This window comes from Leuresthes tenuis, unplaced genomic scaffold, assembly GCF_036924035.1.
Source record: "Leuresthes tenuis unplaced genomic scaffold, fLeuTen1.0.hap1 SCAF_3, whole genome shotgun sequence".
Taxonomy (NCBI): Eukaryota; Metazoa; Chordata; class Actinopteri; order Atheriniformes; family Atherinopsidae; genus Leuresthes; species Leuresthes tenuis.
Window position 1 is genome coordinate 23,761,284 of NW_027325357.1, and position 115,523 is coordinate 23,876,806.

At 43.6% G+C, this 115,523-nt stretch overlaps 1 protein-coding gene across 8 annotated transcripts; it reads right to left on the reverse strand.

Moving 5' to 3' along the window:
- Positions 1 to 313: 313 nt before the first annotated feature.
- magi1b (membrane associated guanylate kinase, WW and PDZ domain containing 1b) lies at positions 314 to 109,257 on the reverse strand. Of its 8 annotated transcripts, XM_072382673.1 has the most exons (25): positions 108,431 to 109,257; positions 64,107 to 64,223; positions 42,090 to 42,209; positions 40,552 to 40,794; positions 38,627 to 38,852; positions 37,804 to 37,886; positions 36,985 to 37,020; positions 33,920 to 33,977; positions 32,844 to 32,977; positions 31,812 to 31,928; positions 29,832 to 30,017; positions 29,004 to 29,663; positions 20,421 to 20,452; positions 19,955 to 19,999; positions 18,045 to 18,291; positions 14,732 to 14,823; positions 14,032 to 14,224; positions 12,679 to 13,056; positions 10,897 to 11,100; positions 8,200 to 8,293; positions 7,984 to 8,074; positions 7,047 to 7,190; positions 4,904 to 5,042; positions 3,153 to 3,232; positions 2,059 to 2,244 (listed from the first exon to the last, which is right to left on the reverse strand). In XM_072382673.1, exons 1-25 carry the CDS (start codon positions 108,726 to 108,728, stop codon positions 2,179 to 2,181), a joined length of 4,083 nt encoding a protein of 1,360 aa, XP_072238774.1. In that variant the 5' UTR covers positions 108,729 to 109,257; the 3' UTR covers positions 2,059 to 2,178. The 8 variants fall into 8 exon arrangements, with proteins under 8 accessions (XP_072238770.1, XP_072238768.1, XP_072238769.1 ...); XM_072382669.1 differs by lacking the exon at positions 3,153 to 3,232 and having other exon boundaries at positions 314 to 2,244; positions 32,862 to 32,977; positions 108,431 to 109,256; XM_072382667.1 differs by lacking the exon at positions 3,153 to 3,232 and having other exon boundaries at positions 314 to 2,244; positions 18,045 to 18,288; positions 108,431 to 109,256.
- Positions 109,258 to 115,523: the final 6,266 nt, after the last annotated feature.

Sequence of the window (115,523 nt, forward strand, 5' to 3'; positions counted from 1 at the left end):
GGCGATGGGTGAAAGACAGCACAGAAAAAGCAGAGATCAAAGTAAGCAGTGAGGAGGAGTGAATCAAATTTTTATGGCTGTCCTATCCAGGCTTTGATTCCGTGAAAGGATGAAAGTTTTTAAGCTTTGCATCTCTACAAAGGCTTTATTTTTCGTGCACTTTTGGGAGGACTTCAATAACGACGCTACCCGGTCTTGTGTTTACACAAATGATGAGAGCTCTGCACGGAGTGAGGGGGTCCGTGTTTTATCCAGCCACCCCACAGGAACTGCCTTGTCATGGCGCAGCCACAGAACAACAAGCTCACACGACTTCGTTTGTCGAATATATTATTTTATTTTAACATCATCGTCATAGTTCAACTTAATTTCCCCCTTCATTCATTTAAAATGATCACCTCTGAATGTACACATACTGCAAACTGTCAAAAATATACAAACAAATGCAGGTTTGTGCTATAGTCTGGTCAAATGTCTAAAAAACAGTGGCACTGGGAGGAGAGAGATAGAGAGAGTGAGAACAAAAGTGGAAGAGAGAGAGAGAGAAAGAACACTGAATCCGTTTAAGACATGCACAGCATCGTTGGGAGCACCGGCAGCGGTGGTCCAGGCGCGCAGTACTTCCACGGTATCCTCGTGGATAATCCATACATTTCATCGTCTGACTGTGGGGGCACAAAATGCCGGCCACATGTAGAAAAAAAGAAAAAAAGAAACAAAAACAAACCAAAAAAACGCTGCTTTTTAATGGAACTGTTAGGCACATCATTGTTTTTTCTGGTTTTATGTTTTCTGGAAAAGTCTGTAAATGCAGAATGCTTAAAGAAAAACAAAGACAAAAAAAAATACAGTTAAAAAAAAGGAATTTTTTTTTTCATTTTAGAGTCATTTTGGAATCACTGTCTTGTTAGTAATTCAACATTGTTACATATTCTGTGTGAGTGTGTTTCCGTGTTAAATGTGTGAGTACATGTACACAAGTTGGTGCATTCCTGTAGAACCGAGTGGTGATGGGAGTGAGGACTTGAGGTGCTGTGTGGATGTTTCTGATGATTGGCAGACAGCTGACCAATCAGATGCTCAGGTCTTTGGGATTGTCCTTGTAGGTCTTCTTAGGCTCGGGGAGCACGGGCTTGGATGACTGAATGGTGTTGGTCTTGAGCGTGCTGTAGTATTCTCTCACTTTAGACGCTACGAACATGTCATCATCTTCTTCATCCTCCGAGTCGTCCCTCCTGAAGCTTCTAATCGGGGAGATGTCTCGGCCCAGGCTACGGGCGCGATACTGAGGTTCAGGGGTGCTACCGCGGCTGGCATAACGCCCCTCCCTCTCCATCATCTCGGGTGAACGCCCCCTCAGCAGCGAGCTGTACCTCTGGTAGGCTGAATCAGAGTCTGGAGTGCGGACTCTGGGCAGGTTGGCATCTCTCCGGCCCCGGGTTGCCATGTCCCTCAGTAGGCTGTCCCCCTTATAAGCCCTCTCCATGGAGGAGGCCCTCATCAGCAGGCTATCCTCCCCATACAGGCGATCCTTACTTCGCAGTAGTGGAAGTGTGGCTTCCCTGTTCAGGCGGTCCAGGGCTGGCGACTCTCGCAGGATGCTGTCCTCAAAAGGGAGGCTGGGTTCAGGAGACTTCAATACGGCCTCATTTCCATTGGGCTTCTCATTGCTGCGGATCGGTCTCTCAGGAGAGGCATACCGGTAGGGGTCTGAGGAGTGGGGACGGCGTCTTGTGGGAGAGTGATGCCGAGAGCGGTAGGGGGACCTCTGACGGTGAGGAGAGCGGCGAGGAGAGCGATGAGGAGAGCGGTGACGGCGGTACCTTTCAGGAGAGCGCTCACGGTTGCGCCCCCTGTTGCGGCTATCCAAGGTGTTTTCTGCACTGCGCGACCGGCTGTTTCCCTTATTAGGCGAACGGTGGCGGCTGTGGTGGCGATGGCCATCACTTTTCTTGTCATCCTTCTTCTTTACTTGCTTGGGCGCACTCTTCCCCTTGGACTTCTTCCCCTTGTGTCTTCCTGTGCTGGTTTTGTTGGGGGAGTTGTGGCGGTGGTTGGAACGGTGGTGCTTGCCAGTGCCATGGGTGCGACGGCTTGGCTCCGTCTTGCTCCGGGATGATTGTTTGGGTTCTGGTGGGTAGCTGGACTCGGATGGCGCACTGGTTGGGGGCAGGGTGCTCACTTCCGCAGAGTTTTGTACCCCTGCGGCTGAGTCGACAGCGCTGCTGTTGTTGGGGCTGCCGTCTGCAACATAGAGGGACATACAGACGAGGGTAGAGGGATCAAACATGCATCTAGACTCTAAAAGCTTCAGTCGGCTTTTACATTAATCATGCTGACTCACTCAGACATGAAGCTGAGAACGTTTCCAATGGAAGCCAGTCTGATGTTAATCAAATGTTAGATGGCACAGCAGCATCCAATGGCAACATTGTAGCTCACAGAGTAAAAGGCAGTGACAAAGTTGTGAAGCAGCCATTGCATTGAGACTTGTTACCCAAAACAAACCTGTTCCCTGGTGAACCTGGAGTCATCTCTCTGAAGCAGAATGGGACTTGGCTCTTCAGGTGGTTGGACTGGAGGCTGGTTACAGTCAGTACTAATGTGCTGCATAATAATGACGCTGCTTCATTGAATTGATTAGCCATGCTTTTTCATGCTGACGCGATGCCTCAGATACTTGTAAATCTTTAAAGCTAATCAAATGCTTAAGATGATGCTGTTAATGCGCTGCAGTGACAACTTGTGAAAAATAAACATTCTTAAGTCGTGCATCTGCTCAAATTCACAACTTAATGATTTTTTTCTTTCTAGAAGCCATCACGATGCTTTATGACACGATTAAGACCTGTACGCCTTAAGGCCACAAACTAAAGACTAGCAGTAACAATTCTATTCTATTCTAGTGAGCATTTCTAAACTGAGCAACAAACCGACTCTGCTTTTCATCTTGGGACTTTTAACCAACCCAGTATCCAGGAGAAGAGCTACGGCAGCGGTGACACCGGCAAAGCATTTGGGTGAATGGATTTGTATGCATGGAGTAGAGCACAGGCATGAGTGAGGTGAGGCCACACCGCACACACCAGGATGAAGAAAGACTGAGAGACAGAGAAGGACAGGCAGCCAGACGACAGAAGACAGTTACAAACCGTGGTCTGATTTTGGAGGACAGAGACCTCCCCCATCTTGTCATTTCTCATACATGTAGTGAGATGGGGAGCGGCCATCCCTGAAGGAAGACAAGTGCCCAGCGCAATACAGAGAGAAGGGAGCATACACACAAACAGAAAAAAAGAGAAGAGCACAGTAGTTTAGATTGCTTGGAACCAGCTTGAAGGAATAGAAAAAGGGCGAATTATTGTCTGCGTTGATTCTTAAATGAAAAAAAGTGTTTATTTGATCATTGAGTCATTCAGAGTGAACAGACAGTCCAGGAAGTCACCCAAACCCTTCAGTGGAAACCATCAGTTACAGAGAAAAGTCCTGGAAACAAGCGTGCGCACACACACACACACACACACACACGCACACACAGACACACACCTGGACAAGTGAACACAGAAGCAGCAGAAAACAAAAAACCCAAAGACAGTGAGGCTGGTACGCTCACAACAGCAAAACGGAGCAGTTTTACATTGCTGACAGAAATCAAAAGAAAACACCGGCATGACTGTAAAAAAAAAAGGCTGCGCCAACTAAAACGTACAAACAATGATTCCAAAATATACAAGTTCACATGATGTCATATTGGTGCAGGTTCAGACAGACTTAGTGGAAATAAAAAGTTACACCGATTCTCAATACAGGCAAATATATCTCCACTCGGGGGGGAAAAAAAGCAACAATAAGAAAAAGAAACATTTGTGGCTCATGACTATCAATCAATACTCGTTAATACAATGATAAAAAAAAAATGTTCCATAAATATTATGGAAGATAGACAACAGAAGGGGCGAAAACTTCAAATGAACATTTTTGACAAGTTCATGCAGCAATAGACTTTTTATCCATTAATATGTGGCTTTGATTCATGGCTCTGTACACTGAAAAAAAATACTTGTAAAAATGCCTCTATTCATTTCATCACTGTACAAAATGTTTATATAAGTAGCACGACTCACTTTCTTTTTGAATGGGGGAAGTGTGGAGTTCCTATCTTCACAGCTTTTCAATGACATTAACAGTGGGTAAAAAAAAAAAAAAAAAAAAAAAAACCCTCAATCCATGGATTAATGAATAATGTCTAACAAAGCATAGTGAGACCTTTCTCTTGATAATCGCTTTCCTTCCCAATACAGTTCTCACTTAAAACCTTTAAGAGTTCAGTAGCTTACATTCACCTTCAATAAATATTATAAATATGTTTGTGTCACATCATAGCAAAAGCTGTGAGAGGCCCCATCTTTAATCACAGGGATGCAATGGATCAAGTTTTCACTTTGTCTTAATGCTGAGTTGGTGTTAAATGAGGAAGTGGAGTCATCAGTTACACTTCTTACTGCTCTGGTCATTTTAATCCTGTAAACAGTTTCTTCTTTAATGTTGCACTGAAATTAGACCCACCACCATTCTGTTAAGTCCCAGCGCAGTGCTTCTGCTCAGTGGTCAGAAGGTGAAAAGTGACAGTGGGATGACAAGGAAACAGCGCGGGTAACAGCAGAGGGGGCGACAGCACCCACAGGAGCCACCAAAGCCCAGGAGTGACCACCACCATAAAGAGACCTCAAAGCCAAGCAACGCCCCCTTTTCCCCTTCCTGGTCCATTTATGCCAGGAATAGATCAGGGGTCCTGGGAGTGAGATTTAGTTCTTTCCCCTTCAACCCACCACCGTCCACTGGGCGCCCCTGGCTCAGGGTGTGAAGATGGGTGAGAAGGGAATGTTTTCGTAGATTGACCCACCATATTCAGGCACAGAGCCGTCACCCCTCTTGAGCACCAGATGGACACGTCTGCCTCCATTCTTGATGAGCTCGATGGCTCGTGCATGCTTCATGCCCTTGGTGCTCTCGCCGTTGATCTCCAAGATTTCATCTCCGACCTGGGGTAAGGAGGAGGATCAGGATGGGAAGGAAGAGAGAAAGGAAGCACAAGGTGGGAGGCAGAAAGTTACAAGTTAGACAGGTGTGACAGGTGAAGATAGAAGGGAGAAGATGGAAATCAGAGGGGAAAAGGAGAGGAGACAGCAGAGCAAAACAAACGACAGTGGGTGAAAAAAAAAACACACCAGAGGAAAGACAAGAGGCACGGAAGTTCAAAGGGACACAATGACAGAAGAGGAGAAGGGAAGGGTGGACAGGTAGACGAAAAGTTACATATCAGATCTACTGAGTGATAAACTGCACTGAAGTAGATTGTTTTCTATATCAACAGTTTACAGAGAGAACAAATCACAAAGCGGTAACTGGGATGCTGGGAGAGAAAGATGAGAGGGAGAAAGATGTGGGGGGGGAAACAGGAACCAGAAGAAACACTTTTGGATTCTTTGAAACCACTCCTCAGGTTATCCGTCAGTGCTGTCTGCACCAAGGGAATACTTCTCTGGCAGAATGTGAATCTCCCTGACACTTCTTTATGCCTCGCAGAGCAGCTGCTATTAATAACTCTGCTAACAAGGTGCACAGACACAAACTGCTGCATTCGTATATGCATGTACAAAAGTGGTAATGAATGCTCACCCACGTCCATGAACTCCTTAACTAAAGCACAGAAAAATAAGCAGGAATCCAACATTCACACTGTATCTACCAACGGGTTCCCTGCAAGTCTCCCAATAATCCCCGTAAATTGTATATTTAATCACAGAACTCTGGGGGAAGGCCTACCGACTTTGTGCGACTAATCATATTAAAAGGTTAAATATTTCAGTTTAATAACAGCTTCTGTTGCATGTATGAATTCCAGCTTACAAGCTCTTATTGAAATGTGCATTAATTAGAGAGTGTCAACTCTTTCAGGGGCTTTGCTCCATGACTCTACAGTGTTTGCATGGTTTGACATCGCACTCATGCAGTGAATCATGATGCGACTGAGCCAGTAGGTGACTGTGTCAATGCTCATGGAAGCAGAACTCATAATAATTGGGACTAGATTATGCATGGGCACTTTTAATGATAGATAATATTATTCTGATGACGTTGGTCGGTGAGGCAGTAATGAGCTTGTCAGAGCAGTTTAAGACGGTACTTGAAAGTGAGGAAATAGGTTGTTTTCAGTGTCTAACTAACATAAGTTGTCTTATGCTCCTAAAGAGTGCAATATCATAAAAAAACAACCCAAAAACATGTCATCTCTAACAAGAATGATTTTCTTCTTTACCCAAGGTTTCTTTAGAACTCTTTAGAAGCTATGGGAGCAAAAGCTGAGAGGATGAACACAGAGGGATCTGCCCATCGTGGCCTCCTGCTGTGTTTCCAATAACTACAGGCTGACATGTTATTTTGTTATTTTATGGTGTGTTATTCATTTAGGAGACATTCCGATGAAAATAGAATAGGATTCATCACTGATGCATATCTGAAAACAAACTTTTTTGAACAATTGAAGTCTCTTTGAGACTGAGATCTGATTTTCAGGATACACAAGACGACATGAATGTCAATTACTCATATTTTGGTACAACACTAAAGAGACACCCCCATGATCGGTTATCGCCCTTTTATATAGCTGTGAGACATGCGAGAGGCTCAGTACAGCTGAAGCTGGGTTATCCTCATTTTCTGTCTTTAACTGTGTGGCTCACACCCTAAAAAGGCCGTGTCCTACGTGTTCCACACCACAACTCAACATTACATTTGCAAATCCGGCTTCCTCTCATAAATTCATAGGGGTTTCTATGTATGGGCGCCAACACGAGGCATTACTCAAAAAAGGACTTGTAGAGGACGATTGTATTTACAGGCCGAGTAAAAGAGGCCCCTCTTAGGTCTTATCAGCGGAATAAATCTAGTCCCAGAGACAACAAATTCCATGCCAGCTTCCGTGCCTTTAAATGTTCGATGATATGCGATAATGAAATGGTGCTTTTGCCATTTTGTGTCCATACCCTCATCTTTCCATTGCGCACAGCTGCTCCGTCCTCAGCCAGCCTCAGCACGTACAGGTCCATGTTGTACTCTCTGCCTCCTCGCAGGCTGAAGCCAAAGCCTTTGTTATCTCGCTCCAAGTCCACTGAATAGAACTCAGCATCCTGATAGAGGCAGACACACACGGGCATGAGGAGGGTAAGGGACAGACAAATGCCTGTTAGCATCAAGGTCATTTTTGTAATTCAGTTTTCATATGCGTGCGTGTGTGTGTGTGTGTGTGTGTGTGTGTGTGTGTGTGTGTGTGTGTGTGTGTGTGCGCACTCTCTGAAGTGGTATCCTGTTTCAGGGGTATAGGACAAATGCCACCTCAAGGAAAGTCACACCCATTTACTACTTGTGCCAGACTCTCTCCTCGTGTGTGTATGTGTGTGTGCATATGCTCAGGTGTAAGGATGCTGAATTATTGATGCCTTGGTCTCCAGATGATAGAAAGAGACGGACTAGGCTCCACAAGGACACACACACATTCTCTGCAGCTCCTGTCTTCACGCTCTCCTAATCTCCTCTGCTGAGGAATCAATGCTATCTGGCAGAGCCATCTCCACAACAACAGATTAATTCAGTGGTGAGCACTATGGACTGAGGGGCTACTGTGAAAGCAAACAGGCTTTCCTTAGTGCACTGCCTCAGATAACACCAGCAGGTGGTTGTAAAGAGATAAATAAATAAATAAAAATACACATTGTGTGTCCTTGGAAGGCTGGGTAGGTGGATTGGTAGATGCATGGAGGGACAGGGAAGGAACGGGTGTTTGGACCATCAAACAGCTGAGAGGGAGGTTTAAAAAGACAATGGGATATGTGTAGAAACAGTACTGAGTGCTGGAGTGTTGGATGGCGACATGAAAGGAAATGGATGGATGGATGGACAGGTGGACGGAGTGCCCTTCATTACCTGAGGTGAAGCTTGCTGAGTTGGTGGCTGGGGAGGCGGAGCTTGTGGGGCTTTAAAATCAAAAGATTCTTGTTTTGGTTTGGTGTTGGTTCTGAAACAAAAGACAAAAACATGAGCCTGACATTGAACGTATTCAATAACCAACACAAACCCCTCTACATTCTAAAGACTTTTCACTATAGTCCGTATGATCTGTGCATTCAGTTTCCCGCTCACCTGGCCTCAGGTGCAGCCTGTTGCTGAGGCGTGTGAGTGGTGGTTATAGTGGCAATCTTCTCTGCATTTGTCAACAAAGATGCATTTGATGACTCTGAGGAGGGTGGGACAAAAGAAAAAAACAAATTCAGCAAAAAACACTTGAATGTAAAAAAAAAAGAAATAATAAAAAAAAGAAAAAAAAGGTGTTCGATCAAACTGGCTGAAAAAGAACGACATAAAAACTTCTTTTAAAGACATATTCTATCTTTCAGACTGTTCGTGAGCCTATTTCTGCGTTCTGCATACAGGAATACAACTGAATTAATTCTAATTTGCATGATAGAGGTCTCTCAGGTGTTCGGCTGTGTGATGGAATTAAATCTATTTTTCACACAGGAAACATTTTCTCCTTCCACACTTTGTACTCTGGTAATGATTGAGCAGATGCAGCTGCAAAGATTCGCTGACCCCCAGGGACCCATTCTGGCCCTTCCACCAGCCTCTGGACATCCTCAAACAGTCAGTCATTAAGAAACCTTTCTTCACCTTAACAACATGATTGTTCTTGGCTGCCGTGCACCCAGTAATTAAATAACAGCTCGTCTATCCACAAGTCAGATACTTGCCATGTCTCTCCCGGTCAGGTCCCCTCTTACCTATTCATATCCTTCACCTCCATTGCTCCCAATGGAACCTTTAGGCTTAATCCTTCAGTTATCCGTTAAGGTATAAGGACCACAAATCAAGTTGGAGTGTGGGCGAAATAACCTTCCATTTATGCCTGAATGTCTCAGCTTTGTCTTCAGCACACACAGTTATCCCATAAAGACTCGTAGCACCCCTCCACATGCTCATCTGCATAACCAGCTTCCTCAGTTCTGCTGCCTCTCTTCATTTATCCCTCCTCTGTCAATCAGTCACTTTTTCCATTCAGCCTTCACCCCACTCTCTCTTTTATCTCCCCTTGCTTATAAACGCGCACAGAGAAAGCCCCGAGTTACATCTATAATTTGTCTCTGACCCTGGCAATATGCCCTCCAGACCCGAGAGGACAGGCTAAGGGAGGAGAAGAGGAACAATCAAAATGACAATCTCAAAAGGAGAAAAAAAGAAAAAAGAAGATGGAACCAGGTTGAATGAAAACAAGAAAGATGAGGTCTGCGCCGAGCAATATCTAATATACAATCTGTGATAAAAAATAAATAGAAAAAGACGGGATTTCACCTCATGTCTGTCTCCTTTCTTACACCATGGGAGATAATGAGGCGTGGATAGCCTGCGCCTCGGCTACACGCTGTAGAGACTGCAGCTTTGATGAAGGCATTAGCCACTTTACATGCTTTAGAGTGCAAGAGCAGGAAGACTCTCATGCCAATTTCCATTGTCACCGCAGAAGTTTGAAGCACCACTCACTGCAAAACTCCATCTGTGCGCCCACACAGAGGAAAGGTGAGCGGGCGTGACTTCAGCTTGAAGAAGCTTGTGCTGCGGTATTTATTCACATCAAACACTTTAGACACGTCTGATTCACAACCACTTGTGAATAGAAGCCGAGAGAACAGTCGCATAGAAACATACTTGGAGAAAGATGAGGTAGAATCTTTCAGTATCACTCTCTGTCTTTGTGTCAGACGGTTTGACCCCTGAACACAACCCCGGACGTTCCTATAAAGCACATCCATCCGCCTCGCTCTGTGCGTCTTGTTGCAAGAGCGATTAGGCTCACTCACGCTCTGGATGAACAGAAAAACAACAACAACAAAAAAACTCATCCAGGAGAAACAAGCTGGAGAGCAAAGAGTGGTGGAACTTCTGCCCGTTACGCAGGTTGACAGGGAGCATCGCCTTCCTCACACAAAAACACTCAATTAAAATCCGCATTTGTGAAGCACGCCGGAGTGATCTGTCAGCACAAAAACACGAGCGCTCTCAGCAGCACAGTTCCACATGTGATGCGTACAAAGCTTCCTTAAAACCACTGACAGATAAGACAAGCCCGCATACACAGAGAAGTTCTGCACTCCGCGTCTCTCCCTTTCACACACACACACACACGCACACTGACGGCGTGTTCTTCAGCGCAGGCGTGCTGAAGGCAGAAATGGAACGACTGGGAAAGTTCCCAAATATTCCCATAGAAGCAGTTCTTTCAACACTGCGGGGGTGTTCCACTCACTTTGAAAACAAGGGAAGGAAAGTTTTTAATACAACTCTAGAGCCATACATTTGAACTACGCAGATTAGGAAGTATAACTCAGGCAGCTCACCGTGCTGCTGTTTGACCTCCATCAATGTGCCAGAAAGCAAAGCCAATTCTGCACGGTTATTTGGTTCGTCTTAATGGGTCTTTGCATGAATTCTTTGCAAGGACCTTAAAGGAGTAATGCCCTGTTGGTCAGGGCTATTTGGCATCTGCTGTGAAATACATCCCACACTAAAAGTCATACAGACCCTGTTCACACCATGACTTTGGCTTTCAGGGTGGTATAACTGCCTGCTTTTCCAGACTAACTAAGTGCTGACAACCATCTACTATTCACTATGTGCAAGTAATACACAAACAGGTTAAGTACCTTACGCAACCCAACAACTCACAAACTAAACTATACCTTCAAAAGCAGTTTAATACAAGAAAGGGGAGTTTTATACAAATAAAACCACTGATAATGAAGACAATTAAGTTGGAAAGTGTTTCAGCTGCCATTCTCTACTCACCATCTCCAGGAATGATGCGTAGAGTGACGGTGTTCCCGGCCTCCTTGATGAGGTTGACGATGTCAGAGTGGGACTTATTGGTGATGGAGCATCCATTAACAGCCAGGATGCGGTCGCCGACCTTCAACTTCCCACAGCGGTCCGCTGGGCTCCCCTCAATAATGCGCCCTATTTTGTGAGGCATGGCCACACATGCATTTCCAGCTTTGGTCACCAATGACATGTTGGGATGCACGATTCAGTGTGTGCGAGTGCGTGTTTTGGGTTGTGAGGGATTGTGGTTGGAAAGACAGAGGAAAGATGGGAAAAGGAGCAGAAAAGAGGATCAACAGGGTTAATTCACCAGCAGCCAACAGCCAGCCAAGCCAAAGTCACTGAGAGAAGAAGAGTGGATCAAGATATGGCAGGATATATGCAAGCGTCAGCAAAGAGAGGCAGAATTCAAATGTTCTCTGCAAAGAAATCAGAGTCCACCATACTGCAGTTATCAGTATTTTTCCTGTGAATCCCTTTTTCCTCCATATTCAAGTGTATTCCTGCATCCCCTCCATTTGCTTAAAGCTGCTCCAGCACCACCATAATATCAAGGTATCAAATCTTGGCTCAAAAAGTGAGCGGAGTAACAACTTTGCATCGCTACATCTCAGATACCTTCACTGTCATCAGAGCTGACCTCTGACCTTCTAACCCTCTGTACCTCTGTCTGCAGATGTGCACAGTCAATCTCTCCATCCTCTACTTTTCATTATCATTCATTCAACTTGTGCGCCGTCTGCTAACCCCAAATCCCCCTGTTTAACTGATTTTAGCCACTTTAGGCTGTGAAGTGCAGAGTGAAAGAGAAATAAATATTTAAAGTGGATTTCACACTGCCAGCTTGTGCTTTCCTCTGTTTGTGGCCCATGAAAAGGAGCCACCCTGTGACTCTGAGCGATTTCAGACCTTTTTAGTCAATCCAACCTAACTGAGCCAAGAGCACAGAGAACAGTGCAATGTCATAGTAGGACAGACAGAAGCAGTGGGGCAAAGACTGCATAGAAAACACACTGCTGATCTGTGGAAAATTCATTCTGAAAATTTACAGAGACAATTTGACTTCTAAAACAGTTCCAACTGTATGGTGGGAACGTCCAATATCATAATGTGTAATAACAGCTAAGTAATGCAAAATGAACTGAAAACAGACAAAGTGATTTTGTGTGAATCTCTGTGATGCTGTGTGTTTAAAAAAATATCATTCACACTGATTATTTCTGTCATTTATCCAGCACCGCAGCACTGCATTCTCATTAAGTTGTCATTAGGCTTTTAGTGCCAACTGACTCGACTGAAGCCATTTAAGTTGAGCTGAATAAAACAAACGCCTTACGTAAGGCCCACTTCGCTTGTGATCAATTATGAAAGCCTTGTGGAAGCGTAGCAGCAGCTGCAGGGGAAGAAAGGGTTTCACTTTCTTGGTTTGACAAGCTAGAGTGAATATGAGAAAGAAGAAGTACTTCTTTGAAGGCTGTTGATATTGAACAGGCAGGACTGTAAATAGCCAAAATCTGTGCTAGATGTCAGGCTATTTAGTGCTCAGTGGTTTTTTATATATGACACAAAGAAATCCCACAAAGAAGAAAAAAGATTAAAGAACCCAGAAATGAGGAAAAAGTCGGTGTGTGTGTTTCAGGTTTTGCTGAGTAGAACTGATAATAATTACATGTGCCATCAAGAGCAATGTACCTGAAGATATTTTAGAACTTAAAAGCACTCCATCAAAAAGACTGAAGCTTCTCTTACCGAAAGTGGTGCCCGCTTCAGGCCGTGACACTGACGAGACAATGACAAAACCGAATCCTTCGTTCTCGCCACGGCGAATCTCTACGTCATACGGCTGCAAAGTAGAGGAGGTGGCGATTGAGGTGGAGTTGGGGGGCTGAGAGGACGTGGTGGGAGCTGCAGCGGTGACCACAGCATTCCCACTAACCCCCATCCCGGGCCCTCCTCCGCCGCCGCTGCCAATGCCGGAGGTGGAGCCACTACCGGAGCTGACGGTGTTGAGGGAATTCTGGCTGCCCTGCAGGGTGCGTTTCCCGATGTCCTCGGTCAGGCTGGGCGCCTGCGTGCTGCTGTGGTGTGAGGAGGCTGGTGATGGAGGCACATCTCCCTCTGCTTTAACTAGAAATGGCAAAATAGGATAAACTGAGAAAGTAGCCGATATAAATTGGAGGGTTAAAAAGGAAATGGAAGCAACAAATGAGCAAGATTTACAGAAGAAATACAGAGTGCAAATCTGCTAACGGAGAGAACGAATGAATAAGGGAACACCAAAATATCAAAGGGGAAATTAAGACGAGCGGATAAAAATTAGGCCAGTCGCTGGTGTATAAGAGACAATGATGTTGAAATGATGACTCATAAAAAAAAATCAAACAAAAAGACGACCAAATGTTGTATCATCTGTACAATCTGAGAATAAAAAAAACTAACATTTTACCTCCTTTTACACCTAGTTTATTTTGTGCCTGTTACACAGCTTAGGAAGACAGGCCTCTACAACAATCTCCTCTGTGATCTATTATGAACAAAAGATGAACTGAAGACACGGCCTGTCTGCTCTATCTGGACATTTCATTCCCCAATTCATTTCCTGTACAGCTGTGCAACAAGGGCGCCTCACACTCTACGCTCTGAGGCACATGGGGAACAGCAATGCATTAACGTCAGGCTGCCATCACTGGGCAGAAGGTTGACCACCCTCTCCATCATGTTTATGGGCCTTTCTTTATCGCCTGCTGAGGAGCAGAGCAGAGCGGAGCTGAGATGAGATGAGCGGTGGGAAGGCAGTGAGGGGGCGTAGGTGTTTGCTTAAGGTAGCGGCTGACCGCTTCCACAGCCAGACTGATAAAGAGGAAGGAGCGGGCAATGCTTGCCTGTAGCCCCTGGACTCCTTTTGGAACTGTGGCTAATATAAACATGGCTATAAATGGATGTCTTGGTGATCTACAATGTATTTCAGCAGTTGAAGACTGCTGTACTGTAGCATCTGAGGCTGTACAGACATCATACAATCACAGACAACTGAAGAAATGAGTTAAAGGGAAGTACATCTGACAGAACACCCAGCAAAGTCTTTACCAGCTTGCTTCTTACCTGCGTAGTTGGTTTTGCGTCGCACAGTGAGGTTCACGTGACCTTGTTTAGCAGCCTGCTGCATCAGTTGCACCACCAGTTGGTGAGACTTGCCCACCACAGCTGTGCCATCCACACATATCAGCTCATCGCCGGATCGCAGGCGTCCATCCTCATCTGCAGCGCCGTACTTCACTATGTGGCCGATGTAGATCTGAAACGCATGCAAAGCAGCGGGCTGAAACTTCCGCAAGTAGACATCACAGCAAGCTTCACGGCAACATCTTTAAACATCTCTCTGCTGTGCAGCTTGGATAGCAGTTAGCAACCACGATCTGAAGCAAATCATCCTTTTCTTCAAGTGAGGGGGGGGGGGCAGTGCAGACCAGCGAGCACCAACACACAGTAACTCTGTCTCTTTAACGAAGACAAAAAGAAAAAGATGGTGTGTTTGTATGACATGCTCTTAGTTAGATCAAAGAGAAACTATGAAACTGTCCAAAACACAAAGTCAGAACTACACAAAGGGGGAAAGATGAGCACAAAAACTGTATAAAGGCTCTCACAAGTGCTGCAAATATAGCCCCCCTGTCATCACTCAAGTTACTGGATCTTGTCAATTCTAGTTGACAGATTTCAGCCAAATATATTGTGAAAAATCTGGTAAACTGAAAAACAAACTGGAGAAGTTTCAGCTGTGAAGAAAGTTTGAGAGACTCACAGGTTCTCCAGGCTCGTTTCCTCCAAGGATCCTGAAGCCAAACCCCGTGTCCTTCCTCCACAGGAAAATGTCTTGCTCCTGGAAGTCTGGAACTGCGTAATCAACAAACCACCATCAACAATTCTGCATAACAACAGCCATCCTGGGGGAAATTCCCTGTGCCTGCACCAGTGCAGGAACAACCCCAGCTGGTAGGTATTTTGCTATATTCTTTAAGTCAAGTTTCCTGCAGACAACACAGTGAGAATAACAGATCCATCTACCGTTCTCAGGGAGTAAAACAATCAGCTTTCTCATGTCAAAATCTAAATAAACATACTCTTAAACTGTTCTGAGCTTCGTCATCAAAGTACAGTATTAAGCAGCACAGAGAAAGAACAAACGAGCGATCAATCAGCAACATAACAATGGCTCTATTTTTGGGTTTGGAGTCAAAGCACAAAGTGTAAAAAGGTCAAACAGGCTTCAACATAATTAGAAACAATCTGGCTAAAAGCTCTTCTCTGATGCCTGAAATAGTAAGCCTTTTGTTGTAGTTTTCATTTATTTTTTTCAATATTTACTGTGACATTCGCACTTGGTGGACAAGTTAAAATGGACCGTATGATTTCTTTAAATACGACGTGCAGTTCATTCATTTCCACTCCCGCCTATGCTGTGGCGCTTTTCTCAGCTGACAGAGGCCCTAATGCATGGTCCCATGGCTGCTACACTCTGACCCCCAACAGACAGAACCCAGTTTGTGTGTCAGCTAGTTACTAGAAATGTGCGAAGCATTGCATTAAAGAGGCATTGCACTGCGGCAGCTGACAGCTCGTAGGTTGGTAGTTCAAAGATGGGACATCCAAGTATTGCTGTGTACATGAGCTTCTTTGCTATTGAAACTGCATCCATTAGGATTTACCCTTTTTTGTTTAAATCTTCAGTGCTAAAAAAAAAGGATAAAATAAAGTTTTGAATACATTTCTAACAGTTCTCCCTTCTGAGGAAAAGCTCCGGTATTGTGATGGAATCTGAATGCATGATTTCAAATGCATTTTTCTGATTTTGCACAGAGCTGGTTTGACTTAAAGAAACAGGAACCACAGCGGCTCGTTTTAGAAACTGAATTGAGGCCAGGATAAGACAAATAGGAACGGTGTCTGGAACTGGGCGTCACTTCAGTTATTCTAGTACTTCCCACAACACGGACAAAAAGTTGATGCGTGCACATGGATTCGTACGGTCACAGCTGTGCTGTACTCGCTGACATACATGCACCTCTGAGCAAACTCTCAGGCAGATTTCCTCTCTCTTCGGCCCAGGCGGAAGTGCCAAGACTGCTGAAGCCACAAAGAGGCTGCAGTGTGGCAGACGGCAGAAGAAGCCTGTTTCCAATCTGCTCCTTCAGTCAACAGTTAAAGTCCCTGCAGAGCACAGCCATCTCTTCCAATCTATCACAATGTTCCTATGGAGGAACGGAACGAGGAAGAGTCACTCACAGGAGTCACCTGCACACCCTGCCCGATACATAGATCCATAAATGATCATACAGGGTGATGAGTGGATCAATATTTTTTAAAAAACACACGCAGAGCTACAAGTGACTACTGAAAGTGAAGAATGTGGATGGTTCAAACAGAGAGGAAATTAGTCTGGGAACAGGTTCAATTCCAGCAATAACTCAGAATATTTCTGTCCTCAGTATTATTTCTGCAAATGGAAATCATTCACCCCATGGTGTGCTGAAAGACCTTGATCTTAGCACAGCTCGTCATTACAGTGAGGGTTGGACAGAGAATGTGCTCTGCCGACTCCTTTGGGGAGCCGAGTGAAGGATTTTTGGACGAGAGCTCAGTGCGGTGCATGCATGTTTTTTATTTCCCTTTTAGAACAAACACTGCTCTCTTCTTCATGGGCCTCTAAATAATAATTAAAAAAAGGTCCTAGACAATGTTGCAAGGGAAACTGATTACAATATTTGGAATTTATGAATACTTGCAGAATACTGTTTGAGTCCAACTCTCTTTTTCTCTCATTTTAAACTTGACAGAGGATGCGACAGTTATTCTCATTAATTGGAGCTATCCACTCGCAGGGAGAAGGGGAGGAAGGGGGTGGGCAATTCACTGACATCCACTCCACTATTGCTGCTAATTATACCCCACGTGTCTCTTCAGGGAAGTCTAAACTAGTGTGTTGCTGGTGTCTGTTTGGAGAAGTGGACAGAAGTGGCATCATTAGCTTTTAAAGCATGGGACCAAAAACATGTGGGAGACTTCTGCTTCGCACAGATCCTTTCAGGCACGACCTGCACTCTGAAAACTATTATTTTCAATGTCCCTGCAATGCACACCCAGGGTTTGTCACTCTGTTGAGCAGCCATCCATCAGTCGTTGTTTGAATTAGGTGAACGTTGGGTTGTGCCAAGTACCTATGAAGTCAATAAAACCTAGTCACCTAGACATAATACTCATTTACTTTTGTGGATCTTGCTGTTGGCAGCAATATTAAGAGAAATATGTTATTTATCACAAGTAAATAGTCTGACTAGAAGCTTTTCAAATTCGGCATCTTTTACACCATCTTAATAATTCATTAAGCTGGTCAGACATGAAATCTACGACATAAAATCTAAGATAACTGTGTAGCTTCGAGAAATGTTTAATAGCAGCTTTTAAGGGTTAGTAGAGTTAGATGAGAAGATTAATCTCACGTCTGTATTCTACATGTGATGCTAAAGCTAACATACAATACTGAGCTTAGCACACAGACTGAAGCCAAACTGCGTGTTAAGCCAGGTTACTTGTGCTGGCTCTAGTTTAATATTAGACTGTTGTTTCCACCTCTACATGAGTATTTTCATAATTAGCTCTACAATGCTTGTTAGTAGAACAGTTGCCAAGTTTGCATTTTATCTTCATGGTACATTACAACATCCAGTGTCTGATTAACCTGTTAAAGAGAGGTGATTCAACAGTATAAAAATAGACCAGATCTGAAAAAGACCAATTGTGCAGCCTTGAAAATGTGTTAGCATTATATTGACAGAGGTTTCCACTTGGTTGGTGTTCCTGGCAAGTGCCAGTCCACTTTTATCACCTGAGCCCCAAACAGAGACCATATCTTCTAACAGAAACCTAACATGAGATTAAAATGGCTCAGAACATTGTTACTTTAGTTTGAAGACATAAACAAGTTACTTACAGGCAGGGTCACTTTCCCAAAAGTGCCTCCATGTACAGCCCCCACTGAAACTACACCATAGGGTCTCCACTAAGCCAACACCCCATGCAGCCTTCATCCAACCGCCACCAAAAATTCATATACTTACGCCTACTTTCATACATGCTCCTGGACTGGGCCCAGATCTTAAAGGGGTCTGGTTTTCTCTGGATGGTTCCCTCTGCTTGGGAGTCCTGGGATGGAAGGCCCGGCAATGGCTGCGAGGGGGGCGGGGGAGCGGTGCTCTCACTGAGAGGGGGTGCCAGGGACGGATGCACGGGCGAGTCTGTGTGGACGCTCCGATGGCTGGAAACGCTATGCTGGGAGCTGTTCTGACTGTCCTTCCTTGACAACTGCTGTTGAAGAAGTAGATCAATACCATTTGACTTTTTAAGATGAGGTTGGAAAGAGTATCAGAGTTTAATTGTCAGATGATGGACAGAGAGACAAAAACATTACAAAGGTTACTGCATCCTCAGCAGCGGAGAGGACAGGAGAAAACACTAAGTCATGAATACAAAGGGAAAAAAACTAATGATTGCTTTTCCTCTAGGTAAAAGAAAGTAGATCTTAAGAGAATGCTTATCACGGCAATGTTGCCACCTTCATCAACACAAAGAATAATCAAGCCCTTATTTTATTTTAGCTTACAAAGAAAGAGCGGAAGAAAGACCTCAATGGTTTCCAATGATTAAGTCATTCGGCTTTAGGAGAAAACACTATGGAGTTCAATTTACAAGGGTACATTGCCTATTCCTTTTATTTAATAGAGTGGAATGTATTAACAAAGAACTGCATTCCCTGCTGCATATGAAAAGACATTCACAGTGAATAAAGAACTTGTGAGGTTTGAAAAGGAGGGGGGAGACTTTAGTAGTGCTGGCAAAAATGTGAAAGCCCTCATAAATTGCCATGAGCCCCGCAATAACATGGGCACTTAAGCACCTGCTCAGGGATTTCAGGTGTTTGAGCAGAGTAAAGCACATACAGTCCTTGTCACGGTGTTTTTCGTTACAGTCGCATCCTCAAAAAGAAAGCACGAGATAGTGGAAGATATTTTAAGACAGTGAGAGAAAATGACAGCAGTTAAGACTCTTCACATCACATGATCACATATTACTTTGGATGTGGTGGACCAAAATACACCGGGAAGGGGTGGAGGCGAGTGGCTCGTCTGTTCTGAAATATCAAAGTGTTTGGCCTTCAAAGTGCAGCTATGTCTTCAATAAATTCAGACTCATTACTCACGGAATCAGCCTCCAACACCTCTGCAATTCATGTTTATATTCATCATGCTTGTTAGATATAAAAGAAGCTTGATGCTGTTGGAAATATTAAGTGTGAGCCGCCTGTGGTGGAACCTCAACGGCTTCTAGAATGGACTAAAAATTGAGTCATAATAAACAGAAATGCAGCTCTTGTTCTGTGCCACAGTCAGACCTCAGGGCCGATGCTTCTCACTGACTAAGAAATGATTTATTTTTGTTTACTTTTCTTCAGTCAACTAAAATGGCGCCGCCATTAGCTGGTAGGGCAGCATTTTTTCTTCTCAGACAAATGCATGCAGTCCCAATCGGACTTCCCTTCCAAATGAAAACAAATCTCAGTGTCTTGATAGATCCATTAGATTTGACCTTCCACATTGAGGGTGTTCTCCATCTGTGCTCCAGGACTGGTCTAATACTTTGGCTTCTCCTGCCTCAATAACTTATTAAGTAGACAGAAGATGGGGAGGAGAGAGGAGGTGAGGAAATGAAAACAAATCCGTGTTGCTTTCTCAGACTCAGCTTGGTCCGGCTTTTCCACCAACAAGTCAAACTCGCTGCTTTGATGCATCACAGCTTTATTTTTAAGTCAGTTAGCAATAACAGATCATACAACTGAACTGTAATAAAACATCATGCACATGAGTTTATCCTTCACCTTCTATAAGAGTACCACCACCATCAAATACCCAGCACCAAAAGCACAGCAGCTCATTCCCAAAAACTTTCATCCCATCTAAATAACATCACATACCCTCCTAGTGTAATCTCTGTATGGTGGAGCCATCTCAAAATCATCCTGCAAAACAAGTATGACAAATATACGTTCAGTCAAACACAGTGGACAGGGTCCCTCAGTACAGGCGCTGCAGGACGAAACAGTCTCTGCTGTGATCACACATTCAGCTCTCATACTGCAAACTTAGCATCAGCGTGATGCGATCATCAGCGTGTTAGAAACCCAGCTCACGCCGAGCATCAAAGCCTCTCGTCCCATCCCCCGCCAGAGGGGGAGGCGGACGGGGCTCATGTAAAACTACAGGGATCCACCCCCGCACAGCACAGCATCCCATGTCTACAAACAGACCATCAACATCAGCACAAGTTACACCACAATGGGGGGGGGGGAGATGCGAGACGGCTAAAGTGAGCAGAATAATCTTCCAGAAAGATGAGGAGTGGAGTAGAAAGGAGAAAATTACATGAAAACATCCACTTACCAGTTTTGGGCTCTTCTTTGTAGGTGCCACTCCTGTAAAGCCAGAGAGAGAAGAAAAAAAGACATAAAAGGAGGGTTACCAGTGGAGTTTGTAGTCCATTTTCAGATAAATGGGTGAAGAAAAGAAAAAGGCAAATGAAAAAAAAAAAAAAAGAAAAGAACGCAGACTCTCAAAAAATAGTTCTCATCTCGCCCTCAACTCCCGCCTCTCTATCTCTTTCCCTGCTCTCCCCCTGCTTGCCCTGTCGCGGCTGGCGTGTGAGGAGGAGAATGGGGGCAGGCAGCGCGATCTATCTGCATCACTGCCGCGGCCAGCGTTCGGCTTGACTGGTGCGGCAAAAGAACGGGGCCAGCCCCAAGGGCTAACCCAGCGCTCACTAGACCTTGGCCGTGCACGCATGAAAGTGAGTGTGTGTTTGCAGGAGGAAAGTGTGAGTTAGGAGGGAAGGACAGAGTCCTGGAAAGCCATTAAGCCAGAGAATAAAGAGAGCGGAGTAAAGAGGGAAAAGCAAGCTTTGCTTTGGAGTTCCTGGCCGTAGCATTACCCATGGAGAAGGAGTCCAAGATACTGAACATTAAATTATAGGCAACCGTCAGTTCCCCCCTTACTGAGACCATCTTCCTGTGTCCGCTGAGCCCCACGCTCCGCTGTCGAAGGCTCCAGCATCTATAGGCAGTTGGCGCGTCCTCCAGGTCTCTCCCTTTCCTGCTGCCTTTTCTTTTTTTTCTCTCCACCGTTCTCCCTCTCTCTCACCTCACTGCACACTGTCCTCGCTCCCGTTTCTTCCCTCGGCATCATCACCCTCCCTCCCTCCTCCCTCCCTCCCCATCTCTCTCCCACCCTCACATGCTGGTAAACATCTATTCAGCTGCACGCACACACACACACACAGAGGAAAATGTCAGATGGCTTTATGCTGTAGTCCTGACACAAATCAATGTGTGCTTGAGGTATGACAGACTGCATGAGTGAGCAGTGAACAGAAAAAACAAAGAAGGAAGAATCACCGTAGAAATATCATCATCATAGAAAAGCACACTCGCATTCATTTGGAGAGGGGGGGGGCTGACAGAATGATAAAATAAAAAAACTGACACCTGTCTGACCTCTCCCTCTCCCTTGAACTGCCCATCCTCCGCTTGCATGAAGTAATGGAAATGAGAATGGAAAAAGAAATGCTTGAGAGTAAGAGGAAATTCAAGACTTTTGGTTCTATTTTAATACCCATTAAAAAACAACATGAAGTGGAGCATGAATCACACAAACATACAATAGATGACATGTGTAACAGATGTAAAAGTGAGCAGGAGGCGGGGCCGTTTCTTCCAAGAAAATGGGACACTGTTGTATGTCAATCCTTTAGGGAAGCTGAGAGGATAAGATCTCTTACACACACACAAGCTCTTGTCTTCTTTATCTCAGACATCTGGGTTCGATCGCAACTGACGGCTTCAAGTGCGTTTCATCTGCAGAACACCCCCCCCCCCAAACGATTGATAGAAATCCTTCATTTGGAAATGGCAGCAATCGCTTAAATAAGACGCATAATCACACTGTCAGTCCTAAGATATTCTCTCTCTGGGCTGAGGATGCTGTCAGTCAAGATGTCAGGATAGCGTTTAATTATCCTTCATCCATCAGCTGCAGCTGACCTGCTGCCGCTGCCTCTCAGCACACTCACTTCTGGCTTCGCAATCAGACGTAGTGATACAGACAATGGACACACCACAGCAAAAACAAGAGAAATTATTCAGAGATGGGCCAATGCAGGATTTCTTTTTATGTGATATAGAAGCTCAAGTCACCATAAAATAAATGTGTTTATCTGTAAAAGTCAACAATTAAGCTATCTAATAAAAAAAAAATTAAAAAAACAGACGCAGAAATTGTTCGAGGCAGTCGGTTTGCAAATGGACTGAGGCAGGCGCTCTCTACAAAGCCGTAAACAGAAGCAGCTCTCCTGGGTTTTGTGTGTAGGTGTAGCCCCAGCATGTGTTTGAAGCTCTCAGATCAAAAGGCATTGTGGATGTTCGGGTCAACTTCCATTCCTAATTACATTCAAGAGGAGTGGCTTTCCATAGGTGGTCGATCTGGCCTGCACCCTGACAGCCTGATTTAGAAAGCTCAACTAAATCCTCAGCGCCTCAAGCTGGCAAGCAATGGACCAGGACCGCTACGGGGCTTCCGCTCATTTTCCTTCACTTTTGACATCTTAAAGGGCTGCAGAAAACAATTTAACTGGGAATAATTGACCAAAAGGGAAGTACATTTTTATGTTATCCTTAAGATTTAAGATACATCAACAGAATATCATGCATTTCTTAAAACACAGAATGTGCAATAAGACAGTTATATCAGAGGTAGAACCCAAATGATTGCATTGACACCAGAGTGTCGGATTAAAAAGTCATTAATTGCTCTGCTGAACGAGGTACTGTTTGAAGAGAGATAATGCACCTTCTGCTGGACAAACTGCATGGTCTCAACAGACAGGAAGTGTTGCACCGTCCTGGCAGCACAGCAGTCACTAAACGGAAGACATTACTAAGCAGATTATGCTGTCTATTCACAGTGAGCGTGTGATTTCGCGCTAGTAGATTTTGCCTTAGAGTGATGGCCTCCAACAGGCAGGTCCATCTGTCACCGTGGTGACGGTGCCTGGAGACCATGGGGACTGACAGACGGTTTCCAAGCAACAGTTGTTGTGGTGAGCTGCTCTCTGCTGTACAGTGAATAAGTAAAAGCTTATATCAAGCGTGATTATCAGCAGCCTGTATGTGGCAGCCTTTTGAAGTACAGCTTCATTTGCTTTTCTCCATGTGTGTAAACACTGAAATTCTATGTACAGAGGAACATAATAATGCCACTAAATAAGAGAGCTTGAATTTTAACAAATATAGTTAAACATAACATTTTCTGCAAAGAAGGCCAAAGTGAGTTTTTATCTGAAAGAATCTCAGACAGGGAGTGTTTGCCTTCCATAGGTTTAAAAAGAAGCAGGGGTGAACCCCCCCCCCCCCCCTCAAACACACACTTCCACCAAGAGGAGACCCATGTGCAGACTGCCTGCAGAACATTGTCATGGAAACAAAAGATGGTGCAGTGGTGGAGATTTACGAGTCACCCAATGGCTACGGAGGCCTGATGACATGGGAGATTGGTAGGTGATGAGGGAGAGTACTGCTCACCTTACCTCCGTGCAACAAGCAGTGATTCACAGGTTCAAGCCTCCAGCAAGTCAAAAATGAGCAGTGGTGAATCGTGGGCACCCCCCTCCCCGACACCATTACTTTTCCAGACTGCAATGCTGTTCGTTATGGTGCCACTGGAACGTTCAGTCAGCAGGATTTTTAATGCGAAGTGGACAAAAAAAAACCCAACGCTTCCTGCCCATACAGTGAATTGATTTCCTGCTTTGGTCTGTGCAGGGACCCATCATCAGCGTTTATCGCCTTCTAATGGGTGTGTACCAGACAGTCCACATTTAACGGGTTTTATGAGGTTGCATGCCGGTAACTGCAAATTTGTAGACGGTTATGCAACTTCACGTAAATGTCTTTGTGCCTATCAGTGTGTCCTCAAAGTACCCTGATCTATGGAGTGCTTTTTGACAGGAGGCACTTTAATCAACCAGCATTAGGCCAATAAGAGCTATATAATGTGGCAACGATCCACTTGTTGTGTCCTCCCTCGTTAAACTGCAAGTTTCTGACTGAAAAAGAAAAAGGAAAACACATCTTCAACCCCTATCTATCCACAAGTGTCCTATAAATCTACTTAAAAAAAAAAACGGGAGAAAACTTTCCACGAAACACGCTTTAGTAAATTAACGCTAATCGTTTCCGAGGAAGCCGTGCAGTAATCGAAAGTCTTGACGATAGCTTCGTTTTCACATTTATTGTGACAGAAAAAACTAAATGTTGAAGTCTGTGACATGCTGCAGGGTCTCTCGTCCGTTTTAGCCCTGTGACCTGTCATTTGTATGTCAACTGGCTGTGTGGGAGGAGAGAAGAAGGTCCATCTCTTACTGTGAGAGAAAAGGAGTGTGAGGCCAGATCGCCCAACGGGGACTAATGTGTCACTGTTGATTGATGAGTCATGAAGTGTGGGGGGGGTTCTGTGCTGCTCTTTCATCATCTCTGTTATCCTCTGACATCTCTCCATCCACCCTTTTCCCTCATCTACTGCTGCTATGCAGCCTTCCATTTTCTGCACACTACTTCAAGCATTCACTGCCACCAAGAACAAATTACACTGCATTCATTGTAACACCTGCCTGGCCTTACAAAAAAAAAAAAAAAGGATAATGAAAAAAAGGAAACATCCACGCTGGGACAAATAGACAATTTTTCTATCGCTGACTAATGGCTTGAGCTGCTGGGCTATTGAATGGCTGTGTTTTAGAAATTCTACACCCAAACAAGTGTTCACAGAGAGCGGTTTATCCAGCAGGTGTGTCCCGATGGACCCTGTCACATTTACACCTATTCAAAAGGAACAAATGAAAAGAAATATGCATCTCTGCAACAGCAAGACATCAAGGGCCAAAGCGAATTAGGTGAATGTGCAGTGCACCCATGGGTGCATGAGAAGACGGACAGGGGAAAATTAAGCCATTAGAGCAGTGTAATTAGACAAATGAAAGAATGATGTATCATGGAGCCCAGAACCCACTGAGGTAATGAATCATTTTAGCATAGTTAGGGAAAGTCCATATTAGATTAGGAGGTGTTTTCCTGTGCCTTTAACCTATGAAACACCCCTAAAAAGTCTCATAACCCAACACATTGTTAGATGTATAACTGGGCCAAAATGGGACATAATACATCGAAAAACAGATGAATGAGGGGCTGAATCCAAAGTCGGCACACTGTTGCCAGTGTAGGGTTTAAAACGCACGTTCACATTTTCACACAAGTTCATTTGTGCGTATGCTCACAGACTGTGAGAAAAACAGCAGGACACAGATGAGCGGGCACATTGAAGCCTTCCTTAACGAATGCGTTTCTTCACACGCTGATCCTCGTGGGATTGGCTCCCGTCTTCGTGTGGGTGAGCAGGTGTGAGTACATACTGGCACTTAGGGAATAGAAACAGAAAAGGGGGGTGGATTGGGGGTGTTGAATATTTACCAATTAAGTATGAACTGAGGTTATTCGGTCTCTAATCTATAATTGGATGCACAACTGTTTCTGACTGTGTGTGTGTGTACGTGTGTGTGTGTGTGTGTGTATTAGAGTGTATACATCCACAAGCAGCGTTGCCTAAGGAAGGAAAATCTTCTTGATGGACGGATGAAGAGTGAAAGTGCCAGAGAGAGAAAGATGTGTGGGCATTTTTAAGTAAAGCTGACATCAAGACCCCAATTAGAGGCTAGTGTGCTTTGCTGATGCTGGTGGAGTGATGTGGAGTGAAACAGCAGCTAAGAGAGTGTGAGCAGGAGAGTAATTAAAGCACAGAGACGAGAACCTCAGTTGGTGTTCTCGTGAGTATGATGGCTGCGTATCTGCTTGTTCTAACAAACCTGACATTATGTGAAGGATGACGTGTAAGTGTGTCATATGAAATGTGTCAATTACAAAAATGTGCTAAGCAACATGAGGACTCTGGATTGTTGGGAAATGTGTGTAAATCCAACGGGAGGAGGAAATAGACATCGACACACTCTGTATGTCAATACTGGGGTAAATATAACTGTGCTACTGCTCCGTTTCCTGCCTTTAATGTACTTACATAAAAGAAATACGTAAAACTAGCAAAATGTATATCTAATAGCACATATCAGCTACCTAATCATCAGAAAATGAATAACAATGCTTATAAGGGACAGCGTGTTTAGATTCTTTTTTAACATACACCCTTTTCCATTAGTCTACGGCATGTCTAACAAATCCAAAGGGCAGCGGTGCATCACTTACGGATCTCTGTCCACATGTCTGAACTGCATGCAGTCACACTGCAGCCCCGCTCTGGCCTTAATATAATGTGTGGACTGCAAATAAGGGGGATCTGACAAAATATATACCAGCACTGTCCAACCTTTCCTGTACAATGTTTCACGAGTTAGCACTGCTGGAGCAAATAAAAAAAGAGCAGGACAAAGAGACAGCTGGGAAGACAGCAAACCCAGGTGAGGAGAAATGATAACGGTGGACAGCGGTGCTTGTTATCGCTGATGCTTTAGTTTGGGGAAAGAAAAAAAGAGAATGTTCTACACAACCATAACCCTCAAGGCTGATATCGGTTGTTATGTCAGACTGACGTTTGCTGCAATAAACTTTTAGAGTTTGTCGTCCTGTACAGCGCCATTAAGCAACATCACATCACATCTCTCAGCCTCTGTCCAGGGTACGTCTGAGAGAAAGTGGGAGGAAACCACTCTCTGTTAGAAGGACAGGATGCTTAACGGATTAAAGAAACCATTAATGTTATGTGTCCCATGTCTGAAAAGGGTTTAACTGACCAGAAATACAAGTCTGATATGACACAACACTCACTTTTCTGCAGCTTTCTCAGTGATGAGGATTTTCTGCTTGTTGGGTCTAAATAAAAACTACACACATATACACGGGCAGGTGACCTGAAAATGATACCGAAAACATTTCTACAAATCTATAACCAGGCGACATTGCTGTCGTTTTTATCCAAAAGAAGTAAACACAATGTTTCTGGTTTTTAAACCGTCTGACATTTCACTGTTTCTCCAGTCACTGCCTGCCAGTGTGAAATATCTTATCTAAAGCAATTACTGATAATGATAAACATTATACTGTTGCAGTTGCTGCTCACAAATGGTGCAGAGTGTTGATAAAGAACACCATTCCTTAATGATGCCCTCACAGGTCCATGTAGAAAAAAAATCTCTTTAAGAAAATAGAACAATGGGAAACAAATAAAATGGGCAAGATTACTTACTCTTAATGAAAACCCCAACATAAATACTGTTAAGGAGGCAAATCAGTAAACAAATGCACACAGTGCACTATTCCAGTCTGTTTTTGGGCTCACTAATTGCTGACATCGAGCTCCGCATCACCAGGAGCTGGTACTCACCAGATGAGCGAACATCTTTCATATTTACTTCTGTCTAAGTAAAGGTAAAGAATAATGTCAAATTACCTCTCATAATGTTAGTCCAATTAAAATGTGCCGTACGCATGATCATCGTTCACAGCATAACGTCTCAAACCTCAGCACTCTGTCACTCCCAGTCACATCTGTCAGCCTGTGGCCATCAAAGCCGGTCACAGCATTTGCAGAAGCCCGACTAAACTGCCTTCTGTTTCATAGACAGCCCATTAAGCCCCGAACTGAGATGAGTTTGCATCACTTTATGGGCTTATGTGCATTATTGAGATGCAGGAAAATTACTGACAAATTCAAGCAGAAGGCAGTACATAGTCTTTTTCTCTCGTTCTCTCTCTCTTTTTTTCTTTCTTTTTTTTGAGACCGAACGCAAGAAGTTGTGGAGGTAAAAGGTGAGATGGAGCAGCACATGATGTGAGAAAGAGAGAAAGATGGACCGGCTCGATGCCAGACTGCATTGTGACTGGACTGGTCATTTATCAAACCAATTTCCCCTGACAGTTGTAAGCACTTAAACCTGCAGAGGTGATTATCTACCCGTGTAAAAACACACGGGAAAACAAAGATTTTTGTTCTTACTTGAATTAATAAAGCCCCAAAGCAAGTTGGGGACAGACTGACAGGGAAAATGTCCAAATTACTTGTATCGCTAAAGCCAGAGCGCTCTGGAGGTTTGTGAGTCTGAGGGAGATTGCAGGGAAAATACAGAAATTCAGTCATTTCACTTTTATCCTCCATTCGGTTGCTTTGTTCAAATTTAGTGCTTTTACACAACAGTGACTGTCAATCAGGGGACATGAAAAAAGCTGAGCGGTGCTCCTTGAACAGAATCTTTCACCTGCTGCTGCACTATTTCAAAAGAACGGACATTGACCGACCGACAGAGGAAATGTGGGCTTGAGACAAACTGACAAAGGGGGACATATTCATATTCATAGCGTTTATCTTTCTTTTCATTTTTTCACTTCTGCGTTTAGCCTTTTACCATTCCCTCTCCGGCCTCCTGTCCATTTCAGGATAGATATGTTTTACCTGTCAAAGCCACTCTGTGTAAAACATCTCATCACCTCTTCCCAGTGTCAGCCATGTCCTCAAATGTTATTTCAGCTTCCTCTGAGGCTCCTTTCCTTCTTGCTAATCGTAATTATCCTTCTATTGTACCTCTTTTGCAACCCAATCTCTCTTTTTTTTGCCTCTGCACTCCATTTGCATGAATAAATAACTATGCATGCCAATAAAAGAGCTCTGTGAGCGGAAACATCCTGTAAGGCAGAGGGCTATTATTTTTTTGTCAATAGCATCATGCAGATTCATGGCAAAGGTTTGTTTTGTTTTGCAGTGCTTCAACATATGGGCACATAAATCAGGGAGTGTCACAGAACGTGACACCTGCTCCCCCAACCATCCTGATCTCCATCTGTGGTCATGACTTACAATACAAAGGACAAATTTACTGCCACAACAAGCGTATATAAGAGGAGATCAGCCTTCACTCACCTCGCTGCACCAGCATCGTGACCTCGCTGCCTTTTGGACACTTGCTGAGGAGGTCCACCACCTGGTTGTGAGACATGCTCTGCACATTTCTCTTGTTCACCTCCACGATGATGTCACCCTCCCTAAGGCCGCGGCAGCGTGGGTAGTCCACGATCTGCTTCACTCTCTGCCCTCCACCACCGGGACTGTCCGCAATGGTGAAGCCGAAGCCCTTGTCTCCTTTCTCCATGTGTACAGTGATGAGTTCTGGTTGTGTTGCAATGGCTGAGGCTAGGGTTACCACATCGCTAGAGTAGCCATGCTGGGAAGAGGTATCAGAGGCCATCTCTGTCGAGGGGCTCTGAGGTCGGGGGAGGCCGTTGAGGGGTGCCCCGCCATTGGTTGGCCCGTTGTTGGTTCTTTGACTGCCGTGGCTGGACGGTGAATCATAGCTGTTAGAGACTTCCTGGCCATTCACAATGATGGGCTCTTTGTTGTCGAGAATAGCCACTGAGGTAACCAAGCTGGTGTTTGGGTCGTCCGGATCAAAAGGCAGTGGGTAGCCACGGCAGAGCTCCAAGTTGACCATGGAACCAATTGGGATAGACTGAAAGATCTTTACAACCTGGGCGTGTGTATAGCCGAGCACGCAGGTGTCGTTGACACTCACGATCACATCGCCTTCGAGGTGGAGAAAAAGCAGAAATGAGTTAACTTTGTCAAGTAAAACCTTTCCTTTACAAAAAAGCGCTTCTTCTAAGAGTTATTATTGAGCAGACACACTTTGTACGAGCATTGTTCAAACTGAATGAGTCTTCCATGTTTGGAAACTAAATTCATGAGACCCACCCGTCTCCATTTTGCCATCAAGGGCAGCGGGTCCATCTAGAACCAAACTCTTTATCTGCAGGAACTCATCTGGCTCGTCCCCTCCAACCACAGTAAAACCAAACCCCCGACGACTCTTCTTCAGTTTGGTGTTAATGAAGGTCCCCTTTAGCTCGGATCGGTTCCTTGTAAAGAAAGGCTTTCCGCCTGAAAACACAGACACAGATAATTCAGCTTGGATTACACAGATACAAAAGCACCACCCCAATTAAGTAGCACCGGACACCTTCTGGAGCTTCAAGAGCTGTTCTGACTTCTTGAAAGATACAGAACAGCAGTTGGGCCTCAGTGAAATACTTTGAAATACTAATGTCAAACTAGAAATATAATGACACTTAAGACGAATGTATCAAACACACAGATAATCTTTACTTTGTGTGATGATCTGATTGATGTAACCGAGTGAACTATGGATAGAGGCTGTAGGCCATCGTTTGACAAAACATGAGTCAGAGTGAGCGCATTATATCAAATCCCATGAATTTATAAACTTCATCCACAAAGTGTTTGGAAACTACCCGTTTAACTCATTGTGTAGACTATGACTCACTGAAAATATAGTGGCTTGATACTATACAATGCTTGCAAACAGTGAAATATTGAACTTGTTCTGAATAAGTCAAAAGCCACCATCAAAAATGACACTCAACACCGATGCTTTAAGACATCCAAAGCAGTTCAGATCGTTAATAAAAAATACTTTCTAGACTAAAATGGTGTCACAAAACAATTTCATCTTACTTTCTGGATGATATGGAGATTGTTTCACAAATCCCTACAAAACACATTCCACAACAAAAGAAACCCTCCATTGCTGCGATCTTCATAGCTAAATGTTATTCCTGATCTAAGTGCAAAGAAAGGACCAAAACGAGGAGAAACAACTGCACTTTACTTCAAATCCTTCTGACAAATGAATGTCGGCAAAGGTGAATGAAAGAAGGAGGAGGATGACTTGGAGTGTGTACGTCAGAGGACCGTGTGCTTAGTGATCAGCAGCAGAACATGATGGGGCAGAGCTGTTGTGTGTGGCGTTTTGTGGCGAGAGTTTGTGTGCAGTGCCCTTGAAAAGCATTTCTCAGGACAGGCTAAATGTAACAAAGCTGTGATATTGCCTCTTTATTCACCAGACGTGTAAAACAGACCAGGGAATAGGAGAAGGATAAAAGCTGGAGGTAGAATTCAAAAGACGTCTTTCTACGAAAAGAAATATCCAGGACAGTCAGTCACAGTAAGAGGCTGAAATAGGGAGAGGGAGAGAGATGGGAAAGATGGACGGAACTAATAACTTAACCAAAGAGAAAGCAGCTTGAGACAAGGCAAAACCCAGTGAGACAGTGAGCTATAAAACAAAGAGATTTATGAAGGGAAAGGGAAAGGCAAGAGTAGCAAGGGAGAGTAAGAAGAAGAGCTGGGGTGAGGCAGTTAATTCTATCCCATGTCGGGCTAATTACACAAGCTGCTAGTGGAAGGCTGGTATAAAAGGAGCTGGCAACCAGAAGAGGGAAGCCCACAGCAACTGTAGCTGTGTGTGTGTGTGTGTGTGTGTGTGTGTGTGGTTTCATTAACAATGAAATCAGACTATTATTTGATATTCAACACATGGCCGCAGTTAACACCATGGGAGCATATGATTATAAAAAAAAGCTGCAATTAGCGGTGCAGTATTTTGTTACAACTTCTCAAAAATCTGGACACTCTCTCAAGCACACTCATAATCGATTGTAGGTTAGATTAGGCCACTTTGACTCTACCCATGAACAACATCTAACCTCACAGTGTCACTTCCTAACTGATCCTTGAACATGAAAACTACAACATCGCCTTAGGCACCAGCATAGAACACAGAAATAAGACTGTAAGAACTGAATCTTGGTACACCTATAATTAGCTGCTCTGGGCACACTTTTTTTCATGAAGTTTCTTCATACAGGAACTTACGTTTTTGTCCCATGGCATTGGGCACTGGGGGGCCTGTCTGAGGGTCCCTGTAGGTCTCATGGTTGGATGCATAGCTGGCCAGTGGGGCACCTGCCAATGCTGAGTCCTCAATCCACTCTGCAACAGCAAGAGGCACATGTTCTCTAGGTGGAGTCTAGACCAGAGTGCAGCGGACCTGCTGTAGAAGAAACCCTGGCTAAGGGCTCTTGGACAACCAGCAGGTTGTGTGTTTGGCATCAGAGTCTTTTCTGTGAAGCTGAATGAAGATGTGCTGAATAACCATCTATGATTAATCACCTTGTTACAGCAGGACGGCACTGATCAGACTCCAACCTTTATAAATATTCTAAGGAGTGAGGTAGAATCAATGAAGACGTGGAAAATAAAATGAGCAAAAACTCTGCATGAAGGGAGGTTTTTTTGGTTGTTTTTTTTAAAGAAAGACTTCAAGCTTCATGTGGGGGAGAGTCGGCATGTAATCGAGGTGAATCTAAAGTTTTCTGCTGAGCGAGCAGAAGGTGGAGCACGATGGGAGAATTCCCTCGTGGGACGACCTGCATTTACAATTACTTTCTCTGTGGGGCATCCGGCGAGTGGAAAGGTTTTAAGGGTTGTGTGTTGGTTGAGTGTGAGCAGCTGGGCCTGATGAAGTCCTGTACAGAAGTGCTACATTATTGGCGTTATTACTGTTAGCACATTGTGACATAAATTAGAAAGAAGACTCTTCAGTAGGCAGCTCAATTTCAACAGTACAGTCTAACTTACATGCCGTCACCTTGGGAGAAAAGCTTACAGGTTATTACCACATACACAGAGAACACGAATTAAGTACAAAAAGGCAGCGTTTACCGCCGCAAATCATAGTTATGCCTTTATGGGAGGGCATTTAGCAAATCATAAGGCAGCAGCAGGCAACATCAAGTAGTACTGTAGCAATAACTGATATTGACAGTCACACACACACACTATGCAGGCATACACATGAATAGAAAGAAAGAAAATGACGCCCTTGGCGGGGGCTTGTGAACGAACCTCGGATGTAGCGCTCACCTTCAGGTGGCTGCTGGCTTTGAGGCTGAGGCTGCTGAGGCTGCTGCTGTTCCAGCTGCCTGCGCCTCTTAGCCTCAAGCACTGGATTTTCATACTGGGTCCTCCTGTTGATATGACTTTGGAACGGTGGAGGGAAAGATGAGTGTGTGGAGGTTGAGGAGTAAGGTTTGCAGCACAGAAGGAATGAATTACAGGAGACCGTAAGAATAGAAAACAGGATGTGGGGCAAAAAGTCAACAGGAGAGTGGAGCGCAGTGGGGGAGGAAAGACGGACAGGAAAGGAGGGAGGAAAGGAAAGAAGAATAGAAGAGTGAGACAAGGTCAAGGTAGGGGAGAGGGGGAGACATGGCGATAAGCTTTGATTAATACACTGTGGCACAATACACATGTAACTATACATGCACAGATACCCCACCAATACACAGACACGCCCAAAGAATTTACACGAGATCAACTCTTCTGAGATAGCTTTCACACAACATGCCTGCAGGGTTTCTTACTTAACCAGCACTGAAAAATGAAAGCCCAATGCACTCTGTCACAGGGCTACGGCAGGAAATGGTGAATAATGTATATCAGAAAAATCATTGCAGAGACAAATAGAACAAAAATAAATGAATAAATAACACACACAAAGTCAGAAATGTCACTTCCTTCAGCCCCCAGGTGCTGCTTTGAAAAACATCACAAACACATGAACATACTTCTATAAGTGCTGAGGCCTTAGGGCCTCCTGCAGGATGATATGCATAGAAACGAACACGAGTACACACACACACACACACACACATGCTTAGTGCATATGTTCCCCAAAAAGGTAAAAGCACAAAAACAAAATGGCCTACTTTTTCCAGTAAGTCAAAGACCTAAATAGCTGGCTCTGACTGTCGGAACAGAACTGTACACTCCCCGTTCACAGCGAGCTCAAGAGTTTCACTTGTTATAGAGAAACTGTTTCTAATTATGTGCCTGAAGAAAACTTTTTTTTCTGCATGCCTGTGTGCAACATCAGCCTGTGCACTGGAGAGTCCTTGTGCTTTACTCTGTGCACTACTTACTCAACATAGTAGACCCCATACACTGGATCATCTATTTTCTCCCATCCTGGTGGAAGTTCTATAAAAGGCAAAGAAACAGAACAAAGAGACGGATTAAATGAGGAAAACTCAACATTGTGATGTTGCAGGAAGCCTTGCATTGAACTATTAGAGCCCAGGCCGGCAGAGCCCCTCTGCCTCTCCATTGTGTCTGTCTGTCTGTCTGTCTGTCTGTCTGACTGTCCAGGACCAGAGTAACCCAGCAGCTTCACAGACTGTCTGGCTGTCCCTGCCTCTGTCACCTCACACTGCTGACATTTCCACACATCAGATAAGAACACAGCAAGACCCCACTGGGCAGAGATGAATGGATGGCTGGAGAGGGGCGGGAGATGAAAGGAGGGAGGAAGGAAGGAGTTTGGTGGACGGGGGGGTGAAGGCAAGGAGGGCAGAAAGCAGGAGGGGAAAAAACAGAAAGGATGAAGAGGCAGGTGAAGACATAAAGGAGAGGAAACTGAGGGAGGGGAAGAGGGTGGGATAATCCAGGCTTTGAAACCACTGCACAAAAACACAAGAAAAATACTGAGTTGAAAGGACTTGAGTCTGACATTATGTGGAGGGAAATGACTCCGCGTTTTTTTTTTCCATCACTTTTTGTCCTTTTCTGTTCTCTATGTGAACAACAAACATTCCAGAGGAGTGTGACCTCTAATCAAAGGGTTTAATTAGTGAAAAGATGTCCTTGGTTTCACACAAAAAGTACTGCGGCTGTGTCCTCTAAAAACAAAGTCCGTCCATCCCTGTGTGTTCGTGTGAATATACGGCAGAGCTGACCTCACCTGAGCCGCCTCCTGCTTTGTATTCAAATTTGCCTTGAATGAAACACCTACTTCGCTGCCTCAGATGACATTAAAAGTGTCTGTCTACTCTGCGATTAAATCACTTGCGTTTACACTTAAACAGACTTTTACAAAGTAACACTGACATTCAACGCTCATTAGGAAAGGCTAGGAACATGCTTGGATCCACTTCAGGAGCATGTAATTGCCCAGTGGTGCATTTTTGCTGCTTCCACAGTTCAGTCTCTGTGAAACGAGCAATGTCTTTATCTCCAACTGAGCATTTTGATTCTGTTCTATAGCCAGATGTCAGATGCGCTGATTACTGGCTAGATAATGTCAAAGGGTTTTCTCCATTAATCAATCTGCAAGTCAAAACAACTGATCCTACACGAGTCTGCAATCAGAGTCGACGACTTCATGGAAAACAACTTGATCTCATAATGTGTTGTCTTTTCTTTTTTTTTTTGTGGCAAAGACTGAATGCAAGATTACCGAGTAAGTGTTGTTGCAAGGGTAAAAACGCACAGCAGTCGTAGTACGCTGTTATTCAGGTGTTTTGAACTGAATCGTTAAATGGAACGCCTCACCTCACGCAAAATTCTAATCACCCACTTGATTTCACACTGCACTAGTTTCGCTCCGGGGCGGAGCTCCTGTGTGTGCGTGGGTGTGATTGTGATGAGAGTGCAGGGAGCAAAAGGCGGAGAGCCCGCTTGGTGCTGCAAATGCCTGAAGGTCGAGGCATATATTTCAGCACGTGGAAACCAATGATTAAAAGCACACACAGAGAGAAATGTGTTACTTATTAAGCCGTGCCTTCCTCTCATCTCTGTGTCGCTTTTCCCACATCTTATTTCCCAAAACAAGGGAAAGGCTGAGCCCACTGAATTACATCTTCGACTGTTTGCATCTCATTGGTACAGCACAGTGGTTGGATGCTCTTGAGTGAGCTTGTGTAACAGATAGACGCTCTGTGTATGTGAGAAAGTTGTGCATTTGTATGTCAGCATTAAAAAAAAAAAAAAACTGCTTATGGCTGCTTCTCTTTCAAGATCAAAAGTTGATCGCTTCTCTTCGCCAGCCTGTATTGGACAGTGCGGACTGATAATTAGCTCGCTCATCTTTGTCGGGTCTGACAGTTTAAACAGGGCACCTGCTTAGCGCACTTATAAGTCGAAGCTGCTAAAAACACAGACGCCGGGTATATTCGGTGCACATCATTAGTTTCTTTGGGTGGAAGGTTTTTCTTTCTTTCACTTGCTTTTATTGCTTTTGGCTGAAAAAGAGAAGAGCACGAGGGAGGCTAAAAATAGTCGCTGTGGGTTTTTCCTCAGTCTGCGACCTCTTTCACATCACATTTAGTTATTTTACTCAAAGCTCATGTATAGTTATTTAATACAGCTTAAAGTACAGATGAAAACTGACATTAATTATGATCCAAGAGGTAATGAAAACTTTTCATCAGATTTTATTCCACTCAACTGAAACCCATATATATAAATGCACTCCCTTTGCCCATGTATCTCAGTATATCTACAGCTCATATGAAAATACGTTAGTCAGAAAGGCTCGGTACTATCATTAGTCAGATATGTCCTTGAGGGAAACTGCATCATTCATTACCAGTGCATTACAGTGCGAGCCATCGTCCCAAGACATCATTTATCCTGGACAAGTGGCATTGCTACTGTGTCTGATAGGGTAGTTAGTGTGCTGATGGGCATCAGGGAAAAAGCGGCCTGTTGCTTTCTGGCTCAGACAGACACCAATCTGAAAATCATCATTATAGCAATTTTCTTTGGATCAGCTCATGCATCATGTTTGAAATGATGGCCTGCTGAGGAGTTGGTGTTTTATGGTGTGATGTCTGTGTGTGTGTGTGTGTGTGTGTGTGTGTGTGTGGTGATGGTGGGGGGCGTTGACAATTGTGTTAAAGGCTACATGCAGAGTGTTTGCTAAAAGTCAAAGCCGCATGCTAAGGGTAGGTAAGGTAAATGTCAAGTGTTTGCTAACACATTGTGTCATTTCTGGATGATTAAAAACACCCTGTTGCCCAAAGCTAAATGACTGTAGAAAACTCTGCGTCATGATGTTTTGCATTAGATTATGTAGATGTGCGCTATCAACTGTACTGACTGAGCTAATCAGGAAACACATAAAATCAAAGGTTACACAAGTGGTGAGAGGCTGCCTCCACAGTTAAATATTTGTGTAGCAATAAGGTTAGATGAGAGAGGCTCCTACCGAGATCATTGTCCAGCTCCTCTGTATGTACCCCTTCTGCTCAGCGTGGTGGACAACGAAGCAGCACAGAATTGTTGTTGAGTGAAGAGGAGGCAGAGAGGACAAAAGAAGACACATCTGTTCGTTACCTGGGCGTAATAGCAACATATGGCCACTGGGTGGCAAGAGTTAATCAGAGCCAGAGCATCACCCCTCATGTTATCATCCATGGTTACAAAATTCACAAAGGCATGTTGGCCCCCATAGGACAATTGGTCGGGTTAAAACAATAATATGTTGGAAAAATGAGTCAAATCCATGGAGACCGTGCCTTACAACTTACAGGGGTTAAAGGATCTGCTACTGATGGCTCAGTGTCAGATATTACAGGTTAATACCTTCACAGGTCCAGTGATGATGGGTGACACAAATGACACGGGAAATCCTTTAAAGTTGTGGGGCCTCCTGTTCTAAGAAATAACACGGCAGACCAGCCGGCCATTATTTTCTGTGACCCAACACTGACATCTAAAGGTTACTGGGAGAACCTCTCATCTGGGATGTACATCTTAGAATGGCAACACAACTATGTGAACCCTGTCATGAAACTATTGCGTATTTTCCCATTTGTGTCCAAATCTAGCATGGTGCTAGGATTTGGTAAAACAACAGCTCAGTTGTATCAAATGTAAAGGCTGCAATTTTGTCTTTTTGGTTTAGGGTCACACGGGCAGAAGGAAAGTAAAGAGACAAATAAAAAGGTGCAACATAAAAAATAAAAAAAAGATTATACATAAAACACACAAGCTTTATGGTAGTCACGCTCACACAGGGACATACCGTCATCTTCACATTCTTCCAGGGGCTTCTGTGGTTTATCCAGGCACCGAGGGTCTATCCAGGAAGTGGTCTTAGTGTTGTGGCTAAACAGAACACATAAGAACAGCATTACATGTACATGCAGATACTTAGATGAAGGCTTATCGCTGACTTCTGAACTCAGTCATATCATGCCTGTAACTGTTTTGTCAGGAGACACTGAAGGCTGAGATAGTTTGGATTTATAATGTGAATAAAAGTCACAAAAGGACTGGAAATCAAAGGCAGTGTTTTCATAAAATAACTTTTAAATGAGAATTCAAGTGTTTGTACAAACTGAAGTCATGGGAGGACAGAGGCAACTTCTAACTGCTTCTAATTCATACACTAACCCTGAATATGCTGCCTGAACAAACAACAGGAACTGTCATAGGTTGGAGTGCTCATCACATGCTCAATAATCAAACACTCTGCACCTAAAATAGAATACGTTGTGCAAATATTCATTAAATATCTGACTGCATTGTAGCTACACATCAGATTCTGGTGGAATTGGCTGTGATTTTGGTTCCTACTTGATTCAAATAGGTGATAATGTGGATCATTTTTTAAATTTTTTTCATGAATTGTTCAATTTCAAGCTTGCAAAGGTTTTGGATTACTCCTCAGAGTGACATGTGTTTGTCATATTAAGAGCAGTTCTTCCAATCTGTTTTGTTTTCTTATCAATAAAATGAAGCTTGCACGTCAAAATAACTTCATATTGGCAGAAACAAGCAAAAACTGAGAACAAATACTATCAACGGGGGAATAAAAAGTGGTTGTGGTTATAAAGAATACGCACTCTATGAAGTAGACCTCTCCGTTCTCGGTGTAGGCCATCTCCCAGTTGTCAGGCAGAGGTCCCAGCGGGTCCTCTGGGGGAGGATGGCTCAGGTGAGAGTGTGTCTGCTGTGTGCTCTCCGTGGTGGCCGATGGTGAGGGGGTTGTCCCAGCGTAGGACAGGTCACTCTGGCGGGGGGCGTAAGGGCGCACCGAGTGATGAATTTCGTCTAATTCACTGGAGTCTCCTAGAAGAAGTTTAAAAACAAAAAACAACAACAAACAGTTTGGTGTCAACAGTGAAAATCAAGCATGAAGTGACATGATTCAGGGGGGCAGTTAACACCTAGAATCATGACCTGTGAAGTGCTATGACCTAACTTCCAGTTGTCTCATTTTCACACTCATGCTTGATTGGCAGCCTCACACAGTCACATGGTTACATTATGGTTACAGCCCAGCTGGGCCATTTAATTGGACTACTGTCCCTGTATCAGTTTACATGCAGGGATGTGGACTGAAGCGTATCCGATGCTGCGAAGGGTTTTACTGTGTAACAACAAGATGGAGCTTTGAAGCATGCGTGGACCACCCATGCATATTTTACACTATTTGAGCACTTACATGCAGAGAGATTCAAACCCCAACCAGCTAACTTCAACTGACAACATGTGAATTATTTCTAACGTACAACTTGCTCAGACGTCCACTCTCCGCTGCTTGCAGCCAGATGGCACTATTTTTCATTTCTGGATGCAGATGTACAGGCAGATGCATTCAAACCCAGAGAACACACAAATCAAAGAGCTCCTCTCCACACCCAAGTGCTTTCCCTGCTGCGAGTTTCACCCTCCTTTTTTTGTCTCGGGTTCATTTTCTTCTTTACAAACGACAACTCTCCCTCGCTTGCCTCTCAGTTTAATCCTCGTCAGACACCTTTTCAAGACACTCCCTCTTTCTCTGCAATTTCCAGCCACCTTCTCACCACCTCAATCTCTCCGCAGGTCTCCTCTTTCTCCCCAAAGGTGACGAGTAGCTAAACCACGTGAATGAATTCCGGGCTTGTATTCCAATCAACACAGAGTCTCCTCCGGCTGCTGTTGAAGACGGATGTGCAAGCAGCTCCTCGTGTGCTCTATTTGTCAAAGGTGTCCACTTAACGCCTGGCAAAACAAGGACGTGTTGACATAAAACTGCCGCTGTTAAACAGTTCGAACTATTGGAAGTTGTAAAGACCTTCCTGTAAACGTAAAAGTGTGTTTATCGACGCTAAATCATTTTAAATCAATTTGGACGTAGACAGTGTCAGGAAGCCAAATTTAATCTCCAAGACTCTGGATCAATACTTTGTGTATTTTGTGTCTAAATAAATGATAGCTGTGTCCAAACCTGAGGACATTTCTGGAAAGACCTGGCTTCGAAGCGTGGTTCACGTGTTTAATGAGCAGCCATTTGTCCTTGCTGGTCATACTGTGAAGCTGAATTAAACGGATCGTAGGACAAAGTAGGACACATTTTTCTCTGAAATAAAGAGATGTTGAATTATACAGCGTTACCACCTTAAAATACTACTACTACAAATAATAAAATACTTCTGCTCGGTTTCAAACGTAGGCTCTCCTTTTAAATCTGTTTTCCAGCACAGGTCACAGGCTTTTTGCTTTCAACTTGACAAAGTCCTTCCAGAGACACAGGTGACATTATGCTTCCACTGTACGGCTCCTTATCAAGAGTAAACTGACGATATCGTGCAAGGCTGCAGATGCTATAAACACAAAAATCTAAATGGAGTAAGCCCACCTTGAGAAGTTAAGAGCATAGAATATTTGGAAATTTTGTTCAATAAATGACCAACTTTGACCAAAATGCCTTTTTCACAGTGCCATGTGACTAGGAAACCGTCTCTAAGTCGGCCTTTTCTTCTTCTCCTCTGCCCTCTCTGCATACCTGTGTAGCTGCTGTTCATGTCAGGGAGGTCCTCGTCGTCCTCCAGCTGCTGCTCTCCAAACACTAGTCCAGCATTTTGCATGTCATTGTAGGACTTGGCGCGTCGGGGAGTTGAGTGCTGTGAGCCCGGCAGGCTACTGCTGAGCCCGTCTGGCAGTGGGGCATCACCGCCACTACTGCTACTGCTAATCACTTTCCCACTGGGGGGCTGCACCGGTGGCTTGGGTGTCCCATAATAGTTACCTAGGCAACAAAGGAGGGAGAGGAGAAGATGGGAGGTGGGAGATTAAAAAGACACATAAAAGAAGTCGTGAGAGGGCATGAGAGTAGGGGTCAAAGGGTGTTTTTTGTGTGTGTGCTGGAGGGGGGTTAGCCACAGTCTTTGTATGCAAAACAAGAGTCTGCAGGAGAATGTTAATTCTCTGAAGCTCAAATAAAGTTTCAGAAACAGCTTTGTTAAACTTATTAAAAACTGAATAAGATTTCCCTCTGAAATAATATCCAGCCTCTCATCCTTCACAACCAAAAGCCTGTTTTCTTCCGGTTTTTCTTTGCTTATAAACGTCCGACTTTACAAAATGTTTTTTGTCAAACAATTTGTTAAGCTGTTAAATCTGCTAACTTAACCAACAACTTCACAGGAGAGACAACAGAACATGCAGAGAGCCTGTTATCCTGATCCTACAGGGGACAAAGCAGACCTAAAGAGCCCAACAGTGTTCAGCAAACGTCTTAAAAACACCATCAGCACCCAAAATATACACCATACTTTCTCCAGATGGGGAAAACACAATCTAGTGATAAAAGTGGCAATCTATGAATACAAGCAGTTTCCAAAATAGTTTCCCAACGGTAGGTCCGATGTAATTATTAATAAATGGCTTTAAAGAGCTGTCAGCGATAGTTGTTTTTAAAACCCGAGGCCAAATAAATGAATAGATCCCTCGACGTTAATCCCATCCTTAGAAACGTGACACCAGTTTGGTGTTTCTGTTGACTGAACTTTCTGTGTGTAGCTTCTGAGAGTTTCCCTGAAGCTAAAGCAAAGCTCTGTAGAAACTGTGAGCCACTTTGGTGTTGGAAGACGTAGATCTTTGCTTGTTCCCACACAACACTGCTGCCCTCTCATTAAAGATGGGCCGAGTGCAAAGTGACAAACCGTCCTGTAGAAAAGCAGAGCCTGCTCGGGTGGGCTGGCCTTTCTTTGCCCGTTTAAAACTTGAACAAAACCAATATGAGGCTTGAAGGACTGTACTTTCAACGCTGATATGGACTGTTACTGTTCTGAACTCCCCTAAAGCTACACTGGCAACATTTCAACACATCTTTTATGTTGGGTCAGTTAAGGGCCTTTGAGAGATTTTTTCATCCACTTTAACACATCTTTCGGGGGTTTCATAGCTGCCAACAGGGGACTTGGCCACAACAGGGTCCTGAATGCAGATGCATCTGTACGCGTTTGACCATAAAACCCTTTTTCCAGCAGTGGAAGTTACCAACAATACATCCAAGCAACCAAATGGGTGGCTATAATTTACCATCGTATGTTCCTATTTCCAACAGGGTCCCACTCTTCTCCAACTCCAGGAAGTCCTCTACGGAGAGGAAGTTGTAGTCCACGCCAGGAACTTCTCCGTCACGTGGGCCGCGAGTAGTACCTAGACACCCAAACAGAGACAGCGGAGAGGTCAGCTGAGGGGGGGGGGGGGGGGGGGGGCATTTTCTTAGGTATTTTTAAAATTTTAGATGCATGCTCTTAAAAGTTGGTCGGCAACCTTTATTTATTATTCATTCATTCATTATTTATTATCTAATAATCTTTTTAAAACATGAATCATCAAATACCATTTCGTAACCCTGGAGATCTGAAGGTTATAAGGCTAACTGAACCGCAGTGCTCCCTGTGTGTGTGTGTGTGTGTGTGTGTGTGTGTGCGCAGCCAGGGAGTTTTACCTTTCCTAAAAAAAACATCACACTAATCCAGAGTTTTATGCTATAAATAATATAACACACATTTAGAAAGCTCTGTTATAGCATCGCTGTTCTTGATATTGGTGAAGAAACACAAACGGAGCGCAGCGGACACACACAAAAGTCAGTCGGACAAAGAAGATTTTCTCACTCCACACTGATGGCCGACAACAAAGGAGGGAGTTGGGCCATTGTTTGTTGATGTTCCTTCACGCTGGGGTAGAGTGCGAGGAATTGTTGTAACACCTAGTGAGATCCTGCCATATGTTTGGGGAAATGGTGAGCGTGTGTGAATGTGTGTGTGACCTGGCACGCAGCCTGTGAGATTCACGCAAACTGCCGTAAATGACTGCTGACAGTTGGCCGGTATCGCATCAGCAGCAAATGGGGTTACAACAGAAACCCCATGTGTTATGATAAGATAACACTGTTGATTAAACTTGCAGTAAATATCACACTTCTTTGAAAATATAGTTTCTTCACTTGGCTTTCTTTGCTCACTTCAGCTTTTCAATCTTTTGCCATTTCTGCACATTTCTATAAGGTATCTATCTGCAGCTTTTAAATGGTACCAATAAAAGCATTTGGTGACAACAAAAGCCTTTCCCTTCTTCTCTTCTTGCTGGCCTTCTTCCTCTTCCATCTCCTGATCTGCCTTATCTCCCAATCACTTGGTCTCCAGTGGGCTGGTAGGCAATAAGCAGGTAAAAATAGATGTGTGGGGATATGAGGACGGGCTCCCTCTGCAGCCACGCTCAGTGACACTGGTGATAAATCACAGATACGCACATCCCCACTCAAACAAGCTTGCACTACACTACACGTAGGCCTTCATGACACGGAGATGAACGCATGCATCCATATATGAAGACCGCGTTTCTCTTGACCTGCATCAGCTGTTGCAATAACAGTGTATCTTTTTACATCGTCGTCATTACAGGTCACTGTACTGGGGCACAAAGAGTGAAATCTTCATGCAAATTCACAATTTAGTCCCCACAAGGGTCTTAAAACCTGTGCTTAAGAATAGTTTCGTGTAAAGTCATTTAGATCTTATCAGACAAACAATCCATCTTTCACCGAACGTTAACCATGAAGAGTCTGAAGCCGAGCACGAGCTTTCAGCTGACTGTCCGTTCACTCCATATACAATAGTGGCCATTGATCCGCCTCCATTTAGACACTTCTCTGAGAAAACCAAATAGGAAGTGGAATAGTGACCAGTGAATTAAAAGGGACAGAAAAGGAGATCCTTGGCTTACTCCCACAGGCAAGACACGGTTATCACTGTAGGCCAAATTAATTCAATGCCCCCTGACCACAAAAGCTCCATTGACCAAGCTGTTAAATTAAGTGAGAGGGAAAGACAGGTTCAGAGGCCTGCTTAGACACGCCTGCCGAGAGTTTGGATTGGATAAGCTGAATGATAACTCTTCTGGTCGATGACTTCCAAATTGAGGTGCAATAAGAGGTAGAGATTCACAGCTTAGAGTCAGAACGAGGCCATGGAAGTTTGCTGTGGGGGTATTTATCTAACACTGGCTGGCTTGTGGCTCAACAGCTTCAGCTTCCCCACCAGCAGAGATGGATGGGTGAGCAAAACAAACATTTCAGGAGGTTGATAAAGAAAACAAATGTCGAGATACCGGCAATACCTACGCAAGTGCAAGGAGGAAGGTATAGCTTGTAACTGTACAGAACATTCTTAAAAACAACCAAATAAACACACAAACAAAGGACAGAAATACTAAAGTCAGTCTCTGGATGTTTGCTGTCGCAGAGCACAGCCCAATAAGAACACACGAGTCTGTAGTGATGACGAGCACGGACTACACATGGCTTCACTCTTCAGCTAACTTCACAACTCTGGTTCCAAAACAGAAGCATAAATTACCCGAGAGACATGAGAAGTGGTGAGATGCTGTCAGGAAACAGAGGTGGGAAACTGGGAACATAAACCATTACAGTGCCCACTTTCACAGACTGGAACAATCCCAATATTGGCTTTATTCTAAATGAGCGAGCTTGCCGATTTAACTTGTTACAGCATCAAACATCAACGCATATGAAGCACACACAGAGTTGTGTTTCAGACAGTAAGTTTCAGAAACCATCTCATACCAACAGTTTTTTTCATGCCGTTTAACCCCAACAAACCACAGCTGCCTCCAAATATGACTAAACTTACGCGACTTCTGCCCAACAACGCTCTTTAATATATTCTTCTGTCATTCTTCTTCTGAAGGTAATGTCTCTCAAAACAGCATGAAAAATGTTTTCTCTGTCTATGAAAATATATCTTTTTAAAACAGTCAAAACAAGGAATTCGGTTCAATTTCTGACTGACATAAAAACAGGATTTTCAAAACAGATACAAATATAATAAGATCCAAGGACTGGTCATTCACCACTTTAAAATCAAGGCTTGCAGAGCTTCCTGCACCAGAGCTAACAAAATCCGAGAATCAGTTTTTCGACTTGCCGAAATCGTTTGTGAAACGGTTGCCTGTGTCGGACAAGAAGCAAAGAATCCTCAACAACATTGAAAAGATCACCACAAAGTTTGGAGAAGAACTGGCTGGATTTATTCTATGAGATTAGAAAATAAAGTTAGCTGAGGTTCGTGCCGTTTGGCCATCCATCCAGTGTCGGCTCAGCCGGGGATTTCCACATGAAATGGACTTTTTTCTGGTGGAAAACACATGTATATCAGGCAGAAAGTATATATATGGAAGCCACAAGATTATCTGATTATCCATGAGAAGTAACGGCTGCCTCTGAAGAGGGTGGCTAAGATTTAAAACATTCACTTAAATTATTCTCAAAAAATGACTTCTTAGAAATGGGAAAAGCCTATCATTTGCCTTTAACCCCGTTCAGACTACAAGTTTCAATGCCATCGGATCATTGTATCGTCCTTATTACTCAGGGTGCTTCTCTCGTGTTTGGGAGTTTTGAAGTCCTTCACTGCTCCGCAGATCAGTGGCAAATCATTCAGACAAGCCTCTCTATTCATTTGATGTTACACGATCCACCGTGAACACTGCTTTAAAAGACTTTAGTTCATTTGAAATCAGGCCACAGGTGTTTTATCACAGATTAAAGCATTTGTGGCCTTAAAGCAACAAACATGTCATGCAAAAGACTGTAAAGTGTGTGTCTTTAAAGTGCAAAAAAAAAGACTTTTTATAGCGTGTTTTGACTTGCTTAATAATTCAGGGAGATTTTTCAAACCTCCCTCTCTGTAGACCGGTCTATAACTAAAATATAGTTTGTAATAAATATAGTTTGACCTTTCGCAGTAAAAAATTTAAGTGCTGTCAGAAAGCCAACAACCCAAACATTATGATATAGTTACTGCAGTGAGGAATTTGGGAGCCAGAGAAGCTGAAACTTTGTTCAACTGTCATGTTCGGAGTCTACAAACTCAGCATATTCAAACTCTCAAAATCTGAAACTGTGGTGTCACTTATTGGCTTGTAAAGCAGAAGGAAGCACTACCTCTCCTGATCAAAATCACACACACACACACACACACACACACACAGGGAGGTACCACCAAATGGCATAAGGGTTAAAAGGGGCTTTAGGTTGAAGGTAATCACTTAATGGAGCTTTATGCACCCGTTGCCTTTGAAAGATAATGCACATAAACACAGCTTTATTGCCCACAGCAGAGAGCTGTCCTCTCCAAGTTGTGTGGCACCTATGGTTTCCAAAGTCGACCAGCACTGAGGAGAGCTGGTGAAAACTCACCACCTCAGCCCGACGAGGACCAAGCACGGGATGGATGCTGCCCAGCTACGCTGAGCAAACATAAAGAAAGAAATCCCTTCAATGGTGATAAGGAGTGAGAGAAGAGTAAGGAGTGCACAAAACATCATTTTTATTTGCCAATTATTTGATGCAATTCAGAGTCTGGTCGGGCGATATATCCCAAAGTTGGTGCAGTGTACAGAAGTTCAGTTTGTATGCGTTTCAGGCTGAATTCCAAACTTCTGAAATGCTTTCATGGTTACTTTCCAAGAATTTCTCAAAGCTTGAGAAGCAAAGCAAAGTCAAGCATCGCGCAAGCACACACATATAGAGCACTTTGTTGAATTCTGAGCATTCAAAGATCAACGGTAAGGTACAGAGGCTACCAAATCCCAAATGTTTCCACAGATTACTGTTAAGTCATAAAATAAACAATCTGTGGTCCGACACTAATGATATGATCGTAGCTCTGAATACTATCTTGACAAACACAGGCAAACAGGATGCTGTCCACGGACTTTAAGCTCAACTTTTAATTCCATCATTTCCCAGAAGCCTTCCAGAGGCCTCACTTCTACACGGTGTGGTAGATTAAGGAGTAAAAAAAAAAAAAAAAAGGCCACAGTCACGACCAACTGCTTTTCATATTGTGGCTGTGACCTCATGAGCAGCTCCAGACAGAAACAAGGAAGCCCAATTCTTTTTTTTAAACATTGGCTCTGACCACAACCCCCTCAACATCAGTACTCTTCAATCATGAATATATAAACCATTCTCCCCAACAAAGAAAATCGAGGGGCTCCAGTGCTTGCAGCGACCGAAAACACTTGAGACTTCAAGCCCTCGTCTTGTTTGCATTCTGCACAAGCACCACTGAAACCTTACTTATAGCCACAATATCTCTATCCGTCGCAGACACCAAGAAAAAAAAGTCATCCAACGCCTCTGCTCTCTAGTCAGGAGGCGATGCATCAACATAGGCTACCGAATTGCCATTTCCTCTACATTTCTTAGCGATACAATTAAAAGGTTTCATATCTGCGCCTGAAGCTAAAGAAGTCAGGCAGAGCAACAGCAGGTATCCCCAGGCTGCTAAGCTCATGAGCTCAGTGACCTCCAAGTCAACTCATATCCCACGTACATCCTCACTAATGCATTTTCATTTTAAGACAGCGATTTAAAACTCAACCAATCTCAGTCCAGATGGTCATTTGGTACCATTTCAGATACGTTCTGTCCATTGTAGCGTGCCTTCAAACACATCCCACTGTTTATTAAACCTTGTCTGCTGCACATGGATGCAGGAGCTGCACAATGGACAAGGACAGCTCCGCCGCTAATTCTTTTTCCAGAATCATTGGAATGGTAGTTTCACTCCGTGAACGTGAAAGTCAGGGGAGCACGTGCGACTTATGAAATCCAAGCACAAAGTGGATGCTGGTGTCCATCATTGCTTTAATGTTTGCACAGTGTCTGTTCTATGACACAACATACAGAAGATGCACATGGCATATCAGCGCACCCTTAAATATGCATGTTACGAGAGACATTTACAAACTGTTGCTAAATCTGTAGCTACATAGGTGCTGTTTGCATGAAGAGACGTTCACTGGAACCGTCTTCTTTTTTGACAAAGAGTAGCGACCATTTGCATCTTTGTTATTAACTACAGAAATCAAGCAATCCTATTGTCTCTCTCTGCATTGAGAGTAATTTCATCTCCCTCCGATGTCTGCGCTTACCTTATATACCGAGCCGTTGCACTTCGCATAACCTTTACAGCGAAGATGGCTCATTATCATCTGTTGGCAACAACACCACTTTCCACAAAAGCTCATTTAGTTTTTCACAATCAGTTTAAATTACAGAAAATACAAAAGCCATATAAATGATAAGCCCAAGTGTAACAAAGGTTTTAAAACAACGATACAGAGGTAACCGCAGATATTTGACAGTTGTTTGTGTGTTGGAGCGGTTGATTGAGCTTTCCAAAGTCAAAGTAATGCCTGGAATAAGATCCCAAATACAGATGAGTTGAAGAAAAGATGTTAAGGATGCAGATTGGGGAAAGAATGGAGACAAAGGAGGAAGAGGTTTAAAGCATTTCTTTCCTTGATCATCATGGAAGTGTGAGATCATTAGCATCATTATAATGGACGAGCTTGGAGCCCTGATGAGGATGCAGAAGGAATATCAGGAAGTCAATATTACTTTTTCGACAAGACCTGGCCGCAGGAATAGCTCTAACACCTCCAACACCTCCCAATTCAGCTTTAAGACAATGTTGTCTCACAGAGACTGCAGACAGAGAGGAATTACAGTGTTCGTTGCTATAATTCTGGACACGTCACTGCGAGTTGATGGACTGTTGGCTGTGAGTTTCCATGCTGTCAACTGAGAGTTCACCTGTGTTTCCTGTCAATGACATCATAAGCTAAGCTGCTGCCAAGTTACAAAAACAACCCAGTTCAGTGATGGTGATCTCTGAAGACATCCACCACACCTGCCCCTGCTCCACCTAAACTTAATACCCGCTTGTCAGCTGATCTTTGTTGTATTTTGTAATCTCTCACCATCTATAAAAAATCTCATCCTTTAATAAAAAAATTACACTACAGAAATGTAATTTGTCTTTTGGGGATTAATAAAGTAATTCTGAATCAAACTGAAGACTAAGAAAAGAATAATCTGTTGGGTTATCCGTGAAGAAAACCCCACAGTTAGTTACAGCTCATCGGTTTACTTATACATTCAACATGTACATTTGATTAACTGCACTTTTCTTCTTCTTCATAAAAACAACAGCAGACTAGTTATTCGTGAAGAGAATCAAATATCCTGATAACTACATGTACAAAGGTTATTTTCTAGCTCGGCATGGGGACTAAACCAGAGCTAAAAGATAAGTAAGTATGAGAGAGACACTGATAGGTTATCCAGAAAAAAATATTCAACTGAGATACTCACTTTGCTCTGTCAAGTCAGTAACTGCTAACACTTAAGCCGTGAGTGCTTTCTTGGTAAGCAGATTATATTTCAGGGCTTTGATTCTCAGGGTTAGTTTTGTAGCTTTTCTGGTGTGTGTGTGTGTTTGGTAGAAAAAAAAAAGATTAATTCGGCTTAAAACACGCTGCTTGGATGATATAAAGATCTGAATTACATTTACATTTTCAAATGTCACCTTTCACATTCTTAGAAAACATTTTGTGCGTTTTGTCCGCAGCCACTTGTGATCCTTTCGGTGCCGCTGTGACCCGAGTGCCGATCAAGTGTTTTCCCTCGACAAAGGATCGATTTTCAAGAACAAAGAGCATCCAGTTGCATCATGATGTCTTTCAAACCACAATCAATACATAACAGCCATCGGACACAACCTTTGCCGTGACCTTGGTCCTCTCCGTTTGTCTACACTGTCACTCAGAGCCAGATTCTCTGCTTGATGTCACCCACCCGTTACCAACTGAGCCCACCCAACGATGGCTTATATATTGGCTCACAATCAGTGACGAGGACAACAACGTGTGGGTTTCTTATAGGGCTGCACAATGCATTGAAAATGTGTCATTTTCCCAACATCAACGTGCTTAATTTCAATAGCGCAAAGACTTTTTGACTTGGAATAGGACATGCACGGGTGTATTAATGACGGCTGCTTTTGTGCACGTTCCACAACGAACCATACATACATACACAGACGAAGCAGTGGAATGCAGCCCTTGCTAAAACACTTGATGCAAGTGCCTTTCATTGAAGTATTTGTATGTGCAGCGTCATCGCAAAACTCAACAATGACGTTGCATATTGCACGGTTTCCTAATATCGTGCAGTATGCGCGTTTGAATACATCACATGCAAAGGAAAAGCTCATTTCTAGTTGTTCCAGTCCGATGCTTAAGATTATGACTTGCAATGGGAAATATATGGAAAAAAAATAAATCTATTACTATCACCACTACGTGGGGGGGGGACTGTCTAAAGGCCTTACATTGAAGCACGGCCCCGCAGTCATCTTTAAGTGCTACGTGCTGCATTCACTTGTTCATATCTGTAGCCAGTGCGAAATAAACAGCAGACCTTTAGCTTTATAGGAATACATTAGAGATAAGAGTTTGATGTCTCACACTTAACAACCCACTCATTCAAAACTTGAAACAGACCTCATGTCTTCAAATACTGTTAAACAAAATGGATTGCTTTAATGTGCTTGTTATGTGGAAGATCCTCCCCCTCTTCCCTCTTCAAGCACAACTAACACTAACTGGCAGACAAATCCAAGCAGCTCATCTATATTTAATTGATGACAGCCTATTTTAAGGGAGTGTCTGGCCATCTAGTGGCACTCGGATTCAGTCTGCTGACATTTGTGAAGGCACAAGATTGGAGAGGACTATAACAAATGGCATGATAAGGTATAACCATCATTCAGCCGTGTTAAATTCACGTGGGGACAGGTGCTGAAACAGTGAGGAGGAATAAATCTGAAATCAAAATTTGCTACCGTTTTCATTTCAACACGCAATGACTAGAAAAAGGAGCAGCGAGTGCAGGCATGCAGTCAGTCACAACCCAGCATCTAAAAATACCCATGTGTGAAAAATCTGTTTATTTCCTACACTTGCACAGCCCCAGAGCAGTGGAGCACCCTGGGTGCACATATGCCCAAGGCCAGGCCTCGCATTTTAGCTGCGACCTACATTTAATTCCCTCCACAAGGACAATGTTGAGCTTGACTTCTTGGACAACTTTGGCTCCATGGCTCAGAGCTGAGGAGTTGTCTTGCTTGACATCTCCATTGAATCTCGTTTGATTGTGTGGTTTGGCATTCTTCAGTCTGCTTAAGCCTCTTAGATTTCTCGCTTTTATACGAAGCGAGTGAGCGAATCGGACTGAATTACTTCCATCATATAACTATCAGGTTTTCCTTTTGTGGAGTCCATCAAAAAAGTTTTAAAAAAGCCTCAGAAAAAGAAGGGTGAGCATGTGCTGGTCCTAACGAATGAAACGGAGATCCAGGTCAAAGTGTCCAAATATATCGGTTCCACAAAAACAAGCTGCAGCAGCGAGATCACAGCTTTGAGTGCAGATATCAAATCTAAGCAAAAATCACAGGACTTTCTGTTTAAAAGGACATTAAAACATCGCTCCACTCAAACATAATGATTGTCAACATCCACATCAGAAAAGTTCCTGGGATTTGGAACCGTTCTCAAAGAACACAGCAAGGCGATTCTAACAATCACACTTCAGACTTTGGGTAAGGGAGAGCGTTTCTAAGTGACAGTCAGAAATGTCCAACAACTCAGCAGTAACCACACAAGAGACCTTCTCCAAAGCACTGTGTCACTGCTGATGACATAACAGCACCAGTTAGAAATACAAGACCAATTGGGTTAATGGCCCTAATCTCTCACTGTAGGGCTATATTTAGCAACACTGTTGCGTTATCTCACACAAAATTAACACAAATCTGCAGCATCTGTACAGAATGATGATGTTTCTGACATCCTAAAGACGACTTGAGTGTTTGTGAACCTTTGTTTTCTATACGTCAGCATGAACGTGTCCCAAAGTATCAGATTTCAAAGCAAGATGAAGAGAACCCAGTTTCACAAATTCAACAAAAATATCACACAAACCTGTAAATGTTCAATGTTTGTGAGCCTTTGTTTTAGCTGAAATGAAACCTTTCCTATAACTGCCGATTGGCCCCGCTGACTTCAGCTCATTCCTCTCTACAAATCAGCTTCAGCTCTGGGATGTTTGCCATGCCAAAACAGTAATTTAGTCCTTTTTATTCGATCTTGGGTAGAATCACTTGTGTGCTTCGGGTTATCGTATTGATGGTTCTCTCGAGACCCAATTCACATGCAGATTTCCTAAGATTTTCCTTGTGTGATTGAGAATTCATTGTTCACTAATGAAAAAAAAGTCATACTCTCTAAAACGTTAAAACTTTTTTTTCTCCCCCATTTAAAGCCCAGCCAGGCGTGACATAATTATTAATCATCCTCAGCATTTAGTGGTCTACAAGTTCATTTGGGATCCCACACGACATCAGACTGTCACAGACCTTGTTGTCATCGTAATACAGATCTTGTCCAAACACTTCAGAGATGGTTTTGTAGCTTTTTCCAACCCTTTCTCTGAGGTCCTCAGAAGACACAAACCTTTACTTCATGAACCCGTGTCTGATATTTCTGAGCATACAAAAGTAGAAATTTCAAATACACAGGCATGAATCTCCAGGCACCACTTGTGTCTTTTAAATTATGACTGGTATACAAATGCAAATTGAACAAATGTATCAGTTAGTTAGTTAGCATTTGAGCCTGGAATTGCTTAACCAAAGGAAGGAAGCTGACCTGGCCCCACAGGCCAAGTTGGTCAGGCTCCAAAAGAAACTCGCTAACCTAGACAAGGATAAGTGTGAGGATGTGACTGAAAGCATGGTTTGCTTTTTTTTAACCAACTCTTTTATCAATCTTTTAATCATTTCAAAGCAAATGAAAAATATTCTGTCACAGTGAATCCTTCAGTTTGAGGGAGGCCCTCACACTCGACCCCGAAACAAATGGCTGTCAAAAGCCCCAAGGTTGAGAGAAACAACCGACCGGTCATTTTAGTCGGTCGCATTTAAACCCCAAAGCAGGAATAAAAGTTATGTATTAACAGTTTTTTGAAAAAAGTAAAAACATCATTTGTTTTCACTTTTTAAAAAATAAATAAATCATACAGAAGTGATCAGTACTGCGGGTGAAATGTAGGCCATCATAAATGTGTTTGGCAATGATTCATTATCAGAATTGTTCTATTAATAGAGAAAGCTATTCTTATACAGCTTCTGTGCAGACATTCAGGTCAACAACGATAGAAGGGATTTAAAAGACTGCATTTCAAATGATCTGCAGCTGACGTGAAGATGACAGGAGCATCACCCCCCCCCCCCCCCCCCCCCCCCGAGTGTGTTTGTGGGTCATTTTTATGTTTCCACAATGGACAAGATACACAGAGTTACAGTGTATTTGCAAGGTTAGAGAAGAGACTGTTATCTGCAGAGCTTGATTAAAACTTTCATGAGCATGACCCAGTGGATAGTGCAGCCCCCCCCCCCCACTCCCCTCCATCACTGCTATCTGATTCCATCACTCCTCTGGTCTTTATTACCTTTCTGTCAATGTGCTGTTTGTTTCTGTCCTTCGCTTGAATGATGTGGAAAAAACTCTCTTTTCATCTTTAAGCCTGTATTCATCTATTCTTTTATGCAAAGTATATTAAGAAATGTAATACCACAAAGTCTTCCACTCAGTCTCTGATCTGCTCATTTGTGGTTTCTTCCTCTCGAGCATATTTCAGATGTGACAGCCGCCTGTGTGGCCAGAGTTTCAGTTAGACTCGAGGACAACTGTGGCTTTTCTTAAGCCGCCACAATAGACCCAACTCTTTTTTTTGCCACCTTAGTGTTGATGATGTCATGTAAACCAGACCGCTTCATTTCTCTTGGCTGCTGGTCACCACCGACACCAAAAAACAGATGTGAAGGAGTGTGATTTGTCTTTGTTTTTCAAACGTCTAGCCTTCACACTCAGAGAACACTGCCGTGTTTACCATCACTTAAGCCACTTGAAATTCTAAGCAGCTCTCTTTTGCCCTTTTCACATATTGGTTTCGCCTTAAGGACGTCACCTTGGTGGGGAAAAAAAACACATACTCACTAGCCCTCCTGTTTCTTTTTGGTAGTTCATACAACAAGCCGGACTGAGGTGGCTCAGCCCTGCATTGGTGTGTGCTTACGCATTTCAATGTTGGTTTGTTGGCTTGGTCTTACACATTGGCCCTTTTTGCCCCGGTTACTACCCAACTTGTCGACTCAGAGGCATATCAAAGGCACAAAGTCGTATATGACTATGTGCAAGGCCTTCCAAGGCCTTCGTAGCTTCAAATGTAATGACACCCAGCACCGGTATGCATACGTTGATATGTAAAATTGGTTACCTCTTCACTAAACAGTAAACTTTAACATCAAAACTTTTTGCCTAAATTCAACATGAAAACTGTGGCAGTATGGAATAAAGCCAAATACAAACTAGATGAAAAGCAGAAAAAGATACTGAATGCAAAATGCTTTTCATTTGTCTTTCCTTTATAAAGTAAAAGCATCGCAGTGGATTAAATGTATAATTAAATTAAATCCAAAGCGACTTACAAATGCAGCTAACATCAAAGCTAACAATAAGCTGCATAGAACATAGAACACTAGTCAGGCCCTGTCAGAGGTCACAGGGGTAGAAATAGAGTGCAGGAAAGTACAGGGTAAGTGCAAGGGTAGGAGAAGCTCTCTGCAGAGCTGGGTCTTCAAGAGTTTCTTAGAGATAAATGCACGCCCCTGTTCTTGTAGCGCTCGGTAGGTCATTCCACCATCGTGGAACGACTCATGAAAAGAGTTTGGATTGTCCTAGGCGTGGTGTAGGAGCTGCTAGACGACAATCCTTTGACGACCGGAGTGATCGAGTCTTGACATAAGCCTTTGCGAGAGCAAAATTTGTTCAAATGTTCATTCGAGATCAATTGTAACAACTATGTTACATTTCATTTCAAAGCCAGGACTACAACAGTGGATAGAATTAACAGTTGAGAGTCTTTTAAAGAGTCCAGTCACTTTCCTTTCGGCTCAAATGTACAACTTTTGGTGAAACAATATCACATTAAATTATACATAAACCTTTTTCTTATGTGATTATCCATGTTGGGCTGTCAGAGCAAACACAACAGGACACAGAGGGAGGTACTAGGCAATTATACTTGTATCCTCTGGTGTAATCTGGAAGACACTCTTTCTCAAAGTGTCCACATTTTGTTGATTGTGCTGGGTTTAGTGGAGCATCTGCATAGCTAAAATAATTGGCCACTTTAAGAATACTGTATAAAGCTGGTGGATGATCACCAGGATGCAACAGGGATTATGTGTCTGCTTTAAAAATCTGGCCACAGTCTTGGACCCAATTCCTGTAAAAGAAGCCATAAAAGAAACCTTTCTCTACAATAAATATGCTCTCAAGCAAACGGTCGCCAACTAGTTTAAATTTTCCACGACGATACTGAGGCATGTTCTTGTGGATCATTTTAAAGACACACAAAACATGTAGTGAATCACAAGGAGAAGGATAGCAGACTGCCTTCCTATTCCAAAACCAAAACAGATCCATCCACCATCTTGGCCTGAGCAAGCCTGCCAGTCCTTTTTTGGTGAAGGACATTAGCGCACACACAGACACACACACACAGACACACACACACACACACTCACACACACACACAGACTCACACACCCATGCAAAAAATGCAGGAGGGGTGACGAGCTGACTGGGGTTCGTCAGCTCGGCAGGGGGATGGAGCCATCTGTCCCAGTAAAGGGTTAATCCAACCAAAAGCACAGGCCACAGATTCCAGCATTTTCCAGTACTCAAATTTCTGGCTACATTCTGGCAACATCTCTGTTTTGTTTTGCTTTTTGGTTTTGAGTAGAAGATGGGTTACAGCCCTTCATCCAGCTAAATCATTTCCCTTGATTTCTCGACCCCCAAAAATCTTCTCAAGTGGCGGTGACTTGGAATTAAAAGCTAAAGAGGGCAGTTGTTGTCATGGCTTTTCATTGATTGGTATGGACGCCTTTCATTAGAGCCAGAGTGTTTTGTGTTAGAGGGAGGTTGTTTTCACTGCTTTGGCTGGCAGAAAGAGGCTTGTGAAGAAGAGACGGCACACACATACAGTCTACATCACAATGAGATGAAAACAGGCCTTTCTTTGGACCTGTGTTTTTGCCCCCAAGTAAGCAATTCTTTCAGCTCTAAATGATTCTCTTACAGAAAGATGTGGCACAGACGGAGGGTCGGAGAAGCAGAGTAATGGGAGAGGTTAGAATAAAAAACAGAAAAAACGTAAAAGGGCCAAGAGTGCAATGTGATGCTTAATCAGTCAGAAACCTACCACAAAATGCCCCCCCTGCACACACTCACAGCTGGCTTTTGTCTTTTTATTAAACCCAGAAAAAAAGCACCATGGGCTAACTGCTACCTACAGCTACATGGAAATGGAAAAGAAAAGCTTTAAAATGATCCACTTAAGAGGGGCGGGGAGGGAGTGGGGACGGAAAGATAGAACTGGGAGGGGTTGGGAATGTGTGGGGGGGGGGGTCATTGAGACACGAGAGAGACTGAGAAAGGGAGGAAGAGAAAAGAGAGAAAAGAAGATGAAAGAAAGAGGGAAGATGCAGCTAACCTTAGCATCCTAGAAGCTCCAGACAGACAAACAGACGGGCAGCAGTTTGCTGCTGGAGGTAATGGCTTCCAACATGATCACACATGTCAACAGATCACACAGCCTTGATACAGCCATCACAGACAAGAGTGCATTCACAAGAAACACACGTACTGGGCATCCACACATGGAAAGCCACACATAGGCATCAATCCGGGCCACAGAGAAACACACATTCAAAATCAAACCTGAGATAGACAGACACACAGCTTCCGTTTGACCACAACACATCAGCCTCCATTACTGCCAGCGATGTGCCTCCGTCTCCCTCGTTCTGCTCCTGATACCTTCCGCCTGATGCACAGACATCCTCACTGCCAGCCTCTCCATCTCCCTCCATCCCAACCCCCAACCATTAAATCACAGCAACCCATAGTGTCCCCACGGCAAATCAAGCACAAAACAAAATACCTCAATCAGATAGCTTGTGAGGGGCTTCTGCTCCCTCCCCTCCACTCCACAGAACAACACCACGTCGACAGGAGACAGAGGGAGGAAAAAAAAATCCAATCAGGTGTTGATGGGAGGAAGAAAAAAAAAAAAGAGTGCAGATTTACAGATCCTTCTCTCCACCTTCCTCTTTCCTCCTCCTGTGTGTCTGTGCTCTGTCCAGCTTTGGCTTGATGATGCTAAGCTAACTGGAGCTAAGCTAAACAGCATCCACACATTGGCTTATAATGCGCTCCGTCTCATACCCACACACACCAATGCTAGGCTTCTGTCTCTCTCACTGACTGAGCCCCGCTGTTTCTCGTCTCGCAGGCACCCACATGCACCCGCCCACCTCTCCCTAACCCCAACCCTCTCCCACTCCCTCCCCTCCTCCTGGTTGTTCACCCCTTCTCCCTCTTGTTTTCAGAGATCCCATTAGATCCTTACGGCACCTATGTTTCTTTTCTCTTCCATAATAATTGACGTGCTTGCACACACAAAGTCGGACACATGTTCTTGCTTCTATATAAGTCCCAGACAAGCCACCATTGACCAACATGTGAGAGGACAGGGCTCTGGGGAAGAAACTTTCCTGCATCTCGAAGGCTTTGAGAAAAGATGGGAGCTGAGCTGGGAGGGATGAACTGGAGTGAGGCAGGGACTGCATAAATTTACATGTCAAACAACAAAATGAGCACAAAAGTTAGGCACCAACCCCTGTCACCAATATTTACACATTAGAATTCCAGCAGATAGATGTCAAAGGGTTCATAATAAAAAGCAGCCAGATGTCACAAAGAACCAACTATGAACACATCCCAAAAGAACAAAGTCATCCATACAAGACCCTTCAACTATGGACAAGCAAGAAAAAGATGCAGCTATTTCATTTGTTATGCTATGTGGTCAGTGGGGGGTGCAGAAGATGTAAGAGGGTCAAAAACTACTTGCATGTGAGATACTCACAGGTCGTCATACGCACACTGTGCAACACAAGCTTTTCCTCTTATGCTGGTGATTATTCAGAGGTAAGTTTGCATCATTAAACAGTTTGAAAATATGAAAACCAATTGAACACAACGGTGAAACATGGCAGAAAAATGCAAATGAAGTGTCTAATTTATCTTTAACAGCAAGGTGATTCAGAACACTTGAACTGGATTTAAACCAAGTGTACAATAAGAACGTTAAGAACACTAAAGAGCAAAAAGGCACAGTGCAGCGAAAGTTCTCAACTCAAGTTCTTCAGTTTAATTCAGTTCATTAAATGCAACGGAAACGCGGCTCATGCATTTCATTATTTTATCTCCAAAGATTTGTATACAGTCCGAAAAAATATAGTTTCATAACTCTCGTCTATTTGCACAATATCTTGTTGAGAGATGTGGTTTAGAAACTTAATGATAATCGAGGAATGCGTAGGATTGTGTCCGCCCCATATCAAACAGAACCAAATATCAGAAACATCTCACACCCAGTTAACGCGACGTATACATTCAGGACTGAAAACATCATCTGCAGGCAGTGTAATCTCAATTGTTATCTGAACTCAGTGTTCATGTTTGCCGATAGCAGACCAAAGCCAATCTTCAAATTCTTCTAATTCAAATGAACTCATATTTCCAGTTTCGAACAGGAGAGGCACAAATAAGCATTTACATGGAGCACAATCGACTGCACGGTTAGATTCATGATCTGTGTCTTATGTCAACTGACGGTGAAAATTCACCTGCATTGATGCTTGTCGGCCACCGTGCGAGGAAGAAAGAGCAAGTCCCACTTTGTTCTTTGAATGAGTGAGATTGGTTCTCACCGGGGTACGTTCAGCCAAACACAGCAGCATTGCTTAGTGGAAAAACAACAATGCATCAAACTCCAGGAAACTGACTGTAGTGTTTCCAGGTACCTGGTGGGGTTAACTATTCAAATCTTTCTAGAAAGTGAATCTCCTGCAAATAAACCGATGGATTCACTAAAGCCTGGCACTGTTAACTTGCCTCTGCTGCACTGAGGAAGAGGGACAACACCTTTCTGAGACAACGACCACAGTGAGCAGGATTTAGATAAAAGATACTTCCCACTGTTTATGACTAACATGATCACTTCTACCTCTCCTGGAGGCATCTTTGTCCTAAACAGCTGGCGTTACTACTCAGAAAAAAGTCCAGAGGAAAAGCAGAGGGACTCGTACAGGAATTATATTATGCACAAATGTAACTGTACAGTTTCAACTACTGATGTTTCTGGAACGTTTTGAACTGTTGTACCTACTTGTTTGATGGCTCTCTCTTCTCTGCTGCTCTGGGTTTTTTTTTTTCAAACACACTCGTGCAGCTTGCAACAGGTTCTAAAAATGAGGAGGTTCACATCTGGCGGATAACTAAAGAGCCTCGTGTGCCAGGTATCATGACATCCGTTTAAGCGCATGCGGCCTCTTGCGACATCCAAAATGGTGAGTAAACTTTGCATGACTCACTTGTTACTCCTGAAAGAGTCGGGCTACTTTATAACCAGGTTATGCACAATGGCACCTTCTCAAAGTGCACGGCCAGCATCACGAGTCTAAAGCCCATTTCATCTAAAAATCTTTTACAAATACATTTACAAATACATCCTCTACTACACGCACTAATCCAAAGGCTTAATTTAATGAGACATGTTCTGAATGTGTGTAGAACTGAATTGAGGATTTTGTTCTTTTCACAATACTGCGAAAAAAAAAAAAGTGTGCGGGTGGAGCAGTTGGAGCAGTAGGAGCACATAAATCAAGAGGACTCCTATCCACTCTGTGTTTAACAGCATTCCACCGACTATAGCTGAGGATTTCAGGAACACGTCGCAGGTACCCGACACGGAATAAATTAGCACAGTTAAAAGAATCTTCACCTTTTCGGTCTCTCAGTTTACTATGTTTTTGGTTTAGGAATGAACGGCGCAGCCTTTCTGATGTGACAGCATTTGTTTGGCTCAGGTATCACAGTGTGGGTGCAGTCTGTAACCCCGATGAACCAGCACTGGAATGGCAGCTTTGTTTACACTGTGGACGGACAGAAACGTGCACATTAGGCCGTCCGGTGCAGTCAGAACTAACTATAATCTGTGCATGCATATGTTTTTGCATTAGCTGGACTGGTTAGCTAGATTCAGCACAGTTATTTTAACCTTTTTTTTTTTTTTTCATCTTTCTCTCCCCTCTTTCACTCTTTTTCGTCTCTGCCCATCCCCCTTTTTTGCCCCCCTCCCACATCAAAACTCCACCCTACCCCCATCACGATCCCGGCGGCTTCAGCCCCCACCTCCCTCCAAGCTGTCCTCTTAGCCTATATACGGGTCGTCCAATCATCCGTACTGCTAGCCCCGCAATTCATGACACACGCACGTAAACACGGGCTTCTGCAAACCCCGCTCATTTAAGATGTGATCGCCAAGCCATTAGTATACAATACTGCTACTTGCCTTCATGCAGGAGAGCCCAGAGCCCCCTTTTCAAGGCTTGCTGACACTGAGCGGTAAGCTTTAAAAGCAGGTATAAACCGAACAGAACAATCCTTTCCACTTCTTCCTGCGACTGCTCCGATCGCTGACAACTGGCAGGAGAAATGAGAGAGGAAGACAAAGACTGATACTGAGGGAGAGAGGGAGCAGCAGAGGCAGCGGGACGACGTGAGGCAGTGGTGTCATGAGTTGGGGGGTGGCAGGAATGAGAGCAGGATAGAGGGAGTGGAGCACTGGCGGGGATAATGGGAGAATGGGAATGCTGAACGGGAGGACGTAGTGACCACAAGGGAAGCTGACAAATGCCTCAGCAGGTGGGGGAGGGGAGGAGTGCTGAGTTTTAGATTTGATCAGCGTTTAGAATTAAAACCAACTTCAACAACCTGAGGATGCGCAGCTCTTAAGCACTTGACAGAGTGACACATGCTGATCTCCATTGTAGTTTTAGTTGCATTAGTTACTTCTTCGCCCCCTTTTTGTAGAAATAGTGAATGGGCAACAATGTCGCAGCCCATTCAAACTCTGGGAGCAAACAAGATCTCAGAGATGTCAGAGCAGGAAAACTGCACGGGGTCCAACGCAACCGAATGTTCAGGGAGGAAAGAGAAGAAGTCTTATTTTGACGAGTTGTGAAGAATAAGCCTGGGAATGGAGAAGATGGAACTCAGATCCATACAAGACTTCCAACAAGGAGTGGACCTGTGACACCTGCACATGTAATAAAGGCTTAAAATGATTGAAATCGGTTATCACTACCCACCCCGTCTTTTTGGGGTTTTACTTTGAATCGTCTCAAACAGTTTCACCCTACATCCATCTCGCACCCTATCACAAAGGGGCTTTTCAAATCCCATAATTTAACATTCGCAACCATTTTTCACCGTGACTGCTGAGAAGCCCCCCCCCCCTCATTCGTTATGCAACAATTGGTGGCACTTTTCATGTTAACTGCAGAGCGCCTGAACACGATGGGATCTCAGAGAGAGAGAGGCTGTGCTCCACTGTCACCCAAAAAAAGAAACTTATTTGAGACTGTAACATTTTCTCTACAGTTGATGGTATCATTCACTTAAACTTGGACATAGGCAAGATGTCAATATGCCCATGATGTTGATCACAGTCCCGTTTAGATTAAAACCGCAGCGTATCCTTTGGGCAGAGGCAATATTGTGTTTGATGACGTGCGACGTGAGCATGTCAGAACAACCACTTCTCTGTAGCTTTTGGTTTTCAAGGATAAAGACGATGACGGGCAAAACACTGAATTCAAGGCCTCTCTGTGGCATCTCCATCTTCTTCTCACAGTCTGTGGGCGACAAACTGGTCGAGACAGCATTTCAGCTTCTGGTCATGAGCGATTGGGATTGTTGCCATGGTGGTGCTTCACAGGACAAAGATTAATCTACCAAACTGAATTCCATCCATGCTCTGCAGCTTATGGCTTATGGCGTGACATTCCAATGAACAGTTCACAGCAGAAAACAAGTAAAGGGGTCATGTCCATGCTGCTTCTCTTGAGTGTCCTATCGGTCGTTGGGGTCAGACAGCAGAGTGCGTCTAGCTGAAATTCATAAGCTAAACCATGAATTTGATGAGAAACTGGCAGACGCTGGAAAGGTTTACTGATGGGACCATACAAGCTGAGTCACCTATTTTTGCAGGACCCACCTCTTCTTCCGTTTCTCCACCTGCTTCAATCAAACCTGAACATGCACATAGAAAGTCACTTCAACAAACTCGTCATATAACCAAAGGGGGGGGGGGGGGGGGGTGAAGGATATGTAAATCCTCCTTAGGGAATCACCTCTTCTACAAGTGTATGACAACAGGAACTTTACAACCCCATAAAAGAAGGGGCCCAGAGAACACCGTCACGCTTTGTTTACTTCAAACAACACCAGGATTTTTACGGGTGGGCCTGAGAGCGCTCACTAATTAAAATGGGCATTATGGCCAGACCCCCACTCACCACCAGTGTCTGGCTGACATATGGCACGGACATAATGCAGATCAAGTCCCTTAAACAGGCCCTCTGAATACCAACAGTAATTTATGTGAGAGGGCCAGGAATAAACCATCCGAAAAGCTAATGGATGACAGGGGTTTGTGGAAAGTAGAGCAGTTGCTTTTCTAATCGATATTAACAACAAATTTTTAAAAAAAAATGATTTCACTAATGTCCTTGGATAAAACTAAAACTTACCAGCAAATAACTCAGAAGTTCTGTTAAGTCTGTCCAATGGATTCCATGAGGTACTAAAAATATGTGCTTAGTTTTAAAAGTATAAAACAATGCGATGCGTCTGAAGTGCTACTGCAGGATGAACAGTTCATAGTAAATGTTGCACCACAACTCCAAATATCTACATGATGTATAAAGGCAGCTATGACAATAATACAAACTCATTCCCAGAGGCTTTCTCCCTCAAGTGTTTCTCTCCCACTCCATCTTCATATCTTCATACTGGGGGCATGCTGTGGCCAGAGCCAGCGGGGGATTTAGACTCCAGCACTATAATGATGATAAATGGGGTGTTCACTCATCCAAGTAGTAGACTTTAGTGTTGCATGTAAATCACAGATTTGACAAAATTGGCATCATGCAGCATTGTTCATAAATCTTTCTTTTTAGGTATTTTATCTATCTGGCCACAGAGGGAGTTTCATCACTGTGCACTTCTCTGTGTGAAGGCAACATCACTGCATCCTGAGCCCCAGCGCTGTCCTGGAGGGCTGCATTTCAAAGCAGAGAAGAAGATAACTTCAAATAACCACTTTTGAGAAGCAACAGCTACAAGTGAAATATATAGCATCAGAAACTAAGCGTGCCTTAGTTTATTGTCTTTCCAATGTCCTTAGGAAGGGTGGGGCGGGTTCTTACTCTGATCCTGAGTTTCTAAGCCAGTACTAGTTAGAGAACTACTCCTTTATGCTCGCACAGACTAAAATACTTGTACCACTGGACATGAATCTAACCAATTCAGGACTTTTATCCCTGACCTGATCACACGATATTAGCAAAGCAAGCACTGTGCTGACAAAAATGGGTGGATGGTGGCTGACTCTGAATCAACTCAGCAGTGTGGAAGACAGGTGGAAAAGTTTCCTTTTGGATAGAAGACGGTGTAATAAATAAATAAATAGAGATGAGGGTTTGTCACAGGCAGAATGTGCACCACTCAGCCTGGCTCACTACGCTGCCAAAGTTGCACTGAAGACAAATACAGCCGTGGTCAGATTAAACTGAAACAATCAGCCGTTATTAGATATTGTGTCAAGTGCCTGTGAGGCGACTACACTCAATCATAACATGGATCTAAAACTAATCATGACCAAAGCTGAGAAAATGACTTCTACCGACCTTACCTAAAGCCTTATTGGCTTTGATTTTGATGCACACAAAATTAATGAGCAACAGCAGTGTGTGTCACAGTAATTTACATGTACAAGTGTTAAGCCACTGGAGCAACAGAATTTAAAAAGATGGCTCATAAATGCCAGGACACGGAGAGGACAGCAGAACACAGCATGAAAGGTATGAGAAGGTGGTGATCACAGAGATAGGCGTGCAAAAGCAACAGACTCACAAGGCACTGCGTGATGGTACAGGTTGTTGCGGATGGTCTGCTGCAGCTCGTGGTCAGGTGACGACTTCTGGAAGCGCAGGCTCAGGTAATGCTTCAGGTCCTTGTTCAGCTTGGTTCCTGTCATTATGAACACACACACACAAAAACATGATGTCAGAGCATCAAAATAAGAAGACTGAGAAGACACAAAAACATCACAAAAGCCAAAACCATTCAGCTCGTCCACGGGTGAAACACCGCTCAGCTCCAAGGAAAAGAAGTACACAAGTTTTTTCCTGTATCGGCTGAAGAGCTCGATGCCGAGTGCATAGCTGTGAACAGTACATTTGTCACTGCTCCTCAGAGGCGTAGCTGGCTGCAGGCTTTCTCCTCCGTCAGCCCGGGCGAACCAAAACTAAGACCGCTAACACTACAGCTAACACCACGAAGCAGCCCTCCCATGGCTACGCCATCTGGACCTCAGACACACATTAGATCACTGAAGGGCAACTCAGCTGGAGAGTGTCCATGTGTGTGTGTGCCCGTGTGTTTGCGTGTGGCTATTACCATGATTGTCCACATTGCTGGCGGTGCTAAGCATGTGCTAACACAGCACAGTGTGACAACGTAGTAGACAAAAAGAGTGAGGGTGGATACGGCCGGACAAAGAAAAAACTGATCTAATGAACGGGACAACATCTGGGTCTAAATCTACTGCAGCAGCATTCCCAGAAGCAATGAGCAACTTATCACAATCTGTGTATTCGTCCAATTGTTTTAGTACACAAATGATTTATCTCCCATCTTTGTGTGGCTGCTGAGAACATTTTTGGTAGTCTTGGGCAAACAACCAGTCATAAACGGCCCTGGATCCTGTTTCCATGGAAACTGTGTATACGTATGTGTGTAAGTCTGCCCGTGTGTGTGTATAATAAGATGATTTAGATTGTTAGCACAGTACAGAGGAGCACTCTGCACCGGTTGGCAGAATGATTGTAGGTTTGTGTAATAAAAACACAACTGAAAGCCCAAAGGGAACATCCCACAGATATGACTGCTTTTTATTTTAATATGACCCAGGGTTTCATCAAATATATATCACAATACTCAGAAAAGAGTGATGGTGGAATCTTTTAATCATGAACCACCTTGCCGCTTATCAAGTCTGCTTTAAGAGCAGTGAGTGTGGCAATCGAAATGTACAGCACATTAAAACGGATTATTCATATGGATACATCTATTTTTACAGTTAATCTATCAGTGCTTAGTGTAGATGATTTTTGTTTCATCTTACATTGCATTCTTAGAAACTTTCCCTGTGCTCCATGTCCCTCTCACACCTTTTTACTGTAGGGGTCCTTATTTTCAAAGGATGCAGGTCAGCTAGATTGTAACATGGCCAGAATTTGTTCTGTTGAGCCTAAAGTTATCGTTTGTGGCCATGTAAAAAAAACGGTGCTACACTGACAACAACAGGGAGCTTCTCTGTGTGATGTTAAAGTTCACTCATAATAGACGACAGACTGAGGCTCCAGTCGATAACCTGCCAATGGCTCCTGTCCTTTTCCAAACCGTTTCACTGCCACTTCTTCAGATCGATCAAAGTAACAAGGTGTGTTCGTTTATTCGAAAGCCCTTCTCAGGCACGGGACACCCAAATTCATTTGCTTTATCCGCCAGTTCAAGCGATCAGTCGCTTTTCCGGTGACATTCCTCAGCCTTCGTGCAGATGCAAATGATTTAAAGAGCAATGGTGTGCTCCTGATATTTGCCGTGTGCACAGGAAGTGTTGGATACCATAATATAATAGTCTTTAGAGTTCAAGTGTTCTCAGAGCGGTTCACATTACCGTGCCAACGACAGCAGTGCGGGATGGGGACAGCTGGAAATATCATTTATATATTTGTTGAACAACCTATGGAATACACGTGAGGGTTTAACTGCAGTGCAGTAGCAGAGTAGTCGTTATCAACCCAAGAGAAACGCTACCGCTACCTCACCTGAAGACACCACCTCTGCACCGTCACTGCTGTTTGTCAGAGAAGCTACAACAAAGCTAAATCCTAGTAAAACTTTATCTGCTCATGGAACAGAAACTGAAGCTGCTGCTCAAGACGTTTTTCTGGGGAGGAAAAAAAAAACTACTTATTAGCTGCAGCTAAATCTCAGAAGTAAATACAGTAAATACTACATGTGTGAAAGTAGCTGTTAACTCCTCAAAGGCTTTTTTCCCCAATCCAAGATATTGTTAACATCAGTTGAAATAGTTCAATGAAGTAACACCTCACACACTGATAACAGTTCATTTCATCAGTGTTTCGTCTCATAAATGATGAGTCCTCTGAGAAAACAGTCTGAAGAGGGGTTGAGCCTTCGCCACACTGTCTAAGCTGTTCCTGGGAGGAAACACAGCTCTTGGCCTCGTCCCATCCAGACATATCACGCCGCTGTAATCCTCACAACAGGTCACAAGCCAACACTTAAGCCAACATAGAGCCGAGTGCACTCCCCGATGAGCTCTTGTACACAAATATTAGAGAGTTTCGACAAGAATTTCTTGGTGCCGGGCCGCCGAGCGATTATTATTGGATCCAACAAACTGCGCAGTAACACAAAAGTCAACCGAACGGATGAGTGCGTTTCCCTGAAAAAGGCAGAAAAGCGTTTGGTATCCTCTCCAAAGAATGGCTGTCACGTCCGATTTTCAGTTGGAGTTTTGAAGTGGTCGTTTGGTTGCTTGTATTGTTCTTGCATTAAATGGGGATTTGGCAAAGTGAAAGTTGAACAGCGCACAAGTTACTGGAACCAAGCTCAGGCTGGTTGGTCGGGCACACAACAAAACCTGAAAGATGAATTGGCTGCGAAGTTAGACTTCATCAAGAGAAATGAGAACATGAGGATTATTCAAACGCTGTCTTTTCAATCATCCTGGACAACTCCTTTCTTTCCAGCCTGCACGTTGTCGTGTTCAGATTTCTTGGCACCCATCAACGCACGCTGCTGAAACAAATCCTGCACACTGCTTTAAGCAGGGTCCTCGGTGTCTTTTGAAGCCAAAGATCAGCAGAACTCTAGTATGGTGTCAAATACCATTTAACAACATTTGCCCCTCCCTCCTGCCCGCTTCTTCAGGTCATCCTCGCATAACAGAAAACGCTGAGTTTTTAAGCGCTACGAGGCATGAGCAAAATCGATCATCGGTGATGTGGCTTTGGATCTGCAGAGCACCACCTACGGTCTCAGATTGGCACATTAATAGATCCCCACTGACTGAAAGATGACAAAGTTATACCAGGCTAAGGCCATAAGAGATTTTTATCATAATCAAATCATTCAACTCTGTGACCGACTACATGAAACTCACTTTCCTGAGTTCCACGAAGTGAGGATTGAATGTTTCGACTCCACAAAGGCATCGCTTACTGTAACAGTAGCACACATGCGCTTGAAACAAATATCAATATACTGCGGACGCTGTAACCAGCTATATTTTGTGCTGGAACACAATGCAAGCTCACTCCCGCCTTAAGCCTTTAAGGCAGCTCATCAGCTCCTTAAAAGAAATGCCAAGTATGTGTTAACACTATAAGCCAATTATTTGCTACTATGCTGCTGGCTTCTGTATTGCTACCACTGGCTCTGATGCCAAACAGCGGACACGTGGAAGCTTGTGTGTTTCCAGGTTTAACTAGACATATCTAAACCTGACGTGAAAGCATAGACTGCCTGTCCAATGAAAGAGGAGCAAATCGTCTTGAATCACTAAATCTTTAAAAGAAAATAGCCAAAAAATTGGTGTTTTCAATAAATCACCATTAATCTGACTTTTGGTGTCTAATCATGATCTATGCTACTTCTTATATTTGGAATTGATGGAATTCAAATATAACACAGCATTTTTTTGTTTTTTTTTCCCCCCAAAACTAAAGCCCAAACACTCCAGGCATCAGACCAGGTCTGCAGCGTATTGGGTGTGAATTCACTCATATGGAGCAAATGAAAGCCAGGCAGAGGGGTGAGGTCAGGAGAATTGTGGCCACCCACCCAAATCCCTCTGAAAACAGATAATTAGAAAAGACATATCCTTCAAACACAGCCCACCTGTTATAGATTTTCCAAAAGCCCCCGAACACAAGCACGATTCTGAAAGGGAGACATGCAATCTTAGACGGAGGGGAGGTGAGGGAGAGGGTTTATGTTTGAGATGGAGAGCGAGGCAGAGCCTGTCACACAGAATGAGAACATCAGAGAAAGCCAGACAAAACATCAAAAGAGTTTTAGACACTGCTGAAATGTGGAAAGCCCCACTACTTTCCAGGCATCTCACACAGAGCCCACCCTTGCACCCCCCCTGCTCTGATCAGCCAGCCAAGTCCCTGTTCAGACATGCATAACTAGACATGGCACCAGCTAGACCCTACGCTGGCAGTTGACATCTGTATTTCACACAGTGGAAAGAGCCAGATGTCACCGACATTCCATCCAGCTGCATGCCGGGCGGCTGAAGGGAAAGGTTTGACCGATATCTGCTGATTTGGAAATGACACCAATCAAGGACTTGAACCTTTAAAACTGGACCTGAAACAAAGCCAGTCGCTTGCTCGGCATTCAAAACTCCTGCCGTTATGCAACAGAGCCTTCTTTGTATAACTTTTCTGCTTATCCTGACATTGAATTTCTATCTTTGTACGGCTGAAGCAGTCGCTGTCCGTTTCCCACCTGGACTTGGGCTAAAATCGCAGTATGTGGACATGCTTTTTTCTTTGAATTCCTCTTTATAACTGACTAAGAAAAGCTGGTTGGTGCTCCTCTGGTCCAGGCTGAAATGTCCACACATCATCACTGTAGTTGGTAAGATAGCTTATGGTCCCCGGTGGTTCAATTCTACAACCTAAGGTAAGACCCTGACATTTCTACTCCTCTCCCTAAAGGATGACATTTAAAGTTTAATATATTGATACTGTGTCACACCCAGGGTCTCCAGAAGAGGAATCCTGGTGAGTTAAATGATCTCTAGTGCCGCCAGGTAACCTTTTTTTTTCCCTGTTGCAATCATCAAGTTTAAATTAGAATTTGGATAGTAGTTTTGGACCAAATACCTGCAAGTATTGAATGATAACCCAACAAGTTGCAGTTAAACATTGGTTTTATTTACAACAGAAGTTGGCCTACTAACACGTCAAACTGAGAAAGGATTACAGCAGATGTACAGCAATAACTAACGGGCTGCGTTATGCGGGCTTGCTACAGCTCCAACCTACTCTAAATGCAGGTATTGGGTATAATGCATGGTGAGCGCTGTTTGAAAGGCTCTTTATGCGGAGGCATCCAACTAAAACTTCAATCAGCACACTGGGAAATGGCAGACACGACCGTCCTCCTAATACAAAGCTACATTCTAAGTGACAAAGCAGAGCACAGTCATGTGCCCAGGTGCCAGCCTGTTTTGTAGCAAGCCAAGTCAGATTTGGCAGCACCACCATGTTTGGCCGGGCACTGAGCGTCGCATCGATGTAGAATACACAAACAGTCTGGCACACAAGGTAACACACTCATGAATTGTCTTTTGAACATCACAGGGCAGGTTGCCAGGCACAAGCTATGATTAGAACTAAATTCTTCTTTCTGTGGGTTGTTTAGAACTAAATTTAGTTCCTCCAAAGTGGAACGTAGAAAAGGAAGTCATCCCAGCCCGCTCGGCCACAAAGTTAAATTAAGAAATCATCTCATGAGTGAGCAATCCGTCCGTGGCTCTAGTTAATCAGGGCTAATCAGCATTTAATTGATTCAACCAGCAGCAGTTATCTACATTTTAATCACCACTGAGCTCAGCCATATGTCATTGTGACTGTGGAACAGGGAGAGAGGTCAGAGAGAGGTGATTTTTGACCCTTGAATGGAAAGTTCTGATTTAACCAGGTCCAGACAGGAAAGACACAAGCAGGGATGATGCAGCCATGTGAAAGTAACCGAAAACTGATCAAATAAAGACCACAGGAGCATATTTTCCTTTATCTTCGTACGGCAGTGAAAGTCCAAATCCCACTGCAGAGATTTTACAGTCAAAGAGAGGACAGGTATGTGTGTGTGTTTCTGTGTGTGTGTGTGTGTGTGTCTCTGAGCTCAACACTACCCCCAATGCTCCTCTACTGGATGTGGCTTGTATTACAGCAATAGCTGGGCTCTGTATCCATAGCAACAGCTGCCAGATGAGTGGAGGCTGAAGGCAGTGATGGGTCACAGCCAGGCAGTTTGCTGCCCCCTTCTGGACCATCAAAGTGTTGCATAAACAAAGAGGAAATCTTACAACCATTGTGAAGACAACTGGATTTTTCCCTAAATACTTTGAAAAAGGTATTAGCATCATTTTTTGGGTGTTTTTGTTTATATATAATCTGCTGTAAGTAACAATTTATTTTTACTGGTTAAAAAAGGATAAACTTTAAACATGCTTGATGTTATGAGATAATGGAAATATTCGCTACTGTTGCTAAGTGACAAATGTTTAGGAGCCTAAAATCCCAAAAGTCCCAGAACAAACGCTGAAAACCCAGGAGCAATCTGTGCCATTAGTGTGTACTGACAAAATATCTTAAAGCCTTTTTAATCATGTGATCTCATCTGTATGTGAGACACATGGAGATATTACTGTTCAATTTCAAAAATAAATAAATACCTTACCATCAATGAGCCACAACAGTAAAACCACTGACAGTGAAAGGGAATAACAAAGCTAATCTCGTTGGATGAAATGTTCTGCTGGGGGTCTTCTTGCATCCTGGCATTGACATGGATGTTAGTTTAACTCCCCCAATTCATCAAGTCCACCCTACAGCTCAAAAGATGTTATGCCAACATCCCGGTGCCAGACACACCAGGAAAAGCCTCCGATGCCCCTTCTTCATGCCCTGACTGGTCAGACATCTTTTGACCGTGAGGATTTGTCCGATAACTGCTTCATATTTTTACAAATGAAGCTAAACTTCTACCGACGTCGCATACAGTGTTTCTATATTTGTCAGAAAACCGGAGCGTGATCGTTCTCCATTAGGCTTTGGAGGCAGGAGCGTGCAGCTTTACAATCAATGCTTTTATCTGATAGTGAGGCTCTAAATCGAGGAGTGCATGCACTCAGACACTGAAATCATGTCAAATCAGATAATGTATGTGGATTTCCCAGAATGGCATTTACAAAAAAAATTTAAAAATCTTGGAAAATGTTGTGTGTCCCCCCCCTCGTACAGCAAGTGAAATCTCTCGACATGGGAGTGAGATTTATAATTCAGGTATTTTATTCTGACTTAAACTCCAAAATATCATCATATGAGACTGACAAACCCATTCAGGGTTAAATATCTGACTTGCTTTCAGTCCCGTCTAAACGGCTGCGTCTCCTGGCGCCACTTCCCTGTTTACCATGTTCCAGATTGCCTTCATTGATCGCAGTCATCCACGCGGAGAAAAGTAATACTCGGAGGATTTATTTCTGCATGCAGGACAGCAAAAAGGCTGCAATAAAAGGTGTCATTTTCCCTTCTGCATTCTGACAGCAGCGCGCTGTGAAAAAAAACGTGACTTTTTATGGACTTGACGAGCTGGATGTGTGTGCGGACCGCAGCGTTGGTATTAGTAATAACCATTTTTCACACGCTGTGAGCACCTGTCTGACATGACAAACATCACCATCCGTCTGCCAAGGACCCGGACACTATAAAAAACAATAATAGAGTCCCTGCATCGAGATTTACGCGGGTCCTGAAGAATGTCTTCAGTTCTGTGTCATAAATATTCATGAGATCACATGTACATACGGTATGAACCTTTACAGTCCAGGATGTGTGCAGAGCGGCTCGTCAACACAAAGCTAAACTTTCGCTGAGGTCACGACCGACTTTGATAATAATGAGATTATCGACTGTTGGCAGGAGCAGAGGGACTCGAGTATTTTGCAGGTAATTCAGTTTTTACTGTGTCCTCTTCTTATTCACAGGTGGCCCATCAAGACCAACAGCAGCGTTCGTCTCCTGTGACAGGTCAGCCAATTGCTTCCACATCCAAACCGGAACAGCCCTGATGAAGTCTCAGGTGAAAATAATATGTTTACAGTTTGTGAGAGATGCAGCAGCAGAGGCTTCAGGAAGGACATCCAGACACTGACCAAGGGGATCCTGAGGTATGATTTACTTTCCCTTTATACAGCAGAACCTTCTGCGAGACGGACTGCAAAGTACACACTAAAACAGACCGAGCTGTCAAGCAACAGGTTCAATGTATGTGATAAAAGCAACCAGGGCAGTAAAGTTCATGTTAGCAATTAGGGATAATGGAAAGAATGCATCAAGTTGCAGATGTGGAAGATTCTGAGTCCATTCATCAATCTCTAAATAAGATTTTCTGCAAATTAACTGATGTAATGCAAAAAGGAGGAACTTGGAAAAGTGTTCCCTAAACTCCAATCCTCAGGCCACTGTCCTGGCTCAAGTTGACGCGTCATTAGCAGGCTCGTGGACCAGATGTTCAGAGCAGACGTTCAATGGGAGCAGGGAACGTCTACAACGTGCAGGGTGCCAGCCACCTGCTACCGTCCACACGAGGAGACGGTTATGGAAGCTCTTTGACTTCTATGAAGCTCAACTAAAATAGTTGAAAAACATGAGAAACACAAGGAAGCATACTACACGTTTCAGGACTGCTGACACCCGGAGGACCGTGGAGTCGGCGACATTAATGCCTCGCCCAAAGTGGAGGCAAAATTTCAATATAAAGCCCAAGTATTATTACCAAGAATTTGCCTCCATATTAAGTCTCAACAAGAAGGAATTCATTTTATTTACAGAACGATCACCACACTCTATAGTAAGTCCAAAACCAAAGTCATGGAATACTTTGAGTGATAGAAAGAATAACCAACATGGGATGTGTGGCGCACAGTCATAAAATCTTACGTCAGCACAACTGCTCGGTTTATCACAGAGGATTAACAGGTCGCTTCTCATTTGCTCCAAACAAGAGCAATGAATAGGGGGTTGTATTCCTCAGTGCATGTACACAGTAACAGGAAGATGTTGGCTGGAAGTCTGTTACTTTTGTTTGGGAATCAGAACATGCCGATGTCTGTATGTTACACAGAAACACTTCTTTTTCTGGCGGTTCCTCGTCAATGCTGCAAAAAATATGTGGGAAAATGTAACCGTCCAGTTAACCGGCCACATCTTCTTCACTGATAAAAGACAGTGTATAAAAACATCTAACACAATCATTTATTCTTCAAAAGAAAATCAGATGTAGACATTCAGCATATTACAGCAGATGACGGGCCATGCAGACGTCTGACTTGGTGAAGAAATAAAACATTCCCCACTTTATTAGACCCTCACTGAGATGAGATGTATTACCATAATACGCTGTGGCCTCTCTCCACCTCTGTTTCGTTTCACAGCTAGCTAAAAAGGCAACTGCTGGGGTGTAATCAGAGGCAGTGTGCTAAGTCACCCCAGCGCCACAGAGGGTGAACACTGCAGCGACAGACCAACCGCTGGTCAGTGCGGGGCGGAAGAGAGGAATAACAAACAGCAGGAGGCACGATGGAAAACCCAAAGCCATGGGATAACCAATGCAGATTTCTCACTTTCTGCAAGCACCAATGGGGAATTAAAAACCCATCAAATGACATACGGGGTGTACAGTTTCCATATTCCAAGACAGGCCCAGATCAGGACACGTCTGCGTCTTCATCGCTGATTTCCTGGCCTGCATCAGGCGTCACTCTGTGTGTTCTGCCTTTGTCTGCCTGACCTCAGGGACCAGGCCAGGCTCATTGTGTCTGCCACTAGGTGGCACATGTAACTCAGGCTCATTAAGTGAGCGACGGTGCATCTTGCATGTATAAAACTGGTTTCAGTATCTGTGCTTATACAGATGCTGATGCTTTTTGCATGTGGAGATCTTTTGGATGTAGATGTTCGTGTGTCTGTGACAATAATGACTACAGAGGACTTGAAAAACTCAGCCACAGTGTCTTCAGAGAGCTAATAATAGATTTAGATAAGACATAAATGAGTTTTTTCTTCTTCAAATGTATTGGGTTTTCCATGTAGACAAAAGAAAGCTGAGTTGGCTGTATTAGTACTCATTTTGTTATGTTTATGTCTTTCTTTTCACATTTAAAATCTTCAAACAATCCTAAATGCAGAGCGAGCGTTTTAGAAGTAGACTCCTCATTACACTTGGTGTAAACTAACAAGTCCAAAAAAACATCACTAGAACACGCTACTCTGTCGCCCGTTAACCCTCCTCAGGTTCAGCAACACTGGTGTGCTGCATCGGTTTTATTCATGCCAGCAGAATATGTGCACGGTGTATATTAAATGGCTTATGTAAGTGCTAATAATCTGACATAAAACACCACTGAGGCAGCTGAGATCAGGGGCTGAGGTGTATTCAATGACACTGACTGCAATCAATCAAAACAAAATTTAAAGTTTTGCTTTTTTTTCATTAAACTGAGCCCTCCTGGCTTTCTGTACAAAATAGTACATTGTATTCCATATTTCAAATGTATCTGCAGTCTTACAGTTTACACTTTCAATAAATTCTTACCTAATCTCCAGCTTTCATTAAAATACTCATTTACCACCGTGGGCGGCACCTTTGACCAGTTAACATCTGCTTCTAATCATTTTGTCCCGTTCATCCATCCATAAGAGGGCACGACTGACCCGCTTCCCTGAGTCACCCTGCTGACTCAAGAAGTGCTCAAGATGTTACACAAATGCACAAATACAGACACGCAGCCTCGCTCATGCGGATGAATACGTTTGGCACACGCCTGCGTTCAAAAGGGACACTGAAACGCACCACATGGGCCCGCGGATCTAATTTTAGATCCAGGATAAGAGCGAATACTGAAGAGTGATACTGAAAAGAGAAAACTCAGTCACTGGGATCACCACTTTGTCCGGTTTTTGTGTCTTCGTATATTATGACTAAATGCACCCTGACAAAGTTTTTAATCAAACCACCTCGCTAAAATCCTTTGACATTTAAAAAAAAAAAAAAAAACTCAAACTGCACACTCACACATGTGTAAATTACAGGATTTGAGGGTTGTGGGCTAATGGGGCAGCAGTCACTGCCGGTTACATCTGCGATGGTTTCTGGGTCAGCATCAGGCGCAGCTCATCCAGTCCCGCATCTCTTCGCAGCTGACTCCAGGCCAGACGTGCAGACACACACGCTTACACACTTACAACCGCACAACCAGCAGAGGCAGAGGCGTGTGACCGCGGCAGTAAACATTGGCAAGATGTTAACCGAGTAAGAAGAATAACTAACTGACGAGAGCCAAACAGCAGTGCGGCACAGTCGTTATTAAACTATATGCAGTCGGTATCACCCAAAATAAAACCCCTCCCACCGCCTTTTGACCCATGAAACAGTTGTGCGTGCCCAGCTACACCAGCCAGATTTCAAGTGAAGAATCAACGAACGTGAGTGTCTCTGCAGACCAGATCTTATGCCTCACTTATAACACGCATCGTGGTCCAAATGCATATATCCATGAGAGCTGAGATGCACGCACCGTACCAAACGCCCTGCCAGCGGTTACCTGCAGTGTCTCAGCACCGTAGCACGATGAGCATGATGAAAGATCAGTGAACCATGTGAAGAGGTTGTTTTTGTGTGTGTAACTGGGTTTTTCAGCCTCATCGGATGGAGTCTGAAAATTAACATGCCCATACACACAGGGGGGGGGGCACAGGCTGTTTGCACACAGTCAGACATGTTCAACGCTCTCTAAAACAAGTGTATTGCAACAGAAACTCAGGCTGGAGCGAGCCAAGGCCTGAGGGCTCATCTGCCAGTTCGCAGCCTTAATCCACAGAGGTCCGCGTCCAAATCGTGCTGACGACACACCGACGGGCCGACACGCTCTGCTCCGAATGTGTCACAGCTGCATCTCAGTTGCTCCCTACAAAATTTGATAGGGAAACAATCCCTTCTACTGCAGGCGATGCAAAGCCATGACTTCACTCAAACTGAAAGTCACAGCACAGTTTTCATTCTCCTGTGAAGTAAGAAAGTTGCCATTTTGAGAAATCTGATCTCCCTCCACGCAGCAGCGTTCAAGGGTTGATGGATAATCATATTCCCATAAAATGACTAGACAAAAAGGAAACTCGACAGACAGTAACCAGCAGCGACTAATCACTCTCAGAGGCTCCCATTGTCCGCAATCATGTGGTTGAGCATAACCATGCAAATGTATTTGACACAGCAATCAGTGCATGAGCAGTAATCAAATCTCAGGACATACCATCACAGGAACTGAAACAAATCATGCTAACACTTTACATGCTATTGCACAACAAGAAAACCCAAATTAATCTTATTTGTCATCGATTACTCTGCAAGTGAGGATCGGCCCGATGTCATGGTGTCCCCAGGTCTCTATACTTCTGCATTCATCTCAACAGCTCATGAGTCACTTCGGTTTTCATTCAGACGGTTACCATCTAAGCCTTTTTATATCTGGAAGTATCTGTATGTGAGATGTTGACCAAAGCAATGACATGAGATTTATCACACGCCGACACTTCTAACATCTGAGGAGTTGATCAAAATAAAACTGGGACTGCTAAATGACAAGGAAGCTTCGCTGATCTAAACCTGGAATAAATGTGGAATGTGTGCAGAAATTTGGTAAATGACCCACAAAGGAAAAGGCATGCGAGTTTAAGGTAGCGGCTGCCGCTTTCATCAGCGCCTTGGCTTGAGTTTTGGCTTTTGTACTCATAATGGATGAAGAGAAGGTGTGCATCATCCAGTATTTGCATGTGTAGGTGAGGATCAACAATCAAAACAACAGCAAAAAAAATTCCACACGCGTTTAGGAGGAGCTGCTAAGGTTTGTCATGAATCTTTTAAATTGGGTATAAAAAAGGTTTGAAAATAACAAAAATCTAAAGAAATAAAACGATGAATCATGAATCATTTTTGGCTCAACGAGAATAAGAGATGAAGCAGAGAGAGAGAGAGAAAAGACAAAACTGAGGGACAAGCGAAAATGGAGGAAAGTGGGAAAAGGAGGACATGAAGAGAGGAGGCAAGCATGGCAGCCTGGTAGGGCGTCACATCCTGAGAGTGTGTTACAGATGTGAAAAGCAAACGGGAACACCTACAAGTTCACATATACTGTCTGCACAAGCTCCACCAGCTCTCGTATAACAAAGTCGAAGACTTTCCTCTCACTCGTGGGAACCAGTGAAGCCGATATGGCAACGAGGATGTGGCTGCCACCCGTTAGCCCATAAAAACGCATTTAGTAAAAATGTCACCACATGCCATTAGATCAGCGAGCCAGTGTATGAAGACATGGATTTTTCCATTTTTACTCAGTTACATAAGAAATTACTCTGACTGCTGGTCACCGGTAATCCAATCTATCAATACACAACCAAAGAGGGCAAATCCTCACCAGAGCCCATAATACGCACGTGTAAATATGCCATTAATTAGAAATGTATGCAGATCAGTTTTTCTATGCCCTTGCAAGTAGAAATGAGAGCTTACAATGATTGTTTTAAGCTAAACACACACATATATGCTCATAGAAAAGTAATATGTGCTCGTACATCCATGAAGCCCATCCTTTCCTTTACCCCTGGATGTGTCATGTTCCTGATGTGACGCGATCGCCCGAGCTGCCGCCTTCAAATCGCTCAGAACATACCCCTGAAATACTTCTGATGGGAGGCACATCAAGCTGCCTTGAGGAATGATTACATGTCACATCAGTGCATCTGGCCAGAAACCAACCAAATGATTTCAGTCATGTATAATCAGAAGTTCAGCAACTGAAAAACACAAGGTGTTGGGATGCCATAGTTTTTTTTTCCTTTTATAAAAGGACGGGGCGTGGAAATTATTTTCAGAGGTTTTGAAAGTAAAAGGTGAGTCTACAAGCTGTAAAATGCATGCTAAGACTTTTACAGTCTGGCAGACAACACAACTCAGTGTGAAGGCCACGTCACTTCCTGAACTCAACACAGCCGCGTCCAGTGCAACCCGGAGGGGGTGAACGTAGGCTACTGAGCGTGGATCGCACCGTTGTCATAGATATCTTGCAAATTAGAGGAATGGAATGTAAATTGCACCAAACGTTAGCACAAGTGACTCAGCAAACTTGGTTTGCAGCAAGTGTTTAGAGCTTGTGCCATTTTTACCACGGCAAGCATTTCGTTTCACGTGTTTGAACGTCCTCAGTCTTCTCTCCACCTACTCAGCACCTTCCAATGCTGCTACCACTAACATCTGCAGTCTGGTGTGCAGACAGATACAATCATTCACCGTCTAAATATTATTGTAAAGCCCCACTGAATGTGGAGCAGTACGGATACATCTGCTTCATCCCTCATCTTCATGACTTCCTTCCGCTCTCCTGCCTAAAATTTATGGAAAGATGGAAATTTTCTATCCCATCCATGGCAGGTGGATGAAGGGAAGTGTGCTTTGCTGTACAAACAGCACGTTCATCATTGTACATGTAAAACAAATGCCTGAGTCAGGAAGGTATTTTTCTTACCTGATGGAGTCAGTCAAGAGGAGTCATTGTCCAACGACACGGGAACGCAAGGCAGTGATGAAGAGAGATATAAAGGGATGGAAAAAGAAGAAAAATTAAACACTTTAAAGTTCAGACAAAGCTAAATCACAGCAGACTGCATTTTGCATTGCTGCACAAACACATTCAGAATGTCAGAGTTAACACTGCAGATATTTAGAAGGTATAATGTGCATCGTGTTCAGCATCTTACAATGTGAGGGGACCGTCAAAGAACTAATGCCTCAATAAGTAAAAAAAAATAATATTTTGGGCATTTCCAGGGCAAGACGTCCATTTTAGAAGATATTAAGTTTGGAGCAAATTGTAGGGCGGACAGTTCAGATGTCGACATCGAACAACGGAATGACAATAAATTGACTGGCGATGCCAGACAAGCTGGTTTGAGGATTTGTGAGGTTGTTCCAGCAGCAAACGGACCGCATCCAGTAATAATATGGTGCACCCAATAAACCGCTCTGTGTGGACAAACACAAGCACACATGCAGCACTGCTGATGTGAAACGCGACCAAAGAGCAAAGACACAATGAGAGGACTTGGACTTCAATAAAAAAGAAAAGTCAGATTCATCTTGTGTTTCAGAATCAATTCCCTGAAGGCTCAAACTCACACTTTCGTCCAGACATACTTTCAACTGACTGAGATGCCGGCTCAAATCACTGCTTTCATACACAATGAGTCCGAATGCTTTTATCAACATATCCTCAGACAAATATACTTTATTACTGTAAAGCAACAGAAAAACAAACAAAAAAAAGGCTGAGAAGTCACATGACACACAAAAAGGTTTTCAGAGTGTTTTTGCTCTAACACAGCAGAGACTAAAAAGCAGAATTAAGAGGGAGGGGGGTCTGCAACTATGATCTGCTCACAGTGTGCTGAAATCTAACCCAAATAACATAAAAATAAACACTTAATGGATTTCTAAGCGCAAAACAATCACAAAGTGCCATCCCAACAAGTCCTGGCAAGCCTTAGGAATCACAGATGCCAATGTGGGTCATGGTGGAAATTGACTTTGCTTTATTTGGGGGGGGGGGCGCTCAAGGTGTTCATGTTAGCATTCATGCTAAGTCCAGGGGCGAAGTCAGAAGCATTAGCTTCAACATGTGCAGGAGCCAGACCCAGAGCTAACATTACAGAGAGCACAAGGGCTGCTGAGGCTTACAGACGTGTTTACCTTGGAGCCGACTGGGCAAATGGAGCGTTCAGCTATGCTCTCATCTCACACAAGCTAAAGAAAAGCACCAAGAGTCCGTATAAATCACAGTCACATACAACAACTAAAACTCACAAGTAAAGGGAAAAAAAACATCACAGCTGCATCGCACATAAAAATGCTGCCAATGTTTTATCCAATAAAACACAAGCCAGCCTCCTATAAATTCAACTCAAAGACAATCGACGCTTGAACAAACACACGCCAAGAGACACGTGCGAATGGAGAGACTGATCCTAACTACCACAGGAACACTGTCATCCTATCCACTCTGCGGCCGCCTTCGACTGAGCATTCACATCATATGGATGCTTCTTCCCACATGGGCAGCAAATAATGACAGAAATGAAGGCATCATAATCACAGTGACACTTCAGGAACTACTACAGACAACAGATAAACTACTGTGCAGGGTATCGCTCTCAAAAATTGTCTGGTGGTTCACCCGCAGGCCACAGAGAAAACGGGGTTTTTTTCTTGCTAAAACCAAGATACCAGGTCCAATGTGCCTGACACATAAGAAAACAACCGACACCGGTCAAACACCACATCCATTTCAAAAGAGAAACTCAAAACAGAGATGAAGAAAGAGACATCTGGGGAGGAAAAGCAACACTTTGATAGAAACAAAGAAGTAATGAGCGAAAAGCTTGAGAGCGCAATTAGTACTTCTCCAGAATGAGTGTGCTCGGGATTAATCCCCATTTCAGGCAAAAGCAATTTCCTGCTGGAGGAAAGCAAAACCTTCCAGCAGCTGCGGGGCAGGTAAGCCCAAATAACGATGCCTGATTGCGATGAAAAACACTAAATGAGCGGTTGAGAGACTGAACGGCGTGAAAGAGACTGAACGGCGTGAAAGAGGAGTCGACGCCGAGGCGGCCGGCACCGACAGGCTCATCTACAGGATTAATCGAGTCGACAGAGACGGTGATGAAGGAAAGATGAGAGACAACTAGAAACGCAAACAGGTCAGCTTCGGCATACAATGCCGCACGCCATCAAAGAAAAGGCTTCTCCCCCTCCCCAGCACAGAGTCGGTCCACCTGCCACTCGGAATTTTATTAGAAATTCAACAAGAGGAGTACATCAGAGGTTTGTTGTGTTGGCCACTTGTTGAATGTGTACCGTAGTTTCTCTGAGCTCCACCATCAGTGATCAACACATCAGGTTGTCCCTGGTTGAGCTGAAGAAAATCCTCTGCCATCCAGGACTTGCTATCCACAAACCCAGTTAAAAAGAAAGGTCCAGCAGATCAACACCATGTAAAGCTGAGTGTCATGAGCACAGCTGTGGAGACCGATGTCCTGCAACCCAGTGACTCAGTTACCTGGTGCACATCTGCAGAAACTTAAACGTGTAGGTCCCAAAATGGAAATTGCATATTTGATTTTGTCAGGTTCATTCACTGAAGCCTGCATAAATCATCCTGAGAATAAGACTTGAACCGATTTGAATGACCCAGAGATGTACAGTAATTCCATTTTGTTGTTTTCTTTGGCTTTTCCTCTGCAGCTCCATAGTTTACAACCTCATAGCTCCGTCTGCCGCGTTACATGAAGCTGTGCAGACCGTGCTGTGAGGTCCTCGAGGTGAGTCTGACTAACGCTCAGCAACAAACCATGAAAAGTAGCTTGAGCATTCCCTGGCTTAACTTTTCTCCCTAAAATGAGCTGGCAAGGGCAACATTCTGCAATGCCTCTCAATACTTAGTTAGTATGAAACTCCACCACAAACGTCCAAAATTCAGAAACAACCAGGAAATAAAGATCAGGAGGATACTGAGGGCCAAGAGAAGGAAAAGGGATGAAGGAATGCCGAGAGGAAATGAGCCAGAGAGGGGAGGAAAGAAAAGATGTCAGGGAAAAGGAAAGGTGTGGGACAGAGGACAAGTCCACCTATACGCCCTCATGTTGTGGCTCTTCCCCAACCCGGGACTTCTGAGGGATCAGAGAGAAAACTAGTGCAAGAAATGTATGTAGAGTGAAAAACCTTCCTTCCACCGGCTGAGTCTCACATCAAAGTGCAGACATTAACGCAATCTTTAAACTGTGACTGAAAAGCATTGCAGCCATTACACATCTGACTCTGAGCCCCCTTATGTGCGCTCACAGATGCAATAATAAAACTTTCTTTTTTTTAAAAAGGCATCTTTCTGGGGCAGCTTTTAAAGATTACACAAAAAGAAAAAGACTTTCATTTGAAGTTTGCCTTCCAAAATCTTTTTCTTTTGTGCGAAGACTTTTAACAAAGTGCAAGGATGAGAGAATTAGATTTGTCCATTTGTATGCAAATAAGCTTCAATCATTCAGAGCTCCCTGAAAAGGGTGAATGCAGTGAGGTGTGGCTAACCCCTGAATCCACCAGAGAACCCCCCCTCCTTTTTTTCTTTTTAGTGTGAGAAATGGGAGGTGAAGCAGAGAGCACGGTAATGGACCAATTTGTTTCATCAGGCTCCCCCTGATGAGCCACGCCGGTGCAAAGGCATGAGGTGTGCACGCTCCCTAAAACACAGCATGTTATCAGAGCGCTGTCCAGTAAACTCAGAGGAGTTTGCATCCAAAGCACTGCGAGCGGAAATAAAAATAAAAAACTTTGTTCGGTGAATCTTATTTGCTTTCAGTCAATAATAGTGAGTTATTGTGTTAGTCCACTTAAGTGGACTTAAGTGTGACCTTAAATGTAAAGTGGAGCCTCTGAAAACCTAAACCAACGCACCCAGATAAAAAGTGAAAATGACCCTCTGATAAAAAAGACTAAGGACTACTATTTATTACTTTTGTCAACTGACGAAAGACACGGAACTTGTATCGGAATGAAAAGAGAAGGGACAGAAGGGACAGAAGGGACAGAAGGGACAGAAGGGAACTCAGAGGGGAAATCGTGTTTGATGACATAAATGCTAGAAAAACAAACAAACACTCAGATTAAGTGGATAAACCTAATGATTTAGGCCAAACTCCTCTGGGATGTGAAAGACATTTACGTATACGTGTGTGTTTGAGACGGCGTGTGGGTCAGTCTCATTTGTGCACGCAGGCATGTTGAAGTGTGCATTCCAGACGAGTGAGGAGGAGAGCGCTGAGGCAAGCGGCTGCAAAATGACAAAGACGGAGTAAGAGTCGTGCGCCCTTAGACCACATTACGGCAATTAGTCAACTGTGCCACCCGCCCCGAGTCCAGCTTCCATAACACCCCCCCTCCCCCGTCCCCCTGCAGCAGAGCCTGCACGCAGTGCTGCTGAGGCAGAAACAGCTCACCAGACAACTGACGCAGTGTCCAGTTAAACCATCACCACCTAACGCCTGGAACAACAACATGTGGCTTCATGCCACTGACCAACAAAGTGAAGAGATGAATAAGTTACTTCATTATTAAAAAAAAAAATAAAAGCAGGGAGCGATGTGCCACGATCAAACTGGAAAGAAAATAAGCAACACGGCCCAACCCTGTAAAGGAATTTCTCCGTTCAATTTCCTGAGAGAAACATAAAAACTTCAAACTTGAGGAATATAAAGGAGCGTTGCCTGGAACGGGATGAACGGGATGGCTGAAAGCACAACATGAAGGAAATAGTTTTTGTTTTGCTTTGACCCCTTGGCAAACACTGGACCTGGAGAGGAAGTGCCTCAATTTTAAGAACTAAACTCTATATAGTTGCTGAAAGCTAGCTGGAATTTCCCACTCCACAACTTAGTGGCACTTTTTGTGAGCAATCGCTCAGGCAGCACCAATGAGTCAGTGGCCTCTGTGGCCCCCTCCTCACCTCCTGAACCTACAGATTCCTGAAAAAGCCACAGAGCTGAAATTACTGAAGACACAGCTGTGCTTTTGGAAGGGGGGGTGGGGGTTGATTGCAGGAGGAAGGGGAGAGGGCACATTTGATCATGTGAGGAGAAGCATAGTCCAAATAGGATTGCAAGGGAGGCTGTAATTAGCTGTTGCAGAAGACAAAAGAAACTCACTCTGCTTCATAACCCCATTAGATAAATTAATCAGCAACACAATGGATCAGGGTCAACGAGGTCGAAACCAGACGGCAGCCAGGGGAGCCAAATCAATTCATTCAATTGTAGAAAACTTCTCACAAACGTGTTTCTGGAAACATAAACGGGTCTAATTGCACTCAATAAAACGGTCATCAAATGCTTCGGCTCAGGGAGTGAGCACAAGCCTAAAGGATGGGGGAGAGAGCAACAACAGCAGCTGAAGTCTCACGAAACAACAGGTCTGTCTGAGCTCTTGTGCAGTTTTACTTCAACAGAGACCTAAAGATGGAACACGTGCTGCTGTCCTACGATACGGAGCTATTCGTTACGGGCTGATCACACACCTTTAATCAACATCTATGCAAACAAACCACCGACTCCTTTCCACTGTCATACATTAAGTTGAGTCGTCGCAGCTGCTTTACGAGGGCAGATTTTTGGGGGGGTATGTCAGCGGCTGACATTTTTCTCCAGAACACGTGCAGGGGAGGTTTTGTGCAGATTTTTGGAAAGAGGAAGCAGTGTTGATGTAAAATACGGCACGCCGATATGTCAAAGAAAGAACCCTCTGACTCACAGCATTAACGGGCTGTAACGTGCTCTTAATGGTTTTGCATAAAAGTCAGCTGTAACATGAGGCCCATGCCGGAGCTGAAATGAACAGTGGAACATGCTGGACTCTAAAGAAGACCGGAGCGATGGAGATGCAGTATGAGGCCGGCGTAGAAAAGGCGCTGTGGAGCCACTCCTCACCAACGCCGCTCACACACCTCTTTATGGACAGCCAATGAGATTATCATTTCAGGCATTGGCACGGAGGAGACCGTTCAAACAAACTCTCTCAATTAAAGAGAGAGTGGGTATACAACAGAAGGTCACAGCGTGTGGTCACAACTCGACTGTCTGTCAAACAGTCCCAAAACGCTGCATACCAACACAGCCACTACACTCTTTCATTGTTAAATCACAGCGAGGCAATCAATTAAATGCAGTGATTGAAATGATTTATGCGTCACTGCAGTTAGAAAAACTTGTCATGTAAAGATGTTATTCTTAAGAACTTTTATTCCACATTTGAAAACATTAGCAGCCGTCACTTTTCTTTGTATTTTGGCTCAGCTTGTTTGGGAACCTGCTGTCCAACTTTCAAACATTTATTTTTCCTTCCGCTTTTGTGTGGAAAGTTGTTTTTGGATTCCCCTTTTGTTGCTAACTCCTGAGAGTTCATACTGAAAAGCCGTACGGATCTCGTCTTTTTGAGCAACGACACTAAAAGGCTCATAAATTATCCCCCGATTATAACAACAGGAATGAGACACAAAGTGACAGAAAACCAAGCAAAAATGCCCCAATTTCTAATGATACTGATCATTAACCTCAATATCATTTACAAAGAATATCTAAAACAACACAAGTCGAAGGAAATGATCAAAGTATTTCTTGAATATCAATGAAACTCCTCCGATTCATCCCTGCAGGTATCATTCTTTTTAACAAGGCAAACTAAATAAATGTCAGCAGCTGGTTATTTAATGGCAGTCCTGTCTCAGAAGCCTCGTTTAAAAAGCAAGAACAAAACCTTTAAATTCTTCAGTTTGTGATACCGGTTCGGAGCCTTGTCAGCAGACTGTGATGTGCTCTTCACATTATTTGAACCTTGTGTGAAACTTCAAAAGCAGACCGCGTTAAAGTAGGTTTCAGCAAAGAAAAGCATAGTGCCACCGGTGACCATTTAAGTCCAAAACATACAATAAGTCCCCGAAGGAGCCTTTTGAGGTTAACCAATGAAAACCTGCCGGAGGCCTGAAGAGTGGCGCTTATGGTCAGGTTGAGCTCATATGAAAATACAACTGTCCGGCTCATCAAACTGGCAGGCATGAAGCAAGTTTTCATGTCACACCATTACAGACTCCGGTTACAGAAAAGTCTATCAAAAAAAAAAAGGGCAGTAATGACTAAGAGCGATAATTCTCTCCATTATAGTCGGTGCTTTAGGAATCGGTTTGCTGATGACCTCCTTTTGATTGGACACTTTAATCAAGAGGACCGAACGCCTGTGTTCCAGTCTCATTATGCACCAGAGCAGTAAAGATGAATATTGAATTAACTTCAAAGTCAGCCCGAAGCCACCGAGCTTCTCGTGCAAAATGGTGCCTGCGGAGCTGAACTGTAACAACACGGGCTTGTTGGTGAGTGACGTGACTGAAATGCATGTGGGAAACATGCAGATGCATCTTTATCCAGGTTTTCCTTTGCTTTTTTAGCCTCCTGCACGTTTCTGCATAACTTGCATATCCCTCCTTCACACACCCCTCTTCCGTGAGTCTCAGCCTCGATCGACCCATCTCACTTGGCTCGCTGTGGGGGTATTGATTTTGATTGTGTACAGCGGTGAAAAGTTGTGGCTCCTCGGGAGGACAGTAAAGTGAAATTGCCAGCTTCTAGGTGCTTTTGTTCCAATAAACACACCTAAGGGTGTCTGGAACACCGCAGACACCGACACAGACCCAGGCGGTTGTTAGACTGGAAGATTTCTGTGCCTCGAAACCTGAGGTTAGGCCGTCTTATGCAATTGATCAGCACTTTCCTGGAAAATTCTATTAAAAAGGAGACAATAGAGGGAAAAGAGCACAAAATACTTTGTATTATGCGATTTTGCTTCGCTATGTGAACAGATAAGATCCTATAATCACACTAACTGACCCATAATGATTTGAGAAGCTGCTACCCTGTCCACCAATCCCATGGACATCATAACACATAAAAGGGGGCACTGCAGAAAAGCCAGTCAAACCAGCTGAACTAGTCACATGACCTCAACAAAAACACCAGTGCAAAAAAGGTAGTTTCCCACTTCCAGCTGAGGGAAGCATCAAGACTGAAATTAAGGCTAAAAGTCTCAACATGGCAAATAGAGAGATGACAGTTTGAAGGTCATTCTTCATGGGAACGCACGGAAACATCAAGGATAAAGATCAGGCGTGGATTCACTGCTAACAAATGAGATAGAAGTGCATACAAAGTTGGACACAAAAAAAATGCTAAATGACAGTGTTTCTGTGCAAATGAACCGGCTGCTGAGCACAGAGTTCTCCGTACCAGCTGCTGACACGCTCGTTGGCCTCAAAGCAAACCCCTGCATTCCACAAATAAGCGGCTCCGCCCGCTTTGGGAGGACGACTGAACTCTCTGTGCCCTGCGGACAGTCAGCCTCTGCCCTCCTAATGAGGATCTTCAATTAGTCATTAAACGCGGGAGATCGCCAGAGCATTTTTCCCCCTGACTCTCTCCCATCAATAGAATGACAGTTTTGTTCTCAACTCTTCTAATTACATTTTTGGGGAAAGAGGAGCAGAGTTTTAATTGAACTGTTATTTGCACTCGAGCTGCAGAAGAAATATCACACTTTTAACAGCATAATAAATAACTGAGCAGTCAAATGAAATGTGGAATGAATGGCAAACCCCAGTTTGGAAGGACAGCTTTTTTAGGTGGACTTCAGGCAAGCCTGCCTGCATTGGCTGAGCACCAAAACCCTTTTCTCTGTGCGAGGTGAGAACAACGCAGATGGACACCTGCGCGCTACAATAAATGAAGCAGTCACAGTGCAGATCTCTGGCCCTGTGGCACAACCACACAGTGTAGAGGTAGACGATTCCTTACATGAGGAGAGTGAGTGAAGATTTCCGTTTGCTTCCTCACAAATGAGTTTTTGAGGCTCAGTGTAAAACATTCGCATCAATTTCATGCCGACTCATTCAGCCTCAACTCCAACCAACTGTAGGTTGACTCCAGCGTCACTCTCCCTGCGAGGCTTTGAATGTTAGCACCTCAATCACATAAAGAAGCATCAGATGTGGAGCCGTGACACGTGCAAACGCAAATGTCCAAAACGTTTTTTCTTGGATTCTTGCTGAGATTTTCCGCCCAGCTGCCTTGTAAAAATCTCCGGAACATCGTTGAGAGACAACATGGAAATGTAGCAGCAAACATTCTGGATCGTTTGCCGCTTTGCTGAGCAAATGGAGAAAGTGTATATGTGTTGGTGAGAGTCACGCTGATTTCTGCAGACCCGTTTGCTGTTTCCTAACGCCTGAGCACAAGCTGAAATCAGCCAAGCGCTGCCAAAGACATGGTCATCAAAACGAATGCATGGAAGCAAATCAGAGTAAAGAAAAAATGGGAAGCGCTTACTAATTTCATCAGATTGCAGATTAGACAGTGGGTCTGAAGAAGTTTCACAAATCTTGAACTGGAGCTGAACATCACATCAACATTTCTGTTGACCCTTTCTGGTCAACACGTAGCAATGAATAGCTTCATTTTCAGGAAAACATTAAAATCATCTAAAAATAAATAAATAAAAATAGGAAAAAGATGAGCGATTCGATTGGCAGGCTCCTCCAAACCATCGTTTACATGCTGCAACTTCACAGTCTGCATATTGCGAGAGAACTTTTCGACTTGCACGACGACTCGTTTCAATTTAAACTGACGCATCATGCGATTGTTCTGCACATGCATGCCTTCATCAAGCGTTCAGGCTTTATACATGCAAATAACATGCTTACAGTTGCTTTAACTTTCTACAGAGTTGAGCAGCCATTCAAATGGATCTCTCTCATTGCCCGACACAATGGCAATTTAACATGTCCAATCAGCTGAAAAACAGCCTAACAGAGCCAAACAGGAGGGTTTTTTCCCCATCAAGCCTTAGTATTACACTACGTAAACAACTGAAGCCAACACTGAAGCTTAAAAGTTATTTTGGCAAAGGAAGCAGAGACTGAAGAACTGAGACGAACACATCAGGTACAGACTATCATAACACAGGCTGAACTCTCCTTCACTGCAGTTGAATATCTTCCTCATGACACAACTGAGAGAAACAAGCTTGCTAAGCAGAAAAAACCAAATGCCCTTAAGAAATCCACATTAAAGAAATACAACCATTATTCTCATCGTAAATGTGAGCTGGTGGGGCCAGCATTTCTAAACCAATCATCACTTTCAACGCATTGAAAACAATTACATCAACAAACAAAACATACCCTACCTTTACACAGCTGATAAATTCTTTCTGTTCACGGGTGAAAATGGAAACTTCTAAAAGTTCATATCCAGCAGAGAAGCTATTTTCCTGAGATAAAGGCCAGCAAAGCTGATCCTGCCTTCTGCTCTTCAAAACCAGGCAGAAACAAAGTGTGGGAACTGAGGCAGAGATCGGGCCATATTCCTGTCCTCTCAGCAACTCCAGTGTGGTTCAACCTGTAAAGTGTGAACAGGCGTGAACAGATAAAACACGTGTGCTCATTCGCTCTGAAGAGAGTCGAAGCACCAAAATCAGAAGAGTGATTTCAGCAATTACAACACATTAAGTTTCACCACATCATCAGTGTCCTTGCAACATGTTGGCCTTTGCCCAGTTATGTGCGGGGTTGGGTGAACACCACTCTTTGGAAATGGAAGTGGTGGCCTGGGATCAGAGCGCACACATCTGTTGTTTGTACAGCAATCTTTTTCCCCGGATTCAGAGAAGTGGAGGAGAACAAGGCTCTTTGAAAGCTCTCTGCGAATGCCTCAGCAGGAAGATGTGATGGAGGATCAAAGAGTAAAGCCAATTAAAACACATGTAAGTGTGCAGAAACTGAAGCTGAAAACAGAAACTGGCCGCGTGTAGATGATGACATCAGACCACCTACAATCCAGCTGAGCAAGTCCGACCACATACATACACATACGCTATGTTTTCTCTTCACAAATTTGCAGCTCACCGCTCTCATTTCGCCTTACAGCCAATAATAAGGTTTCTCCTCTCATTCCTAAGTGTTTCTAAAAGCCCTACGCAAAACTATTCTAACAGAATCCAAACACATAAGCACAATATCTCCATCGCTACTCCTTATTTAGGCTGTAATTTAGTTGCATGGAGGTCTAGAACAAAACAAAAGCCGGTTTAATGATGGAGTAAAAAGAAAAAAAAGGAATCATGTTTGTGGAGTCAGTCTGCAGGAGTGATGAATGCAGGACTATTTGCCTTGTAAAAGCAATCCATCACAACCTCAGAGGGCAAAGCAGAAAAAAGAAAAGCACAAAACGTCCAACACACGACGGAGTGATTACATGCACCGGGACGGCGGCAAAAGAGAAGGAAACGAGTGCAAATAAGATGAGAATAGATGAGCGAGAGTGGCTGAGAGAGCGACTGTGGATTAGACGCAGTAAGTGTCTAATGAGACAAACACACACTAAGTGACCATCTGCCTGCTGCAGTGTGGGGAGTGTCCCGTCCTCAGGTTACCCCAGTCTCCATGAGCACTGAGATAAGGCCTTATGGAGCCCCCACTTTATCGGCCCATCAGCCTCACATAAAAACAACACCAAACTCTATCATCAACATCGTTGAGTCACAGAAAAGAGCAAAAGAAGGTGAGCTCCATCTGGAGCCATCTGAATGTAGTTTCAATATAAAGCCCAGTCATAATTTCATAATGAACTCCAAGAATGGGAGGCAACAATGTGAAGCCGCCGTGTGTTTTAAATACTGAACACATTGTGTGAGAAACTCTCAGTTTATTTTAAGTTAAAGACTGACGTTCCACAGGCAGCAGGTAAAAGATGGACGCTGGCTCTAGTGAAGCTGAGGTCTAACATCTATGACTGTAAAACACGTTTGATTGCTGAAAATTTTCAGAAAAAAAACGTACAGTTACAATAAGTTCTTCTGGCAGAGCGAAAAACTAACTCACATGGCAGATCATAGGATCAGTTTCTGCTTCAAGAGAGAGAAAGCTCTTCTCTGGGTGAGGCGACTGGTTTTGTTCTGAGGGCAGAATACACCAGTTATCACAGCCATGGATAACAGCCCGTAACGCCAGGCTCAGATGACACTATCCACAGCCAACCAGATGATTAAAACCTGTTTACTTTTCAGTGACGTCTTAATAAAAATTTGCCTAAAGTTTGCTTGACGATTAGATGGAAACACAAATATTTGGTGCATCCATAGTGACCCGCAGTTCTCAATCAGAAACACCCCTTAACTGTAACACGCTGATCCACGAAAACCCTGAGCTCCGGAGCAGACCAAAGGATGAAGTTACAGTGGCTGCATCCAGCTTTTAAATACAGTCTGATTGCTTGCAAGATGACACTGTTTCAGTTCCTTGCATTTTCTTCGCACAGATAACGCTACCAACATTCTAATGGCTACAAGGCACCGATCTTAATAGACTTTCCAGTTTTCTTGAAGTCATTTTTAAATCACCAAAACCCTCTCTGCTTCTTCCTTTTTAATAAGCATTTCTCACAGTCCTGCAGCACTCAGGGGCAGCTTTACAACTCTTGTAACAACCCAACCACATAGCTGATTTGAACTGCTGGGCTCCTGGCTCCTCAGGTGTGATATGAACTCTGAAATATAGTGAAACATAATATTCCAAAGGCAGTCTGCTTATATGAGGCCTTTCAGCCGAGCATATCAACAAGCTCACTGAAAGAAGTGGCTGTCGTATTACTGGCGGACTGTAGGGCAAAGCATGGGGTCCAGGTACTGGGAGGGGGTGGAATGCGCGGCATATGGTTGTGATTAAAACGGGGGCGGTGGAGCACAGCGTTTACATTAGCATGCTGCCTATGGGGCAGCAGGACTTTATGAGGAGCCGTGCCAGTCGCAGTGCTGAGACTGCTCTGCTGCTGAAAACTGAAGTAAGAAGGCTGGGTGGATTCTTCCACTCGTCTACTGTACAGTGAATAATTCTGTTCATTCCTTTCCTCCATTTAAGAGGCTCGATCTTTGTTTATCCACGATGAAGTCACGCAATGCAACAGAAGAGTTCATCGGGGACCTTTTTAATTCTATAATTCCGTCTATCAAGCAAAGAAGGAAAAAAACCCTTCCTATGATACAGCTGTCTGTTCGCATATGTGTGAACTTCTTGAGTGGCTTGTAGTCACAATAATAATCAATAAGTATTGAACAAAGTGGAAAACCTGACACAGTACAGCAGAGTAAGGCCTTATTCTAATGAAAAGACAGAAAACTGCACGAAACCCGTAGTCTTGACTGCTTTACTGTAAAATGGTGAAATACAGGAGCTTGAAACACCGCGAACACACTGCAGGGCTTTAACAAAAAGCTGAACCGAGTTAGGTGGATAGATAACGGATTAGAGGGGAAAAAGGATGAGCGAAAGGGTTCGTGTACGTTTATAATCCTCCTGTTTGAACTGTGGAAGGAGTCATTATCACAGACAAGCTCTGGTCTCTGACACAGGTGAGAATGCAGCATAAATATCATGGAAAAAAGCCACGGCATTTTAAACACAGGGATTAAAGACAAAGTCCTACAACAGACCATATCATCGGTCAGATTTTAACTGGAGCTTTTTTAAAAGGTTAAGTTTTACTTTATTGTCTTGCAGAATTTCATGCAGCCTGCCAAATCTAATGAGGGAGAAAAGATGCACCAGCTTGGTGCATTTTGTAGTGCGTTTTACAGAAATGTCGAACAGCCACAATGAGTGGTGGAATTTGAGCAAGACAAAGAGAGTTTGTGCTTGTAATGAGGAAAAGTTCCTCCTCAAATGTACAAATCAGATTATTAACATGTGGAAAAACACCTCAAATGACATCATTTGAATCCACGTCACTTGGTGCTGAAGACGAAAGCTTTGAATAAGGGAATACTTTAAGAGATAATGTTCCGTGATAGATCAAAGACTTTAAATACATAATTTGATTGGTATTGGTTAATCCTGCAACCAGCACCCCCCCATAAAAAAATCATGGAAACTGTATTTACTGTTATCAACTCAAGTAAATACTACTTTTGCCTAAAGTTTCTCTGCAGTTACGTTATTCTTAATTAGGAAAAAAAAAACAATCAAAATACTAAATTAAAAAGAGAAAAACCTTTTCAGGTACGTCATTATTCATTCAGGTTTCTTCTCTTTAATTTGTGCCCTCTTGAGTGGGTGCAATCGCATCAACAGGGCACATAATCTCACAGAGTATATGAGCTTTCTCTTTCCTGCCACTCCTATTCGCGATTGGCACATTGCAGCATCCGACAGGTCACCGTGGAGACGGACAGGTAGAATTTGTGAGAAAAAGAATGCAGGTCAACAACACACCTGACGCCTCTCTTCAAAACAGGAGATAAGTGTGATTTGTAGCTGCCAAATACTGAAACAGTCCACTTTAGACTGATTAAACGGAAGGAGCAACGGGACACGGCCATTACCCCTGACATGAAATATGGAGGTAACATCTATTGCCAGCTGTTGGAGGGTCCTGACAGCTTAATGATTCAGTCAGAGATGTCTGACAAACACAAAGACACAAACGGAGAACATAAACCTGCACATCCACCCCTGCACTGCTGCTGTTAATTCGATTGTTGAATACCTTATGTGTGGTATAATTTCACAAACAGCCGATAAAAATCACGCCAGACAAATTTCACATCGTTTTCTTTTCACTGACCGAAACTTATTGATACGTCTTTTTCCATTCATTCAAAGGTCACCTGTTGTGTGGAGCAAAAAAATGTGGCGGCGCCACGAGGACAGTGTAAACAGCACAGCAAGTGTGTAGTGTGGGAACGCAAAGAAAGCCCGACACCCAGGGGCCACAGAGGAGGAGCTGGGAGGAGTCACGCACCTGAAACAGAGCGAGCAGGGGGTCGGAGAGCCTCCTTTACGGAGAGCGAAGCTTTACTCTGAGTTTTATGTCATGTGATGTAATTGGAGTCTTGGCAATATCAGCTTGGGGAAAGGATGAAGGACAGGAGAGAAAATGAGTGAAATGAGAGGAGGAGGGGCTCTGAGCAGCGGGGAAGAGGATTGATTTTTGTTTCAACACAGCAATGAATGAAAAAGGCTGGGAGGGGGGGGGGGGGGTCTGTTGGCTCCATAAGGTCGTGTCAAGCCGACCACAGCCGCCTGAGAAACTACACACGCCCAGATTTTATGACCCACATGTAGTCTGTTCAATGGGTCCAGGAGAAAAACAGATCCCTGGAGAGACACAGCGAAATTGAGTTAAAAATGGGTGTGAGCTACAATGCTAATGAGAGCAGAATGAGGTAATCTCTCGTGTTTCTGGTTCCCACAGCTTAGGGCTCACAACTGCCTGATCGCAGCCGACTTATTTACGATCATGTTATTTTCTATCTTTATTTTTTTTTTTATGTTGGGAAGGAAAAAAATTAAATTGAATAGGAGACAAGTTCAGCTGTAGAGGAAGAAGCAACTACACTGCTCTGTCAATGCGCACTCACCACCATCAGCTGATGTGTCTTACTGCAGTTTAGCATATAAACAGACAGGAGAGCTCACGGAGAACTTCGACGTTCGTGCAAAAGCTATCTGCACGTCATAATAAGAGTGACAGATGCTGTTTGCAGCCAGAGCAGCTAAAGCAAGACTACATTTCTGGGGTGAACGGAGGATCAAACCCTTGAGATTTATGTCGAAGACTTCAGTTAATCCAAGAGTCACGTTTCAAAGTCAGAGGGCTCTCATTTTAAGTCAAGAACATCTGCCATCCAAGTTTCTGTATTGTCGCAGATGAACAATGTCTAATCCAGCCCTACGCTGTCCTCTGCTCGTCATTCACTCCACTATCAACAGACTGACGGCTCAGTGGTTAACCGAAGGATAGCTGCCAAGCGTCAGGTAGACTGAAATTCCTTCCTGTGCAGCTCGTGATTAGCGGGACAGAAACAAGTCAGAGAAATGGACCAAATGAGCAGATAAACACCAAAAAAAACATGCACAGGAACAGAAAAAAAAATCTAACAAACTGCATACTCGGATGTTTTGCTTCTCTTCCTGAATCTGCTCCATTTCATCAGAGTATCAGTCAAGTGGGGAAATGTGCAGTGAGCCGGATGTGTGTGTGTGTGTGAGCCAGGATCATGGTTTGGATGTGTTTACATTGCTGTTTACAGGAATCACTGGAACTCAGCATATCATCAAGTATTATTTACCAGTTACTTAGCTAGTTAACTAGTTAACATGGCTGAACCTTAACAAAGGAAATATTATCCATCTTCTGACAACCATCACGCTGCAAGCCAAGCAAAAGTGTGTTAAGCAGACCTTTCATGAATAAGCAGCAGCCAAATACGGATCCACTGTGCTGACTCACACCCAACAAAGTCACAATTGCCTATGGAGAATGGCAACAAAATGCAGAACTCCTCTATGTTTAGAAAGGCAAAACATGGTCGCTATCATGACCTTGTTCGTGCTTTATGGCACAGTGATTTAGGCAACATTTAAAAGCTGTATTCAGACCACACACACACACACACACACACACAGAGCCTGTGGTCAAAAGTCTGGGTACTTGGAGAACAAAGCAACACATTTTCCTCTGCTTTTTTTTTTTTTTTTTTTTTTTTTTTTTACAATGGGGAGCAAAGCTATGACATCAGTTGTTTTGAACGGCTCTTAAATATAAATCGCAGCAACAGCTTTCCTGTGGAAACTTCAAAGCTACTTACCCGTATTTCTCTGCCGCCTATCTCCAACTCTCTAACCCCTGAAGTCCGGGACAAAATTTTCTGAAATTTCCAGTCTTCAAAAAAACATCCTCAAATTCAGTCACTCCGCAACAATTACGCCGAACTGGACAACCCGGGGCTCTAAAAAACACACCGTATGGCTCCTTAACAACTGTTAATAACTTTAATAATTTTTACTTCCAAACCAAACCTGTCCATTAGAAAGTTAAAAAGAGCAAAAATGAGTCAGTGAAAACTGATATTGTGAAACCTGTCCTGAAAACAGCTGCTCACAGAAAATTCAGTCGGCGTAGAGGCCTCCTCAGTTAATGTCATACGCTTGGAAAGCTTAAAAAATGGCCTTGGTAGTGCCTCTTCGGTGCCTTCAGAGAATAAAAGCTTAAGCTAAAAATCAGAATGAACCTTCCTGCATATACAGCAGACTCGGCGCTGTGGCCTTTATTTGTTACGCTTGAATTACACATTTGTGAAATTCACATAAAGTGATGGGTGTAACTTCCCTAGTGACTACACCTCTTTGCTAAAGTCTGAACAAATAATTATTCCCATGTGCTTAATGGTCAATGAATCCCTCTCACACAATTCGTCATGCCTATCTCTTGGCCCTTCCCCTCTGCATACCACAGATTAGCCTAAGCTGGAAGTGAAGAAAAGCCACGCTATCTGGGAGAGGAAGTCTGTGGGGAGCAAAAGGTGCAGGAGAGCACCAACGAATCTGCGAACGCTTAATGGTTAAACTGCAGATTTGATCTAAAACCTAAAGGAAAAGAAGAAGGCTCTTATATACCCCAGATCTTAACTGAAGGTGGTAAGCTTGCATATAAAACTGCATTTGACTGTCTGTGTTCCTAAACACTCTGCTTACCATTTTCACAATACCCATCAATAAAATGTCTGAAAATGACGGAAAACGTCTACAGTCAGAGGGACGTAGTCACATGACTTCCTTCATTTCACCAAAACTTCAGGCCAAGGGGAATTCAGTTAGCCGTTATAAGAGATAAAAAGCCTCCCCACACTTCCGCGCTGACTTTTAAAGCCCGTAAATTTTCCCAATTCCTATCAATGAACGGATTCGTTGTGATAACTGTGGCAGCTCTAAAGAGAAATATCATCCTACCAAAACAACTTGATTGTCCCAAAATTGTCCAAAGAGAGTAGCGGGGAGCGAGCTTTGACCAGATCTGTTCAGCCAAGCTGTGGTACCTTGTTGTCTGTGCATAGGGATGGCTGGAATGTGGTCTGTCCTTACGCAAGCAGCTAAACAAAGTTATCTGCCTGCAGCATCATGAGACTGAAAGCTGCTGCTGCTGCTGCTCTCCCCACTAATGTTTATCTACTATTTTCCAAGTCTGCGTGTATCCAGGAAGATTTTATTCAATAATCAGCCATGCCCCTGGAGATGACTGGTGTCTTGGGATTTAGTACCCTGTTGTCGTGACAACCAAAAGGTCACGCAACGCCAATTCTCCCCGCCCCCCCTCAGATGTCATGTTTACACTGTCCAGATGAACAGAGCAGATAAACGTGCAAGGACAGAGAGCCTGTCAGCTGAAGCTAAAGACAAACTTTCTGTTTATTCTTGCCATTCAATGCAAATATACTATTAGGACATTTCAAACTCACTAAAGTTAAAGAGACAAAAAGGCTTGGACTGTCATGAATCATTTGCATTCACCAGTGAGGAACCATGACTGCGACACATGTAGGTGTGGTGACATTTCCAGGAAACACAGCAGCCTCTGATCTCTGATCACTGCCAGGCTACACGATGCCATCAAGCACCACCCTGGAGCACCTGACAGGTGCAACGCAGGTATGCTGCAGTTTCACCCCAACCGGTCGAACTGGTCCAGCAACGGGAGCGCTGCCAACACACACCAGAACAGAACTCATCACAGGTTGAAGACATGACTGCTTTCTAAGTTTATTCAACAAGCAACTTATTCTAAGTTTTATTCAAAAACTAAAAAACTTTTGGCACTTACAGCCCCCACCCCGGGGACTAAAAGTTGCCTCACTAAAAACAACATTTACACTTTTATCAAAACCATAATGTCTTCCATTTCAATGTGTTTCCATCCCTCCAAATTCCATAGCAAGCGACTGAAACAGGGGCCTGTTCCTGTGCTGCTAACTGACAGCAAACAACAGACGTTGTGATGATAAACAGCGAAACAGCCCTGACTGGCTGCGTAGGATTCCAACCATTCCTGCCAAACGGACAATGAACCTGCGGAGTCTGTGTGAAGCAAGCAAGCACACCATCTTACTGGTAGGAAAGGCGGTGTCTTCACAATCCTACCATTTCTCTTCCATCCTCTGGAAAGCGACATGGAAAAACTGAGACCTCAGATTGTGTTGTACAGTCTAAAAGAGGAATGTCGTCTCTCGCAGGTCAGTCTTAGAGGCCCGAGTGTGACAGCGTCAGGATTGAGTTTGTGGGACTTTGTCATCTCATGGTTTAATCACCCAGGCTCATATACTGGCTGGTGATATCTTATTGAGGATATACTGGTAATAAGTGAAAGGAACTGCAGGATGAACGATTCTTGCCTTCAAAACAACGTGACCACACGAATCGGGTTCAAGATGATGACCAGCTGACTATTTGATCGGCATGGCTGTCCAGCTGCCATGCCGATCAAATAGATGGAAATGCACAGAACTCTTTGAGCTGTGTGAATTGCGAGAGTAAGCATGAAACACACCCCTGACAAATGCTTAATCATACAGACGCCTGTTGGATTCCTCAGCGTGTTCTCAAAACCACAGCGTCCCGAGCGTGTACCAAACTCCTCTGCAACACAGAGCAGGAAATGTCGAGAATGCCTCCGAATTTCAACCAGAACAAAGAGCAAGGTGGAGACATGCGACACAATGGAGTGAGGAAGTGACAACAGGATCTGAGCTGCAGAGAGTCAGGGAAGATAGCAACAGTGAAAATGAAAAGAAGACAAAAACCTAACAGCAGGGCTTGGTAGCATAAGACGGTGCCAAATATGGCTTTTACTCTGCTTATCACAGTCATTCTCAGTCTGGTGTTCCAGCTGTTTTCTCTGATAGCATTGTCCAAACGCGTGTGGGGCTTTCTTTGAGAGTCTTGGGACCAGCACAATTCAATGCTTGTAATACGCTCCAACACCGAACTGCCGTGTGAACTGTTCAAAACCCTGTGTGACAGAAAGAGTTCAACTTGTCCACGGTGACTCAGCATGCCAGTGAGCCACAGTCCATTTCCAGCTGTCCGTTTATCAGCCATTCCCATCAAGAAGAATAGAGACCAACTGCCCCTGAAAAGAAGCGTCTGTGTCTGTGTGCACTCGGAGCCTAAGAACCCCACAGGGAAATTAGATTTCTTGTCTAATTTATGAGCTCTGGTGCCTAACAGAGCATAAGGATATGTAGGGATGTCTGTGTTCACCAGCGATCTGCTGCCCATTTTTTGCTAGTAGGTTTTAAGAAAATACACGATTTTCTATGTATTAAAGAAATTGATGCAATACATCACTGGTATTGGAACTGTCATTTCACAGAAAGGCCCATTGAGTGGAAACATCAAAGAGAGCCTTGGGGGGGGGCTGTGAGAGAGATTGCATAAAAAAAGGCATAGAGGCATGCTGATGCTGCCTAATGCTTTTACAAAATGCAGCGAGCTGAGGAGTTCCCCTACGAGGAGCAGGAGGACCGATCAATTCTGTTCACAAAAAATCAATATTAAGGACATGCATTCATTACAATGCAAACAGGTCACAGCTTTTCCTGCAAAAAGGAACAGCATTACTAGTGAAGCGCAGCTAGACTGCTGTGCCAAACTTCACCGGTATTCACTCACCGTGTCTGCTTCTAAATCCAGCAGATGAGTGACATTTGGGCAAAGTGCAAGAGCACTCGCTGAATTCTGGGAAACACTGGCCTGTAAAACAACTGCCAGTGACACACAACGGACACCTGAGAGACAATGCTAATCTTGACCAGGCCCAGCTATGTAAACACTGCATTCCTACACAGAACAGAGCAGAGGTGTGTGTGTGTGTGTGTGTGTGTGTGTGTGTGTGTGTGTGTGTGTGTGTGCATGAGAGAGACAAAGAGTGAAAAAAACAAGACAATAGCCCTGCATGCAAACTTGGGGGAAACAGTACTGCAGGATCTGACTATGTGTTTTTAATCAGAAAGGAATGGATCTTTTACACAAATTTTAAAAAAAGACATCAGTAATGTAAACCTGCAGCTAGTAATGGGACATGGTAAATGGATTTCCAACACAATCCTGCCCATTTGACCCAACACACAACTAAAGATCACATGGCGCTTTGCAAACAGCATCACTGGTTGGCCTCGCATGGTAGAACTCAGCTTTTCGAAGGCTCCATCAAAACCAGAGTCAGAATGCTGCTGACCAGCCAGTCACTAATGTGAAAACAGGGGCATGATGACAAACCTCCAGGCGTCTGTGTCGATACATTATCTTGACGCATGGCTCTTTTTACATATGGGTATCTGATTAGGCTGGCAGTGACACAACGATCCACACCACTGACTGCGCACTGTCTCCTCTGTCGTTTTCCATTAAGAATAAAAAAAAAAAAAAAGGATCCACAATGTGAGCTCACAGATTTAACACTGGAGATCTGGTTATTTCAGCCAGATTAAAATGCTAAATCTGGCAACCAGAAAAACGGGAAAATGTCACAACTTCATAAGATAGCATCTCTGATATGATAACATTTGGTAATAAGCCTCCCATTCACATGGTTGCGACTATCAGGATGATCACTTCGTCTCTTCCGTCTCCATCTGTGCTGCTATCAGTTTAAGCTTCGTGGTGCTGGCCTCCACCTTTTGAATGCCAAATCTGACAAACTGTCCGCTTCAAGTTATTGGGGTCCACGTGCTCATTTGTCTTGAGAACTCAAAATGTACAGCTAAATCTAAGACACTGCCACAAAAAGATGCTCATCGACTTCTATCTGTGATCGTGCAATAAAGGAGACGGGCCAAACCCTGACGAGGTAACCACATGAAGCATCGCTGCAGTCAGCTCAGAACTCTGTTGAGTGTCCATCAGTTTACCCTCTGCACTGCATGAGGCGAATTAGTAACTTTGAACTGTACGATATGTTATCCACACTCCATTGTGTAACATACAGGTGCAAAGAGCTGCATCGCAACTAAACCGGTGTGAGCATTTCATTTCTCATGGTGCAAATGTACGCAGATCTCATCCTCTTAAAAGAGCAGGACTGTGACAACTTTGCAAAAAGTTCGCTGCAGTATTCGAGCTAAACTTCTGATTTGAACAGCAATTACCAGCTACGTTTACGGTTGGAAATAAATATGCAGGGCAGTGACCATAATACTGCCAAACCGAAGGAAACTGCTGCAAATGTGTCATGTAAAATGAGCACAAACACACAGTAAGAGAATCAGATGGCTCGGCTGCTGACACCGGCAGTGATGGAGCCGTCTCACCCGCTCAAAGACGTCACGTCAGAACTCTCCGCGTTAACATCTGTGACTGAGGTCAGCGGTGGAGACGGAAGACCGACACTAGTGACCTCTTAATTAAGACTCAATCATTTTCCCGTCTTTGCTAATTAGCTTCCGCTTGTCTAATTAAGATACAATCGTTAAGCCGGAGCATTTTATTCACTGTACTGTAGAGTTTCAGAGGAGCAAAATGGGGACAGTGTGTTGCTTTTGTAGTTTATACCGTAGTCCTCCTGACCTTTAAGAGCTCAATTACTTATTGACCTTTATGCGCCACTATCAGACACACGGACGTACACAGCGGGTCGGTGTAACTTTGCGCTGTCACGGTGTCAAGCAATACCAAAACAATCAAAGCCGACAACCTGTCTCAGAGCGGAGTGTTCTCTCCAGGAGGGGAGGGGGGTGTTTTCGTGTAATTACAACTCTAAGGGTATTATCTCATACTCTGAGCCCAATTTCAGTTAACTTTATGAACAGAGGAGGGTCATTTTTCATGGAGAAAAAAATGTAATCCCATCAGACAACATTACCCGTGTCCTCGAGTCATTAAGAGAGTGTTGACAATGTTTCACTCGTCCCTCCATCTTCGGCGTCCTGCTCCCAGAACCTGATATAACCGGGGCAGCGTATGCTCTGGAGTCACTGGACCTTTAATTTTGTTACATTTATATCTGTTTTCTAGCAGGCAAATTACAGGGAGAAGTAAACAAGCTGAAATTATACAAAAAGCTCCTCCAAAATCTGTTTCGCTGTTTAGATTCAAGGTTTTATTGCATCCTTTTAGCCATTCAATTTAAATGAGTAGGCGTGTCTCAAGTGTGTGCTCAATATTTTATCTAACATACATTTCCGATCAGGGAGTCCATCATGACATTACCTACGGCCATTCGGGGTCCTGAAGGTTTACAGTCAATACAGAACACGCGTGTGCTTCTCGATCAAGGTCAGCATCACACTTGGAGATGGGAGAACTGCTGGCAGCCTATTAGCTGCGCCCACACAAACCCAAAAGCACGCACTGGGACTGTACACTAATACAAACTAAATTTCACTGATCTTTGCTAAAATGCGGCCTTAACTATAGCAACTCTCCCGGATACTTGCAATTTGAAATGCAGTGTATTCATTTAAAAATCGGAGACTGCTTGCTTTGGATTCCGCTGCAAGTAATTCGAGACAAAACCAGTGGCAAAAGCTGAGATTTGAGCAGCTTGTAGAAAGAAAACGGAGCAAAGCTCAATTGCATGGCACATCTTCAAAAGATTATAGTTGCGTCTATGATTGTAAATGCTATTTCCTGTGCCCGAACAAAGTGTAATTAATGAGTCTTCCTCATGTCAAAGCTGGACAAGGGACAGAGTGGGATGGCAGCACAGGAATGAAGAAAACTAGCATGGAGAAAACAGATGAGAGGAAAGCGATAAAGAGAAGAGTGCAGCCAGGATAGATGAACAAGAGCTGGAAGGATAAGGACATGTAGCTCAGTGAAGCATTGTTGTGTACAGTATAGTTTCCACTTTAAGGTTTGGGCTCTCGTGGGTGATCGCTGTGGACAAACAGACACACTTGTGTCCAAATCCTCTGTAGATGCTTCCTTGTTTTGTCTGCATGTGCATGTGGAAGTGTGTGAATGATGCATTCCAAAAACATCACATTAATAGGATTTGTGTAAACAGATCCTTCACCCTCAAGCAGAATGTGATTAAATTTGAAAAAAAGGAGGTGAAGCAGACTGGGGAAAAAGGACCGTTATACTACAAGGAACCAAAAGTATAAGTTTAGAATGTGCGACCGAAGCTAGCTCAATAACAAGCTGTTACCTCTAATGACAACAGATTAACTATGTGTCCCCCGAGTGCCTTTTTTTTTTTTTTAAAGTCAAATATGAGAGAAATGTGGGTTAGAAAAGCACAAGCTGATAACAATGCTTCCCTGTGTAGGAGTACAGCCTCCGCTGATTAAGAAAGAAACTTCTAAAACTTTTCAAGCAGCATTTTGCTTCCGGGTCCAGCCTCGGCCTTATTATTAATGGCCACAGCCACTACAAATCCCATCATTTTGTTTCTCTGTCATCCCCACTGGAGGCATAACCGCTTCTCATCCGAGTTTAATAGCAGCAGAGCTGGCAGAAAGACTCGGACACGTCAGCATGGTCAGCACGCGAGCACACAAACACGCACACACAGCATCACCATCCGCAGGCATACATACGATATGTTCCTCACTTTGTACGAGCACTGGTGTAACTGCAGGTTGGTGTTCTGGCACAAAGTCGCACTGCACCGGAAAACCACTCAGACGGCAACATTAACCATCTTTATGTAAACGAAAAAAAATAATAATACAGAGAAAATCAGACCCGAAACAATGGAGATTAAGCTGACTTGGTTCAACCATAAGCAGTTGTGAAATTTCAAAAAGTCCTACTTGATTTGTCCTTCAAGTTTGAAAACAATTATTTTTAAAAAGGGCCTCAACACTGCATAGAGCCTTTAAGGAACCAGTTCACCTGCTCGGAGCTTGGAAGCTCATTTCACAACAGACGAAGCACAGCTGTACTTCCGTGAGGGGGATGATGCTAGCCAGGTAGCCGGATTGTGGGTGTAGGAATACACAAAGGACTTTCAGGTGAATTTGTCAGATTTGTCAACTCATTCAACCTGTTGGGTGGGTTAACACTAACCAGTCACTTCACCAGTCAGTCCTGTGTGTGATCGAATGCTCGCTGTTATATGGCTGTGTGCAGTTATATGACTGTGCGACAAATACTCAAGACATGGCCACTGCCTTTGGGTGTGTTGACAGGTTCCTTAAAACTGGTTTGGACAATTGCAAAGTTATCCAGCCCTCTCCTTAGTTATCAACGTTCAGACGATGCTGCACTCGCTGTACCTCAGAAGAGGGAAGCCGAAACTCTTTTGCTATTGCTTTTTGCTGTGTTAAATCTCATCATTAGTTATATAGTTACACTTAGCTGAAGAAACTAGTACTTTACTCAATGCTTTATATCTCAACAAGGAAATCTGGCTTCTGATCGGTGGCCTTTGATCTTTTTTTTTTTTTTTACCAAGTTAGAAACTCTGATATCCCCTTTGTGATTGAATTAACCATCAGGGCACGGAGCTGGTGTGTGATGGAGGTATTACAACGCGAGTTCTCAAGGGTGTTATCAAACCACCCAGCTGCAGTTAGAGCTTCTTTTAACAATTTGTGCCAAAAATTAAGATCAGTAGCCCTTGAAATTGTAACCAATCAACATTACAGCCTATAAACGAAGAACCGATCTTAAGTCTTAAAGACACTGACGTATTAATCAGGCTCTTGTCACCTCAGGCTTCAAAGAGAGACACATGGAAACATCTCTCCTGATCTGAAATATGCAGACAAATGTCACACGCATCCGGTCTTAATGACTTAAAGATCCATTAATCCTGATGTTTCCTCTGCATTTCAGGCTCTTATCAGGAATTCTCGGCAAACTCGTCAGAAAACACATTCCTCGACTGTACATATCTGAGGGGCACAGACAAGTGTGGCCTTCAAAAGGGAAATGCCTCGCTGCCTCCCCCGCCCTGCTAAACTCACCATTGTAAATTAGCTGGCCTTTCTCTGTCTCTGACAGAGTGTGTAACCACAAGCGCCAAGTGTGACCAATTCCTATTCACACTCGATATAACAGCCTCCACTCCAGCTAATTAGGGAAAGAAAGAAGATTCTTCAGTAAACAAGAGAGACGACTGCGCACATGTGCGTGTGTACCTCCTGCTGCATTAGTGAGGCAGCATTTCATGGTCCATTTAGTTGGTAACTTAGAGTGTCTTCCAGTGTACTTAAATGCAGAACTTAATCTAAGAGTAAGCAGGATGCTTAGTGTAGACTGTAGACACTTCCCTTCTCTGTTCTCCACACACACACACACACAACTGTATAAATGTAAACACACACACCCTGAAATTAAATCCATGGATCTTTTGTAAGCCGGCTGTAAGGCAGGAAGTAAAGTCGCTCCGCCGCTGTAGCAGAACACAAAGGTGGTAGAGTGGCTACGGCAGAAGGTGTGTCCAACTTCCTGCTGAGAGAGAGGAAGTAAACACTTCCATATGCAATCCCTGCCTGGAACACTTATGCACAGAGCTGGGAGTTACTACAGTAACACGGCGTTGTAAATCAGAGCATACAGGCCCTAGTTAGGAGCTCACACCACCAAATCAAAGAGGATGTTTTCTGCTTCCAGAATTTATAGTTGGCGAGGCCTCATTCATCACACCGGCTCTATAATATAATGTAACACTGAGGGAAATAGAGCTCTCTCCATGCTGCAGCACGGAGCTCCCTGACAGGTCAGGATGAGAAACCGTTTTACCTAAAGAGGATTCAAACTTCTAACGTGTGCGGTAAATCCTCTTTAATGAAGCGACAACATGCAGCATACCTCCCGCCTGGGGGGGACACACACACACATGAACTCTGAGCCACTGCGCCATTTTTTTTTTTCATGTCCGGAAAGAAAGCGTATTCATACACAGATGCTCCCGTTTTAATTCCCCGTAGGCCGTCTCTGAGTACTTTACTAAACACACATCTCACTCGGTTACAATAACGATCTTCAATTTAGATCTTAAACATGCAAGACCACAGGGGCATGCATTCACAATTGGTCCAATACCTGCTTAGTAGTGAAGAGTACGTTTGCATGTCTCTGTTTATTGTAATAAGCAATAATGAGGGTGTGTCTTCTGTAATGCAACTGTGAGTGTGTTCTTTTTTTCAACTGATACCTAGAGCAAACATTACAATATCTACAGCAAAAGTGGGCAGAAACTGTTAAACACTCAGACTACAAATACCCCTGTGTGTGTGTGTGTGTGTGTGTGTGTGTGTGTGTGTGTGTGGTGCTCACAGGTCTGAGGAGTTCAGCAGGCCCTGACATAACAAAGTTAACCACATCCCTTTATACAGCCGCCAGACGATGGGAACATCAGTGAACCAAGACGCTGCAGCAGCACCTCTGCTTGCATCTCACTTGATTAAAGAGAGAAAATGGAACAAGCTCCAAGTAAAATTAGGTCACTTAGATTTTACAGATGGCCCTTGTTGCCAAGCATATTTTCCCAATTAGGGCTGATTAGGGAGGGAAATTCCCAGACAGCGTGAATTATTAAAAACCTGAAATGGATTCTCATCATGTGACGTCGAACACGACTGTGACACCTGACATCCGCAGATGGGTTGTGGGAACAATTAAAAAAAAAAAAAAGTGGGGCTAGCTGCAAACCCGGAGACATCCGACCGTCAAACCGGGGACCGAGTTTCCTTCGATTGTTACAAACTGCAGGGAGAATGGGGGGGGGGCGGACAGTCAACTCTGGGTGCATTTTCACACTGATGGGTCTCCTGAAAGTGTTCAACAAACTGATGGGGGATTTTCCGGTTTACACACAGAACAATATCATAAATCATAGAAACCGCTTTAGAAAAACAAACACCCACCAGGACTCTACACTATGTTGGATGACTTAGCGAGGGGGTTAGCGCCAGTTCAAGCAGTTTAGAGCGTCACAACAGTGTTTCCACTCTTCCATAGGTGTACGGCCACTGCAACTCATGCTGGAAACTTTGAGTTAAGATATCAACTCATGGAAAAGAACAACCAATCAGACATTAGTGACCTCCTCCCCCCAAAAAGAAAATGTGCTTCAGTTCTGTTCATTTCCCATAGAATAAACTTGCAGACATTTACAACGAAGCCCACCTGTAGGTCTGAATACGTTTGGTCTCTTGATGTTCCACTTACAACACTTATCCTTACACTTATCCAACACTTAAGTATTCCTTCCCAGATTTGACTGGAGCAACTGTACTGATTTTGATTTTGTACAGGATCACGCGCTCTGCTTCTTGAGCAGAGGGCAACTTTTTTCCTGTCAAACTAACCATGTTAGTGACAGAGGGATCAACAGCTAACCCCGACCCAGCTGACAGAAGCTTGTGTTTCCCTCACTCGTAGTCATTTCAACATGACCAAAACACAGAAAAAGCACAGCTGTAAACAACGTTACTGCCCAAAAAATATGCTATGTCAGGCCCTTGCTGACACACCATCAAGACGTCAACTTGGACTCACTGAAACAGAGCCGGCGTTAACGTTCCAAGTGAAAACACCCGCGTGAGGGTGGGCAGCTGTTTTAAACTGGCCAGCTCTGTGACGGGAATAAAAACGTCACATTTGATGTACAAACGCTCGTAGTCATCCAGTCAAAACAAAAGTTTGCTCTGAGCGGTTCAAGCGGTTACGAGCCACCAGTCAGAAAGGAGGAGGAGCCACACGACCACTTCAGAATACGCCACTGCCCGGCGCCGAGGCCTTTGCTACTGGCAGAAAGGGGCAATGACATTACAGGCGGTTCTCATCAACCAATAGATAAACATCATCCTTTATTTCACAATGGGAATGTTAGACTCTTTCACTCGCCGCCATGATTTCTCTTTAAATTACTGAAGGAACACGTCTGTTATGGATTCCACATTGTGACAAAGCAAATCCGTGTAGGCCCAACTAAAACCGCTACCAGCGATCACAGGTTATAAATATGTGAAATTGTCCTTGAAGAGTGGTTGCTCTTTTTCTTCCCCCTCCCTAATCTTCATGGGAAGTTAGTGTAGCCCAGGCTGGCTCTGAGCATCCTCTCAGCAGTGTGCGTTGCCACGCTGGGAGCCTGTCAGATTGGCTCAGTGTCAAACTCCCCTGCCCTGCTGAATCAAGCTGACCATGAACAAGCCAGACCAGTCACACTGTCCTGATGTTCACCTTTCTGTTTGATGCCAAAGAAATGCTGCCTGTCGGGCCTGTTTGAGAAGCCATCAGATGCAGGCACAGCCGCTGAGTGTCTGCTGCTTTCTGTGGGAAATGTGCTTTAAACTTCAATGTAGGCGTTGTTCAGTTTTTTTTTTATTTTTTGTTTGTTTGCTTGCTTTTTCTTTAACAATTTCCATCATTTCACGGGGTTGGGAAGAACAGAACAAAGGGAGAGGCTCAAGAAACAATTAGTGTGAGCATGGATTGTCCCCCACCCCCCTTCTCCTCCCCTGAGATCGACAGGTGGGATTTTAGTCTGGAAAAGAGGGAGCATACTCAAACTAAAATCTCATTCTAAAAAAAAAACAACTATAAATTCAATGCGGCCTTGCTCTTCCCGCGGTGTAATTTGATAGTTTTAGAGGCTACTCAGTCTGGATTTTAATCAATCTATATTCACCTGGCAGAACTCATTTTAGGGTCCCACAAAACTTGCTAGCAAGTTTCAAAGCTTCCATTCAGGCAAACATTGGCATAACTGTTCGTTTTATGTAAGCCTAATTAAAGTCTGTTTCGAGAGAGAGGACTGGTAAACAATATAATTCCTTGTAACGTTTAGATATAAAAAGTAACACTGAAAGGATGAAAATATGAATGAAGTTTGGCGTGTGCCGTTGCCTCTTCCAGCACTTACCTGGCTTGACAGTTTTCAACCTCACTGGACCTTTGCAGTTCTTTATCACCGTCTGTATGTCGTACAAGGGTAATCCCGAAATCGAGAGGTTCTCCACCTCCAGCAGCAGTTCTCCTTCATTTAATTTCCCACTATTGTAAACCACCGCGTCCTCGTTCATTTGCCCGATATAGGCGAACTCTCCATACTCCGCACCGCCTCGCAGTGACACGTTCAAGTCACCGCGGGCATCTTTACTAATAAGGCATTCGTTCACTCTGAAGGTCCAGTGGTTTTTCTTTAGCGCGGGTTTGGACATTGTGAACAGTTTTGAGCCGACACCGAACCAGGCGGGCTCTGTCACTGAGATGAAACAGAGTCACAGTAGCGTTGCCTCTCACAAAGTAGACTTGAATCCGAATGAAGCGCTGCAAACTTTCCTTCTCTTCCACAGAAACATGAGTGGCTCCGACAGTATTGTCCCGCCGCTTGCCCGGGATGAGATATCAAGCCATACCTGTCGGATCTGAAGTCTCGTCTTGCTGTGTAAATATTGTGGTCATTATTGTCCCAACATCCCTGTTTAATCCTCCGTTACCGATGTCATTTTATATCAGCCACGGTTCCACTCACGACTCGTGTCCACTTATTTAGCCCTAACAAAAAAAAAAGAATAAAAACTCACTTGAACAGTGTTTCTTTCCTTACTTGAGTTTCCCTCCTTATCAGACCGTTCAGTTCACTAGTGGTAGGAAGTGTCCTCGACTTTTTTAATCAGGTACGTCGCTCTCGTGTGTCGAGCTGAATCTGATTCCCACTCTGAACTCTGCCGTAGTGCTGGGAAAGTGTTGCTGTCCTTGCTGCATTCAGGTGCTATCGTTTTTTTAAATTTTTGTTAATATATGGTTCTATAGGAAATCCCACGAATTACCACCACCTATGAGAATTCGATGTATCTTATTCGCATCTAGGAAATTATACGAAAACACAGTTTTGTTTTTATTTGACTTTAATTGAACAATGTTACCTCTCTATTTCTAGTCTCTCTTATTTCTGTCAAAACCCCAATCTATAGAAGATACCCTATGTAACTGGTTTTACAATACTTTATTCAATTTGAATAAATGTCGAATTGTGTCAAGTTGCTTGTTGTGCAGTAATTAAACCTATTCTGAGCAAATGTGACCATATATGTAAAAAGAAAAAGCGGTTTATAGCTTTAAAGAGTTACTCATAATTTTTGACAGATCAATTATGTATTTGCTTTTCTATCAACAGCGAAAACAGTGGCATGTGTAGTAAATATTATGTATCAGTATTCATAATTTGATGTGCCAGTGGTTACAGTGGTTATGGTGTTGGATTGGGACACTAATTTGACATACATTTAAGTTTGAACATCGGAAGTCAGAAGCCTGTACGGAGTACTTGAAGGCAGCAGAATTAAAGTATGCGCATGCGCACTGCTCTAAACAGAAGGCTGTCTTGGATCTTTGGCTACCCTAAAATTTAGCTTTATATTGTTCAAATCTCTAAAACAAAGTCTCTATCAGATATGTGCAGACGTTTAGAAAACAATTGCCTATTTATCGACATTTTATCAATATATGTATATTGATTTAAAAATATATGTACATAAAAAATTTATGTTTTATCATTGATATTGTTTAATTTAACATGCTTAATTTCCATCATGATTTGGACTGAAACGTTAGTGTGATCCTGAACTAGTGAGTCACTGGTTAACCTTGTGGCCCTGCCAGTCAGGATTCCAGCACTTCAGGTTAGACAGGAGTCACACCGTGTCCTCATGCCGGTCTGCTACCTCCCGCTATCTATTTTCAGCCTCTTTTGTTGGATTCCTTACATCATACACAGGTTTTGTGAATCACTGGAACCACAGAAAGCATTTGGCTTTACTTATTCATTCATTCTTTCTGTTTTCCAGATTGATAATGACAGATCCACACAAAGAAAGACTTGTTGGCAACATCATCAGCCAATCTGTAAACTATAATCATCTTCTCAGCTAGATGTAGAAGGCAGAAAAAGACTTGCACAAAGACAAAGGGCCATAACTGCTCATGAGGTTGATAATCCAAGACTCAGGTACATAATAAGGACAGTCAGTTTGACAGACAGCTGGCTGAGACAAAGGGATGAAAAGTCTGCTTGATGAGATCAGATGGGCTGGGCCTCTCACCTAGGGAACGACAGATGAGCTTTTCCCAACCTAAAAATAACAGTGAAGTACCCACGGGAGGAGAAAGCATTGGCCTGGATGGAACGGGAAATAGTAAGAGCACTTTAAGCCCAAACTTAGATTGTCCCGTATCTTAATTCGTTATCAGCTGCTCATGCAAAATGTGCATGACTAATATTTGTTCAGTTGACTGCAGTTTCCGCCGATGGAAATTCCTTACCCACAAGCAAGTTCTGAACAATAAACATTAATATGGATAGGAACTTAAAATGTAATGCAAGACACATGTGTCATGAATTATAAACGTCTTCACTCGTTCGACTATACAGCCCCAACAGTGTGTTCCTGGTTTCAACATGAAAAATGCATTAACCGGAGGCAAGCTATTAAGTAAAACAAGGAGAAAAAATGAAATCTTCACCCTGGGGGAGAGCGAGGCTTCTTTTTTTTTCATGGTGCTAATCAAACTTAGTAAAGGGGAAAGGATAATGGTCATAACTGCCACATTCATCTCATCATGTGATGAGACAGCAAAAGTCAGAAGTACGAGCTTGCTCATAAAGCAGAGTTACTTTTTTAACTTACGGGGCTAGAACCCCAGTAGCTGCACTGCCCCGTGCACTTATTTAAGTTGGCCTGAAAAGCTTTTCATCTTATTCCTTCCATGAGAGCCAACAGGCAGTCAGGGGGCCTGGCTGGTGGATGTCTTGAATATGCATGCTCTCTACTGGAGGACGCTATTCTGATTCCAGTTTCATCTTTCTCCCTTGATAGGTTGCCCCCTACACAGGCTGCCAGTCCTAAACTTTAATATTGAATAGGTGTTCTATACTGAAACCCTTCATTCATTTATTCATTTTTTGGTTTGAATTCCTAAAAACAGGATGTTGGAAACATCTTTCCTTGGCTTTGGACTGTGATTGTAATATTAGAGTTCCTGTCTTGATTTGATTCAGAGATCCAAAGCCAAGAAGAGAAGAAAAGAAAAGGAGCTAATTACCCCGTTCCAGCTGTTGTCCTGGTTAATGAAGGCAGTATGGCACTCTCAGTCCCACTGTTCCTGGTTTGAGGGTGGGTAAGATGGACAATTAAAAAAGGGTAAGGGAAGGATTAGAGCTGTGTGTTTGTGTCTGCATGCGTATATGTGCCAGTTATTTCTGTCATGACCTCCAGTAGGGGAGGTGTTGAGCCATCTTCCTGTCACACAATGCTACCCAAATCAGATCGACAGAGTCAGACATTCTGCCATGGGCCTGAAATTCCCTATTCCCTTTCTACTCATCCATCAGTCTGTATATGTCAACGTCCACTGGCAAGCATTTGCTGCTTCTCTAAATCTCGCTGTCATGTTCTGTCTGTGTTACCCTCCATTGCTCACATTAATAAATGCTAATCTTTTGTGCTGAAACAGTTGGGATTTTACCTGATGAAGAAAATTATGGTCATGATCGCACTAAATTACATGTTGTACATGCCTCTCAATTACAGCATTTCCCATTATCCCATGTACAGTACGTGATGTTACGGTGAAAATCAAAATGCTGTCTTTTTCACAGGCAGCGCCAGTTATGTAACACATCCAGTAGCACACATGTGCTACACACCTCACCACAGGGTCAACATATTAAACCCAAGAAGTAGATGTCAGAGCTCATCATGAGGAGCTTTGAAGAAAAGTCAGGACCCTGTCGTGGAGAGCCCGCATTAAAGCAGCACGTTCATGAACGCTTGCTGCCTTTGTGCTGCTGTGTTCTGACAGCATGAGTAATGAAGAGGGGCTGGGAGAAAACGGTTTGTTTATCATAAACTATTATTAGACATTCACTACAAGACACATTTGGGGGCACTGCTGATATGTAACGACAGACTGAACTTAATGGCCCACAGTAATTATGTAGCCTTCAAATCTGACGGCTGCATCCAGATGGCTTTGTAGATACACTTTGGCAGACCTCCGCCATTTGTAGCGTTCATGATGTACACAGCGGCCGAAACATTCATCACTCCCAATAGTATTTAACTGCAGTGATTACAACTAGTCTCATGATGCAATTTTGGGAATTAGCAAAAGTGTCCGTCCAGTCGTGTGTGATAGGTTTACAGAACAGTCATCGACTCACATTGAAAGAAAAATTAAAAAAACAACCAGAAAAAAGGTGGAGCTGAAGAAGAATGAGCCACAAAAGATGACACATTCAATTTTTTTGGCGCTTTTAGGTGCTTTTAGGTGCTTTTTAACATAAAATTCCAACTCAAGTGTAACTCTGGCAGAAATCCATATACCAATATCTACTCATAAAACCTCTCTGCAATCATGGAAATGATCTTGTTTGTGTCCAAAGTCCAGACTTGACGTCAATGAGTTCCCTGGTGCTTATTTCAGATATTGCAGGTTGAGACACAAATGCATCCAGGCCTGTGAGGAACTTTGCATGAGCTTTATGATCAGCATGAGAGATAGATAACTGTACTTCTTTCCTATTTAACATAAAGCAGGAGCGTTTGTTTGATACAAGTCACTGCTCTTTCTCTCTCTGTATCTGTTGGCTGCCTTCAATCAACTGCTGTAATTTGCCTGTCAAAATGACTGCTTTTCTGCTTTAGTCCACTGCTGTTCCTGAATAAACCCTTTTTTGATGTTGGCATTACACCAGTGAGGTAAGAAGTGTCATCATTTGAAGTAAATTTGAGATTTCTAAACAGATGTGTTGTGACAAATAGGATTCTTAGTGCCCGCTTAAGCAAGGTTCAATTATAGTCAGCATCTTTTGTGATGTGACAAAGTTCTGATAAATGATGATGATACATTTGGATCTGAAAGCTACTGTGTCTCAGTATCAGGTTAGATCATATTTAACTGCCTCACAGGACAATCACTGAAACAAAAAGTGTGGTCATTTTGAAGATGAAGGAAGTAGGAAAAATAACAATGGCAAAGAGAAGACTGACAGAGGGCAGGAAGATAATCTTGCTTATATGAACAAGACAAATTAAGAGCAAAGAAAATCTACAGATCAATGAACAATTTAAAGTATACTTTAAATTAAGCGAGGTGGTAACAGCTATGGAAACAGGGAGGACTGTATAATGTGATGGTGTCTGTCTCCTGACCTTTAAGTAGCTTCCTTCCTCTCCCACATTTAAAACCTCAGAGCTCCCCTCTGTTTGGAAACTTCTGGCAGCTTCCCCTTCAACTTTTTACATGTCAGTCGATGATGATATTGCTATCTTTGTCTACTTTTTAGGATCGGACGGCACGAGGAAACCTATAATCAACATTTAACTATAAAGTATTTCTTTATGATTCCCATGATCTCTAAGGGGTGGATCTAATCTCAAAACCAGACGTGTATTAAGTGTTGAGAGCATTTCCATTCCCACGCCATGCTGCAATGAATGAGATCAGACTGTTGTAAGCCATTGTTGCACCATCCTCCAAATCATGAGGCACAAAGTGTGTTTTGATGAGAACCCAGCAGTGCCGTACGCATGCATGAATATATCTGCAGGCCACACATGACCTCATATTATCTGTGGCGTGACATCGTATTGATGCACCAATTTGCACATTTGAGAGGCAGCATCTGCATCATTCATAAGTCCTTTAAACCGTACAAACCTTTTCTGAGGCCTGTCGGTGCATCGTAGCATGACTCCCCAAAGTGGCTCCATGCGCTGTGGTTTCGTCAGCTGACCTGTGACTTAACTGTGCTCACCACCTCTGCAAATGAGGGGGATAATTTTTCTGCTTTAGAAGTCACTTTAATCTGTTTTACCTCCCTGCCCTGATAATGCCTCATCCACCGTAATATCCTCAAAATGTTGGAGGGGGGGGTAGACAGAGTGAGAGTGAAAAAGAGTGAAATCCTTCTTTTAACTAAGGCAGTGCTGCATAGCTGTTGCCCTGAAAGATTAGGGATGAATGGCAGAGCACAAAAAGGCCATCAGATTATATGGCTGGGCTGCAGAGAGCCGTCATATCAAAGCCAATGACAGTAAGAGGAGGGTGGGCAGTCAAAACGGAGATTAATAAGGTTCTTGGTATAGTTAGGACTGTTTTACTGTAAGCTGCACTGTACTAAGATGCCTTCTAAATAGTGTTTTGCTGGGTTTTTAAAAGGTGAGCAACGGTGAACTGATTTTCAGCAAAGGGAATGGCTGAACTGGAATGCAACACCGAGCGTATTATGCACATTATTCAGCACATTTAAGAGCCCAAATTCACGTCAGCACATTCTCAAAGCTGGCCGTGATCCCGAGCAGTAAAACGTCAGCTGGATCTTAGTGCTGCAAACGTTTGGCTAACGCATAACTTTGATAAAGTACAGATCAGGCCGTTCAATGTGGCTCTGGTGACGAGAGGAGGGAGAGTGCACAATCCATCACTTAAAAATAAATGATGTACCTTTTTCTTTTTTTTTTACAGCAGGTAAAGCAGCATGACAGCCCATTTGAGGATCTGTTTTGATATGGATAATTCAGTAGGAAGGTGTGTTTGTTTTGTTGCTATAACAAATATACCCCTGCTTGGTCACTAAGCTCTACTTACTTGAAAAATGTCAACAAATGAACTTCTAGAAACATCGCTTGCTGTCACCAGCAGCTTTCAAGACATTTCCCAACAACACGGCCAGCTTTGATGACGATGCCTGCAGACGAATGACATATGGGTCATCGTGTCAGGAGCGCTCTGTGTTGCCCTCCAAAGCTCCTCCAGTCAGCAGGAACCCAGAGAGGATCATCTCCTTTTTTGGACTGGCAGCTGAGCAGATTTATATATCTCTTTTTTTTTTTTTGGTGTCTGCACTTTCAGAGCCCCGGGGAGGGGTCTGACTGTATTTAGATGAAGACCGGCGAGTATTTGTTCATTTTCACAACAACGGGAAAGTTTTGCTTGTTGCCCTGGCTTCA

Bases quoted from the DNA above. Each gene is read 5' to 3' on its own strand.
- magi1b (XM_072382666.1), bottom strand. From the start codon at position 108,728: ATGTCCAAACCCGCGCTAAAGAAAAACCACTGGACCTTCAGAGTGAAC. The intron at 37,887-38,626 runs GTGCGTATTCTT...TGTTCTGTTTAG, and splicing joins GGAGAGGTCTACTTCATAGA to CCACAACACTAAGACCACTT. The intron at 33,978-36,984 runs GTAGGAGCCTCT...TGCCTTTTATAG, and splicing joins GGAGCTGGACAATGATCTCG to AACTTCCACCAGGATGGGAG.